Raw genomic sequence first — 129,881 nt, 5'->3', positions numbered from 1 at the left:
TCAAGGTATGTTATTAATAGTGAGTAAGGTTTAAAGTATCGACAGAGGCAGTGGCGGACCCAGGATTCAATAGTGAGGGGGGCCCAAGAATGAAAGCCAGTAACCTTCCTATTTGGGGTCCCACCGTTAAATTATTTTATTAAATTAAAGAATAGACCCACATATATTTTGTGAGGCCCACACTTATTTGAAAAAAATGATGAATTAGTGATAATGATATTTTTTTTTCGACAAAATATACGGTAAAATTAAAGCAACAATATAAAAAAAATATACACATGACTTCAACCCTAAAAAGTTAAATGCAAACCAAAATTTTCTTTGATAGGAGATGTAAACCAAATTTTTTTTTAGGTAAGAGATGCAAATCAATGGTAGTTAGTTATCTACTAACTATAGACATTTTATTCACAATACAAAATCAAATAACAAAAATTGCAGAAGAAATAAAGAAACATAGAATATAAAATTTAATTAAAAAGAATAACAAAAGAACAGAGAAAAGAAAAAAACAATAAATAAATTGAGAAAGAGAAAGAGACTTAATTTTGGAGTATATTTTTTTCCAAATTTTCTTAAGCCACGTTTATAGAAAGGGAAGAGAATAAATAGGAAAAAAAAGAGGATAGAGAAGAGGAGATAAGAGAATAAATAGGGATTGAAGAGTTAGTTTTTAATTAAAATAACATTTTGATTTTTGAATACTTAATAAGATTTTTTTTTTCAAAAATTTCCTTTAACCCACGTTTATAGAAACAGGAGAGAATAAATAGGAAGAAAAGATGAGAGAGAAGAGAGGGGAGAATAAATAGGGATTGATGAATTAGTTTTTTTTATTATGAATGACATTTATACCCATCATTTTACTTTTAAAAATTGTTCACAATATTGGGGGGGGCCAAATAGTGACATTTCACATGTGGGAAGAGAAAAAATCGGAAAAATTAAAGGAATTAGGAGAATATGCATAAAATTTTAAAAAATCCGGGGGGGTCATGGCCCCCTCCGGCCCCTTCATAGGTCGGCCCCTAGACAGAGGCACACCCAAAATTCAATATTAGGGGCTAAGACTGAAAGCCAGATAACATTTCTATTCCCGTTGGAAAGCACTAATACTGTTTTGTGTGAACCCTTATAAGATCCATTGAAGGTCCCACCTCTAAATAATTTTATTATATTAAGGAATAGTCCACATATAATTTGTGGGGCCACACATACCATAATATCAACTTGTCCGCTCAAAAAAACATATATATATATATAACTAACTTCAACCCTAAAAAGTTTGATGCAAGCCAAAATTTTATTTAGTATGAGATGTAAACCAAATTTTTTTTAGGTAAGAGATGCAAACCAATGATAGTTAATTACCTTACTAAGTATAGACATTTTATTCACAAATTATAATACAAAATCAAATAACAGAAATTGTAAAAGAAATAAAGAAACATAGAATATAAAATCAAATAAAAATGAGATAAAGAGAAACAATAAATAAATTGAGAAAGAGAAAAAGTAATTGTGGAGTATATTTTTTTTCCAAATTTTCTTAACCCACGCTTATAGAAAGGGAAGAGAATAAATATGAAGAGAATAAATAGGAAGAAAATAAGGAGAGATGAGAGAATAAATTGGGATTGAAGAGTTAATTTCTAATTAAGAATGAATTTTTGAATACCTAATAAGATTTTTTTTTTAATTTCCTTAACCCACGTTTATAATATGAAAACAGAATAAATAGGAAAAAATTATGAAAGATAAGAGAGGAGAGAATAAATAAGGATTGATGGGCTAGTTTCTAATTAATAATTAAATTTTGAATACCTAATAATATTTTTTTCCAAAAATTTCCTTAACCCACGTTTATAGAAAATAAGAGAATAAATAGGAAGAAAAGAGAAGAGAGGAGAAAATAAATAAGGATTGAAGAATTAATTTTTAATTAGGAATGACCAGGGAACGACATTTCGGATATTTCGCCCGGTTCGCTACAACGAATCAAATAACGAATCGCGCGATATCTAGCCCAGAAATTTCGCCCTAATTTTTTTTAAGTATTTTTATGCAATAATTTTGGTAAATTTGATGCTTATCCTAATCTGATGCAAATATGTGGTAAATTTGAATTATTTCCTAAAAATTATTCCATTTAAATTCTCTTACCTAGTCACATTTAATATGTTACCTTATAAAGCCTACATCATTAGGACATAATTGGAGCGATTATCAAATCACTCGAAGATTATTTTTAAGATTCATTACTAATTTAAATTGTTTGCATAATTATGTCATGTATCCTCTTCCCTAATCACATTTGGCATGTTGACTTTGATAATTTAAATTATTTCTTAATATATATTTCCATTTAAATCTCCCGCCTAGCCACATTTAATGTGTTACCTTCTAAGGCCTAAATCATTCGGCTGTTGAAAAGATTAACCGCGATTCTATTACAAAATATCTTCATAATTAAATTGTTTCCATAAATTATTTCTGTATATATTCTTCCCTAACCCATTTGGCATGTTGACTTTTGAGGACTAGATCACTGAATATAGTTGGTAAGATTGCTCATTAATCTTGATGATTTTACTATAAAAGTTTTTCTATTTATGTTATTCTCTGAGATTTTCTTCCGATTACATTTAACACATTAACTTTTGAGTCTTGAATCATTGTGATAATTGGTAAGATTGTGATACAATTGGAACGCCTAAAAGTGCAAGAAATAGTATAAAAGCCAAAAAAAGTTAAAAATATTTTTTCCGAAATATCGGAACGCGATTCTCGTGATATTCAGATAATAAATAAATGGATTGAAGAATTAATTTTTCGGATTTCCATGGGAATGACATTTATACTTATTATTTTACCTTAAAGACTATTATCAATATTGGGGTGGAGGGGGGGGGGAGGAAATAATGACATTTCACATGTGGGGAGAAAAAAACTGAAAAAATTAAGGAATTAATATATATATTTTTTTAAATCCGAGGGGAGCCATGGCCCCCCTGACATCTCTATAAGGCTGCCCATAAATATCGGTATTGAGTATTGTATCGGTCAGGTGATTTTAAGAGACGTATCATCATATTGAGTATTGTATCGTTCTAGCTAATGTATTTTAGTGTAATTAAATGAAGAGAGCGTATAGAGATGTATCATATTGATTGGGTCAAGTATGGATACGTATTGGAATACTTTAAACCTTGATAGTGAGCGAGCTTGGAATTATTGTTTAACTAGCTTAACCCATGTCTTATCTTTTGATCTTGAATTTGACCTTAATTTTGGTTTTAAATCCTCACCTTGATCATGACCTTGATTTGACTTTGATCTCGATTTTAATCTTGGTCCTAATCTGATTGTAATTTTAAACATATATTTAAGAGCAAATTGCACTAACACCCCAAAATGGATGTCTTAAAGCACTGACACCCCGTTTTATGTTTAAAAAGCACAAAAACCTCAAAATTGAATTTTCGTTGGATATATTTGTTAAATTTATCATTGAAAACCTTTTAGACATTGTTTATTATAAGGGATACTTTTGAAAATAAACATTGATTAAACTGTTTTCAGTGATAAATTTGACAAATACATCTAACGAAAATTTAATTTTGGGGTCTCTGTACTTTATAAACATAAAGTGGGGTGTCAATGCTTTAAGGCCTTTATTTTAGAGTGTCAGTGCAATTTACTCTATATTTAATCTTTGTATTCATTTATGGTAAAGAATTTAATTCTTATATTAAACCTTATATTTACCTTGATTGAAAGTCTTATTTTGACCTCAAGTGAATAATTCTAACGTATTACAAACGTAGGGGTAAAATAGTAAAAGGATCTATTTTATGAGAGAAAATGAAGATAAATTTGTTTTTATGTTTTTCAGAGGAACAAGACAACTGTACAAGTGGCAGGTAATTTTATATCATATCTTAATAGGATTTGGGGGAAGCATTCTTCACGTAGCGATATGGAACGTGTTTGTTAGTGAGTGGGAGGAGAAAGTTGGGTAGAGAAGCCGAGTGCGTTGCAAGTTGCAAGTTGCAACATAACGGAAGTATCTTTCTTTCTCAAAACCCCCCCCCACCAAACACGTTCCTACGTCCCTTACTTGGTTTTTATTAATTCCACACTTTTTGACTACCTAATTAAATAATTAAATAAATAATTGCGTAAGAAGGGAATTTGGGTTGTTCTTGTCCTTTTATAAGATCCAATGAATTTATGGAATCTTTTATTATATAGTCTTATAGATCTCTCTCTCTCTCTCTCTCTCTCTCTCTCTCCCACAGTAGCCACACCTGGTGCCGTGTAATCCGCGTGATCTCATCTCACATTCCTAGTTTATTGAATGGGTTTTGTTGTTATATAATAATATAAACTTGCTTTGACCGATACTTAACTGGAATTTGAATTAGAATCGGCCGACTCAGTCCCCGATTTATTTGTAAACAGTTCCGATCCAGTCTGATCAAATTCAAACACCAGTAATATTTTAATAAACCGCCGATCCAATTTTCAGAACCCAGGAGGTGTCACCGAAACTTAGTCAGAATAAAATAAATAAATAAACTGCACGTGTCAGTAGTGATCTTCTCAGTTCTCATGCAGCAAATCGATCAGATCTTGGTAGTGATTCATCACCAAACTCTGTCATGTGCTGGTTGACTTATATGCTAAGAACGTGGAGTGGTTCAAAGTCCAGATCAGACCGGAGGAAATTCTCCATCCTGTCAATTCTATTCTATTCTATTCTATTCTATTCTATTCTATTCTATGTAATGTCAAAAAAGCAATGGAGGGCACTGCTAACTGCTTCGGTCCTGCGTAATTAATGCGTTAAACTATTATTGTGCGAAAGTCATTATTCAACACAGTGTCACAGTCACTCATTTATTTAGTTTTTGTTTGTCTTTCTTGGTTGATTTAGGTTGAAAAAAGGGTTCTTGCTTGTCGGAAGAGGTTGAGAAAAGGGCCCTTACTTGTCGTAAGAGAGAGAGCTCGAGAAACTTAAGTGGAATGGGCAAAGCCGCAGAGGTTGCTTTTGATTACATTCGGGAGTCATGAATCACTACCATGGTTTAAAGTATCAGTATCGAGTATTGTATCGGTGAGGTGACTTTAAGAGACGTATCGTCCTATATCGAGCATTGTATCGCTCTGACTAATGTATTTTAGTGAAATTCAATGGTGAGACGCATCGAGATGTATCGTATCAGTTGATTCAAATATGGATACGTATCGGCTAGTATCGTATGTTATCCGTGGAATACTTTAAACCTTGATCACCATCACCATCGGCTTAGCTCTGCCTTATGCTTATGACTTCTAGTAAATAAATAAGTGGAAAAAACCTATTATCCTTGGAGGATTAGTCACAATGTATGTGAATTGATGATGCACACACCTCAATTATAAACTATGAAAGAAAAGAAAAAGTAAAAGAAAAGTTAAGTGTAGAGATGAAAAACCCATCCAAGTTGATGCACGGGGATTGCTTTCTCAGGAAGAAAAGTTTTCAAACTAACATGTTTAGATTTTCGATATGTTTTCACTCTAAAAATTAGATATTGTATTGAGTCTCACCCTTTTTTTCTCTACTATTCCTTAGATGTTCTTCTAAATACAGTGGTGACAACTTCATAGGTTCTGCAAAAAAAAAAAAACTCATAGACAGAGGTAGTATGTCCAACGAAGTTTTGGGTTGGAACTTTCGTCTCTCCAACCTTCCCCCCCCATCCCTATGCCAGAGAAAGAGGATTTGGATTTCTATATTTTTTAAATCTTTCTAAGAAAAATATTTTACTTTTATATTGGACATGTGTCATAAATCTAACCATGTGAATTAGAATTTTTTTCTCTTCATGTGAATTAATGAGGGTTTGGACTCTACTTTCAATGAAACCACACTTACGAAAGGTGACATGTTTTTTTCGGTTGAATATATAAGGTGACATGAATAGCGGCAATTCTTATTTCTAATAACTTGATCTTTCTAGTACAAAAATGATGGAAAATTTACGTATATCCCTCGACAATTCCTAATTAGATCTTGTTGACCATTTTTTTATAATTGAAGAAAATACCATGGAGTAGATGAATGCCAGCAGTTGGGTGGCTTTATCCAATTCCCAAAGGGAGAACCAAGGCGAATGTTCAGCTTGCATGTGCTCTAAGCAATTGGATTCAAGCACTCATCAACGATCTTGAAAATATCTTTGTTAGAGACTGACTTCGAATGTGACACGTTTCGCTCTAATCCCCCAACAAAACTGCTAAAAGCAATTCCTAGAGGAATTTGGTCTGTTTGCTTATCACTTGATAAGCGCAAATCATTAAATGCATAGGTATGATCTTGTTGACGAGTATTGGCTGAGAGATGTGTCCGAAAAATATATTTCGCTAAGTGGTTGGGCTAGTAACCTTTTTCATAGGAGTGCCGAGAGATTAGTCTGGAGCCAAGAGGCTAGTCTGAAATCTGGATTGCGAGGAGAACTAAGGGCTAATCCAAAGACTGAATTCCGAGAAGACCCAAGTAGCTGAACAAAGGACTAAGCCGAACCCAGTTGAGTCTAGTTCATAAGGTTCACCCTAGCTCGGAAGTCTCAAAAGTGGTTTGATATAATAGTATGCAACCTCAATTTGCTCTTTCTTAGAATTTGGAAGCCAAGATATGATATTACATTTATTTAGAAAAACCTTATGAAATACCAATTTGTTCTTATATTTTAGTCATTCTGAGTTTCAAAGAGTTGAACTCTAAGAAGATTACTTACCATCCCTCAAGATTATGTTGGGTTTCAAAAGATACAAAGATGTCACATTATCAAATAACTAACGGAGTTTAACTATAGAGAACATCAATAATTTGAGGCAAAATCTAAGGGTAGGTTAACAATTTCAAAAGTGCAAGCGTTAAACTAGTAATTAATTTACAGTGTAAGAGGACATCAATAATTAATTCTAACATAGGATAAAATTGAAATTATACATCCAATCTCCGCATTCTCTTAACATCGTTAGGAGTGAGATAGATAATAGTAATTTAATAAAGAATCTGGTTCAATTAATAATTAAACTATAATACAAGAAGCAATATGAATTTCAAGATTGTGCAAAAGTGGACGTAGAAGGGAGGGGTTGTGACTTGCTCACATTACCTAACAATACGAGGTTGGTGCCATGCACCTACTCCTTTCTAAACTTTTAAAACGCAATCTTTGATTTTGACCATTAGTTATTAACTGATAAATAATAACAATACCTAACAACTTATTTATAAATCCTTAACAACCGAAGCGCTTTTGAAGTAATATTTGGACTCAATTGAATTAAACTTCAAATCAAAGCCAACTTAGAAGTTAGAACCTTCAACTCCATATATAGGTGACCAAGACTAGCTTTGGACTCGGGGGTTATCATTTATCAAAACTTTCAACTCACGATTTATGTTCAAGGGTCGTTAAATCATAAACCTCCAACCTTCCACCCATGAGATCAACTCAATTCATCCGTTGATCATGAGTTGACGAAGCCAAGTAGTAGAATTAGACCAAAAACAATTTCAAAACCGTATCAACAAATTGAGTCAGGATCATTTTCGGACGCTTTTGAACCGTGTAAGTTGGAGGTGTGACCTGCTGAGATTTTTTTTTTTGTATCTCACCACTATGTGCAGTTCAAAAGCGTAAGGAACACATTGTTTTCCCCTAACGGAGAAGCTATCCAGACTTTGACAAGTCGCCCTGTCGAAAGTGCTGACCTAGAATATCTCGGATGAAATGATGCATTAAGAAGAGAATATGCAATAAGATAATTGACCAGATCTAAAGGAAAAGTTGTGGATGAAAAGCAAAGGTTTGAAGAAGAATTTAAGGAGCCTTGACTCTACTTTCGGTGTACTTGGTGTAAAGTTTGCATCACTAATCACTTGAGGCTTGAAAAATTATTCACAAGGAATCCAACATGAATGGTCCAGGCCAACTGGTCAATACAGATGTGCAACTTGTGTGGGTCTCACCAAGTCATCTGGGGTGGGTTCAAATCTCAGCTATACCTCTATTGAACCAGATCAGACCGGATCAATTCCATAGCTAACTGTAAGGATTTAAGCTTTTATTTAATCTGCAGTGATGAAAAGCAGCTAAAAGATTTGTGAACACTAGAAGAGAAGAATGATGCAATGGATTTTGGAGCAAGTTGGAAGAAAGACTTTTCTGTTAAAAAGAGTATAATTGAAGCTTTGAAGTAATTGTGAAACAAAGAAAAGTGGGTTGGTGGATGGATCATTATTGTCTTGCTTTCTAGGCCAGGCCACTCTTTAGCTCTCTGCAAGTCATCATCGCCCAAGAAAGTTTATTACTTTTCTGGGCAGAAAAGGAAATCCATACATACGCGTTAAGACTTCTTAGTTCATGCATCACTGTATGATACTGTTCTAGATAGAGTTTAGGATTTCATTAATCAGTTTCTTGTATTTTTTCTTCTTTTTCGGATAGAGATCAAAATAACAAAAGATTGTGTATCAGAACCTAGTTTGGCTTACAAACAGGTATCAAAGGAAATTGAGGGTCTGAACTCTCTTATATGAAGATATTGGATGTGCTACTCAAGAAACATTGTTGTTCTCTTAAACGTGTCACTATATGTAAAAATTGTGAATGTTGTTTTTGCCGCTAGACAAGCCCTAGGTATGTTATTCAATAATTTGGAAAAGAGTCAAGGGGCACCATAGGAAATGTCCCATACCACTTCCATTGATGTCCAAAGACAGAAATGTCAAAAGAACATTCCCCATTCCCAAATTATATTTAAGCAATCACGTTCCCAAAATCAGTCATTCACATACCGGCGCATCATGGCTGTGTTGGTAATCTTAGTTTGGGCTGTATTTGACTGCATCTTGGGCCTCGTTGGCCTTTTTGTGTCATGATTTTGGGCTCTTCTGCTTCTCTCTCCCTATTTTTCTTGTGTCACCTAAGTAGAATGGTTTTTTTTATTTATTTTGGAGAAAATTTCAAAACACCCACCAACATGTCACTTGCAAGTAAATCAGCAACCAATGAGTTAAAATTAATTATCATCATTATAAAGAGAAACAAATGCGACCATTACATAGATGCAATATTATTTAAACACAATGCTAATCTTTAGAAGGAAGGTGATCAAAAAACTATCATATCCCATCATGAAACACTTGTCTTAACAAGATAGTTTCTACACGATAGAAGTTCTATAACAAACACAATGGCTATAGCTCAGTTAGGGAGAGCACCTCGTTTAAGTGTTCAGCTCCTATACGTGATGCACAAAGATGCAATCACTGAATCCCCTTCCCCTAGCCCAGCTCTAACCACATAATCTCTCCCTCCAGGCTTCCACATCTCTAAGCTTGGTTTTCCCAGTTCCCCTCCCCTACCTGCCCTTTACCTTCTCCACATCTTTGCAGCGCCTAATTTGTTGAAGTAGATAACCAACTAAACTTACTACCAAAAACAAAACAACACGATTAGAAACATAAAAGATACTGGTATACATCTTCTTGGTGGGGTTGGAGCCCTTGCAGAAGACAAATAGAAAAACGATCTCAGAAGTCAGAACCAACCAACCCAAAGTGTATCAGATTACATCTAACGGTCATAAATATCAGTCAAATTACAAACAGTTTTGCTATCTAATCTCCCTATAAATAAAACCCCCCCTGATAGATTGGCCAGCATCAATAATAGAGTTGCAGATCCCAAAGGATGATACAGACCTCTAACAGAAGAATTGGGTTTCACACCGGGAAGCATATGAAATTTGTGGGCGTTTTTTAAGGTTACCAGAAACAAAGTTCTCCATATTCAACAGATCTAAATTTAAGCAGGTTTCGGATCTTCATGAGGAACACAAGGCCACCATGATGTTGCCGCAGCCTCATCTTCAAGTGAAATGCCCTTAGCATACAACTGTTTCCTGATCTCATCACTCCTTGCAAAATCTTTGTCTTTCCTAGCCTTGGCTCTTTCCTCAATCATAAGCAGCACATCTTCCTCTTTCATGCCTGCTCTCGCAAGAGCCTTCTCCTTCAACTCCTCCAAAACCTGCAAGTTGAAAATTACAAATGTGGTAGGTACCAATTACGTTTCCAGGAGGAGACTAGAGTAACACGTGATAACACCAATAAAAACAGAAAAACCAAGATGTACAGAACTCCTCACCACTTCTTCCTTGGCTAGAGAACCCAAAAAGAACTAGCAAGGGTTCTATTGGAAGCAGATATTGAAATAGCCACATAGCTTTCTAGCCATGGAAGAGGGATCAGAAATCCCACAGAGTTCACAGTCTAAACACCATAGAGAATTTTTTTAAAATAAGTTGGGGAATGTCTTTTGGCAAATTGCAAGCGGAAATGATCAATAAAATGAAAAATTGATGGCATTAGCTTTTTAGCTGTAGGCTGCGTTTGATTGCAAAGGTAGGGTGGGGGAAGAAAAAAATGTGAGCCCCATGTGTAGTGGGGTGAGGGAGAAGGAAAGGAAAGGGTTTTGTGGAAAAGAGATAGTGGTGGGTCCCACTTTTTACTTTTTCAAACTTTACCACAAAATCCCACCAAATTTGTGGGGTTATAAAAAGCCTTGGGGTGGGAAAGTTGGGCTGCCACCCCACCAGACAAGTTTCCTTGATTCAAGGAAGCTTGTCTCTCACTTTTCCCACCCCCAAGCAACCAAACAATATACACTTTTAGGAAAAGTAAAAAAAGTTTGATTTTTTCAAGAATTTTCCCACCCCACCTTTATTCCAGCAAACAAACACAGCCTTAGTAAAAACATATATGATAGAACCATGTCAGTGGGTTTACCTGCTCAGGTACAAGTAGGTCCAATGTTGAGTCATACTTCATACCAGATCATCCCTAACTCAATTGATTTCCAAGATTACGGTTCTACTTTACAATGCATATCCACTATATCCCACTGATTGTTAATATGTTGGCCATTTAAGATTAGAAGTTTTTTCTAGAGCAGTGGCAAGTCATAAATGGTTCATTCAAGATCAATTTCAAATCATACTAAACAACATTATTACCTGAGAACAAGTCTTAGATGCCAACAATCCGAGATAACCTAAAATCTTCTTCACTTCTTTCTCCACTTCAATAAGAGATTGAATAGGTGATGGTTGTTTTTGCTGTTGTTTTTGTTTTTTCTGCCAAAGAAAATCAAGCAATTACAACCGCGTCTGAAGGTAGAACTTTTGAAGTTCCATGAGAACAGAAGATAAAACACAATGCCAGTTGAGAAGAATTATACGGGGCAAGAATGATACCTTGAGCAAGCCCAGAGAACTGTTAATGTATGTCAGGGAATCCTTCAGAGCTCCATTCAATATTTCAACCACGTGTAGGTCATCAGCCATTTTGGCCTCAAAATCATTGTGTAATGTGTCAATGCAGCCCTGTGCGGCAGGAGCTATGCGTGCTTTTTGGGCATTTTGTGCTGCAACATCTGTGAGATTCCCGTCTTGAAATGGAGACAAAGCCACTTCACAGTTATGCAAAGCCTAGTGTCATTAGGAAATACTTTGCTTCAGACAATTGTTCACAACTAAGGGTTTAGGTCAGGTAGTTGCATTATACTGATACTTTAAAAGACAAGTGCATATTACTAAATATTATACAAGAAGTGCACAATCTCATTTGCAGTTCATCAAGAAAGGGGGAGAGAGTTGTTACACGGAAAATGTACCCCATGTGTTTTTGTGCATGTAGTAGGGAAAGAGGGGATTTACAGTTGCATCACTAGGCAAACAGATAACACATGCCAGCTTAATTGGGAGCAGAAAAACACTATGATGAACAGCCTTTTTCTCATCATAGATATCCAATTCATCGTTTGCCAGTAAAACAGTTCAAGACCTGATATACCCACCCTAAACACCCTGTCCCCTGGGTCCAGGGTTAACCAAAATTTTCTTTTGACGATGAAGACATACAAAATGACAACACAACACCAACAAACCAGCCCATAGCATAGGGAACCCTCAAGGGATGGGGGCACAGATATGGTAATACTTTGACAAGCAAACCAGCAACCCTAAAAGCTTAGTAATGTAGTACTATATTTGATTGATCAAAACAGTAGCCAAATAGGACCTTTCCAGGGAATCAATTTCAGATTTGATAGACTTTAGATGAAATAGAATTCAGATGTGAAAGAGGGCTGAAACTAGAGTGGTATTATAAGGATAATAGCATGACAATATGGGTTGAATAGATCTTCAAAACAGGGGCAGAACTATGATGAAGAAATTGAAAGGACACTACGAGAGAATTGAGAATAACAATGCAACACCCGGGCTTCACAGCGCAAGGTGGATCGATTGAATCGAACATCAACCTACCTTGATCAAACACAAGGATTTTCCATAGAGAAGGAATGCTAACAAAGCAATTTGATTTCAATTCATGAGTTGTGTCTTCACCTCTTACATAAGTCTTTTTATATAGCATTCTAAAGAGACATAAACATTAATGGTAACATCCAACCACTAGCTAACACCACCTACCTATTAATAACTCAACTACTACTTAACTCTTGACAAAGGAAAATTCATTTGACAATGAGTTCTTTTATTTTCAAACCACAACTCATTTTATTGACTTTTCAAAAACTAGACTTGGGCTTAGGTCTAGACTATGAAGTTTAACATATGTGGGCTAACTCTAACCCACTAAAACAGTCTTAGCCCAATAAAGCCATGGGCTGATTTAGGTGATAGCTTTAGGCCTTTGATGGGCCTAACCCAATGGGCTTTTTCTTCCTTAAATATGTCTTTAATTCTGCATCACTTAGACCCTGGGATAATCAGTGAGCATATTCACAACATTTCAGCCCATAGAAACAAAGGGTTCGATCTGTGCGGAAGTCACAATTATTTAAGACCCTATCTTAAATATGAGTTATTCACAAGATTTGGGGTAATAGCGACAACAAGTTAATGCAATATCAGATTCGAGATTACAGATCTCGGGTGAAAGAAACTAACACTGTAAATCCCGTTTAAATTATAAAATCTAGTTTCAGAAGCAGCCAAGTATGGCTGAGTTTTTGTAATTCACGCTACCTTCTTAGTCAAGGATTGGGTTTAGGCCTTCCGTTTTAGGTTTTTTTTAGCCTATCTTTGAGTCTCCTATGCAAGCATGTAAGGGGCTATGGCCTTGAACACAAATTTGATTAGAGAGATTGAGAGAACAATATAGCATTGTGCTTTGCTTCATGAGGTAAAATGGTGGACATGCCATGGGGGAGAAACCAAAAATGCAAAGACTGGCTACAGGTGAGAGACCCAAGGCTAAGAGTGATACAATTACAAATGCCCAAATGGATCAATTGGGATTTAGAACACTTTACTTAGGTCCATGGATGGGTTACATGGACATTATGTTTCTTATTTTGGGGCTTATTGATGTAATGGACCCAATTTATAAGCCCACAAACATTAATTCACGGGATTAGGAGTAAAATTAAGTATTTGAGTCCATGATTGAATCAAATTGGGATATTTAATAGCTAGAAAGAATTCTGTTAGGATTTTATTTACCTTGTTTAGTCTTTTAGAGTGATTAGGCCTTTTCCAAGTCAAAATAGGAATATAATGCATCCCGCCATCCCCAATAAATGAAAGATGATTTAACTAGCTACTATTACTTTTTCTATAAGAGTCTTGGTGTTGCTAAGCAAAGATGCAAGGTTGCTTTCTATCCCAAGAGCTTCTTTCTATCATTCAAGCTGCAGTTCAAGTGGGTCTTTAACAACAAGAAGTTGAATTATCCCCAACCCCATTTCTTCTTCTTCTTCTTCTAATCATCTAGCCTAAACCTTATTTCCCTTTTCTTCTGTATTTCCATTTTCCAAACACCCTACCCATTAACCTATATCAATCTTTACAAACCATCTGAAGTGTCCTAGATTTCAGAGATCATCCTCATATATTATCACCCAAGTTCCTTCCCAGTTACAGCTCTATCCAGCCACTATTGTTGATCTTCTTGTGTACTCCAATCAACTACCCCAAAATCCTAAAACCCTAACTTTTGAATTGAAACTCTTGGAAGAGAGGCTTCTAGTGGATCATCTACCAATCTAGAGCTACATCAGCTGCCTTCACTCTTCTTCTCCAAAAATAACTATTGCTTCTGGTACTCCTTCACTTGCTACTCTAATTAGCAAATCATATGCAAGGCTTTTTTTAGGCACAGACTCTGAACGGAAGAATCCAGCCACTAGAACCTGGCCCATATTTTGACCTAACCTTCTACAATCCAAAAGAACAAGTCAAACCCATTTTTGCAAATATTCCAACATGTTGATACAATATGAAATCATACCTATCCACCATTTCTGCCTTGTTTTTAAGCTATAAGCCGAAATATTGATATCAATAAGATTTTTTCTCACCCTATTTTATTAAAAAAATATCAGATTCATATGTAGAATTGAATGCCGGTTCAAACCTACTTTGTCTCTTGATTAAACATCTGAAAATATGATGTTTTGCCCTATTCCTAGTCATACTACAATCACATTATATTTGCTTAATTATCCTTTGGGTTGATTTTGGATTCTCAGTGGCTGTCTAGCCATTGTTTGGTGGACCAAGACACCAAGTTGAGTTTGGTGGTAATGTGACCAATTGATGTTGTTTTATTTGATATCTTCTTATATGTGAAATTTATTCGTTCTGGAAAGATTTCATTTGGAATTATTTTGATTATGCCATTCAGTATTACATTATCAAGACAAAGGAGATGCACAGGTTTGGCGCTCTTCATCAAATCTCATTGATGCTTTCAATTGTCTAAACTTCAACCAGAAGTGGTTAAAAGCAGGATAGATGTCGTATACCATTTCAATGCATCCTGCATCGGAACAAAAGCCTTACTAATATCTTAAGTCTCAATTATCTATTATGCCCAAAGTGCCATTATCGAATTCACAGGGATCCTAACATGTGACATGTTTTTAGTGTCCAATTGATGATGACATATATACCCCACTGGCTTCTGATTGCCCTTCTGAATAGCAAGTTTACCTCCTGGTTGTCTTAAGCATGGGAAATAACAGGTCTGCGTCAGAAAATTCTTGGTTTTCCTGTGAAGCTTGCCTTTTTTGTTAAGGCCCCCAAGAAAAGAATGTTTTGAGATGCAGTGTGTAAGTAACCACAGCAATTTGATAATCATGCTGACCCAGTGTACAGGGTTGCCATTAAGTGACAAGAGTCAATGGTTCTCAGGTAGAGTTCAGAGAAATGTAAACTGACAAATGTAAAGAATCACTATACTTGTTTTTTAGTAAATCTATCCAGAACAAGATGCCCTCCTTGGCATTCTACTGGGATTTATATAATATAGCAAGTCCTTGTCTTCAGGGGTTCTTTAGGGATTTTGTATCCTTTTTATAGGCAAAACTCGGTTAAAAGGAACTGAAAACAACAAATGAGGAAAAAAGAGAAAGGGAAACAACAGAAATCGATAGAATCATTTATTCTTGAAAATACTTCACTCAGTGTCAGTGCTCTCACTTCATTCACTATATATAATGACATATGAAACATATTAGGGAAATAAAGAAATAAGAAAATACCTAAGCAACCCCTGACTTGAACCATGACAGTAAAACAATGAGTACCTAGTGAAAGAAAAGCTAAGTCTTGGAGTTAAGAAATGTTACTTACCCGATAGAGGGTGAGAACTTCAAACGATGCATTATCAAGTTGTGAAATCGAATAATTGATAGAAGACCGATAGTGCGTGCTCATTAAGAAATATCTCAAAGCCAACGGATGGTATTGTTTGACAACCTACGGGAGAACTCATATTTAGAATACATGCAGGCACCGAAAGTAGGAAAATATTTACCCCCAAAAAAAAAGAGAGAGATTCAAATTCCAAGGTAAACAATACAGGTACCTCACGAATTGTGAAAAAGTTCCCCAATGACTTGGACATTTTCTCATCGTTCTGATTCACAAAACCATTATGCACCCAGTATCCAACCTTGCTATCTGAGCAGGCGGCACAGCTTTGAGCAATCTCGTTTTCATGATGTGGAAATATTAAATCCATCCCACCGCCATGGATATCAAATGAGTAAGTAAGGTACTGTGCACTCATGGCACTGCATTCTATATGCCATCCTGGTCTTCCAAGGCCCCATGGACTATCCCAACTTGGCTCTCCAGGTTTTGCAGCCTACAAACATTGGAAAAGTAAGTTAAATCAATATCAACTGCTTATCAAAAGGAAAGGGCATGATCATAGAGCTAATTATATTCATTAAGTATGTCATAAGGTCGTTTCACCTTCCACAGTGCAAAGTCAGCAGGGTTTTGCTTTCTTGAATCAATAGCCACCCGTTCACCAGCTCGATTATCTTCTAGTTTCCGTCCAGACAACCGGCCATAATCAGGAAAATTATTAACTGAGAAGTACACATCTCCTCCATCAACAGTGTAGGCACAGCCATTATTAATAATCTGCCACAAACCACCATCAGAAATAAAAGAATGATGTACATAAGGAGTTAATTTTAAGAAAGCAAGATGAGTCTATGTTATCTTACAATATAACTTTGAGATATCTACCAACATGAGTTTTCCACTAGATCAAAAAGAAAAGAATGAGATTTAGACCCAGAATTCAAAATAGACAAAAAGTCTATTATGAATTTTGGGATCTTTTTTATTTTTAATTCTTTTAAACAAAAATAGGATTTCAAATGGATACCAAAGTGATGTATCCAGCCCCCAAGCAGTCCCAAAAGAGCCTAAAAGGGGCTCAAGCCCATTCGGAATAGTGCCCAAACAAAGGGGGGCCGAATCTGACCAAGGGGCAAAATGGTCATTTTCACCCCTTGGATTGAGTCTATTTAGTAGGGTTAAGTTCAGAATAATTTTTTATTCTTAATTCTGGTTTAATTTTCTAAATTGAAGTCTTGGTGGTTAAGTATTGTTTCCTTTTGGTTTTGAAGTCTCAGTTGGAAAGAGTCATAGAGTTGTATAGCTTAGGAAAGAATTGTTTCCTTTTTAAGAAATCCTACTTTTAAGGACACCTTAAATTAGGAATAATTATTTCCTTTTTCAGCCCTGGTTGTTTAGATCTTAAGTTATCTAATTAGCATTAAGTGACTAAAAGTATTAAAACTGTTGAGATCGCATAGTAATTAGATTCCTTTTTATGAGAGTTTCAAAGTCCAAGTTAAGTTGTGATGGGACCCCGGTCCCCGACAGTCAAGATATCCCAATATAAGTCAGAGTCCTTCATTTCAAGCTATAAATAGCATTTTTAGTGTAAGTTATTTTCAGTCTAGATCATTGAATGAAAATAGAGTTTGAGAATATTGGCTTGTGAAAGTCGTGGGATCCTTAAAGGACACCCTGCAGCTGGGTGTGCGCATTTTTTCTTCAACTCAAGGTCTTCTTGAACCCCCCCCCCCCCCCCCCCCCAAAAAAAAAAAAAAAAAAAAAAAAAAAAAAGAGAGAGAAAAAACTCAAGGTCTTCAATCACTAATTCAAGCATTCTACATAGAGCTTTCAGCTATTCTTTCAATTCACAAGTGTAACCCCAACCCCAGACTTCTTCCCTTCCTATCTGCAGCCATCCTAACCCCTCCCCCTTTAGTTTTTCTACAAATTCCAGCCCTTCCCTAAGCCCTAGAAGCCATCTTCCATTCATGGTTGGCAAGGCGGCAAGACAACCAAAGCGGTTGGGGCTCCGCCTAGGCGATTAGGTGACAAAACGGCGCCTAAGCAGCAATAAGGCAACCAAAGTAGTTGGGTCAAAATTTTCAATACAACTACTTTCTATAAGAAGCTAAACAAACATTCAATAATCACATTCATCCAAAAAAATAGATCTCATTACATCACTCTATAGAGAGGCCATCCTCAAATTTGGGTAGCAAATGTCTAGATAGTTGTAGGTCTACGTTGCCAGGTTGGATTTCTTGAGAAAGTCAATCTCAAGAAATGGGGGGTTTTATGATTTTGCGATGGATGAAGGGGCTGCCACTATGGAACAAGCATGAGCATTGGAGAGAGGCATCTGTCAATTAATCTTACAGAAAAGTTGATCTCAAGAAAAAGGGGTTTATTTTTGGATTTTTTTTTTTTTTTTTTTTTGCTATGAATTACAAAAACAACAGCCATAAATTCTTATACCAATTAATGGGATCAACTAAATTGGTTCATAGTTGCCCTCCAAGCAGCTCTTGTCAAAGTCACCCATTGAAGAACATTAGCACTAACTAACCATGGTCTTGAACAATATTACATGATCTCAAATTTGCCAAAAAGAGAGTGTTCCACAGGTGTGGAATCAAATAGTAATAATGAAGGGATATAATATTGGTTGAATAATCAATCAACTCAATTCAAATTAGAGAGAAATCACAAATCAGCAGTTTAACAAAACTCAGAACAGGTTGCAGCTAGTGGTAGAACAGAGAAAGGGAAAACAATTCAATCATAGGCTCACAGCAACATCTGAAGTCCAGGTCTCCCACCGAAGGCTTAAGGTATCAGTGGTATCGATATATCAGGTAGATTGTGTTGGCCCAATCAATACCATTTGGAGAGAGATCGGTACTCAACCAATACTGATATGCATTGAACGATTTGAAACAATAAATACCAATACTTTAAACCCTGCTCTCACCCACCATTTCATGTAGCTATCAGGCTACGAAACTCAGTTTCAATTTAATAATCAAACCATGTCCCTGCTTAAATCTTACATTATATTTATAGTCATCAAAACATGTTCCTAATTGAGCTACAGAAGCTCAATTCAAACTCAGATCATGATTAGGAATGTTGTAAAGTTAATACTGCCAAGTTGAAAACAGAACAAGAATTAGATAACTATCCTACTCCAGCCAGATGTGAAAATAAAGCTAATAAACTACCAACTAAGCCAATGCTAGACCACCGAGCTTGTGATTTGACCAGCAGAAATAAGCTCCATATTTGGACGTTTGTTCAGCTACCCTGCTTCTTGCAGCTATATGTTAGCCTAGTATATCTACCTACATGGCTACATCATTTGAGTTGTAACTGAAGTAGGGAACCAGACTTTAGATCCAACTCTAGTCATAAGCAAGTGAAAGAATCATGACAAAAAAGGAGACAAAGATACGAGTAAACTAATAAATCATATTTTGCTTTTAAACCTACTTGGGAACCTGAGGTCGTGCAAGTCGTTAAACAGAAGGATAAATCTATTTTCAGACAACCTATCAAACATATATGCCATTTTTGGGAATATTTTAGCTCCTCCAACCTGAATCATACTACTTTTCGATTAGAATTCCCAAAGGAGAACTCCATCACAGCCAGGCATCCTATTAATATGTTGTCAATAACTTTCTCAAAAATATTTTCTTTTAAATGGTATGAAACTGACATTTACCTCTCCAAAGTTGATACAAAAAGTTGCAGAGAGAATCCAAATAATTACTCAGAAAAAAGAAATGCAATATTGCCCTGCCAACAAGTCGTTTAAAACATCCCAAAGACGAACCATCATTTCGAGTTAGAGATGCTTTTTTATAATTAATTTCACTAAAAAATTGGAGGCGGCAAAAGATAGACCAAAGTGAGGATAAGGAGAGAAATTAAAATTAAAATTAAAAAGTTGCACGAGAATGACAGAATTTACAAAGCAAATGCAATGTTTTCAACAGCCATAAATTATATATATATATATATATATATATATATATATATATATATTATAATATTAGAAAATCATGATGTTGAAGTACAGATGTTCAACCAAGAATGAAGCTACAAGTTTTGGCATAGACTATTGAAGTATCAGATGTACAACAGTTTCCTCCAGAGCCATTTCAATAGACAAACGATATGAAATAAGAAGAGAAAAAACACCTGAGTTATCATTTCCTTAATCTGGTCCATATGTTCAGAAACACGTGGTTCATGCGTAGGACGTAAGCACCCTAAAGCATCCATGTCTTTGTGAAATTCCTCACAGAACTCGCCACTCAAACTTACTGGATCTTTACCCTGTTCATTTGCCCTACGAATTATCTGCAAATTGACCAAAGGTTAGCCAACCATCCAAGATATATAAAACAATCAACAACACCAGAACACATAAAATCAACCAAATGCAGATGAAGAATACTATGAATCATTATTAAGAAATATTTAGAAAAGACAAAAAAATGATCTATCCCAGACAGCATTTGTTATAAAGCAAAAATTAGCTTCAAAAGTTTTTAATGAACAGCAACTTGACGAACATCAGAAAAAAATCATATAGAAGAGCATCACATTCCCTTGTTCAGTGATACTCTACCTACAAAGACCTGTATCACTAAAAAGCTAGGGTAAATAGATGGGCATACCAAATATACAGAAGGCTGGATGCCCCATCATCCATCTCATGCTTTGCTCACGGCATTGCATAATAGCCAATATTGAAGAATTACTTAAATTGAAGGTTTTGCCATTCCAACAACCTTAGAAGGATTCTTAGACAAATGGGTAAAGGACACACCCAAATATACAGGAAGAATCCAAGTATTGTCAAATAATTGAGCTTTGTAGCATGCTTTTAATCAAATCCGGTAAGCAACAGTTCAGCAGACCAGGAGGGCTAAACAAGACCTCTGGGCAGTTGAAACACTAACCAGGTACAGAGTATGCTGTATCATATATTCAATGTAAAATACAAGGCCACAAAGCAACCGCTTCAACCATGTGATAAATTTATATTACTTAAAAGAACAGACAACCCTGTCTTAATCCAGGTCTATCATCGAATAAATTCACATAATATTTGTGACCATTTAACCCTTTCGCTGAACATTCCAATTTTTCTTATGAGAATATTATTAATCTGACTTACTATTACAACAGGTCCCATATGCTTAACACTTATGAAGCTCAGCAATGACCCACCGACATTAGCCATGTGGCTTTTCCAACCATCAAGTAGCTAGGATGCTGTCTGGATTAGCCACTTACTGAATTTCAAAGGCAAACTCAATACTATAAAACCCTCCCGTATTACCATTTCCATTCCATTTTACCCACACTCAATTTCAACCATTTTGCAATTTTTTTATATTTTCAACTATTTGGCAAAAAATCTTCAAAGCCTTCACTGTGCCATGTGGCCAAGGCCAACACCTAAGGATTTAAAACTTGGAATCAGTGCAATCGGCCAATGAGGATTAAATCCAGATTAGACCGGAATCGGTCAGAATAAACCCCAGAATCAAACCACACCCCCAAAAATAAAAAATTCTAGGGTTTTAGTGTGACTGGTCATGTTGAATCAATTGGAATTGGGTTGGGACCATAGTTGCCATACCGTCTAGGCAAGCAAGGCATATGAGGGTTAGATGGGGGCATGGATGAATCTAGGCAAAACCTTGAGAACGATTTTTCCACCACATCCTATTCCACTACAGATTGACCAATTCCACAACTCGATTGGAAACTTTTAAACCCTTGCAACAACACCATTTCAGTAGAACTTGGCAAGTGAGTTGGGCAATCAGAATTCCTGCCCAGAAAATTGAGGCCCCACAAAAACTGCATTATGCAGAAATTAGGCCCATCATTAGGCCTTCCTGGGTGGACCATAGAGGAAACTAGATAATGGCCACCAAAGGATCAGCATTAGGTTAGAAAACATCATGCAAATCCATAGTCACCGGCACTAGGAATCAAAACCAGCAACTGGGATTTAACTAGACAGAAACTACAAGTCTAATGCGGCAAGAATTTTCAGTCATGTAGGCTAACAGGATAACAAACCCTAAAAAGTTTGAACCAGATCCAACAGTCAGGCGTGAGTGAAGTAAGAGACAACAAGTACATAACTTGCTGAAACTGGAATTCAGAATGAGCAACATAGGAAACAACAAATTGTAAAAGAGGAAATGATATCAAAGTAGAAACTGGGAAATGCAACAGACCAGAAAGTGGACATAGAAAATATAAATCAAGAATTGCTATCTTGGGTAGGAATTGACAGGATAATTAGGTAACATTCCAACATTAAAGCATGGTAAGTATGGTATGAAACTAAAAAGAAATCCAATTGAAGTCAGCAGATAGAATAGTGAATAGAAGGTACAAAAATAAATGAAGAGAAAATTTTCTATACACAAGCTATAAAAAGGTATAGACCTAGCTTTACTAAACAAGAAAACTAAAGGAAGACATACTATGCCTCCCACCTTATTGTGGTGAAGGAATCCCACAAGCGTTTCTCATCGCATCCCACAGTATATAATGAATCACACAGAACCATGCTCTGTCCCTCACAACACTAACAAGCTTGAGGCTAAATTATTTCTCAATTTTCTTGACCGTATCTTATCTCCTGTTTATTTAGAAACTTCTAGGAAATAAGAAAATTCATTTTGAAACTAACCCCCACCACCCCACCCCACCCCCAAAAAAAAAGTGTAGACGGACTCCATGCAGCAATTTCCAAAAATAGACACTCTTCTAGAACTTAACAAGACAAGAAATAACACTAATCCCATATTAGACCTGAATCCTCAAAATTTGGGTTAATAGAATCGGCCCATTAGAATAGTAAACCCCTACAGCTCACAAAACCCACTGGACAATCAACATTAAACATATTGGTTTATCTTTGTCCAATCTAACCCAATCAATGTGCGGTTTACTGTGAGCCTTCTGATTCTTCCAAGCTGCATCACTGGTGACCAGAACTCCATATGCGTAGACATTTAATAATTTATACATATGCAGAATTGTCAGGCACAGTTTCAAATAACCATGACAAGTTACATTCAAAGAAACACAGTTGAAATCTTCCAATCCCCAAATTTAGTATGGTCTGATCAAACCAAGACTTGTGACCAGCTGTCTTTTACTAATGACTGGAATGCTGCAATTGTAAAACATTAGTTAGCAGCTTAGTTATAAATCTTGTATTGGTTATCATTATGGATTCACTACAAAAACTAAATTTTTGGATATTCTATTCTAGATTTTTCAATTGATAATGCCTCCCAAAGAAGGAACGGAGAAGAGAAGTATGAATGTCCCCCTTTCTAAAGGTGGGAAAAGCTGACCATAGATAAAATTTCTTCGAAGTTAAAAACAATCTGATTTCAAGCAAAACTCTTTTCAGTGCCTCTTGACGAATATAATAAAATAAATAGGAGTGCTAGACATTTCTACTCCATTGATTACTATTTTTTTCTCAACCAGATCACCATCTCAAATCTCCTTCATCCTACCCATCAGAAGTTACTCAACTGACCGACTGAGATGATTCCCATCAGGCAACAGATGGCAGAGAAAAGAATTCAGGGTGAAATTTATATGATGTTTTATTCCCATGTGCACAAGCAATGATTTAGCGGTAACCAATAAGGCCCTGTGGCACAACCGACCACCCAAAGGAAAAGCTCAAGGGCAGGTTTAAAAACAGTAACCATAAATGAATAACCCTCCTCCGAACCAGTGGAAGGAATCACTTTATAAATAAAACAATCGCTTGAATCATAGAACAGAGGGTACATTAGTCACTATTTTCTTTCCAAAGCATAGCTCTCCAAGCTGTTCCGGCCTAAAATGTGTTAAGTAACTACAGCAGTAAGTATCTACAGCAGGAAAAATGACTATCTTTTAACAATATACTCACTTTGTCATCAACATCTGTGAAGTTCCGCACATAATTGACCTCATATCCCCGATATTGAAGGTATCTGCCAATTCTCACAAAAGTAAAACCTGGTCAGTATCCAACATTAGGGCCAACTTGGGATGTTTGCATTAGATTTAGTTAATCTCAGTCCAACCAGGCAGCAAATTTATTGAAAGAAGGCAAGATTTGATAACCTCTCTCAATGATAATTAGACAGCAATATTTGGTTGTAGACTCAGACCTACCAAACTGGTGCCCCCTATTTGGTCATTTGAAAAAAGAGGGAGAGGGAAAAAAGATTGACTCGATGTACTAACAAAAGGCTCCACTAACTTTAGTTTGCTAAAATGGCACTTCCTCTCATTCACTTATCTTTCCCAATGAAATGGTTGGTTACAGGGATACTTGAAAAGACAAAAATAATTAGACATACAAATAAAAGAAAAGAGCACAACATGATTACCATCTAATCAATTCGATTCAAGGCAATACATGATATGAAAAATAACCCTGAATAAAGGATCAAGTATCAGATGCCAACAGCCTACTGCATATAGGCGATAATCCAATTACACAATCATCTTTCACCATTAATGACCCAAGAGCTCCAGGTCAGAAACTCACATGCAGATAAAAAAGTCACACAGATTAATTGCTCAATAAACAAAAAATCTTAGATATCCAGCAAACACTGGCAGGTCCTATAACAAAGGAGACGCATAAAGACTCCAAATTTCAGTAGCGGAGATTCAGTCCAAAATCACTTTTAAGCCCTTGTTTAAATTAGTTATAGAGAAACGACTTTGCCACCCTCTGCTGTGGACTACAGCCTTGTCTCCTTGAACTCCGAATGTTAAAAGCTCATCCAAACAAAAAAAAAAAAAACTTTTCTTTTCCAATTAAAAAGCTTTCCTTCGTAAACGAACAGAAAATTACCACAATAAATAAGTCATAGCAACATTGAAGAACGAAGATTATCAGAGAGCGTACCGAGCGAGAGAGAGAGAGAGAGAGAGAGAGAGAGAGAGAGAGAGAGATTTCACCTGTACAGAACATCGAAAGCGACATAAGCACGAGCGTGGCCAACATGGCTGTAATCGTAGGCGGTGACGCCACAAACGTACAAGCCCACCTTACCCGGTTCTTTGGGCTTGAAGATTTCCTTCTGTTTAGTCATAGTATTGTAGACCTGAAACTCCGGCTTCGCCATTACAACTTAGGGTTTCTGCAGCTTGAATACTAGCTCCGGAGAGACGAATTGGGTTCACAATGCGTTAGCGTATAATATATTTTCAAGTCTTTATACCCACGATACACAATGCATTAACAATTCAGATGGGAAATTTGTTATCTTTATGACGAACGAAGACCCAAGATAGTATAATTATGTGTAATAGGCACCTTCCGATCAAAACCGGTGTGGAAAGGCGTTAAGGTTAGCCAATCTTCTGACTGAGAACTTGAGATTCTAGGTAGTCACCGGTGAATGAAGAATTTTTCAGTCCTCCTTGAATTGAGACTTGAGACTTTAGATTTCAGATTTCGAGAAGACTTGTCTGAGAGCAAAAAGCAATCAATAGAAAAAAGAGAAGGAACGCAAATATTAGATTCTATGATGAGTGAGTGATCTGTTACGAACCTATCTGCTTTCCACGCCACTCCGGTCGGAAGATGAACACCGTAGAAAACTCTCTGTCATTCCATGTCCACTATGCTACCCTCACGGCTCACTGTTTCCTTACTGGGAAATATCCGAGCGGCGCTGGTAGGGGGGCCACGTCTTCTTCAATGATCCAACGGTTAAAAACGAGGGTATAACCTGTAAATTCACGTCTTGCCTGTTGAATAATGAAAACTTGAATTTTTTTTAATTTACAAATTAAACCCTTTTCCACCCAGGCGGGCTGGGCTGTTCACCCATCCTCCCATCCTCCAACACTCACAGTTGGCTGATCAGTAGTGGTGTAAACGGACCAGATTCGGATCGGATAGTGGTATATCCATATCTGCATCCTATCATATTTGGACGGATTGGAATAATATCCTATCCATTTTCGGACGGATTCTGTCGGATTCGGATGATAATCGGATAGTTATTTTCTTAAGTAGATTCTTCTAAACGGACATAAATATAGATTGAATACAAGTTTTCAACTACCTATTTACATATTTACCTTATGTCCTTATTATTTGTAAGGGTTAGGCTTGAAATTTAAGAATTTAATAACTTTGGTAGCTATTTTAGTAAAAAATCTAGAAAAATAGCCACATATCATAGGCAAAATTTATAAAAATAAGAATAATAAATCTAAATAAGTAACTTAATCGGATAATTTTATCGGACGGATGATATTTGGTAATAAAGGGGTATACCATATCCGCATCCTATTAATAATCGGACGGATTCGGATACCCCTAAACGGATGCGGATGCAAATTTGAAAGCGGATTTTGATTATCCATTTACACCCCTATGAGATCAGACCCGACTATGAGACTAAGGCATGGAAAGACGGACAGTTGGGTGGAGGGTCCTGCACTCCAATTTTTCACTCGCAGAACTTGTTTCATGATTTGGGTCCTTCCTCACCAATAATCTGAATAGACCTGCAAAATGTATGTCCATATGGGATGAAAACTGTTTCCAGGTTGCTCTGAACTCATCATCTAAAAAGTATATAACTAGGATAAACTATATTGCAGATTAAGGTATACCATCCCTCGCCTTGTCTCCTCCAAACCATTATCTATATTCACAAGCACTTGGGGTAACAGATTTCCCAATTATGTATCAAGAGAATATAGTTTCAGCAGTCAAAAGAAATTGCTAAGAATACTTGAAGCCTGATGGAAATGATCCAACGGAAGGCTGATCCAGTTTCTTGACCCTTGCTGGCCTCACCAGATCCATTGGCCTGGCAAGTCTCTCTTTATTGGCTCTAGAAGAGTTCCACCGACAACCAGATCCCAAACCAATTTCTTGCTCAGAGAATAGCTTCAAATCCACGTTCGTCCTTTATTGCCAATGCAAATGTAAATTCAGCTAGGAGCAGAACTGGGTGGACTTATTTCTTCAAAATGATAGGCATACAAGTTGGAAGAAGGGGGGGGGGGGGGGGGGGGAGGGGGAGGAAACAAAACCAAAAGTATATTAGTTCAGTCTGATATAACAAAGAAAATCCAGCTTCAATGGTTTTGCAAGATGGGCTTAACCTCTTTCTTCAGTTAGGCATCAAGAATGCCACTTGAATTGTAATCACTACAGGAGGTCTGTATGGGAGATCCATCGGTATGTTTCTCAAGGGGAAAAACTCAAAAGCCTGTTTTGGATAGCCCAAGCAAAGCAACCTACAAGCTGAAAGGGTCTCTGAGAGTTCGGTTTTGCAGAGTTATCTTGTTGATTGTTATGGATTCTAACTATGTCACCCTAGCAATATTTCTTGTTGATTGCTGTGGATAGTCAGAGGTGCACTAAGCTGGCCTAGATTCTTCGATTAAAAAGAGAACAAGAAGGTTAAAAAACAACCTACCTATTAGAGAAAACACCACTAAACGAATCATCACAAAATTCAACCCCCAAAACCAACGCTAGTCTTTTAAAACTTCCACTCAAGCTGGAGAACATACATCTAAGGCTTTAACTTGAAACAAAAAGAATAGTCAATGACTGTAGAACCAGCCTTAAACATAGAAGTTTATAGATGCCAGTGACAACATAGAGAGCTTTGTTCCGATTGCAACACCAGCACAAGCACACCAATCATGAGCAGGAAAAGTAATGAAAAATCTATTGTTGAATAAATTCAGACAGCAGAGAACAAATTAATCAGCTGAAAATACCAGTCACACACCAGAATATCATAACAACAATTACATTATAAGCCTTCTCAAAGTAGGCAAGTAGTAATAATCACAAAGATGACAACATAAGGTTGCTGTGAATGCAGAACACAGCAACCAGAAGAAATTCACAGCAACCACATGACAACATAAGGTCTGCCATGAATGCCAACCACATGAGCATATGACACAAACAAATAATAATAAACATTTACATGAGAAGACAGCACGATTAGATAATAAGACTATTCAAATATGAAATGAAAATAACCAACCTCACCTTTCATAGGTAGCACTACACCAGGACAAATTATACAGTATTATTCCAACTTAGCCTTTCAATTTTCATTCACTCTGATCTCTTTTGTTTCATCTATTTTGTCAAGATCCTCCTTTTCTTCCAAACAAAGGGAATCATATGGCATATGGTAGACTAGCAAAATATGATATATGAACTATGGTAGACTAGAACAGTCTACAAACCATATCACAGACCAGCAACAGCGCAATAACATCAAAACAAGCCTTGTTCCAACTAAATGGCTCAGCTACATGAATTCTTGCCTGCCAATCAGCTCTATTTGAGGCAAAATACAAGGTTCAAGCTATTGCATATCCTTTCTCATCACTTCTCCTAAGGTTATCTTAGGTCTGCCCCTAATTCTTCTAATTCCTTCAATTTGGATTAAATCACTTCTCCATACAGTGGTCTTTAAGGGCCTTTGTTGAGCGCGAACATGCCACCTCAATCAATCTTCTCGTAACTTATCAGTTATTGGAGTTAATCACAAACAGCTCTAATATGATTATTCCTTACTTTATCGTTCATAGTTTTGCCTTCATCCATCTTAGCATCTTCATTTCTGCTATACTAAATTAATCTATATGATGTTTCTTAACAGCCCAACATTCAGCACAATACATCATAACTGGTCGTACAATAGACCAGCAACCAATCCACGAAAAAGTTAGAGCCAATATTTATCAGGCAACCAGTGGTGCTCATACAGAGATATAACCAATCTATAATTACAGAAAAGGACACTCAGATGGGGGAACTTCATGTCAGTTTTGACCGCAGAAACCAGCAGTGATTTCTGATCTGTTAGGCTCCAATGAAGAACAATGGAATGGCCCTTAACATCTCAGTGAAATCACCAAGCAAAATAATATGCACAGTATGTAAGATTGATAACAGTATAAAGCGGACACCACCAATAAAACCAGCAGAAATATTGCTGCAGTAGAAAAACAACTTCAATGATGCTCAACTTTGGGTTAAATATAGAATCCCATAAGTATATGAGAACGAGTCTGGATCATCTCCCCTGTCAGGGAGCACTTTGTGCTGCCTGGACACTTCTCAGCCACAAACTTGGGTGGGGCCCACAAGCAAACAAATTAAGAGGGGCGGGACCCACAGCAATACCCTGTGGCCCCCCGTATTCTGTGCCGGAAAGCATCCAGGGAGGACTTGTCGCAGATCTGGACTCTGAGAACTCTCCAAACCACTGAAACTTATAATGATCCAATGGCAGATCAAGAGGCAAGATATAAAAACCCAGAATTATACACCTCTCACCACAGAAAATGAGAAGCCTGGATCAGCCCCAAATAACGGTTAAAGGACCTTACAGGGAGAGCCAATGCCCCGAAACATTAAGAGTACATCTTGGTTGCTACAGGCAAAAACTTTGAAACACACATTTGCCAGGTTCAAACTAGACTAGAAAATTACAAAATTAAAGATCACTGAGCTGCAAGTGAAGACCATTCAGGAATATAAATCTGAAGGTAATATGTTCCGATGTTAATAGATGCAGAAAATTGCAGATTAGTAGTACTGCTAGTGGAGAGTCATTGGTGGGTGGAATCTGCTGCTGAAGTGCTACAGATCTATATTGTGGAGGATTCATGGAAAATGCAATCAGTAAATGAATGACACCAGCAATACTCCATCAACAAATTGAATGAGCTATACATGCCAAATTATAATACGGAAATTGCCATAAATACAGATTTTATTGAAGTCCTCATTGATGCCATTAACATACTAATATAGGAATAAAATATGCAGGTAATCTGTTCCAGATTCATGATGTTGATAGATGCAGTAGATGCAGATGTTCTTATTTGGCATGAATTGAAAAGTGTGGACTAGGTATGCTGCTAGTGGAGAACCACTGCTGGGTGAATCTGTTGCTGAGATTTTATATGGCAAAGGATCCATGAAAGATGCAACCAGCATGTGAATGAAACCAGCAGTACTCCACAAAAAGATGAATGACCTATACATGCCATTATAATACTGAAATTGCCTTACACAGGGATTTTCTTTCCAAGTCCTTGGTATAGAAAGATTGATGAGATTGAAGAGAAGATAATACTGCTACAACCAATTGAAATCTCAAAACTCTGCACTCTACTTTTTCCTGTTGTGACCAACAGTTTTACCACAGAACAGAGCAGAACAAAGAAGTCTGGCACAAGAGACCAAGAAGCAACCTGTAGTCAAAAGCAAAAACCATATTTTACTCAGAGCAAACTCAAAACTAATGTACTTCCATATGTAGCATGAAAGGAGGGATCTCCTACCTGCCTCACTTTTGGTCAATTTCTCTGCACTTGAAATTACAGAATTCAGACTCTAGTTGAATGAGATATTCATAAGCTGGAAGGACCTTAAGCATTTTGGTCCCTATATAGCATGAACTTCTGCAATCATCTCCTCAGTTACAGTGTAATTCCAAAATTCATTGTGGCCTACGGGTTTATCTACATAGCCAACAGCCCCACGAAGAAGGTCATGGAAAATGGTAATTGTAGGAGGGAAAGTGTCTCTCACTTTCTTAAACAATTAACAGGCAATTGTATCAAGTCGGGTTGTTTCTCCTTTTAGTAGCACAATTTTTCTGTCTGCATGTTTCCGTGTCATTCAATTTACAATGATTTGGCCCCAAAGAAAAATATTACAACGTGGTCATTGAATTCATAATGATGGTTCCAATCTTACAAATAGTTCTACTCACACAAGGTTCTATAGAGAATCAGTTACTGCTGTTACCTATAGACATGGCAAAATTTGGCTTAACATCACAAAAGTTCTCTGCTCAATAACTATGGACATGCACACCAAAATTAGTTTCAGAACAAGATTTCAACAAAGGATTGAATCTTCAGATAAATACTTTATGGTTGAAAAATCCCAAAGCATTATAGTACAAGAATACCAGTTCATGAATAAATCATAAGAGCTCGAGGCATACAGACACGAGAAACAGAAACAACAGAGGAGGTAACATTATGACTTTCATGGTCAAATAAATAAAAGGACCTCATGAATAAAGTAGTGAGACAGAATCTAATGTATCTGAAACTATTGTCCTGGCAAACTGAATGAGGGTCTCTAATCCAGCTGTGGTTGATTTATGCGACTAGTTTCACTGGATACCTATCAATGCAATCTTCCCATGGGCTCTTGGGGGATGGCTTGACACTGCGGAGTGCTTCCCATACTGCACTGTTACACTTAAAACCACTCCCAAAAGCAATCTGCCAGACACGTTGACCCTTTCGCATCCTCCCCTTGGCTTCAATATAGGCCAACTCATACCATATCGAGCTGGAGGAAGTGTTTCCAAATCGGTGGAGAGCCATCCGAGAAGCCTCAACATGTATGGGCAGCAGCTGCAAATTCTTCTCCAGCTCATCAATCACAGCCCTTCCACCAGCATGTATGCAGAAATGATGGAAAGCAAGCTTAAAGTCAGGGATGTAAGGTTTGACTTTGGCATTGAACAGTTTCTTGGCAACCAGAGTGGCGAAGAACAGAAGCTGCTCACTAATTGGGAGGACGAGCGGGCCCAAGGTGGTGATGTTAGTCTTAAGGGCCCCTCCAGCGATGGCCATTAGATCCTTGGACAGAGAAACCCCAACTTTACCTCCATCATCTTGCTCCTGATAAACACATCGAAATGCCTTGTCATCAGCCCCTTTGTGGGTTCGAACAACATGGACAAGCTTGTATTTTGCCCTTCTCCTATCGCGGGCCTTGTTGGAGAGCAGAACAGCGGAACCACCAACGCGGAACAAGCAATTGGGTATCAACATCGATTTCTTGTTTCCGAAGTACCAGTTCTGGGTTATGTTTTCTGTGCTGACGACGACCGCGTAAGTGTTACGATGCACTTGGAGCATATCTTTAGCAAGGTCAACGGCAATGACTCCAGCACTACAACCCATCCCACCCAAATTAAAGCTCCGGATATTCCCCCTCAATTTATACTTGTTGACGATCATGGCGGAAAGCGAAGGCGTCGGATTGAAAAGGCTACAATTCACAACCAAAATCCCAATATCCTTGGGTTTAATAGAGGTATTGAGAAAGAGATTGTCGATAGCACCAAACATGACTTGCTCCGCCTCTTCACGAGCAGCAGCCATGGAGGGTTGAGGAGGGAGGTAATGCATAGCTTCTGGAACATAGGTCTCTTCGCCTAGGCCGGAACGTTCAAGGATCTTCCGCTGGAACTCGAGGGACGACTCGTCGAAGTCCCCGGCAAGTCTAGAGTGCTCCATAAATCGGTGGAATGGAGCCTGGAGCCGAGAAGGAGGCAGGTAGCAAGAGTAATCCACGAGGTAGACAGGGCGAGGGCGAGTCATGATGTAAACAGTAGTGCCAGAAACAAGGAAGGCAGAGCAGATGATGACGCTGACAAGGTTGTACTGAAGGTGGAGCCAGAGTTGACGAACATCTTCAGGGTTCATCTGAGCGGCCTCGATCGCGATCACGACCATGAGAGGGATAAGACATAAGGTTAACAGATGAGTGATCAAGTAATGATAACCCAACTTGACATACTTCAGATTCACACTCTGCAAGAAATCCGGCAACCTCCGACTAGGCTGGATCTGAACTCCGGTGGAGGCGCCACCACTAACTCCTGCTGCAGCAGCAGCAGCAGCTGCAGAAGAACCGTTGCTCTGTTCATCTTGAGCTGCTCCGCCGCCGCCTCCTCCTCCTCCTCCTCCCATGGTCTCCCAAGCCTAACACGACGACACACTGGCAGACAAGATTGTATGAATCTCAGAGACCCGCAAAATCCTGTCAGAAGTGGGAGTGGAATTGGTTTTATATATCAATTGGAGTATTCTAAAGGAAAGAAACAAAAAAACTTAGCTAAGCAACTCATTTTACTAATTCAAACTTCAAATACGACCGAATTCAAAAATTACAGAAATACAGAAATCCAGTAAAAACTAGAGAGAGAGAGGGAGAAGCTTGAAGAACTGAGACATGGACAGAATCGAATAGATTGTACTGAGAAGGGGTTTGTCTCTGTGATCTGGTCAGTGAAGAAACCTTGTAAAGTTGAAGAGACGTTCCCTCTGGTGTCTGAGAAAGAAAGACGACTCAATCGATCCTGTTATCTCCGCAATGGTAGGGTATAAATGACTTTCGATGGATTGGGAGTTGTTTTTTTCGTAAATGATTTTCGATTGATTGGGAGTTGAGATCACAATAAAGGAGGTCTCCATAAATTATTACCTACACATTGAATTGTTTAATATCTACTTCTATCTGTAACTCGTGAGGCTGACTGGGTCTGGGTGAGATAAAATTATTTTCAACGAAAATAAATAAATGAAAAGAGAGACAGAGAGTGAGAGAAAACCATTGGAAATTCCTTTCTTCTACGACGAACCAAACGCAACCAGTTCTGTTACAAAAGGCAACCTGGGGCTCAATTTGTCATTTCACTTCCATGGGGGCAAGACGATACATGGTAGATGGGGGTGAAAGCATTAATTAGGTCAACGTTTGGAGAGTGCGAATAGCTGCGAGAAGGATAGGGGTTGGACTCACCGGAGAGTTCCATAAGGTTGTCAATATCACATTGCACTGCTGGCACAGTCGTGGTCACTTGGCTTTGTCAGACGGCCCAAAGCCTGTGTTTGGATGTGAGGAATCAAGTACTTCACGACTTTGGGTTACGAATATTCCCGGTCGGCTTATTTTTAATACAAAGATTGCAAACTAGAGTTCGGGTTGGACCAAAGAACCAACCCGACCGGGGCAGCCTAGTAGTTGCCAGTAGAACGGTAGGTAGGACCGTAGGACCCAGAGTAACAAAGCTAGTCATGATACGGTAAATCATCTTAGGATTAATCACAAAGTTAATCATAAGAGTCAATGACAATAAGAATATACTCAATAATGGTATCAAGATCCTTTGACCATGCAATAAAAAAAATCCAAACTGGTCTGCTCGATTTTGGTCTGGTCCTTAGACCGGACCAGTTTGTCCGTCTGATTCGTGTAATTCTAACTCGGACGAATCGGCAAAGCAACTGAAAATGTGATGATGACGATTCATAATTACTTGTACGTGACTACGTTTCACTTTCGCACGTGCGAGAGGGTGTACTGAGCGGGGTGGCATATGCGTGACGTCATGCTTAGTGGATTTCAATAGTGCACGTGCGGATTATGGTAGGTCGTGCCCTGGGTGTACTATTTTTTTGGGAAACCAGATAGGAAACGGTCAAACCGGTCTATGGTGTAAAAGTCGAGACCTCGGTTGGACCGTTTGGGTCGTCAGGGTTCTGTCATTTTCCATGGAATCTCGAGGAGCCTACTACTCTATTCGAGCTGGAATGGGGAAATGGGCCTATAATGGGCCCCAGTGGGCCTTGAGAAAGCGAGAATATCTTTTTACTTAACTTCCCTTCCCATTTTGGGGAGAGTGCGTAGTGTACAGGTGTGGGGATTTCAGAGTCGTGTACGAAAAGCCCTCAGAAGGGCAAAGTGGACCAGTCAAATTAAGAAGAAGATCAGATTGAAGATTTATATCTCATTGGTGTGCCCATGACCTTCATGTGGGTTTTTCCACTTTTTTCCTTCTAAACCCGAATTTGATCGGATCACATCTCCTTCTATAACTGTTGAGTTTCTTGATGCTTACGATACATCTGGTTTTAATTCTTGAACCGGTCCGGACCAAAATGATCGAATCGACCATGGTCCGACTCAATTAACTGTTATTATTTTTTCCCCATCAGCAATCATCCTAGCTTCAGACTCTACAAAAAAATATATATATTTAAAAGAAAAATATAAAAAATGTTGAATTTTATGAACATCAATATGTAGTTTTAATATTAGGTAGAAGTCATTTCAACATAAATGAACAAAAACATCAATATCTAGGTTATGCATATTTGATTCCTGAAAGGTACATAGTGAAAGGGAATACCATTATAAATATAATATGGCAATTAAAAATGTATCTACGTAACTCCAAGGGAATACCATTATATATAATATGGCAATTAGAAATGTATCTACGTAACTCTTGAATTCTATACTAAAAGAAGGTAAATGTCACTTTTGAACGGATCTTTAACTTAATAGATTTATGGGATAGTTACTCTGAATCCAAATCATCACCTTCGTCGGGGAGCACAGAGTTTTTGTGGTGCTCCCCGACGGTTTTACCACCACAAAATCAGCCCGACGGTTTTACCACCACAAAATCAGTGGGTCCCACAACTAAAAAATATTAAAAAAAAAAAAAAACTCCCATCATCCACCCTGGGCTCTGTATTTCGGGGTCGCAAATCTGGACTCAATTACTCTTGCCCCCTTATAATTTGATTTTATTACTATTTTATTCTCTGTACTTTTTAAAATTGTTAATCTAACTTTTAACTTTGTCTAAAATTATTAATGCTCCCTATTGTTAAGTCCATTAGTTTACTGATGATGTGATATCTATATATTTTTTTCAAAACCCAAAAAATATTCCTACATTTATCTCTTTACTTATTTACTCTTTTGTTAAGTTATAAATACTATCTTTAATGCCAATGATGGGTTAGTAAAGCGGTTAAAAGTCCAACCTCCCTAGGGGAGGGCTTGGGCTCGCACCCATTCGGCGGCATTAATTATATAAAAAGCTCCCTTGAGGATGTAGTCGTGGTGTGCGTAAGCTGGCCCAAATGAACCTCATATCCAAAAAAAAAGTACATATATATATATATACTACCTTTAATTAACTATGGGAAAAAATTAAGTTTTATTTTCTAAAAAAGAAACCACCGAATAAACGAAAGATTTGATTTTTGTTCACTAAAATGAAATCTCCAAATAAAGAAAATATATGATTAAATAAAACTTAAAATAGAAACTAAAATATTATTAAATATCAAATGTAATTTGAAGTTGGAAATTGAAAATCATCTAATATATGATTATACATGTTACCAAATTTTTTTCATCAATTAGCATTTTATATGCCTAATTTGTTGATAAAACTTCCACCATTGTGATTATGAAAATTTTAAGTAGAACATGAAAATTTCAACAACCATAAGTGTGAGGTCCCACAAAAACCATATTGATTTTAAATATATAATTGACATTCAATATAGTTTTGTAAATGGGGATAATGTCATATTTTTAACTTCTTAATTTTAATAAAGGCTTTAAAAAAAATTTATGAAAGGCAAAATAGACATTACATATTTGATATTAACAACCACTTAACACCATTAAAAGTGACCCGGGCATCTATAATTACATAAAAAAGATGTTTGATTAGTAATAAAACTAAAGTAGAATGGGGCAATAGTAATTATTCCTAGATTTATTATATAAAATTTACATTGCACAAATGAATTTTTATTTATTAATTGCTATTTACTATGACTTAGACAAGTTAACCAACGATCATTTATAACTTTCATTTTCATCTAATGATAACCTTTTGGGATTTCATCCCAACACCAACTTAACTCAACCGGCCAATGCAGGATTGGTTGAGTGGTACAAATCCATACTTCTCAGTGGAGAGGTCATGGGTTCGACGTTAAATCAAAACCACAAGTTCTTTGACTTATTAAGAGACACACTAGACTTCTAGAAATCAAGAATTTATTCTAATTCTATAAATGAATTCTCCTCAAATCAATCTTAGCAAAATATTATTTCATGCAATGATTCTTCTCATATCAATTCAGGTTGAATTCTATTTCATGCAATGGCTTCAAGTAATCTCGAAGATTTTGATTTATTAAACAAAAATCGTTGCAAAGCAAAGTATAGTTAGGAAAGTATGATCAAATGAAGTGTTTGAAAAGTTAATTCTCTAAAGTTAAGTTTTTTTGGTATGTGATTAAAAATCCTTTCTGATCTGGGAAGTGCAATATTAAAATTAAGCTGTGGAGCCAAGAAACTTGTTGTGGAGAGTTTTCTGTATAACGAAACAAGACGAAAAGATCACTTGTAATTTTATATGTTTTTTGTTAGAATCCGTTTTCAAATTAGTTGGATTCATAATAATTTTGTGAAGGTAAGTTGGCATATATTCCTTCTTTTCTTTTTCTTTTTCTTTTTTAAGGTTCTTACTTGTTTTGGGTAAAAAAGTTAGCAAATTTTTAACATCATTATTTTGGGTTGCTTTGAAAAATGGAAAAGCAACCACCGGGGGTGGTCTAGTGGTCTCAGGCTCACTCCCAAGTGGTTTGATAAACATCATGTCTCAGGTTTAAATCCCCTTGCTCCTCTGTTTCTTGCATTGGACAGTTGTGTGCTCTTTGGCTTAGGCATGAGTCATAAAGGCTTCTGTGGACTATACTAGACCTCCGGTGGGGCTCCGCTAACTGGGCCAGTGCTTGCGCTAGTAGTGCACAGGGCTAATGCTTGTAGACCTCCGATGGGACTCCGCTGGGACTCCGTAGCGGGGCGCTTGCGCCGGTAGTCGCGGCTAATGCTTGTATAGGCGCCCTTTTAGCTTCCCAAAAAAAAAATGAAAAGCAAATGGATGATACTCTATAGCACATGTGTTGTTATAGCTATAAGAGATGCTACAATACGAAATGTATAATTTAAAGATAAATTCATTCATAAGAACATTTCATAGAGAAAGTTCAAATCATAGACTCGTCTTTGTAGATATATTGTTTATAATATGAACTTTGAATTCTTTCCAAGGAGATTCAAATTCTTGATCTCACACTCTCTTTGTCTTATTAAGAAAGGAAATATACACCCCTCATTGTGATTTTTGAATAATTTTTCCAAAAATTATGTTTTCTTATTCAATTTTTAAAACTTTAATATGTCATCAATGATGCAACATGAATTCGATTGATGTGAAAAATCAAAATTGAATATAAACAAGTGCCCTTTGACCAGTCAACACAAAATCCGGATCCAAACTCACATAGATGGAAGATAGGAGATCATTAGGGAGTTGCCTTCTTTAACGTGCTAACATATTTCCATTGTTGATTACAATTAAAGTTTTATGTATATAAGTGGGAGAGAAAGAGAGAGATGGGTTTATCATTTTTGTGTTGAAGAAAGAGAGGCTCTTCACTTCAGCAACCTAATGCTAGTGATTCGAAGAGTATGTGAAGTCAAAGTCAAGACTTCAGATTTTTCTTAAATAATCATCCTTTGTCAACCCTTTCAATGTTTCCTTTGTAAGGTTTCATAATTTTAAGTTATACGGCAACTAATATATCATTTTTTGACCAAAAAAAAAACTAATATATCATTAACCATTTCAAAATGGATTGTTGGTATTTTTTTTCAGAATTTTATTTATTTCTCCTATTGAAAGTTCATTTTCATTTTCAGAAAGTAAGTAAAAAAAAACTTAAGTTGAAACTGTACGAACTGAGGATACTGACCTAGCCACAACTGAAGCCAAAGAGGCTATTCCCGAATGGGGAATTTTTTGGTTAAATTAGCTCTTCACGCGATACTTAAAGCGCGATCTCTACCAAAGGCAGATCAGTTTTTGTGAAAAATATAAATTCACCCAAAATTAAAAGTATTTTTTTTGGCGTGTTTTGCATGCAAGGCTACCCGTCAAAGCCACACTTGCTCAATGGACAAATATCCAACCTAACTGTGTATTATGTGGGAACAGAATTAAAACCATTTGGCATATTTTTGTCTCATGTAACTAGACAAAAAGAATTCACTCCGCTGGACCTTTAGGATTATGAATGGAGAATTGGAACGATACATCTCTCTTGAACATGTGTCAGAACTTCCGTTCTTGAATGGATAAGTCTAAGGCTACCTGCTTTTTCCTCAACTTTTATAATCACTTGTTATTTCATATGGTAAGAAAAGAACTCGTGGGTATTTACATAAAAGAGGTCCAACCCACTGATAGTACTTTCTCGAGTAGGTCGATGGATTGTAGCACTGCAGCTACAAGATAATATGAATGAAGACCCTTATACAACACAAAATGCCACACTTCATGATACTAACTTATCTAATTGTGTAGAAGAGCACATTTGCCCATTTATACCACATAATATTAATTTTGTGTTAATGCGTGCAAGGATTTTTAACAAACGGTGAAAGTTGCATGATAGAGCATGGGACTCGCACTAGATGGACATATATGGATCATCAATTTTGGCAACCTAAAAACAGAAGATGAATTGGAGGCAACACTTTTTGGTTTACACGTAGGAATTGTAGCAGCAAAGGATCAAAAGATAGAATTGGGAGAAATATGAAGTACACATCCAGCATTACCAAATCTCTTACCCAAGCTTGGAACTACTTTTTGGCCTCTACATGTAATATCTAACTTAATGCAAATTGCTAGGACAACACAATTAAACAATTAAATTTGATGCATTTCCATCCCCAGTGCTCCATCATTGGGTTAGTAATTTAGCCCTAGTGGCAACTAATCTAGTAGTAGAATGTAGCGGTATGCAAACTAATATTTGTAAGTGCTTTTAAGTAATACAATGTCTCTTTTCTTCTAAAAAAAAAAAAAAAAAACCCTAAAGCCAAAGAGAGAAGAGAAAGAACCACAGCCCTGTCACAAAAATCTAAACCTTAACAAACCTGCTGCTATCCCTATGAAATTCAATTCAAATCGTTTCTGGCCATACATTATCGCTTGACAATCTCTCTTGTTGCTGTTAAAGTTACTAAGTAATCTGCCCTTGTGTTTGTCTCCCTATAACACTATGAAACCTCCTACCCAATACCTTCAAGAAACGCCTAAACACACAAACCACCTTTGAATCATGAACCATGGGAGATTTTTCTTCTGAGTCAAAGCCATCGGCACCCCATACAAAAGCACTCAATCCTTAATTTATTTAGCCCCAGCACCTGTACCCATTCTAATCTTCTGGCTAAGCTTCAAAATTTATCAAAATCCCAAGAGAGCAAGGAAACACCCCTATCACCCTTGCTGATGAATCCCAAAACACTCCTCTGCTCTAGCATTCTCTGTAATTGTTAATTATATACAACTTGACAGTTTATTGTCAAACAAATTTTTGGGGCCAAAAGCCATGAGCTGTACATTGGCATATGTCATGCTGATATTCCTGCCGTGTAGCATAACATTTGAAGTGCTCTGGAATTCATCAAAACCTCCTTGGGCTTCTTGCCCTGTTCCAGTTAACTTGAAGATCCACGCGATCCATAGGAACCAGAAGAAAAAATAACATATAATGAGAGTTCTAACGAACTTGTCTTTACAACTTCTATAACATAAAATGAGAGTTCTGTCGAGCTTCTTTCTGCTCTTCAAAAAATTTTAACAAAAGGAAACTCCAGGAATACGCGGTCACAAGATTCAGGCCATCACACCATGCACAGGGAAATAATTTGGGACCACCCTTGGGGAAGTTATAGACATTGGCTCAGTGGATAAAAGACAAACCCTAACAAATTATTGGTCGAGAGTTCAAATCTGAGGATCTTCTCCTTAAATGCATAAACTCTCCCTCAAAAATTAATCAAGGGTTGCATAGATTTAAGACCTGGTTCCATCAGTCCATATTTCTATTGACTTAGTTATGACCCAGTAGCAGTTAGCCCTTAAAGATATACTCCTCCCCTGCTTCAGTGTTACTTACCTGACCATATGCTCCATCTAATGAAAATCTGTTCTTCATAAAAGTTGATCGAGCTTCCCAGATGAATCAAAGTAAACATATTGCATAGAATAACTACATTGACCATAGTAGGCAATGTGCTGAGATCTAATAATGAAAAGTAAGTTGTTAGTGAAACTAGATTAGAGAGTTTCAGGTTAACTTGGGAACTGTTATAAGAATCAGAGATCCTATCATGATGCAATGAAAGGTTGAAACAGCAGTAAAGGAACCAGAGACTATTATTACAGCAAATACTGACGAAGTTTAGGGAGATCGCAAGGGCTCTACAAAGCCATTCTGAATCTTAGAGAAATAATTCAATCAAAAACAAGAAAAATACAACCAGAATGGAAATACCAGAAATCGCTTTGAGTTTGCAATCCTAGACACAAGGACCAGATAATTTTAGTAACACCATGAGAGCAAGTGCAGGCAAAAAAATGTCAGGCTAACCATCATTAATGACTCTTCAACTAAATACTGAAGACTTAGTATGAACTTGGGAGATTCCAAAATAATTTCCACCAACGACAGTAAAATGGAACAAATAGATGCAGAGAGTGGACAGGCCTCCTTAATAAGAAAGCAGCAATAGCTTTAGTAAGAATCAAATAAGATTTCATTAAAGGAATAGAACAACTGACCATCACATGGTAGAACAGGAACATCAATAATTTAGGTTGCAATGGAAGCTGACAATAAAGCAGAGACAAGACAACAATTCCATGTATCAGGTCATTAGATCATTAACGGTAATGAAGTCAGATATTCCAGGAAAATATGCCAAGGTAGATTTATATTATGGGCATTAGGACATCATGAATATCCAATTCTTTTTAAACTTGCATCAATAATTTGCAACCCCTCTCCCCTTCCCCTTCCCCAAGGGAATGAAGAGAAGTAAATTATGCATAACAAAAAGTATCCAATTATTGGATTCTTCAATGTCAATCTATTGAAAGAGGAACTTACTGGATGAGATATTAAGGGTTGAGGGAGGGAAGTAAGACTGATTGATAAATAAAGGTTCTAATATTCTAGGAGCTGTCATACTTAAGCCAAGGATATCAGAGCTGTATCAGAAACATCTCCAGGCATTCTTCTGTTATGCTCATTCTTCCTAATCCCCAACAATGGCAAAATTCTTTTAACCAACGGTAAGGAAAACTCAAATCGTTTTGAGTCATTTGACAAGGTCTAAATACTAATGGGGATGCCTTAGGAGGCCTCTCAGTGCTGTAGGGTAGGTAACACATAAAATTTCAAAGTCTACGGAGCAGGCTTAACAAAATTATCTGGTTGACCTAAAAAGACGATGTCAAATTAAGCATTTAGATGAGAAGAACAAAGTCAACCCAAAGGAAGATGCATAAATCAGACCAGTAAGAAGAAGCCTTAGAAGGCTCACCAGTGCTTTGATACCTGGAACCAATCCAGATTGGTAAGCATGGACTTAATAAAGACTCTTAACCCTAGTTTCTGTACAGAAGCTGGCAGGAACTACACCTCTGCTGCTGGCTTCCTGAGTAGAGAATCAAGAGTCCATCACAAAAGTGAGTGACACCACCTCAAGCTACAGCTAATGAAGAAACAGATCTCCAGATATACCCAGAATTTGTTCTTCAAGAATTTAAGTCTGGGAGGAATTGGGAAATGACAGTTCAAGGTGACACCCTGGGGCACCTAAGGATATTTAGCTGAACAATATTTCGTAACGTTTTTTTTTTTTTTTAAAAAAAAAAAAAAAAAAAGATTTTTTTGGGGGGAAAAAAAAAAAAGGCGGAATTCCGGGGGAAAAAAAAAAAAAAATTTTTTTAAAAAAAAATAGAAAAAAAAAGGAAAAAAAAAAAAATTTTTTTTACTAACAATATTGAACGATTTGAACCCAGATTTTCCCAGGCTAGCTAATTGTGCTTTCTCCATTCAAGATGTAAATCCAAAATGTGAAGTACTTCAACACCAGATAGGAATTGCCAGAAAGAATGTAATACAACAGACATACTTAAATACAAAAGCATGGAAGAAAGACTCGCAGGACACTCTTTCTCCCTCCTCTATTATAGTATTTATATAGTAGTAGTTGTAGGTCGAAGAACCACAATGTCAGCTAGATAACACTTTCATAGTTAAATTTTTTTGGCTTGATATGTATTTTATTGCGAAGGATTGAACCATAGGAAAGAATCACCAGGCTATCATCTTCTGGCCAATGTTCCATAGAAGAAATTGCTATTTGCTACCTATACAAATTAAAGAGTAAGAATGGCTTCCACATATAAGAACAAGGTAACATATGGAGCAACCTACATCCAAGAATTCTGATGACCATTTCACATTTTTAGGAGGGGAAGGAGGATAAAGGTGTGCCTGTCCCAAGGTCTACCGGGTACTATTCTAGTCCACAGATTTGCAATAACAATCTACAAAACCATAATATGTAGAACAAACTAATTGGTACACCCGCCAATGTCGGTAGAAGACCCACCAACAACGTAAAAGAAGAAAACCTATAACACTGAGACCATATATTGGGCGGACTCCCTATGATATCCAGGTTTTGGGTGTTGGGGGGTCTTTGCCTCTTCCCTCCCTTTCCCTCCTGTGGGTCCCTAATCACTATATATTACATCACTTACCATGAATTACTTCTAGAAATCAACAATATTATTCTGAGGCACATACAAGCGATTCAATGTTTTTTGAGCTGAAAACTCCACATAACTAATGCTTATCAATAAAAAACTTCAACGCTGAAAGTGAATTATGAACAGAAGGATTCCTGTTAGAGACAGCATTGATATTCTTTCACATGAACTACATAATGAGACCCTGAATGTGGATGCACATTAATAATCCAATGCCCAATAGACTATAAAATAACCTTCAGGCTGTACTGCAACCATCAGCTATGAACAAAAAACCTACAGAAAAAAGATTCCTTCTTTCATTAACAACTACTTAGCTCAATGATAGACAACAAAATAATGTAGTTCAGGCACTTGTATACCAATAAAATTAAGTTTATTCAGAGAGTGAAATGAAAGAAATGACGTCTTTAGTTGCAACGGTAAAGGCCAAGCAGGTAGCTGCATAATCAAGTACAAGCATATAATGTAACAGTAAATGGCAAATTGAACTAATTTTAAGTTTTCATTTTTAATGAGCTACAAATCAATGGTAGTGAGAACTGTGGGAGGAAAAATGTGATGACTATCGGGCAGCACAATCTAAATTTATCAAATGAAACAAGGAAAATTCAATGATATCCATGAATTGAGGCAGTTAAACAACAGAAGACATGGTCAGGAGACAGAACTGAGTTATCAAAAGTCAAGACCATACCAAAATCTCAAGGACAGTTGCCCCAGTATTTATTTAAATTGATACTGGAGGAAAAACATCCTTTTCTTTGACAAATTCGAATAACGACAACTTCAGAGGCCGAACTGCAGCCTTGACCAATTTCATTATATCATTATATGTATGTTAGCTAGTACCTAAAACTTGATTTTGGGGAAACTAAATTGAGAACAATCGTCTACCAAGCCTACTTGTTCTTCACTGTGACTCCAAGCCCACCAGCAACAATAACAGTAGTGGCCATGTTGAGAAACATTCCATGCTCAACAACACCTGGAAGTCGTAGAATCGAATCACTAGCAACGTTTAAATCCCCAATCTCCTTTTCAAAATACAAGTCCACAATAAAATTAGCATTATCAGTCACGAATGGTTCATCACTGTTCTTGCAAGTTCTAAGCTTTGCAGCGCAGCCAGAATCTTGAAACAACCTCTGCAACCTCTCTGCCGTGAACTTCCAGCAGAAGGGTATAATCTCCACCGGCATGGCAAGGCGGCTACCACCCAAAAAGGAAACCATCTTTGACTCATCGACAATAACCACAAACTTCTTGCACGCACCCTCGATCATTTTTTCCCTGAGAAGGGACCCACCTCGGCCCTTGACGAGATTGAGATAAGGATCAACCTCATCAGCACCATCAATGGCAAGATCAACAGTAGGGTAGGAATCAAGATCCGAAAGAGGAATTCCCAATGACAGCGCCTGGTCCTGGGTTTGCTTCGAAGTGGGTATTCCAACAATGTTCTCCAACTTCCCCTTACGCAGAAGCTCCCCTATGCGCTCCACTGCATACTTGGCCGTAGACCCTGTTCCAAGACCCAAAACCATCCCAGACTCAACAAACTCAACAGCTCTATAGGCAGCGATTTGCTTCAACTCGTCCTGAGTCAGAAACACAGGTGGGGGAGGTGGAGAAGAAACAGAGGATGAGGAAGCCATCACTGCAGCTTCCTCAATAGTGGAAGAACTTTCGGAACAGACGAAACGAGGGAAAGCGATAGCCATGATTAACACGTGAGAGCAGATAATGAAGAAGAGGTTACAGTTGGATGGGTAGTGAAAGGGTTAGAGGAATTAGGATAAGATGTTTCTAACAGAGAACATGTGTGAATTACAACAGAATGCAACGCAACCTTGTTGCAGAAGAAGCCAAGAAGGGGAAGAAAACGTCTCTCGGGAATTGAAAATCGAATGGCGACGCAGAGAATAATTTATAGCGAAGGCGATATCACAGCAAAGAAGGAAAAGAAGATCTGAACCACTCCTTTTGCTAGATTTCCGACCTTTCGAAAAAGAAAGATCGAATTGGGATTATTACAGAGAGAAAAAGAGATATTCGTCCATTGAGCGGCTGAGAGCGTGAGGGATTTTCTTTTTCGTATAAAGAGTGGGGTTCAGTTCATGGATGATGGAACTAGGGTTCCGCATGTTTGGTCAAGTTCAAGGTTCTGCATCATCGAAAAGGTTTTAAATGATGGCTGGATGAGCCTTTCAGAGAATTTCCATCTCTGAAAGCTCATATTTCCATTTTATAGCTTGATTGATTGAGAATCCCTCTGATAATCCCATTAAAGCAACAGTAGATCATATGGTTTCTTCCCAATAAGATGGTTCAATTCTAAATCCATTGGTAGCTCACTAATATCTAAAACCCTAGATTTTGAATTAGACACCCAAGAGTTAATCCGGTTATTAGTTGAAGGAGAAAACTGTTTCAGTTTTGAGATTAACGCTTAGTACAAGATATTAAAGAATATTTTAGCCCTACTTAATTTAAAGAATATTCGTTTCTCAGCTAGTTATTTGACATATTAGTCACTCCTGTGCACAACATAAAGAGGTCAGATATGTTTTTCAGTGATGAAAATCTCATATAACTTCAAAATTGAAATTTGTCAAAGAAATCTTGAAATAGAAAACATCAATTTATGTTTTTAGTAGGCAATCCAAATGATTCAATTTTTGAGTTCTCTTGGGATGGAAACAAAGAGTCCGGATGAGCTCACTCGATGGGTTCTCGACCACACAAAACAGTGGGCCCACGATAAAAAATACTTTTTGAAAAAAACAGAAAAAAAAATTTTAATTTTATCCGTGGGCCCCACTGTTTTGTGTGGTCGGAACCCGTCCGGATTTAGAAGCAAAGGGCATGAGCCAATCTATTTATAAAGAACTATGAATATGTATTTTACAATATTTTTTATAAGGTCATTGTGAGATTTGAGAATTTTTTTTTTTAACGAATATTTGAAGATTTTTGCATTAGGGCTTTTAGTGAGAGTTTTATAATGTTATTCTAGCAATTGGTACGAGATATTTATTATAATCATTTTCTAGCCATATTAAATGTTTTTCATTGTTTCTAGACACAGGGCGGAGCCAGGATTGAATGTTGGGGGCCGAATATACATGGGCCAATGCGGTCCCACAATTATAAGTAAATAATAAAAAAATATTAAAATAAAGTAAGGACTAAAATTGTGGGAGAAAAACTTTAAAAAATTTCCCGACTCATGTAACCAAACAGGCCCTAAAGAAAAAGGTGGAAAAAAAAAGTGGGGGAGAAATTATAAGAAAAAAGATAGATTTGAAATCTATTAACTAAATATGAGATAAATACCCAGTTGATCATAAATTAATTTTAAAAAAATCAATGATTATGATTAGATATAATAATATTAGTGCTAGAAATTTAAACATCCAACTAATAAAACTTAAAATTTAAATTGCTATTAGTAAGAATCGAAACTTTATGAGAAAGTTTAGGGAATTCAAAAATAAAATTAAATAATTACAATTAGATAGGATAAAATTGATGGCTGAAATCCTAAACGATATTAAATTTCCATTAATAGGTGAAATTTGAAGAGAAAATTTTAGGATTAAAAAAATCAATAATTATGATTAGATCTGATAAAATCAATGGCTAAATTCTAACAAGATTTAAATTGTTATTAGTAGAATAAAAAATTTAGGAAAAAGAAAGAAGAATGAAAAGAAGAAAAAAAATTATACTTTATGAAAAGAATACTAGAAAAATTGTGAGTATGTGAGAGAGATATGAATAATTTGAGAAAGAAAGATTGAATACATAATAACTATGGAGAAGATTTAGGAAAATTATAATATCTACTAACTACTCCAATATTTTGTGAGAGCGTATGAGAGAAAAATAGGAATAAAAGAGGAGATTCATGGTAGAATAAATAGAAATGAAAATATGAGAGAATATATAAGGAGAAATTCATGGATCTTGAGTTAGTTTTTAATTAAAATTTATCATTTTATTCCTTAAAACTAGGAATTTAATGATACCTATTAGATAATAATTAAGAATGACATTTGTACCCATTATCTTATCTTAAATTTTTCTACCAAAAGAAAATCTTATCTTAAATTTTTAATGGTATTTCACATTTAAAATGAGAAAAATAAACAAAAAAATATAGGTATATTTTAAATTTTCAAAAAATCCGGGGGCCAACAAGGCTCCGCCACTGTCTAGACATTCATATTGCATTGGTGTGTGAACCTATCAATATTTGTGTTGCTTAAATTTGTTTTCATTCATGTTCATGGTTTTTACGTGTTTGCTTTTTAAATTGCTACATAAATACAATTGTTTTCTTTGTGTAAATGATTTTTTTTTCTTCTTTTTTTACGATCTGAGATCTATTCGGACCAACTTATACGCACTACATCTTGAAGAGAGCATTTATATAATTAATATAGAGAGACCTCACCCGTGGTCCTTAGGGGATTCAAACTTTGAACTCCTAAGACAAAGTGATTTCAAGAATATAAGAAATCAAATGTAGACACTAGACATGGACAAAGTGACTATTAATAATCAAAATAAAAGCGCACCTTGGATGGTCGAAATTCATAAGATCCATGAAAATTATTCCATTAACTTGCCAACCCATTAAGGGTTTCATCATATCGTCCAACTACTACTAAAATAAAGTATCTTATTAGTAATTACATTAGTTTTTCATTAAAACTTTTTAAATAATATTATTTTATGAATATATGATACTCTCCCACAAACATAAGGTGATAGTCAAAGTCGGAGACCTATAAATGGAAGGGGGGAAAATTAATTAATACAAGGATCCTCATGTAAACGAATATATGATTTCCAATCTTATGGTAATTAGTAGGACTATTTTAACATGGTTATTATTATTATTATTATTATTTTGTAGAATGGGTTTTTTATTTCTTTTCTTTTTGAATCCGAAGAGTTTATATATAGGGTGGGGGGAATATTATTAATATAGGTGCCGCCGAATTGATGTGAACCCAAGACCTCCCCGTGGGAAGTTGGGCTTTTAACCGCTCTACTAATCCACCATTGACAAGAATGAGTAAATTGCGTCCAAAGATAACAAGTTCATCATTTTCGTTTCGCGCACCTTTCCAGGAACTCATTTTATTTTGGGATCTTGTAATATCAATTCATCTTTTTTTTCCATACCTTTTCCCCTTTCTCTGTTCTTGCCCTTCTTTTTCCTCTTTTTTTCCTTTCTCCCTTCTCTGTTTCTTGTTTCTCTTCTTTCTTCTTTTTTCCTTCTCTTTTTCTCCTTTGGTCCCTCTTTCTTTTTTTTCCTCCTCTTTTTTTCTTTCTTTCCTCTTTTTGCCCTCTCCTCTTTCCTCTTTTCTTTTTCTTTTTCTTTTCTTTTTTTTTTTTTTTTGCTTTTTTCTCCTTTCCTTTCCCCTTTTTTTCTTTGGGCCTCTCTTCTTCCTCTTTTTTTGTTTTCCTTCCTTCTCTTTTCTGTTCCTTTCTTCTCTTTCTTTTTTTTCTCTGTTTCTTTTGTTCTCTTCCTTTCTTTTGGTTTTCCCTTGTTTTCTTCTCCCTGCTCTCTTGATTTTTGGTTAATTCTCCATTACTATAGTTGCTTAATTCCCTTATTGTTTTCGGTTCATTACTTTGTCCCCCTTTCTCCTGTCCCATCTTTCCTTCTTTCTCTTTTCTTCCCTTCTTTTCTCTGTCTTGTTGCTCTGGCTCTTTCTTTTTCTTCTTCCTTGGTCTTTCCTCATTCTCTTCCTTTATGTCTCCTTTGTTGCCTCTTTATCTTCGCTCCCTTGGTTCTCTCTTTTTTCTGGTTTCTTATTCTCTCCCTTTTCTCGTTGGCTCATCATTTAATGCCTCTATAGTTATTACAACTTTGATATCTCCTTTATTTTTGTAAATTGGCCACAACACTTCTCCTCCATCTCGCTTTTCCGTGCTCTTCTTTTACACTTAGTCCCTAGTCCTGTTCCTGCTCTTCCATCTTCTTGGTTTCTCGCCTTGTGTCTTGTTTCTCCTCCTTGCTTCTTTTCTTGCTCGTTCTCTTGTTCTCCTTGTGTTTCTCCTTCTTGTCTCTTTGTCTGTGGTTTCTCTTTTCTTTTCCTCCTCCCTTCTTTCCTCTCCTTTTTTCTCTCTGTGTCTCTTTTCCTTCCCTCATCTTGCTTCTTTTGTTTTTCCCCTTCCTTTGTGCCCCTTTTGTTCTCTTCTTTCCTTTCCCTTGCTTTTCCCTATTTTCTTGCTTCATTTCTATCTCTTACCTTTGGTGTCCGTGTTTTGGGTCTTTTTGCTTTTTTTGTTTTTGTTCGTCTTCTTTGGGCGTGGTGGTGGGATATGGTTCGCTGCCATTAGGAATAAAAAGCTAGTTTTAAGACATGGCAAAGAACTAAGGATGTTGTGTTGTATCCAAATGCATAAAACCATGCCCAGTTCCATATGTGCTATAAAAAGAAGTCTTCTCATTTGCCAGTAGAAACATGAGCTTATCTTTGGGGATTTCCAGTAATTCATGTTAATTATACAGGGAAAACCCAGTGCTGAAGGCATTTGCACTAGTAGAGCCCTAGGCGCAAGGCAGGGGGCAATTTTCTTTCGCAGCCTTACCTAAGCAATTTTTGCTGAGAGGCTGTTTCTGTACCTTGATCTCAGGCTACAACTATGGTTCAATGACCATTGCACCAAGGTCCAAGAAAATGAAACTAGATCAAAGGTCAAGCTATAATGAAAAACTGCATTTGTTAGAAGTAGAGGAATTCAAGCCAACTTATGGGCAAATACTACCCCTCTGTGACTTGGATCGAACAACACTGTCAGATTAGCATGTAAAAACAAAAAGTATTTTCAAATTCAAGCATTTTATTTCATCTGGAATAGAACAGCTAAACAAACTCATAGAATTCCATTCAGAAACAAAGCAGAAAAAGGAAAGAACCTGAAAGACAGATGGGATAATGAACTTCAGAAAACAGTACAGGCAGAAACATGCAAAAGACTACTTCCACAATAAAGAGATTTTTTTTCTTCTTTTTCCACTCAGTATTTTCCTTAATGAAGGATTTATATTATCTGGCATTCTCTCTGGTATCCCAGTTTCTGAGTAAGCAAATCACTTTAGTTCTCCACAGGCAATTTCTAGTAGCTTCAAAAGATTTAAACACAACTTCTTGCTGCATGACCATCATGATGTGATACATATACTTGCCACAGGAAATGAAAGCAGTATATTAATTTAACCCAACAACAGTATAGGGTGAGATTCTAGTTCCATGAATAAAATCCCCTTCCATGTTTCCATGACATCATGAGAAGAACCCAAAAAGACAATAGGTCAGGATTGCCACCATCAGAATTACAACCTGATCCCTTTAAGCCACAGGGTCCTAACATATAAGAGCACCCTCTGATGCCAAGTCTCTGCTAGCCCTGATGGCTACTGTAGCAACACAACGACACAGTCTCCTGCAATACTGGAATGCATAACCCTTGGCATTTCCATCAATACCTGTAGCCTAGAGTTTACCAACAACCTAATACATGCTAATGGCCACCCAAACTTCTTGCAAAATGGCTGATTAAGATCTCATTCTTATCCATTTACCTCTGCTTCACATGCTATCGTTCCTCTCCTCAGGATTATTGGTAAACAGATCCTGTGTTTCTATAATCAGGACTAGACTTTCTAATCTCTAGCATAGAAGTACTGATTAGTTACAAACCCCATTGAAGAATCAAGAAAGAAAGCATTCAATAATAAACCACACTTTTCACCCTTATGGCTCCATAGAACTCCACAAAGAAACTCCTACTAAGCAAACTTCTGCCATGATTTCTATAAAAAAAGAACATAAGACCCTCCTTGTCTTGTCTGTTTGTTATACATGATCAGGAGCCTCTCAGCACACCAGCCAGAAAACTGCACCTGATTTGACCAAATAGATAAAAGGGTTATGAATCTCAAATCTCTGAAGAAATATTAAAAGCTCGTGACCACAAGAGCAGTGCCTGAGAGATTGCTAAGCATCCATGCACCTTGTTGGCAATCTTCAACCAGTGGATAAAAGAATGGAAGACAAAATGAAGAGAGAAATATCAAGAACAACTTCCATCATCACTCACTTCCTCTCCATGATTTACTAGCTTCCAACAAAGGTTAGTTGTTCAAGTTTTAAAAGAGTCCTCACTTGATAAGGGAATTCCCAGAAAACAAAAAAGAAAGAAAATGGGAGCTAGACAGTCAAAGAATGTAGATCCAAACTGTCAAAATTTGGTTGACTAGCATAGTGGTTGAACAATATAGGGAGCAGCAAGCAACAAATCTTGAAAAGCCAATGAGCCAACAACTGGAGTCCATCAACTAATCCATGAGAATCCACTGCTAATGACTCTATGTTTTGTTTCACACCAGCCTAGGCAAAACAATTATTCCAACATTCTTTCCAGGTGAACAAACAAAATACAATTTCTTTGACATCAGGGTTTAAACCTGCTTGGGCGAAATCCAGCAGATTTCAAGTATGCCTCCTTAACCACAAGAGATATTGACATTATTCAATATTCCAACATTAAACAAACAAAAGCAGGTAAAACATCAAAAACTTACTGCAATTTCTGAGAAAATCCAAACGTGGGAGAAGGATCATACAGACAAGTAGACCCCAGAATTTCCTAGAGGTAAATAGTATTTTTTTTCCCGTGTATATACCTAGAATTAAACACAATGGATATGTTTTCGTCGTTTGTTTTCAACCATTGGATGGGCATGACCAGGTACAGGGCACAGCTTCTCATCCGCATCCACTGCTTCAGGAGTGGCCGTGCTACATGCACAGCCGTATATGAAACCTTTTGCCAGAACATAAATATGGATGACCCAAAAACTCTTCTCTTTACCCCAAGGCCATTCCCTAAAATAATACATTATGTTCTCATAATTGTGAGAAATTTTACCATGAATGTAAAAAGATATCTGTAATTGTAAATGAATTATTGAATCCAGAGTAAAAATATCTGCATTTTAGATGCTAAAGGAAAAGGTGCCACATCAGTCATGGAAGCACCTTCACCCATATAAGCTTCAGCAAGAAATGTTGAACAAAATCTTGCAACATGAACACAAGTTACATCCTAAACTGGAGGGTCAGTGTCTACTAGGCCATAAAAGCATAAACCATTCCTGGAAGATGAGTTTCTAAAGTACTCCAGATTAACAGAGAACTGTTTTCAAACTTTGACTTGAATGGAAACATGTTCTAAAGGATATTCAGTATGTCTGCTCATATTCAGTAAATCTGCCCATATAAATGAGCGATTGGGAATTCATCATGAAGTCAAAAGTAATCGAAAACCATCAGTTGGGATATTGCGCTCTTCCCACGAAGATAACACAGAAGAATAGCAGCCAGTAACCTCCTTGCACCATCTTTGACGTCGACTTCTCTCCAAAGAAAAGCTTGAAAATTCAAGATAAAAGTAAACTGCTTTCGAATCCAATTTACCTAGCCAAACTAATTTACCATGACTCAGGGAACCCGTGACTGTTTCACATACCTCTAACCAAACTCATTATGATATTTGCCCTTAAGAAACTCAGCATAAAATTTAACTTACCTTTTCTGCGGTGAACTTTTTTAAAAAAAATTGACTACATGCTAAGCCATCTGTCAGACAATCCTTGGGTTTCCATAGCTAGTTAAAACTGCAATCTAGAAAACCAAGCTTCACCAAACGAATGGAAATTTTACCATGAATGTAAAAAGATATCTGTAATTGTAAATGAATTATTGAATCCAGAGTAAAAATATCTGCATTTTAGATGCCTCAAGGAAAATGGTGCCACATCAGTCATGGAAGCACCTTCACCCATATAAGCTTCAGCAAGAAATGTTGAACAAAATCTTGCAACACGAACACAAGTTACATCCTAAACTGGAGGGTCAGTGTCTACTAGGCCATAAAAGCATAAACCATTCCTGGAAGATGAGTTTCTAAAGTACTCCAGATTAACAGAGAACTGTTTTCAAACTTTGACTTGAATGGAAACATTTTTATTGTATCCCAACCTCTTCCTTGGGAAACTTCAGAGAATCCATAGCAGAAGTCTTTCTTCTGATTATAAATTCTTATAAGAGAAATTATCAAAGAAAAAGAGGCATGCTGGCAAATTAATCTGCAGCAATTACTTCTTTGCTTCAAATCAGTGAAGACAGAAAACTGGAGTTAACCAAAAGAGGATCCTGTCAGCATCAAAGACAACACACCATTGCAAGCCCAACACATGTTGGCACATCAGCAGAAGTCAAGGTTCAACGGATGGTAATCAGTTGGAGTGGTTCAACCTAATCCCGATCAGTCCATGATGTCTCAACATATCCGAATTCAGATCACATGATCTGTATCAGGATCTACAAATCCTTCAAAACCTATTTAATGTACATGTTAGTTTTAAATAATTCTATATTTCAAGTAAGAAAAAAATTTGTTATTCAAAATTGCTATTTTGTATTCCTAAAAAGACCATTCCCCAAGCCAAGCATTTAGTAATTAGGAGATAACACACTACAGAAGTATGGATGCTCGTAGATTATGCAAACTAAGATAGGCTTTTTTTCTTTCTCTCATTTTATTGTACCTTCATTGAACAAAACTATTTGATGAATCAGCATGCTTTGAAATTTCTTTGTGGGTAATTGCACATTTTATTATCAGCTTCTCATTCTAGCATACTTAGAGTGACTCAAAAAGATTCCTCTATCACTAAAATAAGTGATTTTATTTACCTATTTACCCATAGCCTTCAAAGGTTAAGAAGAGTTTATTCAGGACATTTAAAAAAATTCTTTGCTTGTTTGACACAATTGGTTCAATGAAAAGAATCGCACATACCATTCATGATCCACATGCATAAGATGAAACCCTCCTAGATGGTTCAAATCTTTACTCACTTGTTTGATAAAATTGGTTGAGAGAAAAAACCATTCATATCATTGAGATCCACATGTAGAAGATGACATCCAAGATCTAAAAACAATCTTACACAATGAAAATTTGGTAACAGCATTTTTCTACTTCTTTTTCTTTTCGGGGAAGGGTGAGAGGCGGATCTCAGAAGAAAGCAGTAAAACCTTATTACTCAAAATTATTCATACATTATAAACCTAAAGTAAACGAAAGTATAAAGTGAAAGAGAGAACACAGCAAACAGATGCTCCCAGAAGAGGAGTGCTGAAGCCTCACTGACTGCATAGCCCCTCAAGTGGGCAATTGCTCCCAACAAGATAGCACTTGGTGTTGTGTATTGTAATAAAAGCACAAACCTATACATTAGATCACCCTTGACTAGAAGATGAAGTTTATCTGCGGCAGCAACCACCCCAATTCCTAGCAAAGGAAGCACCAACAGCCTTGCTACACTAATCCCAATTGTAGTTCTAATCCCAAGTTTAGAATCATTTGGCCCCTCAGCAAGCATTCCCCCCAGAATAAGCATTACAGAAGGCACCATTGCACCTGCCAAGATTGCCATGCTGTCTGTGAAGAAAGAAAGTGGAGCATCAACTCCAAAAACAAGGGCCTTGAGTTGGGGTACAATCCCGATAATGATTGTTAATAGAGAAACTATTGTTGGAGGCTGAAGAACATGCCGTATTGGAGTTTTTTCTGCTACAATTCTGATTTTTCGAACCACCCTGGGTTCTGCCAGACACCTAATGCCAGTTGGACTGCTGCTACCACCTTCCTCATCTGTGATACCATCAGGAATCGTAATATGTGTAAAGCTTGAGAGGCTCCTAAAGACCCTGGCAATGAATGGCATCTTAGCATGTTCGGTCTCTTTATCCTCAATGCCTGGCCATTCAGCTTCAACTAGGACAGGCCGACTAACATCATTGGTTGATGCTTGTTCCTCAATTTCAGAATCCTCATCAACAATTTCAAAATACTCCAAAGGGGGCTCCATCATGTGGTAAACTAATGTGTATACGAGGATGACAGAAACCCATTGTGCAAGAGAGACATAGGCAACCCCGGTTCTGTGGCAATGAGGTCCAAATGGGTGATCAGAGGAATGACAGACAGAACCAAGAAAAGCAATTGGGAGATTTCCAGTGTTCCCAAATGCCGTCATGATAACGGTGAAACGAAAAAATTGAGCCGGTGGGCGACATATGACTGCCACAAGGATCCCTAAAATGCAACCAATGATTGTGCTGATCAACACATTAACAGGGATGAACCACCAAAGGGCAATATTATGTAGGGTAATGGATTCACCAAGATGAATGAAGATAAGACAAGGTAAGAACAAAGCGAACACAAGCTTGCTGAGAAGCTTGAAAGTTGCTCTGGGGACAATTTGGGTTCTGGGGTGCGCGAGAATTAGGCCGATGACAGCCAGGCAGAGGAGTTTCATCAAAGGTACTACAGCACTTAACAGATCTGTTTGAAAATTAATGTCTCCAGAGGATAAAGAAGAAAACTCCAACATCTTATCCGTTTTGGATCCCTGATCCTAAAGCAAAGTCTCTAAAAATTAAGTAAACGAGAAGAGGTTCCTCGGGATTCAATGAAAACTTAACCAAATTTAAGGCTCCTCGTTCAACTTCAGCTGAAATGTAAGCTCTGCAAAAACGATATTACAGATTTTCTAAAGGTATTACTACATTCCTTCAATGAAAAACCAACAGAATTCACGAATTAAAAGTGGAACCATATACGAACTCAAATTTCATAAAATCCAATTTTTATGCCCGTAAAAACAGGATCATCAACAAAAGAAGTATCGTGCGAAGGGTTAAAGAGGAGCTTACGAAGAACGGACCCGAAAACGAGCTGAATCACAAGTACACCACCTCAGGCTTTCTTCTTCATTTGAAAATCCATTGAGAGCGACAGTGTTGACCGATTATTGCGGCTACCACAAAATATATTGAACTCGAAAGCAAGCTGCGTGTTTCTAATAATTACTTGTGAAGTTGTATTACTCAGAGTTTAAAAAATCGTAAATTTTATTAATTGAAAAAAGGATAACGAAAATAGTTTTTTACGTGTAGGTCTTTTTATAGATCATAAACTAATCCCTTAATTCAATATATTACGTATGGATGCCAAATAGACTAACACCATTAGCTGTCGATAAGTATATTCAAATTTTAAACGTTAATCAATGCAGGGTTGGTAGAGTGGCAAGATTCATATACTTCTCAAGGGAGAAGTCATGGATTCAACCCTTGCGGACGATAAAGCTCCCCCTGAAGATGTTATCGAGGTGCGCGCAAGTTGGCCCGGATGAACCTCAAATAAGGGTGTCAATTGCAAACTGAAACCATTTAACCGTACTGAACAATGCCGTCTAAAACCATACCGTACCGCATTGTTTAAAATTCGGTACGGTACGTACCAAAACCGAATTTCTTCGATACACTACGTACTGAAACTGAATTTCTTCGATACGTTTCTGGTTTCAGTTATTCATACCATCGGTATGTACTGAAACTATACCAAATTAGTACCAAACAAAATTAAGGGATATAAATGTAATTTTACAATTAAAACACTTAACCTTTATCCAATCCTTAATTAGATTTACTTGAGTTGTTCTTCACTCATCTTATTAGATTTACTTGTTTTGTCTCTATTAATTAGATTTACTTATTTACTTGTTTTGTCTTTGTTAATATCATATTATATTGATTGTTTAATCACAATTTTCTTAGGATCTTAATGAACTAATGACAAAAGTAGCATGAGTTCGTTCATACTAAAATTGTACCACACTATATACCATGTGTTAAACTGTTTTTCCGCACTAATTTAATACCGAAACCGTACCGAACCTTTTTTGCAATACCGAAACTGTATCGTACCATGTAAATTCGGTACCTTACGGTTCTGATTTTCGGTATTCAAAGTTGGTACCGTACCGATTGACACCCTTGACCTCATACCAAAAAAAAATTCAAACATTAATGGACCAAAGTGCCCTCGGGTTATTTAATACATTGTTTAAAAAAAAAAAAAAAAAAAAAGATCATTAAGTGTTAATTAATGGACCAAAGTGCCCACACGTAATATGTTGCACTAAGAGAATTGTATAATAATTAAGAGCATGCAAATTAATAAAATTAAGCAATTCAGGGTAAATTAGTAATATTTGTTTTGTGCTCAAGGTCTCTTATTCCCCGATACAGTACAATACCCCCAACGAAAACACTTGAAACAAATATATTCTCATGTCATATAATTTGGAATAGTAACATTAAAAAAAAATTGAAAAAAAAAATCTTTTTGTAAGGGAATAGTAACATCAAAATTGCAATAATTACATAATAAGTGTTCATGGGGTATTTCTTTGGGCTCTTCCAACATTTTTCTTTCTTTCCTAATTACTTGTATTTTTTATAAATGACGAAAAGTATGTAAGGGAAAAGGAAAGTGTAGCCTTCTCCTAGTGTATTCCAATCTTATTCTTTTTTGGTATGAGTAGCTTGAATAGAACAAAATTAGGGGGTAAGTATGTTGGATAATGACAATCTCATATTTCTATTTAATTATATTAAAAATCAGGGCGGAACCAAGGTTGAATGTTGGGGGCCGAATATACATGGGCCAATGATGGACCCATTGTGGGTCCCACAATTTTAAGTAAATTATAAAAAAATATTAAAATAAAATAAGGGCTAAAATTGTGAGATAAAAACTTTAAATTGCTATTAGTAGGAATCGAAACTTTATGAGAAAGTTTAAAGATTCAAAAATAAAATTAAATGATTATGATTAGATATGATAAAATTAATGGCTGAAATCCTAAACGAGATTTAAATTTCCATTAATAGGAAATGAAATTTTAGGAGAAAAACTTACGATTAAAAAAAAATAATCAATGATTATGATTAGATATGATAAAATCAATGGCTGAATTCTAACGAGATTTAAATTGCTATTAGTAGAATAAAAAATTTAGGAGAAAGAAAGAACAACAAAAAAAATTATTACTTTATAAAAATAATGCTAGAAAAACCGTGAGTGTGTGGGAGAGATCGGAATAATTTGAGAAAGAGAGAGTGAATACCTGATAACTGTGGAGAAGATTTAAGGGCCTGTTTGGTTATACGAGTCTGGAGATTTCAAATATCTAGAGTTTTCAAATCTATAGGTTTCAAATCTATGGAGTTATAATTTATAAAATTAGATGTTTGGTTGTGAAATGAAATATGTGGATTCATCCTAAAAAACTATTTGATCGACGTGATTTTTGTGAATGTGCAAATGTATAGTTTTTTTGAAATCTCTGGATTTCACCCGTTACCCATAAATCTATAGATTCACGTTTTTAGTGTAAAAAGGTGAATCTCTAAATTTCATGAATCTAGAGATTTTTACAACCAAACGGGTATAATTCTCAGATTCATGAATCCAGAGATTTGAAATCTCTGGATTCATATAACCAAACAGGCCCTAAGAAAATTCCAATGTCTGCTAATTACTCCACTATTTCGTGAGATCGTGTGAGGAAAAAAAAAGAGAAAAAAAAAAAAAGGAATAAAAGAGGAGATTCATGAGAGAATAAATAAGAATGAAAATATGAGAATATATTGGGAGAAATTCATGGATCGTGAGTTAGTTTTTAATTAGAATTTAACCATTTATTCTTTAAAACTAGGGATTTAATGAAAATCATTAGATAATGATTAAGAATGATATTTGTATCCATTATCTTTATCTTAAATTTTTATTTTTAATTTTTGGATGGGATCAAATAATGGTATTTCACATGTAAAGTGAGAGAAATAACAAAAAATATAGGTATAGTTTAAAATTTCAAAAAATCTAGGGGCGATGGCCCCCCCCGCCCCAGGCCCCAACTGGCTCTCGCCAACGAGTTTAAAACATATTTAGATAATATCTTATTGGTTTTCTAATGGATTCAACCATGTCCAGATGGTCTTTGGATAGTATATATATACTCCTGATATCTTCCATAATGTCCAAACAGACCTAATGCATGAATTTACACGTTGTCCATGTAATTGACCTCTCGTTCATGATAATCATAAATATTATTGGTATCCTTTACAAGAAAGAGATAAAAAATGCATTATTATTATTATCATAGGAAAAGATATTATGTTTGTCTTAGTGAGCAATGTGCATTAGATAGATAACTATTTGTTGATTGATCATATTCTACTTATATTTTAAAAGGAAGTAGCTGTTTTTTTTTTTTTTTTTGTAAAGAAAATAGGGGATGCAGTAGCGGTGACCTAGCGCCCCTAGCTACGCAATGTTCGGACTTTTTATCGAGTGCGACCTATGCAAGCATTAGCCCTGTGCACTACCAGCGCAAGCATTGGCCCCGTCAGCGGAGCCCCACCGAAGGCCTAGTATAGTTCACAGAAGCCGGTAACACTCATAGCCTAGAAAAGGAAGTAGCTGTTGCTAGAGATTGTGGAGTACATAGAGAAATGAGCAAACGTAGGAAAACATAATTAAATCATCATCATCATTAAGAATAAATAGAGAGAAGTGAGGTAATCTAACAAATTTTCCTATGAATTTCTTGGTAGCTTTAAATGAAACTGCTTGGCATATACACGAGTATGGCCTTTTCTAACGAGCAAGGCCCATGGTCATGGGCTTGTCGTAGATCAAAGGAGGTGTGTATTATGGGTGTGGGGCCCATTTGATGGATATAGCCATATAGGGCCCATCATTGTAAAAAGTTTTTCAGACGTAATAGAATAACAAATTTCTTAAGGTTTTGTTGGGTAGCAACTAGCAAGGAGACTTTAAGGGAACAAAATTAAATTGCCGTGTAATTAAAAGATTTCCTCCACATATACAAATTTTCATTATAAAGTATTAGGAGGCAAACCTCAAAAGTTGTCTCAGTTGACAAAACTAACCTCTCATAATATGGAAAATATCATATTCAGTGTACAGTAGTGCACTTATATGCCAAAGAAGTGGTCGGAAAAACTTACAAATTTAAAAGAGTATTGATAAATTTTTATTTCAGATTCTAAGATGCTTCACTCGACCACTGTCTAAAATGCTTGGGACCATTAGAAGCTACAAATGTTTTAAGAGAAGTTCACGAAGGGACCTGCGGATCTCACGAAGTGGTCGGGTGAAGGATCTTAGAATCCTCGGCGTATAATTGTTGATACGGAATCTCGCTCGTCCTTCCCTGTCACGATTCTTGGCGTATAATTGTTGATACGGAATCTCGCTCGTCCTTCCCTGTCACGAACTTGCAAGATACAAGCTCGACCTTGGGAGGTCGAAGTATGTCTCCGACGAACAAGTCAATACCAATATTATGATCTCAACTACTCAATGGAGAACTCAAGTAATTGATCACACAAAGTATGAGTCCCTTACCTCATAGTATTTACCTAAGGTGTTTATATAGAGTATGGTAATACAGTCATATTTCGAATATAACTCTAATGAGAGTTGCCATAGAAGAGTAACTCTTTAGGAGAGTTCTTTTACCTAACTGGAACTCCTCTGTTGTTGTTGGTCGGTAGGACTCTTTTTACCCTTGTGAGTTTTCTCATCCTGTTAGGTGGATGTAATTTATCACTCTGGTCGGTCCTACCATGAACCGCCTGGTCGGACTTTATTAAGTCTTGAACCTGGTCGGATCGCGCAACTGTTGGTTTAGACCGCAAGACATAGAATGACCATTTTAGTCATTAACATCTACAATTCTCTTGAAAATTCTGCATGATTCTGAAATCTTCGTCAAGTTTCTAATATTTTCTTTGAATTTGTCGACTTTCCAAGTCGGGTTTGAATTCAACATGGTGGACATACAAGGAGACATCATGTAATATATATCATCATCTGAATTCGCATCCAACGGTTACATTTGCAAAAAACCAAAATCCATTATGACATAAATAGTAATGCTTAAAAAGAGTGAAGAGGACCGGAAAGTGATTCACCCATCCACGCGACCTCCTATAGAAACAAAATTGAAGATGAAAAAGAAAAGCTACAAGAGGGAGAGGAAGGAAAGCTAGCTAGCAACCGAAGAGGCGAGCAAGTTCCAATTCCACTGGAAGTTCTGGCTTTTACTTCAGTTTTTTCATCTGGGTTTTCTGGTTCGGGCGTTAAATGCGTGTTTCTTTGAAACCTAGCTCGAGCCCAGGTTGTGCAGGCAACTTTCCGCCTCCATTAACAAGGATTTTGAGAAGCAATGTTGGAAGTAGAAGCATAGGAAGACGAATGCTTCTGTAGGTGTTGAAACCCAGGAACACTTTTCCCCTAAGGTCACCTGTATTGGGCATGTTCGATTCAGCTAAAGATTCTACAGTTGGAGAATGGAGAGGGAGAGGGATAGCCTTAGATTTCTAGGGTTGGAGTGGTAAGCTAAAGTAATAAGAAGTTGGCATTACAAAGAAAATATGATAAGAAATGGAGGGTATTTTGGTCATTAAATAATTTAAGTGGGGGTATTTTGTTCTTCCACGTTTAAAATTGGTGTTAATTTAATTGAAATATTTTTTGGTGTGGAACTTTGTCGTAGGTCGAACTCATGACCTCTCCACTGAAAAGTATGAATATTACCATTTTACCAACCCTGCATTGATTAATTTAATTGAAATACTGCTATAAAGAAACACACCATTAGTATATCATCTACTAAGAAAAATTACAAGCAAAAAACCTCTAATATTTATTTTTTAAAATTAAATCAAAATTTATATAGACTTCATGCAGTTTTAAATAATCTGTTTAACATTTTGGTGCATAAGCATATTGGCACTCTTTTTATGTTTAGAAACCAATGAAAAGAAATAATAAACTTTTAATATTCTTTACTAAAAAATTAGTTAGATTTGTAGAATAATGTAAATCAATCATTATGTTATCATGACTTTTTCTTCAAAGTGGAAGACAACCATGTAAATATGTAATATTTGGAAAAGATTACCAAAAAAAACTCTTTGGAAAAGAATATTGATACCATTTATAAATAATAATAAAATACACTTTTAATTGCAAAACTATATGCCACTTTGGACCAACACCACTTCAGAGAATAGCATATAATGCAACTTTTTTGTTTGCCACCATAAATTTGAGCGGGCCCCATATATGAGATCTAACAAATTGATGTTAGATGTTAATTCATATTTTTTTCCACTTGGACAAGCCATCCTTCATCCCCCACCTTCTAGGTTAAGTTGACATATGACCTGATGACCTTGAGGAGATGACATGTTTAGATGGAGAGGATCTCAACTCGTTGGATGTAGAAAACTCCAATATCCAAGTCGTCAATTCAGAGAGAGTATCTTATCTTGCCAATGCCAGAAGCAATCACACATCACCAATGGTTGTCATACAAAATGTATCGTTTTTATAGGTAATTCATATTAGTTTAAGATTTTAATATTTAATAAAGTTGAATATCTTGAAATAAAAGAGAGGAAATAAAATACGCGTTGTATGGGTCATAAAGTTAACGTTACCAGGACATCCATTTCCAAATATCTTGTGTCATTTTTTTAGAAATATTGAAGTTGTTGGCAAGTCTCTTTCTATATGGTGTGAAAATATCCTCTCACTCTCGTGTTATTGAATCACGCTACCATACTTCTAGAGAATCCCCCTATTTATTTTTCTCAACTGTAACCAATAGATCGATTGATACCCAAATTACAATGTTAGAAAAACAAAGAGACTTAAGTATCATCTCTTACATAAAAGGTCAAGAATTTGAACCTTTTAACTTCTTTAAGCTCGAAAGTAAAATATATAAAAAAGATATAATAAGAAAAAACAGTTCCAAACCCCATAAAAGCTAGCAGTTCTAAAAAGGATCGAAGAGATTAGTTAGATGGAGCTTTCAAATCCAACAATGTCTTTCTAAACTATGATTTATGAGTGGTTGCAATCGTAACCCAAAGTACAAAGACTAAATAAAGAAAGAGAATTAGTTAGAAGGAGCTTTCAAGCCCAACAACTTGAAGCTTCTAGGCAAATCCATCCATGGAATAAAAAATCTTATTAAGAATCTCATCTATTGAAATTTCAAATAATTGATTGAGACTATAGTTACTTATCCAAACTATTGCATAAATCTGTGAATCAAAACCTTTGGCCCAATGATTTTTTTATTTTTTATTTTTTGTGTGTGTCGTTGTTGATAGAACACACCACCTCGTGATTAGATTCCCACTCTTTTAGGGTTTAGTTCATTGTATCCTTTCAGTTTTCGAATTTTTTTTTCTCTCTTTTCACTGAGACATCTTTTGATGTTTTGTACTAAAGAAGCAATATGAAAATGGGTACAAAAGATGGCATGACAAGATATTGGTATAAGAACAACATTATTTGGTATGCCTCAGTACGTATGATTGGTATGACACTTGAAATTGATGTCAAACCATATTGAACTACAAACTATTTTTAAAAAATGGTATTTGAAATGGTTCGGTATGATACGGTTCTATACAATTGATTTTGATTTTGGTTTCAATTTACGATTTTAATACTACATTGATTCCCTTAGGGTAGAGGATCATAATTTCTAGGTATGTAGTTTCACACAGATACATAGTCTATTTGTTGTGTTCAAAGCATGATCCTTGCTCTTTGGTGAGCATGTAAATCTGTAAAAATAGTTATGCTTGACCGGTGGTGGTTGGAGAAATGTCTCTAGTGATCAAGTCAATGGCAGTACAATAGCTTGAGAGAGACTCTGGATGTGAGGTATCACATCGTTAGAATGCCAATTGAGAATAATGAAGAATGTACATTTGCATGGTGAACAAATAAGTTATATAAGACTAATGGGTAGGGGTGTCACAAGTGCGATTTGAGGCGGTTTAGAGCTAGGCTTAACGGTTTCGAGCTAGTTTTTAGCCGGGTTTTGACTGACTAATACTCTGGGTTAACGGTTTATGGTATATAGGAAAAAAGAACGAAAATAAATAGTTGAACTTCGTGCAACAGAAACCAAAGTTTAATGCAAAGCAAAATTGACATTGGTCAATTTCGATTTAAAAAAATTAAAAGTCATTCCGTGTTGTAGAAAACCTACCCAGATAGTAAGTAGTAATACAGATATTGCAAGCTCATTCCTTGGCCTCCACCAATAATCCTCCAGAAACAAATCCTCAAATCAAAAACCAAGCATCTTACCCAGAATAGAGTGCTTTCCATTTTGGACTTCTTTACTGGTCAACCAAATCTGGCTGCTACTTGGGTGCTTAGCCAACTTGCTCGGTTCAACCATAGCAGAATTGTATTATACCTAAAAAAGGTATAATGTAAAGTTTTTTCTATAGTGTCCCCTTGTAGGCCCCAAATTAGTGACTACCCCCTCAAGTGTGATAAATGACACGGCATCCCCATTGCTTAAAGTCAAATACTCCAAATTATCCTCCTTAACTATCAAACATTTTGACCATTAAGTTTGGTTGTAAAATGTATAATAAACCTCCGCTATTGTATAAAGACGAAAGCACCCTTCAGTCAATTTCCCTTCATTTTGCTCCCTAAGTAGGTGAAGAGACATCTTCCTTCATCTTGCCGGAAACCCCACCACTACCCTTGCCATGCCGGTGACCACCGCTCCCTCACCCGCCCTCTCTTTCTCTCTCTAAGATCAACACTAATAGTAGAAGAATAAGTAGAGATGGCCGCAAAATCTCTTAATTCCCCAATAACAGCAACATTGTTGTTAATTAAGGAAATTAAGTGTGAAGATGAAACAAATGTCCCTCCTCTTTCTACTTGCTGGGAGAGAATGGGCTTACTAAAGTAAGTTGCTTGCTTTGTTACCAACAAACATTGCCGCTGAGAAGATGAAACATTTGTTTCTCCTCTATCTACCACACTCTGTGCTCTCCTGACGAGGTGAGGATCCGGACTCGAGGAAAGGCAGTGGTGGGATTTCTTACGAAATGAAGGAAGATAATGGGTGGAGGGATTCTATGAAGGGAGAGAACTCATGGCAAAATAAAGGAAAATTAACTAAAGGATAGTTTTGTCTTCTTACAATATTAGAAGTATATTAAATAGATAGATTGAGTACGAATAAAATACAGCCTGACACGTGGAAGGATAAGTTTGATTTACCGAATTACAAAACGGATAGAAATTCGGATAAAACAACAGCAGGAGACGGTTGAGTTCACCAGAGCAGGCGCCAGGGTGAATTTAGTAGGCACCGTACGAGCAGATCTAGTGTGGGGATTCGGAAGATCTGACCGAGTTTTGAGTGGGCCTGTAAGTGTGCAGACCACTCAATGCGCACGTTACCGACAGTGCACGAAAATGTGGGCTCTCTACGCTGGCCACCTGCCTTTCGGCCACGTCTTGTCAACATCAACGTCGCTTTTGTCTAATTCAAAAAATCTTTCACATTCCCAACTTTTCCATCCATACATCGACACGTGTACCCAATTGAAAATAACGTAAACTTTTTTTCCTTTAACCCTTTTTTCCTTTTCTGGTCCCAGGCCGAGCCCTGGTTTTCCTTCCAAATGCTACCATTCCTGATGTTTGGCTCGCAACCAAACAGCACTACTGCAAATTCCAGACAAATTCCAGACAGGCAGTACAATATTGTCATGTGTCCATTTCGTCTTTTGACGTTTTACAGAAGAAATACTCTATCAATAATACTGTGTTCTGCTGTATTTATACGGTTAGAATTTCAAAATATCACTGAAATCTTACTGAAGCGAAATGTGGGGGCAGCAAGTCATGGCATGGCATGTGAACTGTGAAGTAGGTCAGGAATCTTCTTACAAAGCCGCTTCCCAAGACTTTTCGAGATGGAGGTAAAGAAAGAACGGCTCTGCCGACCCTCCATTTCTCATCCCAAAGTCACCCTTTCAGTTCACCTTATAAAGCACGGCCACCTGCCCAACATCTGCATCCAGCCAAGGATCTGTGAAGAGTGTGAATGGGGTTTTTGTATTACCACGTCTGATGTGGGTTTTAGGGTTCATGCTGATATCATTGATGAGATTTTCATTTGTGGGTTCTTTCTGGTTATGCTTTTTGCTTGACGATGTTATGTGACATGAATTTAGGAAGAACTGGGCTTTGGGTGTCTGTTAAATTTTGTTTTAATCTCCATGGGGACTTTCATGGAGAGTAGTGTGGATTTGGGTAAATCTTGCAAGTGGGGTATTAGGGTTTTGAGGTGGAGCTCCTTGAAGTCCAATAGAGGTTCTCACTGGTTAGATTGAGCTGCTGAACTATGGATCCCACAGCCCTATCTATATATATTTGGAGGATTTTGGATAGGATTGCGGTTTGCATATTTCAGGAGCTGCATTATCCATGTTAGATCCTTGTTTGGATTGAAGGGAGCTCTACAAATCTATCTCTTTTTCTTCTTCTTCTACTCTTATCTCTCTCACACACACGCTCACACTCACTTGTGCTCTTTAGAAGAATTTTTGTTTTCTGCGGCATATGCATTTATTTGTGCTTCATTGTCTGTGGATGAAGCTTTTTCTCGTTCTTCTTACATATGAAGAAATCATTTACTGAATCAACCTCAGAGGTATGTTAGCCTTCCCTTTGTACAGGTAGCACTTTGTTGTTTGCTTAATACCAACTCTTCCAAGGAATTTTTATTATGTACTCATGTTTGTGGATGAAACTTTCTTCTCTTTCTTCTATCATATGAAGAAATCATTTACTGAATCTACTTAAGAGGTATGTTAGCCTTCTTATGTTTATGTAGTCATCTTTATGGTTTGCTTAATTCTTGGTTCAATTTAATAGCCAGCAAGCAGCTATGTCCAAGAGGGGGGCTTCAGATGATTTCTTCGTTTTCAAATTTTTTTTTCTTTTACTTGGATTAGCGATGGATCTGTTTCTGTTCTTATTATTTTAAAATGTTGTGGAGCTTTCCTGAAGCCTTTGTTCGTCTGGGAAGCCTTCGAAGGTGAAACGCAGCCCGATCTTAAAGTTAAAATATGTCAAGTCATAGTTGCAGAGATCTTTATAATCGTGCCATTCCACAAGTGATTTAATTTAGTCAAAATCAGAATTTGAACTGAATCTGGGGCGTTTTCTCATTTCCGAACGATTGTATTTATGATGACGGGGTCTATATCGTACTTGAATAGTATTGTAAATAGCTGGCAATTCGCATAAGAAGCGAAAGCAATATAGGGTTTTTAGTATTAAGAAAAATGTGTAATCACTGTCGGACAGTAATGAGTTGCATTAATGGGTTCACCAGAGATACCCAGTGTAACAATGGTTCCCTTACTGACCTAACATGGCACGAGTTGGTCGCTGTAAGCTGTAAATTCCACCATACAGTGTCTTTCTTTTTAGGGTTTATTTTGAATTAATCATTTCTTTGGATTTCGTTAATATCTAGGGTTACAACCTGTGGGTTTTGTCATAATTTCTTGCTCTTCACCTTGTTTGTTTGATACATTCTTGGTCGAGAAAGCAAGAATATAGCATTTTTTTTTTGTTCCGAAAGTTTCTTATTTGTGTTACACCAGAGGATTCCCAAGCCCAGTTGATGTGTATTTTTTCTTTGGCCGGTATTATTTTCAGGTGTCGCGAACTGATACCACGAGGTTGGTCTTTGACAATGCGATCGTGATAGATGGTTAGGGTCGGGAATTGGTTGATTGTAACAATGAGCATATAAAATGGTTGATGGGTTTCACATATGTGAAAATGGGTTCTGTAATTACATATTGGATTCTTGTAAGGTGTAATTTCTGCCCTAGTTCTGATTCAACTTTGTTCACAAGCTGGATGAAATCAATATTTTGGGATCAACCGTAATAGAATTTCGCTGACTCCATGTTCTTGTTATATCAAGAAATGTTTACCTGCATCGGTAGGCAACAACCTGAATGACCTGTGGAGGAACCTTGGCTTGGAGTGGGTGACAGCGTACCTCGCTGAGTTGGTGGTTAACTTGTTTATACTCTATTAAAAATTTATATGTGGGATTTTTGTATTTTTCAAACATAAAGTGGGTTAGTGTTTTAGGCTGGCAGTGCAATTTGTTTAAATATAAACTTAAAACTTGTATGGATAAATTTGGGTTGATTTAAAATTCTTGAATTCTTTGTTACACTTACTCCTGCAGCTTGTTTATTCTGTTCTTCGCTATACCTTGTCATTTGGCCCATTTAACCTCAAAACTTCGGTTTTCTCAAATCCTTACACGGTGCTGGCTCGAAGTGTTTGCTTGCAGTGTTTTAAGTTTTAACTTCATATCAGGAAAAGTGCTAAACGTAATTTCTGCTCAACCTGCAACCACTTCCGGTAATCCTGAAAATTATAAGTTGCTCAAGGAGGATTTAAGATTTTAAATCGAGCATAAATTATGATAATTCCATTACATCTGATCAAATCTTCAACAAATTACACTCAAAAAAGGTATCTGAGTCATACTCAAATATGGTTAAGGTATTTGAGTCATGGCCAACCTATGTTTTAATATAAGCCAACGGGGTATTTGAGTCATACCCAACGGATCATTTAATAATGGATTTTTATAGGAGAGTTCAACTAACTGTAGAATCTGAGTGTTGGTTAATAGATACCATTGGAAACAATGGATCAGGTATTACAATTTAGATACTCAGGGTGTAATGAGGGTGTAATTTTAAGGCAAGGGTGGGCTTAAACCCTAACCCTAACAAATGGCACGTCCCAAAAGATGAAGTAATATATTCAACTAAGCAAAAGTAAAATAGTCTGCTAACCACAGCTAGAAAACAGTTAGTTCATGTACTTCTCATGTTGATAGTGATAGGATCTGTGAGTTGCCCTGAAAAAACGAAAGAAAGACAAGATCATTCATCTTGAGGGATTCTCGAGAAAGTATACTTTTGTCTCCTTCCCATATGTTTTTGATTACATAGATTATTCCTCTTTTGTTTTTAATACAGTTCATGTTTTCTCTCTGTTGAATTTATTCAAGTTATAAAATTCGGACTTATTGCTTTTACTACAGTACATGTCATCTAGTGACATTCTATCTTTATTTGTTGTCACAAACGACCAACAGGCACAACGTCACAAAGGTGGACACAAACACGCCATAAGAACGGAAATACATTCCACAAAGGCAGACACGATAACACGCCACAGGGATGGAAATACACACCACAAGGGAGGAAAGATAACATGTCACAAGGGCGGAAATGACAGCCACAACGGCACAGACACATTGATGATGACCAGCAACACAAGACTCTTGCAGCAGCAAAGCTTCCAAATCCCTCAGAGGCACTTCTCGTTCCAACGTAAAACCCTTCAGATTTGAGAAATGCACTACTGTATCTCGCATCTACCTGAGTTTTTTTCCCTTGATAACTACAAACTTCCACCGTTGGAGAAAAAGAGAGCAAAAAGAGAAAATAGATTGAAAGATAATCTGAGATTTTTTTCTTTTTTCCCTAACCAGAAACTTTGCGGGTTAGGGTTAGGGAAAGAGACAAAAGCAAAGAGAGAAACTGAGAAAAGAAAAATGTGGAAGAACGGAGAGAAACAGATGGAGGAAAAGACCCTAACAGAGAAAAATAGAGGATCGAAGGAAATATGCAAAGAGAAACAAAGTGGAGAAAGGAACGAAGGACAAATAAGAGAAGATGAGGTGAGACAGATGGAGAACAGAGCTGGATAGAGGGAGAAAGGAGATGAAAAAGCAAAAGCAAGGGGAGGCTCTCCACCTCAAAGAATGGCGCCAATCAAGTTTCTAATAGGCGCTTTCAGTAGGGTTTACACCTTGACTGTGACAATTGTACTTTGCTCAGTCTTTTCCAATAAATCCTCTGATTATTATTGTTTGAATTAAAATTTTTTTTTGGGTATAAGAGGTTTTTTTTTACAAGGTAGAGTATGTATTCGGTTACTAAAAGTAAATCAATAATCTTACAATCTTTTCACTATGACATGTTGGTCTTACTAAATGAGTAACCCTATCTAGCAAAAAATGCCAAAAGTGATTATGAAATTTTCATGCAATAATATTTCACTGTTCGCGTATATGCACATGCGAAATAAAGTAGTCTTCAAGCAAGAAAGGGGAGGTCAAGCAAGAAAGGGGAGGTTTACTTCTCTAATAATTTTGCTCGTACAAAAAATAAAAAATCTGACTTAGAATACAGACATTTGACTTTTTGCCAAACCTATATCTTGTTGAAACAAATTGAAAAGAAAAGATCAATTTCATCTTACGATTCAAAGTCAATTCATTTAAATGGCTAGATAAGTATCGAGGATAAATTAGTTTTGGCTTTAGCTATGTTGCAACATTAAAGCAAAGCTGCAATGTTTGAAGTACTATTGAAGAGCTTTAGGCAGTTGCATAGCTTAATTGAAAACTAAAGTAGAGGGAAACAATTCTGTTACTTCTTCATTGAACATTAGAATTTATAAGATTTAACTTCCATTCTTGACTCTAGAATCAATCTTAACTTTAAAAAAATTATATATATATATATATATATATATAAAATTTTGTCCATGGATTTCTATGGTTGGCTGGAAAGATTAGAGAAATAGGAAACCACATAAGTGAATATTCATAAATAGGACACTTGCCACCTAAAGAAAATCTACTTAAGGGATAATAGCAAATTAGAAGAACTCCTTCTAACTCTAAAAGCAAAACTCAATTTTCATTCTAATAGCTTGTCTGCCTCGTTCACAATGGAAAGCTTATATAGAAGTACATTGAAACATCCCACAATTTCCCCAAAACCCTTAAAATTATAACTAGTTTGACTAGTTTACCTCCACAACAAATAAAGACAGATGAAAATCGTTTAGCTAACGTTTAGTAAGGATTTTGATTTGGAGCAATCAAACAGAGAAGATGATTTTTAATATTTAGTTTGGTTTGAACAGAGTTGATCCCACAGTCCGGGTCAAAGTAATTAAACCGAGTCAATACTACTTAAAAAGATTTTTATTGCACATGCTGATAATCCACGGAGAGGATTTAATCAAAAACTCAACTTTTAATCCTGGCCATTCACTGCTTGGAGCAGTGCCACGTAGGCATTGCTGCCAAGCAAAATCCCTCTTTGAAACTATAAAATGACAATTACAAGACATTGAAGGTATGAAGAGATAGTTAGTCGTGTCCTTCAAGAGGTAGGTTAGTCCCAATATGGTTGAAAGTGTAGAAATGGCCTTGAGAATGGAATAGAGTTATGAATCTTGTATCTACTGGTTGACTGAACCACTTCAATAAAAATGAGCATAGTAAACCCAAATGACTCACTGTTTACTGCGCCTGAAAATAGACTTCCAGAGCTTTCTATCCAAATAAAAATCTCGTGCTAGTTCGTTCTACATTCGCACAGATTCGAGTTCAAAGTAGACAAAACAAAACAAAAACTGGTGATTAATTATGCAGCCATATACTGTTTGTAAATGTTTTCATTAGGCTTATGGGCCTGGTGGGCTACTTTGTTGGGCCTTAAGAAATGCTCTGGTCAATGCTTTGTAAATAATGACATTGGTTCTCATTGGCAAACTCATATTACAAGAATTGAATAGTGATCAATTATGAGAATGCTTATTTTGTGATTAAGATTAATCATCCCAACATTGATATTTTGGCTCTTCCTTCCTTCCCTAGAGAGCCAAAAGCCTATATTTGATCACAGTATCCATAACCGGAAGGAAGGTGTCCAAAGCCGAACTCCATTTTATCTGAAAAATAATCTATCTCATCCAACTATTCCAAATCCAAACTCAAACTCAAACTCGGCACAACTCTGTTAGGACCAAGATATATATATTTCATATTTTGCTCGACTCTATTAGAGTTTTCCTTGACTTGTGTAAGCCCTTATTAATTCTGATTAGAATGGCATAATTCCCATTGACCCTAATCAACATAAATTGATCGATCTTTTTCATTATTCATCTTCTGCAAGTGTTTCTGTTTGAGAAAGATGAAAGTAGCCTACATCTCATTTAATGTGTAGCTAAAATAATTTAGAGCACCTACCTATTATCAATCAAAATAAAAAGAGAAACACCTCATGTAAGAATAATTTATTATTAATGAAAGAAAAATATATATATATATATATGAGAAATACATACCATGCATCAGTCAAAGCAACATGATTCTCTTGTTTAAGCTTGATCTGCCCGAGGGCTTGATCCAAATCCAACCTGCAAGGGTTGGATCTTTTCTCATGTCAGAATAGTCACCTCTTGACTATTCTTTTGTCTCAAAGCCAAACTTTGGCTTCTAAACGATCTGTCATCTTTTGTCTCAAAGACTACCTTTGTTGTATCCGACTTCAAAGATGGATTCGAACTATATATTTTGATAGGTAACTTGAATGACTCATCGAGAGATTTGTAGTGAATCGATCAATTTACCTGATTAAAAGTAATCAATTAAGTATGTTTGTCTATTAGTTCATGGAAACGGTTGGGATCTTTTAGTTTAGAGTTTTGGATGACAGTAATGCCATGAAGACGATTACTGTATTTTCTTATGGTTCAACTGTGTCTTAATGTACTTTCTTCTGCATTCCAGCCCTTCCCTCTTTTCTTGGAGGCTTCTCCCTAATCAAAACCAACCTCTTGATCCCACAAGTCCTCCCATGCATCTGGATTTCATCCCAAAGCACATAAAAAAAAACTCCAGAAAACTTCTCTCAGTAATGGGTTTAAGTAGGAACAATTAACAAATAATGGTCAACCATGCACATTTATCGCACAGAATTCCTTTTTCCTTTCTATAATAACAGAAATATCATAACTTGGACTTGGGTTTTGAATATATGTTGCAAATTATGGGCATAAAGAGAAGCTTTTACATTTGTATATCAGTATATATATCATCTACAATTATAATGAGATTTAAAAAAAAAAAAAAATTATAATGAGATTTGAGTTTTAGCATTTTATTGACATAAATACCCCTACACGTACTACACGTATGCTTACCTCTGGAATATGCATGATGCCGCCACTTCCAAGTAGCTACCAAACAATTGAAGTCATGAGGACGTAGTTCAGTAATCTGTCTGATTCCAGAAATGACCAAACAACTCATTGTTCTCTCTCTCTCTCTCACACTCGCTCTCTAGTCTCTGAGCTCTGAACTCTGAACTGTCTTTAATCTTCGACTTGTCTCTCAAATCAAAACCCTGTAGATGCCCATTAAGTTTTTACAAGATTTAGATGTTAGTTACGGCTTCTTACATGAAACTGAATGCTTCAGTATTTATAGAAAAACTAGTACAGAAAAATAAGAAAAAGCTTGAGTTGATGACGATGTCCACATGCAGTTTGAAAAGCTAAAGCTGCCACAAGTGCTACAAGTACAAACTCTGATCGATAAAAACATCGCTAAATAAGCCAAGTCACTCGGAATGGGACTATTCTTTTCAGGCTTTGATGCGTATCACGTGTTCGATAAAAGGTCACAGAAGTCACCCAGTGAAGCCGTGAAGGTGGGGTCGAAGATGAAAATCATCAAATCAATGGGTAAGTCAAGTGGAAAACCAGGTTGTCTCTTTTTGATCAGTTTTGGAGTTCTGATTCTGAATCCTCAGTTGAGGTTTTCAAGGGTAACTGCATAAATACGGTAACTGAGTTGACATGAAATGACTACACAACGAACTCTGCAAATAACAATTTCCCACAAAGAGCAAACTGAAGATCAAATGTAATGATACACTTGATTATCTTGATAATATTTTCTCATTGTTAATTTTTTTGAGTTATGCAAACGGATCTTTCTCAGATAAAGGATCCATGTCGCATTAAGGGTGTTTGATTTGCGTAAGTAGTTAAGGCTGTGATCAATCTATAATATAGTAAGTCCCAACTCAGAAAGTTGAGAGATTTGATTAAGATTGCTGTGAATAAATGATTCTTCATGATCCTACCTATTTTCTTCATGATCATACCTATTACAATAATTAGGAAGTCTTGTTGCAGATGTGAGAATGTTGGCCATCTTCCTTACCTTCTGACTTGACTGGCCTGCCAAAGCTAAGTGCTGAAACCACTAGCTGGATTGGGAGAGCAGTTATTTTATTAATATCCAACAAAAAAAAAAAAAGTTAATTCAAGCACTTACGTTTAAAGAAGCAAATAAATTATAACTGGGTGAAAGCACACTGTGTGAAGACACAATCTGACTTCAAAGGAGCAAGAAAGAAGTTTCTCCGGTCAGAGATGCTTTTGAATAATAAGAAAATACATCGATCTCCAGTATATTTTTTGAAGATTCGTTAAGATTCTATTGAGTATTTTTTTTCTTCCTTTCTCTCTTGAGCTGCTTAGGGTGAGAGAGGAATCCTTCACAACTGATCTTAATCTTATTAAATTTGATAAATGTGAGATTACTATCACTATTATTTCTCTCTTCTGCACCGTAAAGAATAAATTTGCTTTTAAGCTAGTAATCTCAGAACTTAGTGAAATCTTTTTGTATGAAGGTTCTTTGGCGAATCTTATTGACCTACTAAAAACTTATGATAAAATCATTGAAAAATAATCAGTCTAATATTAACAAAGGAAATTTTTTGAATTAGATATGTAAACTTAGTTAAAAATATATATAATAATATCTAATTACTGTAATAACTGTAATTATCAAGATAATAAATCTCCATTTATAACCTCACAAATTCTAGGTTTTAATATTTTTTAATTTGCCTATGAAAAATGCCGAAGTTTGGTCCATAAGTGAACCAACCATCAAAAGTGAACAACCCATTTGTGTCTGTCGATTAAAGACCCATAAACTAAGCATAGAGTGAGACAAGATTTAAGTCTTTCCAACCATAGTGAGTTACCAACTTAAGATGAATTACAGCCATCACAATCAATGCTACATATAGTTCATGCCCCTCTAACACAAATAAAGTTGAGATCTCAAGGTTTAATTTTAAAAAATTCAAAGGCATCTACACAAATTATTGTTCCCAATCCAATGGTGAAAATCAAGTGTCCCCTTGTATGAAGCCTCCCTAATTATTGGCTTCTGAACTAGAAGAATATGTCATGGTGCATGCCATTCTATGAAAGAGTGTTTATTTGTGGAAGTTTTTATTAAAGAAAATGATTTGTGGACCTTGACAGAGCATTCCTTTGATACTGCCACTATAAAGGAGGAAAACAATGCAATTACAAGTAAAAAGTGAAGGCATTGTTAAGTATATAGGATAGACTAGAACAAGGGACAAGTGGTAAGGATATTTTATCACTCTTTATTATAGGTTGGTTAATGTTTGGACTTTTGTCCTTTCTTCATATTTATTAAGAATGATATTATGTAGAAGATTTGGCATAAAAAGCGGTAGTTGCAGATACAATAATCAATTTTTCTAAAAATTACATCTATGATTACATGACATATTCTGCAAATCGTGAGCTTTGCAATCTAAATGGTTAATGCATGGATGCATACCCATCTTATTAGGTTAGAGTGGCAAATTGACAAGTTAGGTCTCCGTCATTGTAGTCGTTGTTGGTATTCAGTTACTTTCTTAATTGATCATGTGGAATCTATAGGTATACCAATGCCAACGTATTATCATCCTCTTAAACTTAAATTTTAAAGAATACATATAAAATATAATGTTTCTTACATTTATCATTGGTGTAGTGTAGGAGATACTTACAATGTAGTGTTCTTTGCAAATCTTTTCTTTAGTTTGAGGGAAAGGAATAAGCAAATGTTAGGAAAGAAAAATACAAAAGCACTTCAAAGTCCTTAAAAATACAATTCTCACAAAACAAAAAGAGCCTATGAGGAGAAAAGATAATTCCTTGAAACCAGCAAAAATTTATATCACCGGTTAGGGTTTGGTTTGTATGGGTTGGATAATAATGAAACTATCATAAAAAAAATTGGGGACATTATAATTTATAATATAACATGCACGAGCACCTTATTCTCTGGATCAACCTATATTTTCATAAGAAAAAATTATGGTTGTTTCTGGGTTGTTGTGATTCTGTTTGATTGGTTCTCTCCTTCCATTAATTTCGGATACAGTACTTTGTATGTTTATTTTCTGTGGTAATGAAGTATGGTTTAACCTAAATTTCTACTTATATACAATCTGAATTTTGAAGTTAGAGATAGTTTTCCCGAATCAAGAGTGCAAACCGAATAGCAAGAAGTTGGTAAAATACTTGTTTACTGTTCCAATAGCCTTACAACACCCCTGGAATGCCTTGAACAAGAGAATCTGGCTGAAGCAAAACCATCTCCTTTGAAGTTAACATATTTATACTTTTTTTTTCTGAGTTGGGAGGGTTCATTTTTCTGTTTATGTATGAGCTTCACATTCCAATTTAACTCATATCGACCTGTATATGTAGAATGAATTAATTGTGATGAACTGCACAGAAGGAAGAGGGGATTTGTAGGTGGGGTTTTCTTCCAGCTGGATGTGATGGGATATAAGCACAAAGAGTACAAGCCCGTATTCCTCAGAAAGAGGAGCTGATGTCTAGGGTATTCTTGAGTGCATTATGTTTGATTTGATAAGCCAAAGCGTGGCTATCAAACTTCTGTATCCAGATGTTATTTTGTTTCTGAACATGCACCTTCTTCACAACTTGCTTTTGATTTCCCTGTTGATGCTTGCTGGTTTCCCACCGTTTTCCCTTTAGAACCCCACCACCACAACCATTACTATGAGAATCAATGTTTTTATGTTTAGTCTTTCCTTCATCCTTGTGCAGCTTTAGCAGATCAGTACAAGGCTACAAGCCCTATAGGAGCCAGTGCATGCTCAGCCCACACCTGTTGATTTGATATGGCAACAACAGTACTGAAACACCTCCCTCTCCATTCAAATATTATCATCTGAACACAACAGTAAAGAGAACCCCTTTCCAGTGTGTTGGACTAACCCATCTATATAAAGCCTCCTAACCCTCTCCTTTTGTCACCCCTTCATCGTACCAACCTTTTCCATCCATCTCTCTCTCTTTCTCTCTCTCCCCTAGATTAAACATTTTATTAGTGTTTATAGTACTTTGTGTTTGCTTCTGTTCTTTGAGCTATAGGGTTCTTAAGCTGGGACTGAGTTTCTGGATATTTTTTTCATCTTTGGTTGTTTTTTTTGATGAAATCTGTATGGGTTTAGCGTACTTATATTTTAATTTTGATTTTTGGGTTCTTGGTATCTGTGTTGGTACCTGTGTTGACTGTAAGGGAGGCTTCAGAGGTTGTCTTCCTCAGGAATTATTAGTAATAGTTGATTTGGGTTTACTTCTATATTTGTTTATGTAGTACTTTTACAACCACTAGCTTCTGAAACTTGAACATGGTAGGATATGTTTTTAGAACAGTAGCAGAACGTGTTTGTTGGTGGGGTTGAGGTGGTGACAACTAAGTTTATTCAGTGTTGTGTATTATTAAGTGTTTTAATTGTTCTCTTGTTTTCAATATTGCTGTAACATTACCTGTAGCCAGTGTGTTGGTTGGTGGGGGTTGAGTGGGTTGGTGTTTAGGTTTCTGAAGAAGGGAGCTCTCTTCAGTCCAGTCCAAGATGGTTATGGAGCTGTTATCTGCTGCTGACTCGTTGGTTCAGGAACTCATCAAGACAACTTGGAAAAGTGATGTGTTTCTGATGAAACGATGCAGGAGCAGAATTCAGTTTTGGCTGTCTCGTCTTGGACTGAAGGGAGCTCCCTTTTATGTTATTTGCTGTTTGCACCCTCTCTTCCAAGAATCTGAATTTCTAAATCTCCTTCTTTTATTCTTGATAGGTACTGTACTTGAGCAGGACTCAGTACTTTATGTACGTCCATGAAGAAGCTGATGAATCCAGTTGCAGATGATGGGTAAGAAAAAAAATTGTAGTTCGCATTTATGTATTTATTTTTTGATTATTTGATGTCTAATTGAGAGATTCAGTTTATATGAGATCAAAATCTGATCTTTATTGTTTCTTTCTCCAATCAATGAGCATGATAAGTAATTTAATTTTAGTGAAGCAAAATGCTCCTTGTAGCTTCTACTGTCGTTGAATCCAAGAGAGGGCTCAAGAGATTTGGAAATTCCAATTGTTGAGGGTGCTACCCAGGAGGTGGAGCATTTATGCAGTCTTCTTCAAAGAAAGGCTTAGAATCAATCTTTTCTAAGAGACAAAATGAATTGTCTTGTTGCAGGAGCCAATTTTTGCCCATTGTTTTGATTTTCTCAATTGGCTTCAGTGCCCAAGGGTTTGGGCTTCTTTTCCCTCGTGTATCTTCTTTTGTATTTCCCTTGTAATTTGATTAGTCGCTGTGATAGATTTTCATCCTTTATTTCCAACTCTTTCATCTCCTCCTATGTATTAATATTTTTAAAGGGAGAAAGGTTTCATTAATTTTTTTTCCTACCTCCTGAGTGTGATATCTGTGTTTCATCTGACTATCATCCTTCACTCGCACCCAAAAAAAAAGAGAATATTATCATTCACCCAAAATTGGATTGAAGAGAGGGGTTACAGGTTCCCACCATCTATGATAGATTTGACCAGCTGTGGAAAAAAAATCCTCCATCCAGGGCTCTTTGCTTTAGATACTGATAACATCAGAAGAAGTCGCAGAACCAGCACAGATATGATACAGTGAATGATACCAGAAGATGTCAGAGAACCATCTGAGATATACATAATGACCTAGGAGTCTCAACAATTTTCAAAGCCTCTGGTCTTCAGATATTTGTTTTGGGATATGTGGTATTTGTGACCTGTGTGAGAATGTGAGTATTTTCAACCTACCTAAGGCTAATTTGCTTCCTTTCAATTCAAGGCTTCAAAGGGTCTAATTGCATGATTGCATCAAACCTATTATTATGTGACTTGAGTTCTTATATCTGACTTCGAAGATGAATTTATACTAATATATTTTTGTGAACAATCCAAATAATTTAACTCAGTGAGATTGTGATGGAAGAAAAGGGAATAGATATGGTATGCTTATCTGACATCTATCTCACTGAAATTTTGTTGATCGAACAATTTAACCAACCCCTGTTGTGCGCCGCCCCCTTCCATAGGAATTCATAGAATTAACCTCACTCAATGCTTGTTCTATGTGACTCGAATTCTTCTACTCGACTTTGAAGATGGACCTACATTAGCATATTTTGGTGGGCGATCCAAATGATTTGATGGTTCAGTTTGTTTACTTAACTAAAAAACTCTATAAATATGTACTATCTGTTCTCTTATTAGGTCATTTTGAGATTTTGATTTTTTTCCTTAGGGTTTTGGATGAGAGTTCTTGTAATACCAGTTTGGCAATTGGTCGAGAAATTTCCATTTTAATCTCTTCTTATATAATGAAACTTTTTCTTCACCTATGAGAAGAGCACAGTGTGTGTTGATGTATGAATCATGCTAAATCTCTATTTTACTTTAATTTATTTATGTTTTTTTTGTGATTTCTTCGTTTTGGTATTCATTCAAACAAAACCAAAGCTCTAACTTGGAAAAACACAAGGGTTTCAGGCCAGCTGTACTTTTAGAAAGGCATGGGCCACTTTTTCCCCCCCCCCCCCCCCCCCCCCCTGGGCTTTGGTCCAATGTTAAATTTGTGGGTACCTAATTTATCCATACCATTTTTTTTGACTCCTTTTTTTTGTCCTTTCTTTTTCTCTTTTTACCCTTTTTTCTTACTCTTCCACTATTTTTTTCTTTTTCTCCTCTCTCCTCTTCCTTGGTTCCTTCTTCCTCTCTCCTTTTTGTCCCCTGCTCCTTCTTCCCTCCTTTTTTCTTGTCTTCCCTGTCTCTTGGTTGTTGCTCCCCTCTTTTTCTCTCCTCTCTCTCCCCTCTTCTCTTCTTCTCTCTCTTCTTTTGCCTCCCTCTTCTCTCTGTCCCCCTTCCCCCTCTTCCCCCCCCTTTCCCTTCTCTCCGCTCTGTCCTCTTTTCCTTCCTCCTCCTTCTCTTCCTCGCCCTCCTCTGTCCTCTCCTCCGTCTCCCCTCCTCCTTCCTCGGTCTCCTTCCTTTCTTCTCCTTCCTCCTCCCCTCCCTTGCCTCTTCTCTGCTCCCCCCCTCCCCTCCCGTTTCTCTCCTCTCTCCCCCTTCTCTCCTGGCTTGTTTTGGTCTCTCCTTTCTGGTCTTCCTCTTCTTTCGTTCTTCTCCTCCCCCCCTCCCCCCCCCCCCCCCCTCTCTCTCCCTCCGTTGCGGCGTTCTCTTCTCTCTTCTGCCCGCCCTCCTCCTCATCCCGTGCCCCTTCCTCCCCTCTTGCCTGTCTCTTTTTTCTCCCTTGGCTGTTTCCCTCCTCCCTGTCTCCTGCTCCCCTTCCCCCTCCGTTGTTTTCTCTGTGCTCGTTCTCGTGGTTCCTTGTCTTGCCCTTTTGTTTTCGGGTTTCTCTTTTTAGCCTCATGTTGTGTCCCGGTCATTCGCTTGCTTCCCCCTTTCCTCCTCTCGTTCTCCCGTCTCCTTCCTCTCCCCGTCGGTCCCCCCCTCTTCGGGTTCTCTCCCCCTATGTCCACCACTCATTGCATTATCACAAATAATGCAAGTTAATACTTTAATTCTTAACAAAAATCCTACTTGTATCACTTATATGTAATGTTGTAATGTAATCATGCATCTAACTTTCATTTTTTCTTTTGTCCCTCCCTGCTCTCTGTTTTTATCTCTTTTGTATTGATGTTGCTTTCTTTCACAAATGCGTACTGTTCTAAGTTTTTGTTCTTACCTCCATTGGCTTTGTTGGCCTTCTTTGGCTCTTTTCCCATAACCTCCATCCCCGTTCCCCTCCCTTTTCGTTCTTGTTTTTGTTGGTTGCTCATTTCACCTCCTCTTTTTTACTACGTTACTTATTTGTGTCCCTCTCTTCCCCCCTTCTCGGTGCTCTCTCCTCTCTTCCTGTTCGTTCGGCCCTCGGTTGCTCTTTGGTTCTTTTTTCTTCTCTCCGCTCTTTTCGCTGTGCCCCGGGGTCCCTCTGCCTTTATTATGTCTGTCTCCCACTTTTCCTTCCTCCAAGTCTCGCGTTTCGTCTCGTCCCCCTCTGTCTTGTTATCACAAACACTTAGTTAGTATATTTATACTACATCTAGATATTCATATTTCATGTATTGTATGTTAACCTTTTAAATCAAATAGTGCTTGATAAAATAATATACTTACTTTGATCCAACCCATGAACCACTCCTCATAAAACATGGATCTCACCCACTTCCTTCTGAATCTTTCGTGTTTGCTCTCTGCCTCCCTGCTCCCTGCTCCCTCTCTTTCGGCCGTTTTGTTTTTTTCTCTTCCCTCTCCCGTGCTCGGTTTTTCTTCCTTCCTTTCATGGGTCTCTCTCCGTTCCATTGTTTTCCTTGTTTCTCTCCTCCCGCTTTCTTGGTTGCCTTTCGTCATCCCCCTTCTCCTTCCCTTCATCTCACTCTCGTCCTATCTTCTTTTGTCCTACTCCGTTTTAGAGCTCTTTCGTCACAATACACCATAAAGTTGATGATGGATTTTCTTGTCGGACCGGTCCAGCCATCACACATAATGGTGCATCCATATGTCTCCCAAAATATTCTCAAATTACGATGTACTCTTGCGGCTCCTCCTTCTCCTCGGTCGGGAAAGTGGTCAACACCTCCTTAGGGGTAGGACCGGGATGTCCGGGACCTGCCTTAGCAATAGTGTCAACCATATTACTATAGTAAGGACCCTGTCTTGTATGTGCCGGAACCGCATTGTAGTACATCCACTTCGACACTGCTTTCTTCACTTTCTTCGCCATCCCTTTCCATGCACCTGTGATCTTGGGCTGCTTAGCCCCCTTATTTGTGAAAATATCAGGATCTTGCTCTAGGATAGGATCCGACCTCGTGGATAGTCACGTGGACGTGATCCCCGTACATCGGCCGTAGAAGGGACCCTCGACTCGTGATCTGCTGAACATACCACGTATACCACCCCCGTCCCTAGATCCGGATGCTCCAGCCCCCGGATCCCGATCCGGATGCTCCGGCCCCTACGGGCCTAGAGGTACCGGCTCTGTAAATCTAGCTCGGCCCTCTCCTCCTCCTGGTCTTGCATCGCCCTACTCTCGGCCATCGCCCGTCTAACATCCCTCTCCTCCCGCTCTCTCAAATCAACGGGATCAACCTCCCGATCGAGAATCCGAATCAACTCTATAAGATGATGGTGCCCGCACCGCCTCATCCAATGCTTCATTTACCCTTCTCCTCTCTTGTTTCTTCTTCCCCTTGTCTTTCTCCATCTCCCTACGCCTTTCGATATCCGCATTCACCTCGGTGCGGGTGCCACATCTTTTGAACTACCAGTAATGTGAGCCTTAAACCTACTTATGCCACCAGAATTCAACTCCTTACCACAGAAGTTGCATCTTGTTTTACTTTTATTTCCATCGATTGCAACACAGTATTGCCATGCAGGATCGGCCCTCCCTTCCCTGCGACGCCGCTCCCGTTGTCTGTCCCATCCCCCGCCCCTGTGAACCTGCTCCTCTCCCACTACTAGACATGATAACGGTTGGTGCATTTGCAACAAAAATGATTTCACAAACAATTAAACAATACCAATATAATATTTTAAACAATATATAAATTTTTTCCGACAAAAGAAAATGCTACCATATCAAAACTGACAATGAAACCATACAAGAAGCACTTAAAAATAATTATATAGGTATTCTATAATTTTCTATAATTTTCAAAATCATTTTCCTTATTTATTCCTAATTGTTTCTCTTTTTTCATAATTATTTATATTTTATATTCATATTTTAATAAATTTCAAAAAATCAAAAAATTATTTATTGGGTCGAAAATTATTCCGACTCCGTGAGTTTGTAGATTGACCCATGGGGATCCACATATATTTTTTCAATCACAATGCAACACATATATCATGCAAAAAGCAAGCATTTAAAATGTATAAAAATACAATTTTTGACGCCCGAAAATAAATAAATAAATTACTTAGTGAAAAAAAAATTCGACTCCGTGAGTTTGTAGATCAGCCTATTGTATTCAACATATATTAATTTCATACCCATCCAACAATATTATGGCATGCATTTTCAAAAAAAATAGTTTAGTGAAGAGCGTTTACCTCTCGGATGAAAAACACCCGTTTGTGTGAAATCTCGCTTGATCGTCGCGAATAAGGCTATATCCGTCAAGAATGAAGTGAGTCTGCGATTTGATGTCGAAGATCGGCGAAATATGGCCAAAACACCTAGAACTAGGAGAGAGAGCTCGGATGGTGTGGGTGAGGAGAGAGAAAATCAAACGAAATTCAAAAGATAAATAATGAAAAATTCCCACGAGCCCCGCATTTATCGCCGATTTCGCCGGAATCGCGAATCTCGGTTTTCCCGATTGGCGATATCTCCCTTCCCGTCCGGTTCGCCGAAATCTCGGCGATGTGTTTGGGTGGGGGGGGCGGGGGGGGGGGGGGGGGGGGGGGGGGGGTTTTTTGGGTGAGAAGAAAGGGGGGAGCCGCCCAAAAGCCTTAAGAGGAGAGGGCCCAATTTGTTTTTTTTTTAATATATTTTGTTTTTTTTTTATAAAGACCTTTTTGGTTTTTTTTTTTAGGGTTTTTTTTGAAAATAAAGAGTAATTTAACTATTTTTATAAATTGGACAAATATATCCAACGAAAATCTAATTTTGGGGTCTCTATGCTTTTTAAACATAAAGTGGGGGTGTCAATGCTTTAAGGCCTCCATCTTGGGGTGCCAGTGCAATTTGCTAAAAAAAAATATTGTGCAGTAACCACTCGGATCAAAAGCTTTATGGGGGTTAGAGATAGATATGTAGACTTGGCCATTGTGAATTAGGGACGTGTCAATAAGCTTCTTGAGATCTAGAGTCTGTTTTGTAGTCCTATTATTTGTACTTATTTAATTAAGAGGTAAGCAAATTTCAAAGACGAAATTTATTTGAAGGAGAAGAGGATGTGATGCCCCACATTTTGTTTATTAACCTAATGATATTGTACCTCAAAAAAGATATTCTGGAGTAATCACTCAGATTAAAAGCTTCAAGGGAGTCAGAGATAGATACCTAGACCTGGCCATTGTGAATTGGGGGTGTGTCGATGGCGAGTCTTTTAGGAGAATTCATTTAGTAAATCTTCAGGTTTCTATAAATACTAGCTCAAATCAACAGACTCTGAGTACTCCAAGCTAGACATCAAAGTGTAATGCTTTCAGTAACTGTGCATTTAGGCCTAAATCCTACCAGGTTAGTTTGAAGTAGTAAGTAAGAAAGGATATATATATATATATATATATACTAATAGAGTTGTCTGGAAGACTAGGACATGCGGAACTAATCCCATAGAAAGAGATGTTTCTGGAATTCTACATTGACTGAGTCTCCTAATTATCTTCATGCATACCTAAATTTATTGTTGTTATTTCTCATGCCTCGTTACCTAACCCTTCAAAAATTCATGTAGCTGACCCCATTGAGTTGGTATAAGATTATGGTTATTGTTCCTGGAAACGTCAGTTTGAAAAGTTAGAATCCAACCATGTTCTGGGGTTTAAACACAGGCTATGCAATCTAATTACCAGAACTCCAGGTTTTTGAACCTTAATGCAATCTACAAGAACAAGTCCTGTTTTGACTCTGGTTGTCTTTGTCCTCTCAACAAAAGCTACCAGGTGACCAAGCCAACTCTTCTCCAAGATCTGGAGTGATAAGCTCTAACCCTGAAAATATGCAATAGATGTCAGATTTTCAGTTTTTTCACTACATGCATGGCAGTGATGGATGCCATCTGATTGTTGGATCGATTTCAGATTCACCATATAGGAAACAAGTCAGACCTTGTGGCCTGCTCAAACTAATTTACACTCTTCCTTTAACACAAATGACAGATTTTTCGAGGATATATACGCATTGAATTCCTTGCAAGACCATGAAAAATCTCTGGTCTTCCCTGGTTCCTAATCTTTCCAGAGTTGCTCATCATTGTTCTTTTTGTTTTTTTGTTTTTATTTTCTAGTAACCATGATTGTTCTTGTATTGGTAGGCACTTTAACTACATGCTTGCATAAACATGAGATCAATATGAATTGAGGTTCCGATGTTTGATGCCACAAACCCTGCAATATGCATTTTCTGAACTTGTTTAGGCAAATATCAATTTGGTTTACCTTCATGGAATGAAAAGAAATTGAAAGAATAGCGGCAAACCCAAGCTGGCTGGCTCTCAAGCAATCTTTAAGTTAAAACCCCGGCCATCGCACCCCTTTGGCTCGAACCCTAATCAAGTTTTTTTTGATATGTGAACTACCAGAGACAAGTCCTAAAGCTTGGCATCCGCAATAAACAATGACTACCTGGGAAATTCAATACTAAACCAATAAGACAGCATTTTCTTTCGTGTTTGGGGAAGGGGAGTTAGAAGAACTATTGAGGTTCTCTGAGATTTAAAGGAACTCGCATTTAACAGCCTGAGTGATCAGCAAGATCTAAGAAAGCTACAATTTGCATAAAGTAACAATAATCTTTCTGTTTATTTTCTTTCCAAATTGTGGGAACCTCGAAACCTGCACCTGTTTGGGTTCACTCCTCTGAAAATGGTGACACTGAATTGAAACTGGTCTCGGCTCCTTGGCTTGGTTCCAACGCTGGCATATTTGCATAAAGAAGAGTATAGAAGAGTTCAACTTGTGGCAAACTTCGTATGATCTGGATGAACTTGTTACTGCCAGGTTCCTCCAACAGTAAAGGACCCATCTGCGCCACTCTTGGCAACAGCTTGGCCAGAGGAATTCCTACTGAAGCATTGCCTCCTGTTTGTAACCAAATGTCATCAATCAAAGCTTCCACCACTCCTCTCAATGATGTAGTAACAACATTTCTGAAATCCTCGCTGCAAGTAAACTTGGAAGAGTAAGTATTAAAAGAAAAAAGCACATCAAAAGACACCAAACAGAGATGAGTTGAGAAAGACGAAATAAGCAAGTATACCACAAAAGAACACTGCGTGTCTCCACCATGAGTTGATCGAGCTTTGAAGCGTCAGGCAGGAGTGCACTGGATGATGTTGCCATTTGATATTTGTATGCTATAGCATTTTCCGGCATCAAGTACATCACCCAGTGGTTAGGGCCCCCAAGACTCATAAAAATATCCAGTATATGCTCAATTGTATCATGAAGTTGGGAAGTACTAAACAGATCCCTCAGCTGTTTTCTGCATGTGGAGATGACTAGAATACGTAAACAGATCACCAGAGAACAGCCCATAAAAACAGACTGAAGGAAACTAGACCAACCTAACCAACCAATAAACAGGATCTCACCCCTTGAGAACTTCAGCCACAGCAGTCTGCATGTCTGAGATTAACGTGGTCATGCCATAACTGGAAAGGTAATCAGCGGTTGCTAAAAACTCTTGGTGACTCTGCCTGTCAAATGGATCTGATTGATCCTGCATTCAAAATCTATGCTTTTAGACAGTATATACAATCCAGTTAATTCTAAACTCAATGTTGGCCATTACGAAAAATTAAAACAAAAACTTAGACAGATTTTTGGTCATGGCTCAACAAGTAAACCCCTTCGAGTCCAGAGGAGAAAAAGAAACATATGCCGGGAAGCTTAACCTAATGGTCCATTGTGGAAAAAAAAAAAAAGGTGGATATGGTGAACTTGTGAATGGAATGACAAAACCATTACAATATTCATGGAGAACCAGAAAATAGGATAATACACCATTAACTCGAGGACATTGTCGGAGTGTGCCAAACAATTCCCATCCTCAGCAGGAGGTCTTGGTTTAAATTACCCCCCTTTCCCGCACCCACCCACCCCCTATCTTTTCCCATTCCTCCTCTTTCTCAACCAGGAAGGGAAAGAAGGGGGAATAAACTGCACACACACAAATGAAATAGGTGTACATAAAAAGAGTACACCCACCAGTTCACCCATCCTTTTCCAAAGAGGAGGTGGGTGATGTAATGCCAGGGTTTGAGAACCCTAATTATGGGCCCAGAGAGATGATAATAATACAATTTATAATGGCACTGGCAGTTCCATAATTAAAAGCCAATATCAAGCCCTTGGAGTTAAGCTAACAAACTATGGGACCAAATAGGATTCAATCTGAAAAGAAAGGGTAATGCCGGATGTAACGTAAGAAATGACATAGAAGTAGAACAATTCATAGGGGAGGGAATATTTGGAAGTATACAGTAGGAGTAAGAATAACCCTAGAAGGGAGACTGTTTTCAACCCCAAAATTGGCTGTTCTGATAGGACTGTCAGGCCTTGGGTGAGAGACATCCGTCAGTAGACACCCAATGGAGCAGAAAACTTGGAAAGGGAGCATGAATACAATCGACCAATACTGCCAGTCCAGCAACCAGCAGATGATCAATGAAACTAGTATTAATCACAGACCTGGTTCTCACTGCAAGAGAGATGTCTGGTGTCAAGAGTCCAGGGTTTGAGTTGCCCAAGTGGGCAATAGCTGACCCCAAAGTACCCAATTCACAGAGGATCCACCGAGTTCTAGCAGCTCCGCTCAGCCAACAATGCCGCCAAAGACAGTAAACCGAGATATAGAAGAACAATTGCAGATTGACAAGATAACAAGGCCAGAAGAAAGGGAAATATGAACCAAAGACTGAACCTGGTATAGAAGGAAATGTGCTATGAATCAAAGAAAGAGGAGAAAAAGTTATGCAACCAGGTCACCAGCAGTATCATACAGCAACATCAACCAAACATAAATCATCAACATTATATCATCTGGTGGTTACATGCATGCATTTAAAGAGATGATACATACAGCTAGAATCCAAAACTGATTTTTTTTTTTTTTTTTGAATGCAAATGAAACTATGTCTCCTACTTGCTACTAACGGATCAAACAAGAAGAGAAAAATCAAACAAAATACATAAACCGCAAATTATACTCACACCTAAGTGCATCAGCAGGACTCTAATAAGCCATCGCTACTCCCATCAATCACCAACCAACCATAATTTAAACTTCCACCAAGCTTAAAAGAGGATCCCCAGTAATGCAGTTCAGTGGGTGAGGCTTCAAAATAAACTAGAAGTTAAAGAGGAAGTTAGGATAAAAAGGGTAGTGGCCAAGCCTTGGCATGATGGTTAACTGTGCTATTGCAACCTATAGGTTGCAGGTTTAGAACCTGTCAACAGCCTCTCCTGCAAAGCAAGGGCTAAGGCTATATTCCCTCCAGGACCCTGAAGTAGTGGAATGCTACAGCCTGCCAAAATATAGGCCAGTACATGACAAGCCCACAGGCCTAGCTTGTAAGGCCCACATGGCCTAGTCCATAAAAATTCCTATTGGGTTAAGACTAAAAATATCTAGGACCTTTGCAAATATCTAGGTTCTAGAAACCTACTCTAGAAATACCTAAAAAAATATTTTCTAACAAGAATGTTCTCCACCATTGGATGGAGGACACTTGTGTAGATCCTAACCATACATTGTACAGTAGAGTGCCTGTAAGTAGGGGAGGTCTCATTGTGGAAAAGCACCAAGCAAGTAATTCTCAAGCTTCTAACTAAGTTTAAGAGTAATAGAAATTCCATTCTCTCAAATCTCTTCTAGAATCTTCCAATTCTCTCTTCCTCACTCTCTTAGAGGTGTTGTAGGCTGACTTGGTACTAGCAGGATGCTAAGTGCTGGCGCGTTGATTTAGTAAATGACTAAGGCCATGACAACTCGAAGGCCAAGAAAGGGCATGTAAGCAAAGGTGAGGAAGAAAAATAATCCAAGACCAATGACCCCAAGGAAGGCATGAGCAAGCCCTCTTCAAGTAAGGAAGGCAAGCCTCAACATGACAAGAAGAACAAGTTCACACTCAAGGACAAGTGCATCTTTGTGACGGTCCACACTAGGCTAGAGATTGCCCTAAGAGGAAGGTTCTCAATGAGTTGCTCAAAAAGAAGGGTGCGAACGAGGCGCAAATGCAGTCCCTACGACAACTAGGCACCATTAAGGCCAAACCACCGAAAGTCAAGGCCCCTACCTCTCAAAAGGGTTTGGTGCACATGGAAGCGTGCGTCGACAACAAGCTAACTCAAGCCATAGCGGCACACAGGTGCTACACACAACTTTGTCTCAACAGAGGAGGCATTAAGACTAACAATGTCCAATGAAGGAGGATGGCTCAAGGCAGTTAACTCAAAAGGCTCGCCCCATCAAGGGTGTTGCTTGAGGAGTCGAGATGACCATTTGAGCATGGAAGCACATTGTAGATTTGTCGATGGTGCCCATGGATGACTTTCAAGTGGAATTGGGTATGGAGTTCCTACGGCGAGTCAAGGCCATACCAATGCCCTTCATTAGCACAATGTGCATTATGGAGGATCGCGCACCATGCATGGTCCCAATAATTAAAGGAACCACGGACCTAATGATGAGGACAATCAGGACATTAGTCGACAGTTTTGAGTTTACCAACGATATTGGCGTAGAGATCACCCTACGACAACATTTATGTGGATGGACGACAAGTTCGGAGCCTATCGGACTGCTAAGGTCCTATGGTTCAATGAGGAGCACTACCCATAGGCAATTTGTTATTTAATTTTCTTGAGTCTTAGTGGGTTGGGTATTAGTTTGCTATTGATTTTCTTTATTTTGTTATGTTTGAGTCCTTGTGGGATAGGCCTGAAGTATTAGTTTGTTATTGGTTTTCTTTCTATTTTGTTTGAGTCCTTGTGGGCTGGGCCTAGATTATTTTTGGCCTAATTTTGGATTATTGGGTTTGGGTTAGAACTTTTTACTTTATTTAGGGTTAATCTTGGGAATCTAGTTGTAGGGTTGGGATGGATTAATTTTTTCTATTTAAAGCCTTGTATTGGGAACCTATTGATGGATTAGATGAATGAAATATTGAATGGAAAAGCTTCCCACATTTTTCTCTCTCCTGGCATATTCTTCTGACGGTAAGCTTCTTTTCTCTTCTTTGCGTGAAACAAGTCCCCACCCCTTTTTTTCTGTCCGGAGCCTTCTTGCTGCCTTTTCTCCCTTTTCTTTGTCACTTTTCTCAAAGAAAGAAGAAAACCTTCTCTTTCTGTCCAGCATTTTTGCTGCACTCTTATTTCTTTCTTCCTTTCTTCCTTTTGTTCTTTCTTCTTTGGGATTTTCATTTCTTTTCTTTTTCTTTCTATTCTTTCCGGCAGACCTTACTGCTGCAGCCTGCAGGCATTCTTTGTTATTTTCTTCCTAACCACTGCTTGTAGCCCCCATCAGAGCCAGCAGGTAAACTATTTCCTATTATATTCCTGTCTTTTATTATTGCAGTAGGCTCGTGAAGATAAATATATAAAGGTTTCTTTCTATTGTTCTTGCTGAGTTTTCTGTTAGAATTTTGATCTTGACTTGGACAACAAATATTCTTTTAAGATTCTTGATAATTTTGCATTCAATTTAGTGTTACGGTGCCAAGATCCCCATCCCCTTGTTTCCCTATTGATTATTGCTTAGTGGTGTTCACTAGTTAGGACTAATTGTTTTTCTTTCTCTGCTTTAACTGTCTTTATTTGCATGCTTAATCAGATTTCAATTGCTGCAATTTCTTTTTTTTTTTCTTTTTTTAATAACCTATCAAGAATAGGTGTCTCACTCTAAGAGTCTAGTAGCCCACTTTGTAGGTCCCCTATTTTCTAGGGTTTCCCCAGCATCACCTAAACTTCTTTCCGCCATGCAATAAGAGAAAGGAATAAAGAAGGGGGAGATCACCTATTTGGCGACACTATTGGAGGACAAGGAAGATGCCCTTGCGAGGGTGTTGCCTGAGCAAATCGAGAAGACTCTTGAAGAGTTCCAAGGATGTTATGCCCCAAAAATACCCAAGAGGCTTCCACCTAGAAGAGGGGTGGACCACGCGATCAAGTTGGAGCCCGGTGCCAAACCACCTGCCATGGCTGATGGCGCCGTATTGGATGTCCCCACCGGAGTTGGAGGAGCGAAACAACTCAAAGATCTACTTGATGCTGGCTTTATACAACCTTCCAAGGCTCCCACAATGCACCAGTATTGTTCCAATGGAAGCGTGATGGGTCACTATGGCTATGCATTGACTACAATCATTGAACAAAATAACCATCAAGAACAAATATCCCATTCCTTTGATAGCAGGCTTATTTGATAGACTTGGTGATGCAAGATATTTTACCAAATTAGACTTGCAAGTCTGTATTACCTAAGGCAATGAGCCAAAGACCACATGTGTAACTCATTATGGTGCATACGAGTTCTTAGTCATGCCTTTTGGTCTCACCAACACATCGGCAATGTTCTGTACCTTGATGAACAAAATCTTCCATCCCTACCTCGACAAATTCGTGGTGGAATACATAGATGACAGCGTCATCTATAGTAATACCTTAAGAGGAGCATGCTCAACCCTAGGGTTGTTCTTCAAACACTAAAGGACAACCCACTCTAGGTCAAGAAGGAGAAGTGTTCGTTTGCTCAAGAAGAAGTGATATTTCTAAGTCACAAGGTAGGGGTGGAACACTAAGGATTGACAACAGAAAAGTACATGCTATTCAAGAATGGGAAGTGCCTACCAAAGTTACTGAATTGAGGTCATTCCTTAGCCTAGTGAACTACTATTGGCAGTTCATATCAAGGTACTCCAAGAGGGCAGCTCCACTCATGGATCTTCTGAAGAAGAACAAGGCATTGGAGTGGTTCGACTCAAGCCAAGATGCCTTTTGAGTACTTTGAACAGGCAATCATGGAGGAAACAATGCTTATGTTGTTAGACTATGGTAAGCCATTTGAGGTGCATATAGATGCATATGATTTTGTCATTGGAGGGGTGTTGATGTAGGATTAGCACCCAACGTATACGAGAGTCACAAGCTCAAAGACACAAAGCAACGCTACACCAACAACGAGGAGGAGATGACCGCAGTGATATGCTGCCTAAGAACATAGCATCAATATCCGTTGGGAACAAGGTTCGTGGTTAAGACGGATAATGTTGACACTGGTTATTTCCAAACTCAAAAGAAGCTAAGTCCTAAACAAGATAGATGGCAATACTTCTTGCCAAATTTTGATTTCGTTTCAAGTAGAAACTAGGAAAAGCCAATGAGGTGGCAGATGTGCTTAGTAGAAAGACAAAATTAGCTCCTCCCAGTCAACTGGAAGAGGAGGATATATCATTCAAGAAAGCCAAAACACCAAGTGGGTTGATTAGCCAAGGCAGTGACGCACTTAAGCTTTACTGGAGACGGCATACTATTGGCCTCAAATGAGGGATGACATCGAGGCATATGTTAGAATTTGCTACATTCGTCAACAAAGCAAGGTGGAGCAACAACCACCAAGGGGATTGTTGGAGCCCTACACCTAGTCGAGCCTAGGATAGACTTTATGGACTTCATTAGCGCTCTACCTAACTTCGAAGGATGTGGGTCGATTATATTGATTGTGGATAGATTTTCCAAGTATGGCACGTTCATGGCAGCACCAACAGATTGCATGGCAAAGAGGCAACATGGTTATTCCTCAAGAATGTTGTTAAGTATTGGGGAGTGCTATAATTGATCATAAATGATCATGACCCTTGCTTCACGGGGAGGTTTTGGACCAGTTATTCAAATTGTGAGGCTCAACACTAAACTTCTCAACAAGCTTCCATCCACAAACGGAGTGCATCAATGGCTTATTGGAGTTATACTTGAGGCATTTTGTGAGAGCAAAGCAAGAGTGGGTCGAGTTGCTTGATGTGGCCCAATTCTCCTACAATCTTTAAAGAAGCAAGTCAACAAAGTCCATTCAAGATTGCCATAGGGCAACAACCATTGACGCCACACATGATGATGACAAGTTACATAGGGAAGAGCCCCTTGGCATTCAAATTTGCCAAGGAATGGCAAGAGAAGGTGGATGTGGCTAAGTCATACTTAGACAACACCACCAAGAAGATGAAGTGAACAAGGATTGACAACCCACAAATTTTGAAGTCGACAGCTTAGTATTTGTGAAGCTTCTATCTCAACAATTCATACACCTAAAGAAGGTGCACAAGGGGTTGATCCATTGATATGCAGACCCTCCCGAGATTATAAGAAAGGTAGGGAAAGTTTCTTATGAGTTGTGCCTACCTCCTAAGCTCAAGATTCACCTAGTCTTCCATGCAAGCATGTTCAAGCCATATCATGGAGACACGAAAGGCCCAAGCCTGTGGAACATCGACAAGAGCATCAATGAGTGTCACCACTTCCTACCACTAGGAGCTTGATATATGATTGCAGATAGGGTCATTCAAAAATGAGTACTTCCTAGTTAGGAATACTTGGTCGAGTGGAAGGGACCACTAGAGAGCGAGGCAAGTTGGGAACCTGCAGACTCTTTATGGCAATTCCAAGAGCAAATACAAAAGTGCCATAGAAGTCGACGACCTGAGAAGGTAAGAGTGTTACAATCCTCTCAAATATAAGCCTGCTGGCCCAACATGATAGGCCCAAAAGACTAAGGCCCACATGGCGAAGTCCATAAAAATTCCTATTGGATATCAAGGTGATCCTACAACAAGGGAGAAGACTAGAAATATCTAGGACCTTTGTAAATATCTAGGCTCTAGAAACCCACTCTAGAAATATCTAAGAAAGTATCTTCTAAATATAATGTTTTCCACCATCGGATGGACACTTCTGTATATCCTAACCATACATTGTATAGTAGAACGGCTATAATAGGGGAGGTCTCATAGTGGAAAGGCACCAAGTACATCTCAAGCTAGTAAGTGAGTTCAAGAGTAATAGAAATTCCATTCTCTTAGACTCTCTCTTACAATCTTCCAATTCTCTCCTCAATCTCTTAGAGGTGTTGTAGGCTTTAGTACTAGTGGGGTGTTGAGTGCTAGCACGGTTGGCTTAGTACAAGACTAAGGTCGTGATGGATTGCTCCTCTTTTGAACTCCACCGATTACTTTGTGTTGCTATAGTCAATGTGAGATCTTGTACGCAATGGCATTGTAACTCTTGCAAAGCCCAACCTTTAAGACCATCCATGCAGTCAAATAGAAATTCTTCGGTCATACTTGGGACCTCTAGAATAAGTGTAGAGAATTCTTTAACGTAGTCCCAAACAAAACTTGTGTGCTTAAGCCTTTCAATACTCCTTCTAGCAAGCTCCATTTTCTAGACAGAATTGCCTCTTTAGTTCCTTTTTGAAGTCATCCCACGTGTTTATGGCGCACATACCTCTTACTGTGTCAACATGCCTCCTTCACCACCATAAGGGTTGTTGTGCTAGTGAGGTAAAGTGTGACGGTCCTTATTTTTGTTGGCTCATCCCCGAATGCCATGCCTTGAAGTACCTCTGGATATGCCACAAAAAGTTGTCAACTTCACTTGCCTCTCTTTTCCCCTCAAATGGCTTGGGCTTTGGCACCTCTGACTAAGGTGTCTCCCGCCATATAGTGGCTCCTTTGGTCATCGTCGTCCTACAAGATGCCAATTTCTCACTCACCTCCTCGACGCGAGCTTCCACTTGTCCATCGCCTCTAATACTTGAGCATTAAAGGCATCAAGTTGTTTTTATGACATGGTGTTGAGAGCTTTAAATAGAGATTCCTTGAGCTCATCCCCCTGGCCTTCAAGTTCCTCCCTACTTTGTTCAATCAACATCAAGACACTCCCTCGCCTCAACCATTGCCAACTCCACCCGAGCTAGGCGTGTGATGTGAACCCCGATTCTAGGGTTAGGGTTTCTAGAATAACTGCCCTAGAATTAAGGATTCACTAAGATCTTCCAGCCACTAATGGTGAAGTATTATGGGAGGGTTATGGGATGTCTAAGAATTTATGGGAAGATCCTAGAGGCAAGTTAGGGATTAACTAATTTTGTATGGGTTAGGTTGGGTGATTAGGGTCTTGCCCAAATCCCTATCAGATGGTTTTAGATATCCAAAATCACCCAAGGGTTGATGGCGGCTAATCTGGATCACACTGGGTTGGTTCTTGGAAAACTTTGGAGGGAAAACAACTCAATTCATAGGATGGGATGGGATGGGATAAGGAATTGAAGATCTTGGGCAACTTCTTTTCTTCTTTCTATCTTTCTTTTCTTTTCTTTTCTTTTGTTCTTTCCTCCTTTTATTTTATCTTTTTTTTTTTCTTCCTTTTTTTTTCCTATTCTCTTTTGGGATCACCAACCCCTCCAATATGATTTACCAATGGAAGCAAGCTAAAGCTACCTTCCTTGAGTGAAACTCCAAGGGCTCATGGCATGCTTTCATCCTAAAGCATGTTGAGCCTATATTGGTACTAGCCCGGACCAACCTCACTCTCTCTTTCTGCGTGCACTGCTTCTTTATCAGCAGGTAGGGAATTCGAGACTCCGGCCTCACCCATGATCATAGTTGCTGGCCTAAACCCACTGATTGGGTTATCGCGGTGCTCCTTCCTTTGTTCATCCTTGCTGTTTCGGTCGGTGAGTAGGGACAATTTATTTGCTTGCAATAGCGATTCAACGTCACTTCAGACAGAGCCTGTTCTTCTGTTGCCGCAAGTCAGAGGGAGGAGGAAAAGAGACTTAGAGAGAGTGGGGAGGGTGTGGGAGCTATCGTAAGGGCTGGTGAAGGTGGGGGATGGGTGGGGGAGGGTCGTAGGGGGTAGGGGCAGAGGCTAAGGGAGTTGCAGGGGGTGGCGAATGCTGCTCCTGTGATGCGGCAGCAAAGGGGAGGGGACTAGGGAGGGCGCAAGTCAGAGGGTGGAGGAAAAGAGACTTAGAGAGAGTGGGGAGGGTGTGGGAGCTATCGTAAGGGCTGGTGAAGGTGGGGGATGGGTGGGGGAGGGTCGTAGGGGGTAGGGGGTAGGGGCAGGGGCTAAGGGAGTTGCAGGGGGTGGCGAATGCTGCTCCTGTGATGCGGCAGCAAAGGGGAGGGGACTAGGGAGGGCGCACAACAGGGGAGGGGCAGGGGAGTGCTTGCAGGAGTCTAGGCTGGAAGGGGACGGGGTGGGGGGCTGTAATTGCAGGGAAAGGGGAGGGGGTGCGATGAGATGGTGGGGGAGGGGGATTCCTAGGCCCTACAATGGGAGGAGAGTGAAGGGGAAGAGCTGCGATGGATGTAGGATGCAGGGGAAGGGGCTGGGGGTGTGCGTACTTACTTGGAGCCACTGTAGTGTGCTGGATTACTTGCTGCTTTGCATGGAGAAGGGGGAGAATTCAAAGATCTTAAAACAGCTGCAAGGTCCTACCCAAATAAGACCCTGCTGCACCTTCCTTCGGCTGCAAACATCAATAATTTTTATTCATCCAGACTTAATTTACAAAGAAAAAGTAGGATTTTATTAATGGCCTACTAAAAAACCTTAACTCTAAGTGGGTTTCCTGAATAGATTAAGATCCCTCCACATTAATCACAACCATTGAAATAATAAAAATTAAAAGATCTAATGGACCCTAACTGATACATGCTAAATCTTAACTAATTAAAACTCTAATTGATGTGCTGGACTAAGGACTCTTACTCAACTAATAACTCAAATTACGACTTCTTAACAAAATTGGACTAAAATTTTAAACTGAATTTCAGGAATTAATTCCAGCAATTACATAGGGCTGAAAATGCCCAAAATACCCTCCATAAGTGTTCGGCCAGCTAATTTGGATGGACCTTGGGGCCCACTAGGATTTGGCCAAGGAATTCAATTTGTGTTCGCATCAATGTGGCTCCATACCACTACCAACATCAACCGACTTGTCCCTACCCCTTAGCTTCTCCTTGTTGGGACTGGCCTCCCTTCCATGGACATACTCGTTTGACACTACTTTTCTAGGACTTTGGATCCCCTAGCCATGATGTTTATCCCACAAACTTGCCCTCCTAGTAACCAAAGCTCTAATACCAAATTGTCAGTCTTAGTCTTATACTAAGCCAACCGTGGCACCGTGCCGGCACCTAACACCCCACTAGTACTAAGTCAGCCTACAACACCTCTAAGAGAGTGAAGAGAGAATTGGAAGATTGTAAAAGAGAGTTTGAGAGAATGGAATTCATTACTCTTGACCTCACTTACAAGCTTGAGACTTGCTTGGTGCCTTTCCACGGTAAGACCTCCCTTATTTATAGGCACTCTACTATACAATATACAGTTAGGATCTACACAAGTGTCCTCCATCCAATGGTGGAGAACATTCTAATTAGAAAATATTTTCTTAGATATTTCTAGAGTAGGTTTCCAAAACCTAGATATACACAAAGGTCCTAGATGTTTCTAATCTTCTCCCTTACTAGAGGACCTTCTAGATAATGGGCTAATCTTAGCCCAATAGGAATTTTAATGGACTAGGCCATGTGGGCCTCGCAAGCTAAAAGCTTGTGCGCCTACCACGTTGGGCCGGTGGGCCTATATTTGGGTGGGCTGTAACAGGGAACCTTATATACTGAGTTGCTCTTAATTTTTAAAGGATAACAAGGGTCAAAGAAGACCACTTGAAATTTGGGTCTCTTGGGAACTTCACAATGAAGCTCACCATGGCACACCTACAAGTAAGGTTATAACTATCCTTCACTATCCTTCGGCACTAACTGATATGTAATGCATCTTTAAGATACAATATGACACCTAATACAAGATTGGTATTAGTACATGTAAGAAATTCCATTTTTTATGTGTAATATATCGATTGTATCAGTCTTGTTGTACTATTATTTTTTAATAATGATATTTTTACTTACTACATTTATGGACAAACACCCTGAGGTTTGACCTAAGTAATTTTTTATCAAAAAAATGACCATTTTGCATTTGGCTTCCTTGTATCAAAAAAAGACCAACTAAAGACACACCATGCCCTTTATTCATTTTTATGACCAAAATGTCTTTATGCCATTTCTATTTTTCCTTCCTATGCCCTTTCTTCAACTTTAAATACCTGCAAACACAAACAAGAAGGTCAGCCTCCACTAGGTGAACATGGAATACTCAAAAGAGATGTAAACCAGGAGGTCCTGGACTTGTACGGCAGACCTTACTGCCGTTCTTTTATTTTATTTTTGTATCTATTCTTCTTTCTTTAATCTAACGACAGCCCTACTCTCCATTTTTTGTGTCGTCTGAACCTAGTTCCTAACCCCAAGTTCCCTTTCCTTTAATAATCCTAGTGAAGTTTATTCATCCAAAAAATAATAATTAGTAATCATTTTGTTCCTTCGTCATCCATAAAATATTACTAGTGTTACCTTGTCACCAGAAAATTACATATACTATTTTTTATAGGATCTTTCACATTGCTATTTGCTGAATTTTAATGTTAAAGATTCTTGACTAAGAAACTATGTGCTAGATCTTTCACAGACTAAAGCTGGGAGAAGGTTCCCTTTTCTGTTGGGTAATGTTTTCTTTATTATTACAGTATCTGAGCCAAGAAGTAACTCGCCAACTTAGCCTGCATTGAAGAGAAGTTGCCTGTTCAATTAAGTCTTCTAAGTTTAAGGAAAAAGAACCCTGCTTGGCAGCATGGTACCTGCAACAACACAAAATGACCATCCCAGTCCAGTGAGTGCGAAGAATCCCACTTGTTGATGCTCCCATGAGCACTTTGATGGCCCTCACGCTGGCACAGAAGCTATGTTGCCAGCAGAGATCCCGACCCTGGTAAGTTAAGTAGCTGGGGACCTTCCAAAAGTATTCAATGGTTGAAGAGAGTTTTTATTTTATTTTATTTTTATAGCTTTATAAGTATGTTGTAATGGCAAAGAGCCCCCACCCTACCAGTTTCGTCAATGAAAAATGAAATTGAGAGAGATCAGGTGAAGGAGAAGAGAAGAGTATCACAATTCACAAGTCACAGAGAGAGATTCAAACAACAAATTCAATCCATTACTCAAATGTGAGTTAGGGCCAATCTCTACAACAACAAGAAGCCTTGTCCAACTAAATGGGGTCGGCTAAGTTAGGGCCAGCCTCTAACATGTTTCAATAAGAAAGAAAAATAAATAAATAAAATAGAAAAACAAACTAATCTAACTTCCCACTTGACTCAAACAATTAAATGAGAAAAAAAGAAATTACACTCTGAATTAGATGCAGTCACCTCCTCACAGACACAAGCTATAACAGGTGAGTCCTGATTAACTCAAAACACTTCTTTAAGAGAAGAAATAACAACCAACTTAAAAAAAAAAAAAAAAATCTACCCATTGCAGACTTGGAAGTAAGTATAGTTGTCAAGGTGTCACATAGGTATCTAGGTGAGTTTCCAAGGGCTGTACAATTGCCCACCTTATCTGAACTAACAAAGCAAGGGCACCATAGGGACCCCGAAGGTGCAACCAGATCCAACAATCATAGGATCCCTAAGAATTTGGACCCAAAACAAAGCCCTAGAGGCACACCAAGAAGCTGGCCAAAATCAGAGAAGGGCAATTTAATCATTTCCCCACACCACTTGGGCACCAGAAGGGTTCAGTTAACTCCAAATAATTTTAGAATCCAACATCTAATTTTTGTTTTTAGATTGAACTAGTTGTTAACAGTCCTTATCTGAGTAAGAGTCCCAGTTGGAATCAAATTTTCAAGTAGGATTCCTTCTAGAAGTTGGTTGTTTATTTTTGCAGGTTGCCTTGGTTTACGAGCTCTCTAGAAGATTCCTTTCTAGTTGTCTTATTTAAGTTGTTGAGATGTAAAAGGAATCCCAATCCAAAGTGAACTCCCTAGTTTGAGTTCAAGTAAGTTTCTTAAGTTGAGTCTTAGCTTGTTTCCATCAATTGGAAGAAGCCCCCACCTCAATAAACAAATCGCTTGGAGAATTAATACAAAATCAGAGACTTGGAGTCGTGGGAAGCAAGCCCACGGCTTGGGTCTAAGAGATAAAGGATGTTGCTGCAATTTCGGCATTGGTTCATCTTCTTCGTCTTCTTCATGCATCCGGCAGCAAGCTACTCCAAGCAGCAAACCTTGCATCCAGCCCTTTCCCCAATCAAGTAAGTCAAACCCCTACCCATTCCCAATCCAATTCCCCTCCCTACCCTTATCATGAGCTTCCCCTTCTCCCTCTTCTTCTTGCAGCAGCAGCACCCATCCCCTTCAAAAACCCTAGACAAACCCCTGCCTTTTCCCATCACCCTACCCCCAGGATTGGACCTCTTCCCTCCACCATTCCTAAAACCAAACACAGCGCCTCCCTAGTTGTGCAGAATTTTCCTGCACTTCATCTTCTTCCCCTAGAAACCCCAAATACTAATTACACCAAAATTCTCACAACTCCTAAACCTTTCAACCAGACCCCAAACCCTTTTAGGATTAGTGGCATTAACCTCCCCGACACCCCCTCTACCTCCCTTCTCAACCCTAACCCTAACCAGTACCCTAAGAGTCCTAAACCAACTAGGATACCATATTTTCTAAACCGTAGACTGTTAGGGTTGTTTCTGAAATTACAGAACCATAGCAACAGATATTTTCCATTAATTTCAGACCAAGTCCTAACCTGGCCGAACCCTATTTCTTACCCCCATTAACCCTAGACTTATTCCATACCTAGATCTAAGAGTTGGGACACAATTCAGGCCTTGTCGCAGGGTTCCTATTGTGTCTGAGTGAAGTTTAAACTACTCTTTGTTAATATTGATCTGGACAGCAAGGATTAGAACCCAAAGTGACCTCCAATTCCAGATCTAGACAGCAGGGTTACAAGCCTAGAACTACTGTTGTCCTTTGAGATTTGACCCCAAACAGCAAGGAATTGAACCCTAGCTTACCTGCTGCTTTCCTAGAAAAGATCCTCCTACTGGTCCTGTAATCTACATCACCAGCCGCCCTGGATGCCTAGGTCCCTAGGAAGTCAATTTTTTTTTAACTTTACTCTAAATGATGTTTTTCCTAACATTTTTATTTACTTGAGAGTATGTTTGTGAATGGATGAAAACCACAAGATTGGTTAGCAATACAGAAGGATAATCACCATCATTGGAAGGGGGAGCTTGTGACCTCTCACAAGATCACTAAATTACAAAGCATGACAACAACCCAAGCTCCTCAAACCCCCCATCACCCCCCCCCAACCCAAAAAAAGAGGCCCAACTCCATAGACTTGCACTTCATATGCCATTGTGAAAATCACCTGTCACCCCAATTCTCAAATTTTTGTCTCACTCCATAATAGGCATAGACTCCATTCACTTCCTCCTGCCTTCCAACGTTAACAGTTTAGTTACAGTTGGAGTGTTTGAAAGAAAGAACTGCTAAAATCTTCCAATGTAAACCAGTACCAATCACCATGAAGAGTCTAAGGGTGAGAAATTTGAAATATTCATAGCAATTAGTATTGGAGGAGTGTCAAGAGAAAACAATTTAATGTTAAGAACCCAGTAACTCCCTCAACTGAACCCTACATCAGCTCTTTGCAGCCATAGCAGCCCCTCAATCCCTTAGACACACACACCCAAGAGGAATAAATGGGAGAGATGTATCAATTAACTTTATCAATAATGTCGAAGATCTGCGACAGCCAGAACTTCCAAGTCCTGACGCCAATAAGAGCAGTTTTGTCCTCAGTTCCTTTTATTGAATTTAGGGTTGTTTCATACTCTATTTCATGTATTTCTGATGTCATAAAATAGGGGCATAACAGACTTCTTATCCTAAATAAAGTTGTATAAAACAGGGGCCTGAGATTAGAGAGACCATAAAATCACAGGCTGCCTACTTGTGGCTAACAAATGTGGTGTCTTCTTCTTCTCTGCTCTTGATCTAATCACAGGGACTGAAATCATATCAAGGTATCAGAGCACCTGTGATTAAGAGTATCTTCTTCCACTTCTGGTTTGCTTTCCTTATTCATCTTTCTCTTCTTACCTGGTGTGCAGCCACCTTGTGCTACTGTATGTGGTAGAACTTTTCCAACAACACGTATGAAGTTATCTGCCATTCCTTCTACTGCTGGAGTGGTGTGAACAAGGATCAGCCCCTGGTCAAAACCCTCAACTGGGCCCCAAGACCACTCCAAGGTGGCAAACCTAGGGCTGGCCGAACCCTAAGAAGGGTATTTTGGTCAATTCCAGCCTTAAATATTTGCCAGAATTGATCTTCAGAGCCTTATTTATATTTTTCAAAGAGTATATTGATAAGTCAGAAGTCTTGTTTGAGCTAAAGATGAGTCCTCGAGTCCTTAGGAGTCTTCTTTAAAGATAGACTCTTACAAGTCTTTATTTACAGAAGAGTTCCTTGTATTATTGTTGAAGTCTTAAGTCTTAGGGGGAATCTATTTTCAAGGAGATTCCAATAAATCTGTCTTTATTTGGATTGTTGAGATTATTTGTAAAGGGATCCTAATCTATAAAGGAAACCCTCTTAGGTTAGGCTATAAATAAGCATATCCATTCTTTGTATTTTCTTAAGTCATATTATTTGAAAAAGATTAATCAAGGATCTTGGTTCCCTGTGACTCGAGAGTTGAGATTCTTCTTCAAAGATCAACACCAGTATTCTGTGTAGCACTCTTCTTCCAAAAATTACAGCAGCCCGACAAGCAAACAACCCCCAGCCCCCTTCTCCTTCATTCTACCACCATCACAGTACCTCCCCGCCCCTTCCCCTTCAATTGCAGAAACCCCAGCACACTCCCCCACCTCCTCAACCCACTGCAAGGCCTCCCCCTACCCCTACCTTGTTTGTGCAATCCTAGAATCCCCTTCCCCTTGCTGTCACACCATTGGGAGCACCCTCCTGCCCCTATGACACCCTAAAACCCCTACCCTACCCCCTGCAAACCTTCCCAGCCTCTCCCCCACTGATCCCCTACCCTATGACACCCTCCCTCCCCCATCATACCCTTTTCTCCCTCTCTATCTCTCTCTACTGACTTGTGGCAGAAGAAGGGAAAAAAAAAAGAGAAGAAGAAGAAGAAGAAAGAAAGAAAGAAAGAAAAGAGAAAAAGAAAGAAAATAAAAGGTAAAAGAAAGATCCAAGGAAGATTGCCCAAGATCCATTCTCAAATCCTTTTCGATTTTGGTTTGTTAAAGCCCTAAAATTTTCTTAACATTCCTTTCACTTTCTGTTACCCAAATACCAGAACCCATAACTATCCCAAAATCATCCCTGAACCTTCCCATACCCAACCGCAGGTTTCCTAAGCATCTTTGATACGCCCTATATCGATTCTAGACATCTCAAAATCATCCCATGGGAATTTGTTAACCCTCTAAGCTTTGCCCTATCATCCCATAGAAACCATAAACTATTTTCTAGTGTTTCCTTCCAATTACCATCTAGATCGAGCAACCCATAGGCAACCCATTGCCAATTTAACTGCTGGAAGATTCTGGCCAAATCCTTAATTTTACGGAAACCTTTCTAGGAACCCTAACCCAAAAATTCAGTTTTCATCATGGAGACCTGGAGGAACCTGTTCATTGCTAACAAGAAGTCCGGGACTTGGGCCTGCTAGCTGCTGTTCCTTCTTGTATGGATCTGCTGGTTCTCTCCTTTCTCTGGGTATGTGGTCTTCCTCTGATGAATCAATGGTTAGTACCACCTCTAATTATATACCTTTGATGAATGGCTGGGTTGTACCATCTATGATGAAATGATGCTAATATTACGCTGCTGCAAGATCATTGTTAAGGAGAGTTAGTACTACTGCCCTTCTATTTGGTGCATACCTGTTTAACAGAATCTATAGCAACCTCATCCTTCTTCTGGTAAATACTAAAGTGACTTGATCATTGCTTTACCCTGCTGCAATTTCATACTAAAGAGCTATTCATACCGCTGTTCTAATGTTTACTGTTTACTGGTTTACCAGAATCAACTGCCACCTTGTTCTTCATCTAGTAAACAACAGATAGAGATTTGAGGTTTCAACCTACTGCATGTCTATGATTAATGGTTGATAATACTGATGTTTGCTGTTTACCAGAATCAACAGCAGCCTTATTTCTCTGCTGGTAAACGACATATTGAGGTTTATTATTACTGCTGCCATATTATACTTGCTGTCCCTTGTTACAGTGACTGCCTCGAGATTTTTTTTATCTGAACTGAATTAAAAACATTTATGAGAGACTGTATCAGTTTCAGCAATATGGGAAACTCTTGCAATACTACTATAGCTCTTTTAAAGGTATGATGGAAGAACTAAATGCATTTCAAGTTTCAATAGTTCAACCTATCATCACTGACGTTAAGAAGCTTAAGACTCAGCACAACAAATCCTTGTCTCTAAATTTCTTGCTGGACTGGACCCTGAATACAAGCATATAAAAGGACATCTGTTAACTAGTGTAAGTGTACCTACTCTGACTGATGTATTCTCTCACCTTCAGCATATCGGTTTATCAGGAACTCTAATAAATACCTCTAAAGGAAGTACTTCAGCATTTATCACCTCCTGTAGACGTGGTCAAGGTCGTGGTTCAAGTGGAGGTAGTTCATCTACTGATTGTAGTGGACAACAAATTGATCGAGCTGCACAGCAGTGTACCTTTTGCAAGTCTGGTCATTTGGTGGAAGCATGCTGCCAAAACATGGGAAACCTGACCAGGCTCATCAACAATCATGCAGTGTCTGATGGTGGTACTGACGTAGTCAATCCTACTGACACTACACTCACTTATGCATCAGTAGATCTCCAAAAGTCTACGTGATCATCTAAGCCAACTCATGCATTGTTTACATAATATTGAGGCATCCACTTCTCGCAAACTGGACCATCCACGTCAACTGCAACTTTATCCTATGCAGATACTCCTGCTTTCTGACCCTATTTCCTTTCCTTGGATCATTGATTCCAAAGTTTTCACTCAAATGACAGATAAGTCATCATTGTTTACTTCTTTTTCTACATCTAACCATCCTTCCTCTTTTATTATTGCCAATGGATCTTCCACTCTCATTTTGAGGACTGATAAACTATCTCTACAGCATCTCTTACCGTATCAGCAGCTTTACATGCTGATAAGTTTCCTTTTAACTTATTAATTATTATCTGTTGAACAACTTACTAAAACCCTAAACTGCTCTGTAACTCTTTGCTCCTACATCTTGTGCTTTTTAGGAACTTCATACAAAGAGAAGGACCAATGGAGCATATGAAAAGGATGTACTGTATTACCTGGACCATGCAGCCACTACATACTCTGCTGCTGCTGCTGCTGCTGCTCTGCTATTTCTCCTTCTAAATGACACTGTAGACTAGGACAAATATCACTTCTCTATTTACAATTGTTATTCCTTCATTCAATTCTGTTCAAACTTAATTGTGAAGCATGTGAGTTAGGGAAACACCACTGTGTTTCCTACCCCACTCGCTTTGTTAATCGTAGTTCATCGTTATTTGATTTAGTTCATTTTGATATTTGGGATCCCTAATCCCTATCATTTTCCTAATAGGCATGGTTTTCAGTATTTGTCACTTTGTTGACGATTATTCTTGTCTCACTTGGTTGTATTTGTTAAAAGAGAGAATTGAAATTTTTGTGAGCAAAACAAAAACTCAGTTTTTGGTGCCTATTAAAGTGTTCCTTTCTGATAATACCTAGGGATATTTACAACGTGATATCTCTAGTTTTTATGAATCAAATGGAATAATTCATCAAACTAGCTGTACTTATATCCCTCAGCAAAATGGTGTTGCTCAACGGAAAAACCGCTACCTTCTTGAGGTCACCCGAGCCCTCTTGCTCCAAATGCATGTTTCAACACAATATTGATGTGATGGTGTTTTGACTGCCTATTACCTAATTAAAGGATGCCCTTCTACAGTACTTTCTAACAACTCCCCCTTTTCTATGGCTTTTCCCACCTTATCCCCGTTCCCATTAAAACTGAGAGTTCTTGGCTGTGTTTGTGATGTAACCAAGGAGGATGGAAAAGCTTTTGGTTCAATTCTTACACCCACAGCAACAAATCCAGGGTTTTGCAATAGAGTTGGGAGGGTTTTAGGGTTTTAACAGTCACTAAAATGGGTTAGCTTTGGGTCAATTATGCTGCATTTGTTTGCAAAGGTGGGGTGCAAAAAAAGGGGTGGGAAAAAAACATGGGCCCCATGTGTAATGGGGTGAAGGAGAAGGAAAGGAAAGTGTGAAAAAGTGTTAATTGTGGGTCCCACATTTTACTTTTCTACACTTTTCCACAAAGTCCCACACAATTTGTGGGGTGGGAAAATTGGGTTGCCACCTCACCAGACAAGTTTCCTTAAAATTAAGGAAACTTGTCTCTAACTTTCCCACCCCAAGCAACCAAACAATGTACACTTTTAGGATTTAAAGGAAAAGTAGCAAAAGTTTGTTTTTTTCAAGAATTTTCCCACCCCACCTTTATTCCAGCAAACAAACGCAGCCTTAGGGTATTGAGAAGGGTATGGAGAAAGCTCAATTAACAAAACCTAGATAGGTTGGGATAAATTAGAAAAGGGTAAAATTAGGGTTTTAACAAAATGGGTTGGGTTTGGACAAAAAGGTTCAAATTTGGTGTATTTAGGTCTATGGGAAGCTTGTGGCAAGAGAGGAATGGGGATCTAATGATTCTTGCCCAATCTTGCAGATTTTCTTTTCTCCCTTTTCTTTCTTCTTTTTTCCTTTCTTAATTGTGGAAGAGTGGGAATGGGTTGTTTCTTGGTTTTGAGTGAAGGGGAAGGATCAGGCTGATGACCGAGGGTTTTGGGTGTGCCCTAATAAGGGATTAGGAGTCTAATCTTGGACTAGGGAGCGGGACAGCAAGGGTTCTTGGGTTTCTTGCACAAAATTCTTGTGAAAAGAGTGTCGCGCAATATTGAGAGAGATGAAGGGGAATAGTTGATGACTTAGGGTTAGGGACTGGGGAGGGGAATGACTTGCTTGCTGTTCTTGCAGAGGAAGTGGGCTGCAATCAGTGGCTGGTGTAGCAGAAAGAGAATCGCATTCAAGATTGAGAAAAAAAGAGCTTCTTTGACAACTGCAGGGTTCCCCCCAAAAGGACCCTACTCGATGCCTCCTTGGCTATAATTCTTTGAGATTTTCATTGACCAAAACCGTTTGTTACAGCGGTGGGCTTTGAATATGTAACCATTACACTAAGACTCCACAAAGACTTGAGACTAGGAATCCCAACACTAGACTGATCTTGGACTCCTAATTAAGACTCCACAACTAACAACTGAAATAAGACCCAATTAGGATTCTCTAATTTAAGCAAGAATCCAACTAAACAAATAAAACAAACAAAATCAAAGGACAAAGACAAAAATACCCGTAGGGGATTGCGCAAGAGCCTTGCGACGCTAAGGCTTCTTGTAGCTCTTGTTAGGGGCTTGTTTGGTGCATACGTCAATCCTCCCCTGATGCAGAATTAAAGACATATCTAAGAAAGAAAAGGCCCACTAGGTTAGGCCCATCAAAGACCTAAAGCTATCACCTGAATCAGCCCATGGCTTTCATAGGCTATGACTATTTTAGTGGGTCAAAATTAGTCCACATATGTTGAACTTTATAGTCTAGACCTAAGCCCAAGTCTAGATTTTAAAAGTCAATAAAAGGGGCTGTGGTTTGAAAATAAAAGAACTCATTGTCAAAGGAGTTTTCCTTTGTCAAAGAGGTAGGTAGTAGTTGAGTTATTAATAGGTAGGTGGTGTTAGCTAGTGGTTGGATGTTACCATTAGTGTTTATGTCTCTTTAGAATGCTATATAAAGAGACTTATGTAAGAGGTGAAGACACAACTTATGAATTGAAATCAAATTGCTTGCTAGCATTCCTCCTCTTTGGAGAACCCTTGTGTTTGATCAAGGTAGGTTGGTGTTCGATCCAATTGATCCACCTTGCGGTGTGAAGCCCGTGTGTTACATGTTACATTGTTATTGTCACTTTCTTCATTATAGTTCTGCCCTTATTTGAAGATCTATTCAGCCCATTATAATACCATTCTAGTTTCAGCCGTTTTTCCCATCTAAACTCTATTTCATCTTAAGTCCATCAAATTTGCAATTGACTCCCTGTGAAAGGGTCCTATTTGGGTACTATTTTGATCAATCAAATTCGGTATCCTGTTTGGTGCTTACGTCAATCCTCCCCTTCTTGAAAACATTCATTTCCAATGAATGGGTGAAAACCATATATCTCTCATATAGATCAGGATCAATCCTCTTCAAGTAATTTGCATGGATCCATGTACTTTTTAAGTTTTAATAGCTGGTTTTCCCTTCTTCTGGCCTAGGAATGCATGGTACCCTCAACCCTGGCCCTCTACAAGTGGTTTTGTGCATCCCATCTACTGCTCAATGGAATCTTCATCAGGGGGAGTGGGTTGAGGTAGTCACAACATATGCTCTATATCTCCTTCATCTGAATGGTGCCCTATTGTATAGATGTAGCTCTGTTAAATTAAAGATGTTGCTGATGCCCAAATCTGGTGGTAGCTCTAATACATAGGCATTTGAAGGTAAACGTTCTTGCATAATTTGCTCTAATGTCATTTATCCAATTGACCATTTTGTTGCTTTATCTAATCATCCTCCTCAAGTGACCAATCTTGTTATGTCTCTTTAGTCCTTCCACCTTTACCATCCCTTTTCATCACTCTATGGCTCTCCAAGACCCCGATCGGGGGGCTGCCATGGATATGGAAGTGGATGAACACATGGACTTTGGTTGATTTACCCCAGGTAAGGATGTGATTAAGCATTGTTGGGTAATGACTATTAAATATCACTCTGATGGCTCCACTGAGAGGCCCAAAGCCCATCTGGTTACCAAAGGATACACTCAAAACTCATGGTGTTAATTACTTTGAGACCTCTCCTGTAGCCAAGTTGAATTCAGTTCATCTAATAATTTATCTTGCAGTTAATTTTGACTGGTCCTAACTGTAGCTTGTTGACATCAAAAAATGCCTATTCATATGGCGACCTTCAAGAAGAAGTTTACATGGAGCAACCTCCTACGTATGTTGCTCAGGGGGAGAATAAACATCAAGTGTGCAAGCTGCATAAAGCCATCTATGGTTCAAACAATCTCCTACAGCCTGGTTTGAGAAATTCATTTGTTGTTAACCACTTATGGGTTTAACCAGAGTTACTCTAACCACTCAGTGTTTGTCTACCGTTGCAATGATAAAATTGTTATCATGGTGGTTTATGCTGATGACATTATTATTTCTGGAAATGATAGGGTTGGCATTAAAGAGGTGAAGACTAAACTACAGTCCCATTTCAGAATAAGGACCAGCAGATCTTTACTATTTCCTTGGGATAGAGGTGATTCGCAGCAAGAAAGAAATTAGTCAATCTCAAAGGAAGTATGTTTTGGATATTCTCACAAACACAAGAATGCTTTCCTCAAAGTGTGTAGATATTCCATCAGATCCTCATCAAAAGTCTGAAGTTGAAGATGGGGAATTAGTAGATGATGTTCATATCTCAGGAGTTTGATTTGGAAGTCAATTTACCTTACAATTACAGGACCAAACATGACCTCTGCTGTTGGAATTCTGTCTCAGCTTCACTTAGTCTCCAAGAAAAGCTCACTGGGATGCTGAAGTTTGTATACCTCGTTATCCTAAGCGAGCTCCAGGCAAAATGTTAACTTATCGGCCTAATAGACACATGGCTCCAGTACCCTTCTCTAAACAGATTGGGCAGGATCGGCCAGTGATCAATGGTCTATTACTAGATATTGCACCTTTGTTAGACGGAATTTGGTCACTTGGTGAACTAAAAGCGGACTACCATTGCTAGGCCTAGCGTTGAAGCTGAGTATAGAGCCATGGCCCACAGTGCAACTAAATTGACGTGGTTCTAGAATTGGGACTTCATGTGGATTCTCCAATGAAGATGTACTGTGACAACCAAGCTGCTACCAATATTGCTAGTAACCTAGTATTCCATAAGTGCACCAAACAATTAGAGGAAGATTGTCACTTTGTCAAAGATGTAGTGATGAAGAAGCTCATTGTCACTCCCTTTTTGTCCTCTTGCGATAAATTGGCAGACATGTTTACCAAGGGTTGTTTGCTCTTAGTTTTTCGTGCTAATTGTACCAAGTTGAGCATGGGTGACTTGTAAGTTCCAGGTTGAGGGGGAGCATTGAAGAACTGCAATAGCCAAGACTTCCTCTTATATTTAACTTAGGGTTGTTTCATATTCTATTTCATGTATCTTTTTTGCCATCATTAAGACAGGTGAGTGACTGTTGATTTGGTTTAGGGTTTGGGTGATGCGATTGGGTTCTTTGAAATGGGTTGGTTCAACTGGTCTGCTTTGATTTTTTGGTTCAGTTGGGTTGATCAGTTTATTTTGCTGGTTCATACATCTTCTAGTTCAAATTAGTTGGTTCAACTGATCTATTTTGATCCCTTTTTTGTTTTGAGAAGAAATTTTGGCAATACTAGTAGCTCCCTATTCTTTTTGAAGAAATTTCTTTGAGTTGACTGAGCATTGTTGGGTGTTACTAGTTGTTATACTTGTTAAGGTGTTTCTCATTAAATCATCATGTCTAAACCTAAAAGTTCCATTACTAAAAATCTGCAATCATGACATCCACATCCCATCGTATTTCTGAACATAAACTTGAAGGGCTACAGAGGAAAATATAGTCCAGGTTGTGTTGACTGATCATGGACAACAAGATCATCTTACAAAGTTCACAGGGAAGGATACATGGTGGAAGACTATCTTCCCACGGAAGACTGTAGATGCCCAAACCTTAAGGCCGCTATTGAACTCCATGGAGTAAATATTGTTGACTTAGTTACACATAGTGACACAGTGGAAGATTTATGGGACCACCTAAACATATTGTATTCTAGACAGAATAATGTTTCTCATATCTATGAGGTTTCACACAAGAGTTTTATAGGGCTGATAGGAAGGGCAGAATTGTGACCCAATATTTAGGGGATTATAAGAAAACGTATGAAGAGTTAAATTCCATTATACCCATTTCATCAGAAGTTGTTGAGATGCAAAATCAGCGGGAACAACTTGCAATCATGGGATTTTTGGGAGGACTTGGAAAGGAATTTGACTTAGTTATAACACAAATTTTAGGGGGAGATAAGGTACCCTCACTGTCTGAAACTTTTCCCATGTACTTGATGTGTCCAAAGAAAACACACGAGTCTAGTTCCTCCAATAATTCTGCATTAGCATCTTCTACTCCAAACTATGGCTCTGGTGGTGGGTCAGGTTTTGGAAGTACACGGGGTCACGGGAATGAAGGATCAAGTAAAAACCCAAACTCAGGGATCCATTGAAACTAATGGGAATGCCAAGACTTGTCATCATTGTGGAAAGCCAGGACATATACAGAAATTTTGCTAGAAGCTTCATGACAAGCCACCTCAGATTGCTAACACTGCATCATCAGAGCCATCCAATACTGCACAACCAGAAGGGAAGATTGTGAAAATGACTGATGAAGAATATGCCCGCTTCACCCAATTTCAGGCACTTTAGTCTCCAACTCCTACTACCACCTTTGTTCAGAAAGGTAATGCTACAGCCTGAGTATCTACATTTCGTCCCTGGATCATTGACTTAGGGTCATCTGATCATATGATTGGTGTTTCATGGTAACTTTTCATCCTTTCCCCCATCTTCTTCCATTGTGACTCTCGTTGATGGTTCCCATGCCACTGTTAAAGGTATAGGAACTGTCAGTCTCACCCCCCAACTTATCCCTGTCTTTTGTTCTATACTTACCTGAGTATTCTTTTAAATTATTATACGTTCATAAATTAACCACCACCAATAATTGTTTTATGACTTTCTTTCTGAGCTATTGTATGTTTCAAGACCTTACAACGAAGAGGACGCTTGGTAGAGGCCGTCAATTGGGAGGGTTGTACTTGTTTAATGACATTCCATCTGTTGCTTACACGAGCACATCTACCCGTCACCAAATTCATTGTCGTCTAGGCCATTCTTCATTAAATACTTTGGAAATTTTGAAAAAACAATTTAGTTCAATTTCTTCTTTACCTTGTGAATCATGTCAGTTTGGGAAGCTTCATCATGTAAGCTATCCCCTTTCTCCTAATAATAGGGTTGACAAACCTTTTTCTCTTGTTCATTCTAATGTGTGGGGACCATGTCCTATTATTTCCACTTTGCACTTTCCATATTTTGTTACTTTTGTGGATGATTATTCTAGAGTTAATTGGATATATTTGATGAAAAATCGTTATAAATTGTTTAACATCTTTTGTGATTTTGTGACTGAAATTCGCACACAATTTGGAGTAATTGTTAAAATTCTTCGGAGTGACAATGCAAAAGAATATTTTCCATCTCCCTTTAACACATCTATGACATCATATGACATTCTTCACTAAATCCTCTAATGTCAACACCTCACAACAAAATGGTGTGGCAAAACAGAAGAATCGCCACCTAATGGAATTCATCCACTCTTTACTGTTTGAAATGTGGTGCCCACCTTTTTGGGCCGATGTTGTCCTAACTACTTGTCCCCTTATTAACCGAATGCCTTCATCTATTTTGAAAGATGGTATCTCGCCTTCCTTATTGTTTCCAAGTAGACCTTTGCATGAGTTGCCTCCGCGCGTCTTTGGGAGTGTTTGTTTTATCTGGGATCACAAACATGGACTGTCTAAGCTTAATTTGAAAGCCCTTTAAGTGTATGTTTGTCAGGTACTCCCATACCTAGAAGGGGTATTATTGTTATTCATTGAACTTCAAAAATATTTTATTGAAGCTAATGTTTCATTTTTTGAATTTGTCCCTTATTCCTCTAGCCTTGTTGATGTTTCTTATATGGATGTGGATCCCCTTGTTATTATTTCCTCTCCTATTACAATCCAACCACCGCTTCCACTCGTCCAGACAAAAATCACTACTGTGTATCAGCAACGTCCAAAGACATCTATAGACCATCTTTCTCCATCGGCTCCTCACCCTTGGATCCTGTGGTAAGTCCCCCTATTTTTGACCTTGATGTTCCGATTGCTCTTCGTGAATGCACTCAGAGTTAGGTTCAGTATCCCATCCCTAACTTTGTTTCATACACTAATATTTCTCCCCTACTTTTCATGCTTGTTTATCTACCACTGAGACTCACCCACTTCATAAGACTTTGTCTGAAGCCCTGTCAAATCCTAGGTGAATGGTAGCAAATGACTGAGGAGTTGGCAGCCCTATAAGAAAACCATACTTGGGACCTTGTTCTTGCCTCCTAGGAAAGCTACTATTGGTGTTTGCAATGAAAGTACATCTTGATGGCACAGTTAGGTTAAAGGTTAGACTTGTAGTAAAAGGATATGCTCAAGTGCATGGAGTGGACTATTTGGATACTTTTTCTCTTGTTGCAAAGCTCACCTCTGTTTGGATTCTGATAACCTCAGTTGCTACATATCATTCACCCATGTTTCAGCTAGATGTGAAGAATGCATTCCCCAATGGGGATCTCCATGAAGAAGTTTATATGGAGCAACCTCCAAGGCATAGAAAAAAATTCGAGAGAAACTCAAGTTTCGACTAGGTGAAAGTGGGAAACTAGGAAATTTCGAGAAAACTTAGGACTTTTTTGTGCAAGTTTCGACATGAAGTTTTGATATGTTTTAGGGAGTATTTTAAGGTGGGACTCTGCATTTAAGCTAATTAGAGTATAAAGAACACATTTGCTGTATTTTGCTATTAAAATCAATGTAGATATGTCATTTAACGTACATAACATCAATGTAGAGTTGTCCGAGAAGTACATTATAAACTTAACTACTTAAGTACATAACATTCAATATATAATTTCTAACTTCAAAACATCAAATACGAAGTAACTGACAATAAAAGGAAAGTACAACTCAGTACCAAGAGGAGTGCCTCGGTGGATCCATCCTATGAGCTAAGTAATACTATGCATGTAACATCCTCTCCTATAACCAACGAACATAGACATCCCATGACATTTTATGCCTATGGTTGTCAAGGTAATCAACAATTGTAACTTTATAAGTCTGGTCATCAACAATCCTAAGATAACCAGTTTGAGGGAATACGCTATTTGGATAGGGAAGTCTAAATGGAGGGGGTATTTGAGGAAACATGAAAGAAACAAAAAATTGAAAATATGGGAAAGCTACGAAACTTGCAAGAAAATGTCCTAGGTTTCCACAAATTTTCCCAGGTTTCCACGAAATTTGGGAATTTTTTCCCTCATGAACCAACCAATTCAGCTGAGTTGAACCAGGTTTCAACAAGTTTTGATGAAATTTTTACGGTTTCAATCGAACCTTGGGATTTTTTTCCGGTCCCCTAGTTTTTCGTTTTGAGGTTCCCAAAATGGAAAATTTCGGTGGAAATTTCACAAGTTTCAATGGAATTTTGTTCTATGCTCCAAGGTTTGTTACTCAAGGGAGAATGGTCTAGTGTGTTGATTGAAGAAGTCATTATATGGGCTGAAACAGTCCCCACAAGCGTGATTTGGCCGATTTACTTCAGTTGTGACAGAGTTTGGTTTAACTCGTTGCGAGAGTGATCACTCAGTATTCTACCGTCAGTCTAGTGCAAGGAGGATATTCTTAGTTGTGTATGTGGATGATATAATTATTAAAGGAGATGATTCAGCTGGTATTGATGCATTAAAAACCTATATACAGAAATAGTTTCAAAATAAGCATTTGGAAAAACTTAAGTATTTTTTGGGGATTGAAGTGGCCTAGTCTAAGAAGGGAATCTTTCCATCCCAACATAAATATGTTGACTTGTTATCTGAAACATGAATACTTTGCTCAAACCCTTTGGATACTCCAGGATCCAAATATAAAACTTATGCCTGAAGATGATGATGTCCATGACAATCCAGAGAAGTATTGAAGGTTGGTTGGAAAGCTAAACTATTTGGTTATAACTCATTGACATTGTGTTTCCAGTCAATGTGTGAGTCAGTTCCTATCTAGCCCTCATACCACTCAATGGAATGCAGTTGTGCACATATTAAGGTACCTTATGAGAGCTCCTGCACGTGGACTGCTTTACACAAATCATGGTCACACGAAAGTTGAAGGATTTTTTATGTAAATTGGGCTGGTTCACTGATTGATAGAAGGTCTACCACAGCCTATTGTACCTTTGTCAAAGGAAATCTTGTGCTTTGGAAAAGTAAGAAGCAAACAGTGATTTCTCAATCCATCGCAAAGTCAGAGTATCAAGCCATTGCACTTGTCACTTGTGAGCTGATATGGACCAAACAAATTTTGGGGTTAGCTTGGATTTAGTCATGAGCTTCCTATGTCTCCATGGTGTGACAATCAGGCAACGACTCACATAGCATCAAGTCTTGTTTTTCATGAGCATACAAAGCATACAAAGTTCAGGAGAAGCTTCAACAAGGACTGATTTCCACTTGTCAAATTTGAACTGGAGAACAGTTGGCTGACTTATTTACAAAGTCTTTAGGGGCAAAAAGAGTAAGGTATATTTGTAACAAGCTGAGAATGTTTGATGTTTATTCTCCAGCTTGAAGGGGAGTGTTAGAGCCTTGGAGGGCATTTTGGAAAACAAAAGTAGGGCTTGAGATTCAGCACCAGGCACTAAAACTCAAGCAAAGTACTGCTATTTTGAGTTCATATTGGACTCTTCTTTCCTTTTTTGAAGTTTATTGTAATTGGGAAACTATACTATGAATATAGAAGTAATTAAGTGGAGTTCCTCAATCGATTGAGGTTCCTCTCAATCTCAAATCTTCTTCTTCTTCTTCATGTGTTATCTACAACTCTCCTTCTTCGACTCCTTCTGTCTATCTCTAAATTTTTTCCATAATTAGTAGTCCTAAACTAAACATATATTAATATCATAGCAATACAAAACCATTTAAGCCATCAACAAAGCAAAAGACCAAAAATGAGAAGTCTGGTACAAACCTTGCAAAATTCCCAAAGGAAGAGCAAATAGTGTTAAGGAAGGCAAAGGAGTGACTGAAATAGGGTGAAAAATGTGTTGAAAGCAATCAGCAAAAAAGGACTTGAGGTCCAAAAAGCCTAGACGAAAGCCGTGAAACCAGTCGAGACCTACAGGATTTTCACAGGTTTTGATTCACCACAGGTTTCGTCTCAGTTTTCCAAAAAAAACCAAGATTTTGACCGAAATTAGCATCATGTTTACAACTCTCTAAACTACATCCACCTTAAAGCATGTCCATCAAAGCAAATTGCTGTCGGTCTAAGTGCCTCATCATTGTCAAGTCCGTAGAGGTGGAAATACCTCTTGGCCTTTGCGATCTATCCAAAGGGGTCGTCGATGCCTAGGAAGAAAAACTGTGTTCTGTGACTTCTGCAACTTGATATGGCTCCTCGATGTTTCCCCTTTGCAAATTATCCCCTGAAGAAGGTGTTGGTGCTCCTGGTAGTCGCTCCTCTGTCACCTCCAGCGCTGGTTAATCAAGTTCAATGGCTTTTCCACACTGCAGGTAAGATCAAATCCCGTTTCTGAATTCCTGATTAGCCCTTTCTTGCTTCTCCATATGCTGAATCAGAGACCTAATTTCAAATCTATTACTGCTGCCTGATCCTGTAGAACAGCTATGGTAAACTCGACTTTCCCTACTCTGCCCTCCATTCTGCCCCTTACCATCTCTACAGTCGCAACGTGCTCTGACACCATGTTGTTAGAAACCTGATAACTCCCTCAATCAAACCTTCGAACCCTATATCAGGTCTTGGCAGCCCTGTGAAAACCCCTGCAACCAGCTCATGCCAGCCCCTGTAACAGAGTCATAAACACACTGCAACCCAAAAGGAATAAAAAACAGAGATGTATCGATGCACTTGGTCACTAAGATAACTTACAGATAGCATTTCAAGGGAACCAAGTCCCCGGAATGCCTTATTAGATTGCCCAATCGAGGGTCTCCCCCCCCCCTGGCACGCAAGCTTGCCCTACACAAAATACTAATTCAGTCCCCCACTTTTTCCTCACTTCACCCTCTTCTCTAATATAGCCCCGAGCAAATCCTAACAAACTAACAAAACCCCTTCCATGTAGGACAGCATGGAAGTGGCTGCTCCCAAATGAGAACTCGCCACCCGTCCCTATGGCTGATCCTGTCCCCCACATGTTCGGACGGGGTTGATTCCCTACCACCCTTCTACTCTACCCCACAGTGTAAACCCTTCCCCCCCCCCCCAAAAAAAAAAAAAAAAAAAAAGAACTAGTGTCCTAAAATTCAAACTTTAACTGTATTTGGATTTTGAGAGAAATATTAATAAAGGGGAGTAGCCTTGAATCTTTAGGAGGGTTTGTTTCTCAATTGTGTATATAAAACAATCTGCAGACATGCCTCCACAAACTTCAAACATGAAATGCTTCCCAGAGATGCTACCACAAGTAAGATACAAAGGTGTGTCAACTCTCTTTTTTTTTCTTTGTTTTGGTGTCAGGGGGACTGTGAAGGATCTGAGGAATAAACTTTGAGGAATCTTCACCTAAATTCTGATTCTATCACTTCAAAAGTTCTGAAATCTTCTAATGTCCTTATAGTGATGAATTTTCTCCGGTCACAATCCCCATTCACTAATACAAGTCCCCCAAACTATTTTGACAATGGACATAAGCCATTCCAGATTTCCACTTCGATTATAGATTGTCAAATTGCAAAATAGTCTATTATCCAATGAATCTACTTTTCTGATGACTACATAGATTTAGCAACAGTACTTAGATGCAAAAGAATCTCAGCAACCTTGCAACATTGGAAATATAGGATGAATTTTAAGTTTGAGAACAATGATAAGAAACATGAAAATGGTACTACACTGCTAGAGGGAACAAAAGTTCAGCTATGTCCATGAATACTATCACTTGTACATTCCAGATGACAGACAAGGAAAACTAGTGACGTAGGTTAAGGAGAGCTCTGAAAAGGAAAGTAGCTCTTACCAGTAGATGAGAACCTTCCCGAGCTGTATCAATGTATAGATGTCTGCCTAAAATGTTGACCTGTACTCTTATATATAAGCTAAGCATCGTCATCGCCCACAATGACGATATCATTCTTGTGAAACCTAGTGTACAAAATTAACCCAATTAAGACAAAGAATCCAATTGTTTCTTTTATGTAGTCTTATACACCCTTCAAGCGGAATACATAAGATAGAAGAGAGCCCTACAATGTGAAATTATTAGCAAAAAGTCAGACAAGACCCAACAACACAATATTGATAGCATAATCATACTTAGAATTTTGAGTCTCTCCCACAGCTGCAGTTTCTCCGGGTTGGTAAGCGTGTTCGGCTGACCCTTCCCTTGGGAAAGCCTTGCAGTCAACGGTGAAAGGTCCAACTCTTCTGCAATCCGACTTTGCAAATAATGCATTGAATAAGGCAAATTTGTCGAATCGGCTATTCTTTGAATGTTCTCAAAATGGGCTTGCAGTCTACCAATTGAAGGAAACAGAAGTCAGGAAGAACCAAATAAAAAGGAATGCTGGAGATAAAGGCTATATCCAATTATTCAGAAAGTATCAGAATCCGATCTTAACTGGGCCTTTATGAGTTCATCGGTTGCCCTCTCGCCTTCAAGTTCTCTCTCCAAATCAGAGAGCTTCTGTTTATGAGCATGATAAAGCTTATACAAAACATATCCGCTCCCAAGAACTCCGACTGTAACAAAAAACTTCCTTCTATGCCTTCTCCAAAAACCCCTACATTACAGGGAAGGGAACAAAACCCAAATAAAGAAAAAACTAAAAATTGAAGGAAACACGTATAGACATTGAAAGACCAAACGAGATAGAAAATTCGAGCAGAAATCAGATCTTCTACAAAGAAAAATCTAACCAGATAATCAAACATGGAAACTGACCTTAAAGAAAGCATCATTTATGTCAGAATTTTGAGAAACCCATCACTAAATTGTCATTTTCAGTGCCTATAAGAACTCCGAAGGAGAAAAGGAAGGAAAACCCATAGATAATGGAGTCTTATCTCTTTCGATGCAAAACGATGTTCCCAAGAGAGGTCAGTGCAGAAAGAGAAGCAATTACTTCCTGGGTAATTGGGATAGAAGCAACTAGTAACCACTGCATCAACTATAGAACGTCTTCGAAAGGGATTGCAGAACAATAAAAGACACTGAGAGAATAAATACCCTACAGTTCAATAAAAGATCAGAGGCAGGAAATAAGTAGAAGAACAAGGCGTTTGTCTTCCGGTCTGGGGATTCTGGTTTGGTAAAGAAGAATATATCTTGAGCAGTAAAACCTTCAAATTTATCTGTGAGGTGACCAGATAGTTGCTCATGGAGTCATGGTTGGGGGCCTTGGGACTCAGCTGTTTCGGCCAAAAGGGGCAAACGCGCGACTGGCTGAAGTGAGAGAACGAGAGATAGAGGCTAGCTCTGTTTTTCTTCCCCAGTATTATCGATGGACCAACCCGGTTTACTTTCCACGGAATCGGTAATTTTTTTCTGAGGGAAAAAGAAAAAATTTCAGCGCTACCCTTGAGTTATTCAATTAATTTTCAAAACCCTATATGCTAAATCATATCAAAGGTACATTGCTATTAGAAAATTCTCATTAACTATTGTGTAAGCAAATTAAATATTGTAAAAGGAGAAGAATAATCTTGAACTAAAAACTCATGCTTGGACTCTCTTTTTTCCTCGCTCTACTGTCTACAATTTCTTCTTCTTTCAATCATAAATTTTCAAAAGGTTTGAGAGATATCCGTCATAAATAATGCTTTTAAATTAAAGATATGAAGGTAATATTGAAAATAGGTATGTAACTAACTGAGACTAATGGTGTTAGTAATTATAACCAAAAAAAAAAAAAATTTAAGATGATTTATTTATTGTCACCTAAAAATTATCAAAAAATTAACGGTTGTACGCTGCCATAAGAAGTAATATACCGATGAAAAAATGATTATTTTCTCGAAGACTATAAAGTAAGTATCAAAATAATTATATCAATTTTATTCGAACAAATAGTAAGAAATAGAATTATCCTAGACTAATATGCAAATTGAACGTTTTTGTTAATATTTGATAAGCATGCATTTATCATTATTTATTTGATTTAATTTCTCATACTTAGTTAACTAAAATAGAGCTAATTGAGTATTTTTGTGATAATAATGTGGAGCAAAGTTGGCATATTAGATATTGGATGATTTTAATTAAAATAAAATCATCCAAGGGCGGAACTAGGATTCAATAATGGGGGAATAATAAAAGTTCAGATTGGGGAATCATCAATGCTTTTCCTACATATTTTGTGGGGTTCACATATATTTGACAAAAATAGGTAAATTATTAATAATGGTATTTTTTTTTTCAACAAGGTAAATTAAAACATCAGTTAAAAAAAATACACGTGATATCGTAAAAAATTTGTAAACAAAAAAAAAATTTAGGTCAAAAATGCAATCCAATGTTAGTTAGTTACCTTACAATTATAGACATTTTATTTACAATATAAAATCAAATAATAAAAATTGCAAAAGAAATATAAAAAAATAATATAAAATTAAATAAAGAATAACATAAAAAAACAATTTTTGAAAAAAGAGAAAGATAACCTAATTGTGCAGAAGATTTTTTCTCAAATTTTCCTTAATCCACACTTATAAAATAAATAAATAAATAAAGAAACGAAAGAGAATAAATAAGAAGAAAAGATGAGATATGAGAGAATAAATAAGGATTAAGGAGTTAATTTTCATTAGAAATGACATTTTGAATATTTAATAATTATTTTTTTTTTTTTTCAAAAATTTCCCTTAACCCACGTTTATAGAAGGAGAATATATAGGAAGAAAAAATGTGAGAGAGAAGAGAGAGGATAATTAATAGGAATTGAGGAGTTAGTTTCCATTAAAAATGGCATTTTGAATATTTAATAATAATTTTTTTTCAAAAAATTCCCTTAACCCACATTTATATAAGGAGAATAAATAGGAAGAAAAGATGTGAGAGAGAAGAGAGGGGAAAATAAATAGCTATTGATGATTTATTTTTTAAATAGAGATGACATTTATACCCATTATTTTACCTTTAAAATTTGTTTTCAAATTGGGGGGGGGGGTTAATAGTGATATTTCACATGTGAGAAAATGAAAAAACTAAAGAAATAGTAAAAAAATTAAAAATCCGGGGACCTAGGCCCCCCGTGGCCCCTTAGTGGGTCCCCTGAAATCATCTATCCAATAAATCATGAATGGTGATATCCTACTTAATTAATGCAAAGAGGGCATAAATCTTAACTAAAGTGAAAAAAGGTGGAGGTCCAATGAACAAAATTGGTAATAAGATATGCAAATCGTGTAAAGAGACTCACTTTGAATATTTTGGGCATACATCTCTCGTTTGAACTCGGATTACGGTGACTCGAGATTCTATGGAAAGATAATGAAAAAATCTAGAACTTTTTAATTTTGCATTTTCCCATAATCCGAACGAATAAAAGTCAAATTGATGGGTAAATATGACAAATTTATTGTGTGCGAGATAGATAAAAATGAGAAGTCAACCACAGATAGAAGACGGCGAACACAGATCTTGGATCTCATATCTCTTTCATTGCTCGAGAAGAAGATCATAACCCTCTCTCTAAATTTTATCTGTATTTGTTTTATGAGCTTTGGTATAGTGAGTAGCTAGTTTCTTTTCTTTGGGATGTACATGAATCATTGCTTATTTCATTAATTTGATTGTTATATGTCTTCTAGTTGATTTTTTTCCCCCTTCTACCTTTCATTTATTAAAATCATTGCATAATTTACAACAATATGTTAAGCTTTAGGTTGAGGACCGGCTTAGGAAAACATTGTATTCCTCTTTATAAGTCCTATTACTCATACTAAATACAGTTAGAATCATAATACTTGTTTGTTGACTTACTCACCGGTTTCAACAGATTGCCGTCCCGCTTGCAGCGGCCAACGTAAGGTGTGAGATTCTTGGTCCACCTTTCCCTACCTATAAGGGCTTCCCTTTCTTTTGAGCAACTACATCATGAATACAGTGAGCTAGTACGTCTTTGAATACAAAGAATAACAATATAAGGAGATAGAGGGTCCCCTTGATGCATTCCCCATAAGGATTGAAGGAATTAGTTGCTTCTCCATTCCATAAAATACTCATATTGGTTGTGCTTATACAAGCCATAATGGCCATGATTAAACTGTTGGGAATACTTGCACGTGTTAATGTATCTGCAACAAAACTCCGCCTCAATCTGTCATAGGCAATTTCCAGGTCAATCTTGATAGCCATGGTCTAAGTCTTACTTGATTTCTTATGCATGGTGTGAAAGATTTTTTGGGCTGCAATAATATTTGAGTAAATTGCACTGGCACCCCAAAATAGAGGCTTTAAAGCACTGACACCCCACTTTATGTTTGAAAAACACAGACACCCCATTCATTAAACACACTAGTCCATTCTCTAAGTGAAACTTTTTCTTTTCTTTTTTTCATTCCAAAAGTTTGCCACGACAGATGTCACACAACAGATGGTCATCAACATAAGTTTGCCACGACGCCGTTGCCTGAATTTCTTCTAGGTTCTACTAACTCCGCTGATGTTTTCGCCGCTGCAAAGAAGGAAAGCTAGCTGTGAAGGGTTTAACCTCTATTATCGCGTAAGGCTTAAGTCTTTTTTAATCCTTTATTAACCCTCCTACACCTTAAGAAGCGGCTGCCCCGTTCTTCCTTGGAGTTGCTTGGTACCTTCTCTGAAGTTGGTCTTGAATCTGCAAGGCAGGTGGCGGAGATACCTCATCCGGCCAGGTTCGGTGGTCTTCCTCCTAATAGCCTTCACGCTCCAGTTCTATTTCCTGGTACGGGCTGAAGGGTACCCGCAAGCAGATCATCTGCTCTTCTGAAGATGAAAGCTGCGGCGCCCGCATCTCACACAGAGAATGTGAGTCTTGTTCCTCCTCTTACCGAAGCTTCCTATTCCTTTGCCCATTGTGAGAGTATCAAAGAAACCCTAAGCTCCGTAGCCACTCAGCCCGCGTAAGGCTTAAGTCGAGAGATAGATATGGTTATTTCTTTGTTCAACTCTGTTTTCTTCTCTGGAGCAGGTGGTGTTCAAGAAGATATGATGACGATGGTAGGGGAAAATTATCTCATCTGGGTCTTGGCAAATTCATTCATTCCACCTTCCAAGCATAGAGAAATAAACAGAACCCAAATGACCCACTTGGATTTTCTCCCTCTAATGAACTTGAACTCGCCGTCTGAGATGAGGACAACGTCATCGCCAACGACCATGACATCGATGTTGACGATGGGAATTTGGTTAATGATACAGGCTTGAATATAAACAGAGCATGGCGTAGACCAGGACTAAATAGCCAGTCATGAACATCCCAATAAATTTCTACTCTAAATTTACTCATGGAAATAGATGCATTACCTCTGAATTTCCATTGGAGATGCTTAACATGAATGGCCGATTGTCCATCTATCTTTATCTCCATTTTTGGATCAAACCCACCATTAGGATTTGAAGATTGATCATTGTCTCTGTCATTTAGGTGATGGTGGTGATGGTGGCGATGGTTCAGAGGTTGTTGCAGTCTATGGTAATCTCATGAAAGCTACCCTTCTCATGAAACTTTACCCTTGTGGAGACGGCGGAGATAATCAGAGCCCAAGGCTTTTCTTTTTTCTTTTCTCTTTTGATTTTGGTAAGGGCATTTTTAGAAAAAAAAAAAAAAAAAAAGTAGATTAATGGTTTCACTAACAGAATGGATTAATGTGTTTAATGAGTGGGGGTGTCTATGTTTTTTAAACATAAAGTGGTGTGTCAGTGCTTTAAAACTTCCATTTTGGGGTGCTAGTGCAATTTGCTCATAATATTTTCCTGTATATTTCTATCAGTCGCAAAACTAACTTGATTGGGTGAAACCAAGGATGGCATCAACTCCTTCCATCTATTGGTGATAACTTTGGTGACTATTTTGAAGCTGACATTAATACTTAATGAGATGGGTCTGCAAATGCTTCTTTGACTGTGCTACTCACCGAATCTCTGACTACTTCCCATAATTTTCATAAAAGGCAGCGTGGACTTCATCCTCGTGTAATTTACTCTCAAGAGTAGACAACCATTCATTATTTAAAATTGGAAAGTTATGAGTAAAATTTAATACCTGAAATTCATGGCTCTCTTCATAAAAAAAAAAAAAGCTCCGTGAAGTAGTTGACTGCATGAGCCTTCAAATCGTCAAGTTCGTGAGTGATTCGCCATCACTATTTTTCAACTCTATAAAAATTGTATTTCTTCTTTTGCGAATGACTGTTGAGGCGGTGGAAGTATTTGGTACTTCTGTCTCCATTAAGCATCCATACTTTCTAAGATTTATAAGCCCATAGAATTTCCTCTCTATCAATTTCTCAAGTTCCAACCTTTACTCCTCTAATTTTATAAGAAATGGTTATAACTCCCATCAGCTAAACGGTGTTTGTAGTTTCTTTTAAGTTCATGAATGAAGTTCTTCAGTTTCGTACCAAAAAAAAAAAGCTAAACGGTATTGAATACCTCTTAGTCTAGTGTGTAGTGATTTCCTTTTAGCCGAATGGATACTGCCAAAAATATTGCGGTTCCATTGTGGAAGGTGTTGTTGCATTGCTGTTAATAAATCCGTCAGATCTTCCTTTGCCACCCAACCCTCTTTAACAATTTGTGGGAAGTCATGATGGGTAAGCCACAACGCCTCTAGTCTGAAAGGCTTAATAAATTTTTTCTTGCAACTTTGCTCCATTTCAATAATTAAGGGAGTGGTGATCAGATTTTATTCTGGTGCCACCGCACTCCAGCTGCCTGAGAATAAAATACCATATGTAAACTCTATATCATACTATTATATACAAGTATGTGGATCCACATCCTCTGTAATTCCTTTTCACAATTCCCGTTTCCTCGGGGCCAGGGCTTGTATCCAAGTTACCCACAAATTGGTTTATACTTTATGGGTGGGTTTAATTCAATAGATTCGCTTCAATCTCCAGTATGTAACTCCTCTTTCGTGGTAAATATTTTTTTGTCCTTCATTTTCTTTGAAATACATTTAATTTTCTATTGTCTTTTATTTGTTTACTTTTTTTTTATTGTATATTTTTTGACATTTTAATTACTAACTAGTTCTCCTTCATAAAAAAAAATCATCTCATGAATTCTATCCTCTCCTCACGATTTTTATGATTTAATTTTTTTTTTTTGTGTTGTCCAACTCCGGTTCAAAGGCTTTGCCCTAACTAATCCAATGTTCGACCAGGGTCGCACCTGTGGTGGGTGAGTCTCCCACCGATGATTTTTTGCATCCACAAGGTTTCTATACCATAACCTTGCTTGCTGACCAAGTTGCTTACCATTTGGACCATTTTTTTTTTAATCTCAAACACACTTCTCTTTAAAACACGAAATCCATCATTTCTATTAGTTTCTTTTTATTTTAGTCACAAAAATCTTCCTTAAGAAAAGTAAAAGGTTTTATTTCTTTTTCAATATCAAATAACCTTCTCTTTTTTTTTTTCGTGCTGAGAAAGCGCCGGAGGGCACCCAACCTCCCCCTGCACACCTATTTAATCACAAAATGTCCTTATAAACTTGGATTGGAGGTGTTTTATTTCTTTTTCAATATCAAATAACCTTCTCTTTTTTTTTTTTTTTTTTGGTACTGATGCTTTTTTAATACTGGAAATGAAATGTCGCCGGATGGGTGCGAACCCAAGACCTCCCCAAGGAAATCTGGGCTTTTAACCGCTCTACTAACCCACCATTGACAAATAACCTTTGCTTTAAACCATGAAATCAAACCTTATTTTTAATCACAAATAATCTTCCTTATAAACTTGGAATTGAAGATTTTTTCCTTGAAAGGAAAGTAAAATGTATTATTTATTTTTTTTTTTTCAATCTCAAACAACCTTTTCTATACATATACATTATATATTGAAGTCTTTTTTTTTTTTTTAACCGAAGAGTTTATATATAGAGGATGAGGGAATATTACTGATATAGGTGCCGCCGAATGGATTCAAACCCAAGACCTCCCGTGGGAGGTTGGGCTTTTAACCACTCTACTAATCTACCATTGGCAAGTTTTTTTTTTTTTTTCTGTGGATTTCAAGCAATTCAACCTTATAAACAAGGGAACTTTTTTTCTTAAATTTTGTTTCTAGAGACGAAAGTAAAAGATTCTATATTCTTTTTTTCCCCCCCATATTAGCCTAATTTATTTATAAAATGCGAATTAATTTTTTTTTTCTCCTAATGATAATTTACTTCTCAAGGTTTGGTTAATTTTTTTTTCTTTTCTAATGATAATTTACTTCTCAAGGTTTGGTATTGATCACTACAACAGCGATCACAACACTTCTTTTGTTTCTTTTTGTTTTGGTTCTCGTAAGTCCTAATTTTTGTTTTTTTTGTTTTGAAAGATCAATTACTAGATTCATAGTTTCAATTCTCTTTCCTCCAATCTAATCCGATTCAAATAAAGCATAAGAGGAGACTCTAGAAGTGTTAATTTTTCACGATCATGAGGTGAGTTTTTCTAATGCATTTCATGCAATAATAGAGCTCAATCAACTGGGTTTGAGTTTTGTGTTTCTACCTTTTTTTTTTTCAATCAGCGTGATAGAGTTTTCTCGTAGCGAAAGTATCCACAATGAATCTAGCCTCCCATTGGGGGAGGATCTTCTATGTAACTATTGTTATGAAACTTTTCTTAAAGATCTTGATTGGGTTGTGAAGCTTTCTTAAAAATCTTGATTTGGATGCATTTAGACGCTTACATACCAAAGTTGTTGTCACATTATGAGTAGGAAACAAAAGAAGGAATGGTGTGATCGTGTGTAGGGATCAACACCGAACCTTGAGTTGTAAATTATCATTAGAAAGGAGGTAATAAAAATTGTGCAACTTTTCTTTTCTTATTTTCGCTATAAAATGACCCTTTTAGCGTGATTGAGCTTTCTCGTAGGTGATTAAAATCCTTCATTTTATTTTATTTTATTTCTCTTTACATTCCTTGAATTATGCGTATTTTTAGATTTGCTTGATGACTTTTCTAGTGTGTTTGCTAGAATTATGCTTCAAGCCTGAAGTACGCAACGTTTTTACATTTTTTTTATGAGGTTCATCCGGACCAACTTGCATGCACCACGATTACATCCTCAAATTAATGCCCCCGTGGGTGGTAGAGCCTTTAACCGCTTTACTAACCCATCATTGGCGAATATTATCTCTTGATTGGTTATGGATGTGACTTTTCAGTTATTTATTTCGTATGCACATAATGGTTTCTTTAAGTGTTTTCATCTATACATATTGTATATTGATGTTCTCAAGGCATCAGAAAATATTAAGGAAATAAAAAGCAATGAGTTTTTTACATTTATCCCCCTCTGAATCCAACCTAAACTCTGTATACCCCCTGTAGAAAGCAAACCTTGCAGATAAGTTTGCACTATGGACAAGCTAGGCTAGCATTTCAAGACCCAATCCCAACCTTGAATATTATTAGCTCAGTCCATTTCCCCAATAACCCTAACTCACGACCTTAAATTCTAGCGAAAGTTTAAAAATCTTGATTGTTCATTTCTAAAATATACGACATACTTTCAATAAATATGGCAGAGTGAAAATTAGAACTTTCGACCTTTGTTTGATCCTCAATAAATGAATTCTCCCGCAAAAAGAAACTTGGAACTTAACGATGGAGAGAGAGAGAATCAACTCGAAGTACCCTTTCAAAAACAAAAGAAATGCACCCTTATGCAATATTATTATCAAATTGATGACTAATGATATCATTTTGGTGGGTTTAATAAATTTATCGAAGTATAAATGGTATGTGATACGGAACCTTTATGGTTAATCGGATATAACCCGAGTGGGGCTTCACATATAGTCGGGACGTGACCGACTGCGACGGATGAGACGCACATCCCAAATAAGGCGGTCTCTCCCCATAAGGATAGTCAACTCCGCTACCGACTGTGCTGTGAGCCAATACTAGAAAGGTGAGATCTCCGGATAGGCAACGGCTCTTGTCGGGCTAACTTACCAAATACGTTTAAGGTAAGTTAATCATTATAAGATAGGGGACGCATCTCCTTGGTAAGCAATCGAATACACTCTGAGTATAATCTTGTGTAGCTTTTGCACGAGTCCTCACTCTATTCGTCATCTGACTTTGCCATCGGAGGTGGCTACCCGGCACACAAGTCGGCCCGCATCTAACCTTTCTTACAGGGCTCATCGTCCCGGATACGAGAGGGGGCTCAGTCGGATCCAGAAGCATAATTGATCAGTCAAAAATTCTAGATTTTATGACAAACATTTGCAAAATTGTTTGTCTAACATATTATTTAAAAAAAAAATCCATTTTTTTACCACTTAGATTACTTTTCCTAGGTTTTTTTTTTTTTCGAATTTATTTTTGCATTTATGTTTCTATAATATTGAACAAGGTAGTCGGATCTAATCATTGTCTTGTGTGTTATAAGGTTTCATAATTTTTTGTGGGTTTCATAATATGATGGCCCACTCCTCTCATTCAGCCATATGTCCTCCCAAGGGCAAGGGCTTGTCCAAACCCTAATAATTTCAAAATCAAAGAGTACCAATTTTTAGAGGGTCTACAATATAGAGTCAAAATATGTCTCACTAGTGGAAATGGAAAAATGATGAGAAATCCCGTATTTAAGGACAACAATTGCTAGAAAGGTTTTCCTTAGATCATTATTGAAACAATTTAAAACGTTTAATTTTGATGTCAAAATATGTTGGTACGTGTTGCAGCACAAAAAGTGTTTGTACTATTATCATAAAAGAAACAATAAGCAGGTGCTAGAGGATTACTTAAAAGAACACAAAAAGTGACATACATTTGCACATGTAACTAATATATTAGGGAATCAGAACTCTCTAATATTCTTTTTCATTTAAAAAATATAACTAAACATATATAAAAGGCTTGAGGTAATTTGGGTAGTTCAAAGGAGAAAATTAGTTAGGCACGTTATCACAAAATTTGAGACTTGGTAATGATTTAAAAAAAATCCATTTGCATGAGTAAATATTTCTTTTAAATATCTTATTGAGATTTTTTTAAAAAATATCTTATTAAGTAAATCTTTTTTAAAATATGACCATCTGATAAATTTCCCCTTTTTCTAATTGTGTTGAAGATGTAAAATTACAATAAATATTAATACTATTGAAATTATAAAATAAGAATTTATTTGCGTAAATCTTTTTCAATTTTTTTAAAAAAAATTCTTGGTCAAAGCTTTGACTATTAAGGTAAATAACTTGTAATTTTTCAATACAATAAGGATGATTGATGTGTAATTTAACCCACTGAATTAAGTGGGCGCCTTGCAAAAAACTCTCTCTCTCTCTCTCTCTCTCTCTCTCTCTCTCTCTCTCTCTCTCTCTCTCTCTATATATATATATATATATATATATGGATATATATTGCCTTTTTATAGGAATCCATTAAATGCAACTAATGTATTTTGTTTTTCTTCCTTCATCTTTTATCAGAATTCATTAAACATGATTAGAAGTACTCCTTTATAAGAATTCCATCAAAGGAAAAATAAAAAATATAGATAAAAATTAAAAATAATCATATTTTTTTTTATAAAAGAGGGAGAAAATTAAAAATAGAAAAAAAGAAAACACACCTAATGACATATAATGGTTTCTTGTAGGAAAAAAAAAAAAAAAAAAAAGAATAAGGAAGAATTTTAAAAAAAATTGCTTTAATCCATTAAAGAGACAAAAATAGAGGTAATTTGTTCATTCTATAATATCAAGGGAGAAAGAAAGGAAATAATTCAATTTTTTGGGAGAATTGGAGGTAGAACTTTAAAAGGAGAGTAAAAGTAAATAGA

General features: G+C 37.6%; 3 protein-coding genes and 3 pseudogenes across 8 annotated transcripts; all 6 read right to left on the bottom strand.

The window, feature by feature from the left end:
- Nucleotides 1-9,509: 9,509 nt before the first annotated feature.
- Nucleotides 9,510-25,459, bottom strand: LOC149024615 (cysteine--tRNA ligase 2, cytoplasmic-like). 2 transcript variants are annotated; one of them, XM_089144835.1, is made up of 10 exons: nucleotides 25,353-25,459; nucleotides 24,757-25,269; nucleotides 23,711-23,774; nucleotides 19,939-20,100; nucleotides 16,354-16,527; nucleotides 15,962-16,243; nucleotides 15,727-15,852; nucleotides 11,320-11,553; nucleotides 11,080-11,199; nucleotides 9,510-10,094 (listed from the first exon to the last, which is right to left on the bottom strand). In XM_089144835.1, the coding sequence occupies exons 2-10, from the start codon at nucleotides 24,921-24,923 to the stop codon at nucleotides 9,870-9,872; spliced, it is 1,554 nt and encodes a 517-aa protein (XP_089000961.1). In that variant the 5' UTR covers nucleotides 24,924-25,269; nucleotides 25,353-25,459; the 3' UTR covers nucleotides 9,510-9,869. The 2 variants fall into 2 exon arrangements, with proteins under 2 accessions (XP_089000961.1, XP_089000962.1); XM_089144836.1 differs by lacking the exon at nucleotides 25,353-25,459 and having other exon boundaries at nucleotides 24,757-25,346.
- A 4,633-nt stretch (nucleotides 25,460-30,092) lies between these two features.
- On the bottom strand, nucleotides 30,093-33,052 carry LOC149024614 (3-ketoacyl-CoA synthase 4). Its single transcript, XM_089144833.1, has one exon. The coding sequence runs from the start codon at nucleotides 32,584-32,586 to the stop codon at nucleotides 30,979-30,981; it is 1,608 nt and encodes a 535-aa protein (XP_089000959.1). The 5' UTR covers nucleotides 32,587-33,052; the 3' UTR covers nucleotides 30,093-30,978.
- A 10,050-nt stretch (nucleotides 33,053-43,102) lies between these two features.
- Nucleotides 43,103-45,522, bottom strand: LOC149024613 (putative ribose-5-phosphate isomerase 2 pseudogene; annotated as a pseudogene). Its single transcript, XR_016171664.1, has 2 exons — nucleotides 43,831-45,522; nucleotides 43,103-43,409 (listed from the first exon to the last, which is right to left on the bottom strand). The product of XR_016171664.1 is annotated as a putative ribose-5-phosphate isomerase 2 pseudogene (transcript).
- Nucleotides 45,523-49,919: 4,397 nt separating this feature from the next.
- LOC149024612 (protein PIN-LIKES 2 pseudogene) lies at nucleotides 49,920-56,086 on the bottom strand (annotated as a pseudogene). Of its 3 annotated transcripts, none has more exons than XR_016171663.1 (2): nucleotides 55,952-56,086; nucleotides 49,920-51,063 (listed from the first exon to the last, which is right to left on the bottom strand). The product of XR_016171663.1 is annotated as a protein PIN-LIKES 2 pseudogene, transcript variant X3 (transcript). The 3 variants fall into 3 exon arrangements; XR_016171661.1 differs by lacking the exon at nucleotides 49,920-51,063 and adding an exon at nucleotides 53,205-55,763; XR_016171662.1 differs by lacking the exon at nucleotides 49,920-51,063 and adding an exon at nucleotides 53,205-55,763 and having other exon boundaries at nucleotides 55,963-56,086.
- Nucleotides 56,087-85,132: 29,046 nt separating this feature from the next.
- On the bottom strand, nucleotides 85,133-119,358 carry LOC149024611 (peroxisome biogenesis protein 3-1-like). The gene is made up of 7 exons (XM_089144832.1): nucleotides 118,825-119,358; nucleotides 118,502-118,663; nucleotides 118,197-118,396; nucleotides 117,901-118,025; nucleotides 86,389-86,516; nucleotides 86,055-86,279; nucleotides 85,133-85,956 (listed from the first exon to the last, which is right to left on the bottom strand). Exons 1-7 carry the CDS (start codon nucleotides 118,839-118,841, stop codon nucleotides 85,647-85,649), a joined length of 1,167 nt encoding a protein of 388 aa, XP_089000958.1. The 5' UTR covers nucleotides 118,842-119,358; the 3' UTR covers nucleotides 85,133-85,646.
- Nucleotides 119,359-122,650: 3,292 nt separating this feature from the next.
- Nucleotides 122,651-123,001, bottom strand: LOC149024610 (large ribosomal subunit protein eL37z pseudogene; annotated as a pseudogene).
- Nucleotides 123,002-129,881: the final 6,880 nt, after the last annotated feature.

This window comes from Hakea prostrata, chromosome 2 (assembly GCF_041222555.1).
Source record: "Hakea prostrata isolate BN-2017 chromosome 2, UWA_Hpros_2, whole genome shotgun sequence".
In the NCBI taxonomy this organism is placed as follows: Eukaryota; Viridiplantae; Streptophyta; class Magnoliopsida; order Proteales; family Proteaceae; genus Hakea; species Hakea prostrata.
Note: the sequence above shows the minus strand (reverse complement) of the source record. Positions and strands in the feature narration are given on the sequence as shown.

Excerpts from the sequence above, each read along its gene's own strand:
- LOC149024615 (XM_089144835.1), bottom strand. The coding sequence starts at position 24,923 with ATGGCGAAGCCGGAGTTTCAGGTCTACAATACTATGACTAAACAGAAG. Across the intron at positions 20,101-23,710 it reads TCACAGATGTTGATGACAAA|ATAATTCGTAGGGCAAATGA; the intron begins GTGAGTATATTG and ends GTCAATTTGCAG. Across the intron at positions 15,853-15,961 it reads ACTTTTTCACAATTCGTGAG|GTTGTCAAACAATACCATCC; the intron begins GTACCTGTATTG and ends GTTCTCCCGTAG.
- LOC149024614 (XM_089144833.1), bottom strand. The coding sequence starts at position 32,586 with ATGGGAGGAGGAGGAGGAGGAGGCGGCGGCGGAGCAGCTCAAGATGAA.
- LOC149024611 (XM_089144832.1), bottom strand. Across the intron at positions 118,026-118,196 it reads GGAGAGACTCAAAATTCTAA|GTTTCACAAGAATGATATCG; the intron begins GTATGATTATGC and ends TTTGTACACTAG. Across the intron at positions 85,957-86,054 it reads ACACGCAGTGTTCTTTTGTG|CGAGGATTTCAGAAATGTTG; the intron begins GTATACTTGCTT and ends GTTTACTTGCAG.